A 140464-nucleotide genomic window follows, 5' to 3' on the forward strand; every position below is an offset into this window, starting at 1 on the left:
TGCTCAGTCTACAAAGCAGCCCAGGTTCAAACTCCGTCCATATAAGGCCAGGTGGGGAGACTCTGAGCCTTATCACACCCTGGTTCTGCTCTGCCTCGCACTCATAATGCTGTACATGTGGGAAGCATCGCTGGAGAGGGATCTGAGGACTGAGGCTTTTCCTTGACAACCAGCCACAGAATAATGATAACCTCAGAGCTGAAAGACGGCTCTTCCCCTCCAATATGGACCATCTGTAATTTCAGAGCCAGTTTTAGCTCAATCTAACCATCCCTTTCTAAATATAAAAAGAATACACAGATGTGCAGGCACACTTTTTTCTTTCTAGTGAGAATAAAAACACTCTGACAACAGTTTGTTTCCCTGAGTTAAATCGTTTGTACAACATTAGGATGCTACAATATGAGCATGCAGCACGTTGTTCAATACACAGTATGCTGTGTAAATGTGTTACTTCAAACAACAGGATTCTGCACAGTGAGAATATAAATACATGCCGGCTATTAGCAGAGGAGTAATGGTTGCAGAGCAGATGCATTTCAGTCCAATCAAAAACTGTCTATTTTTAGAATACTGTACATTACTTGAGTCAATCTAATAATGAATTCATAATTTAAGTGGTTCCACGTTGCCTCTCAAGTGTGAAGACACTGCTGCTTTCTGTTAGTGAAAATTGAATGTCTTTTTTGGGCTGGTTGGACAAAATAAGTTATTTGGACATGTCTATGTCTTATTTTCTGATATTTTATAGACCAAACAATCAATTCATCACAAAAGGTATCAACAGTCGAATCAATCATGAAAACAACCATTAGCTACAGGCCTAAATCTGTCTGTTTACATGCCTGCTTTCAACATGGGACATTTCTGTGCCAAATGATTCTACAGTACTCCCCATATAGGAGGAGTAATTGGCGATGGGCATGCTGCCCCAAATCCAGCCACTGTTATGCACTCTCCCTCGAGAGCAGGCTGCTTTTATGCCTCTGTCACAATGGTGCCTCTATAAAACCACGAAGGGGTCTATGGGAGCTAGAGTGAGGTTTGATGCCAAGTGGACCAAATTTGTCCTCTGTGTAGGGCCAGGAATCCGAAACATTTGTCTTTCAGAACACTGATCATATGATGGAGAAATTATATGTGTACATAAAATAAAAATACAGAAAAATGTCACAGCACAGATCTGTAAAAGGACTGCATGAACACTTCTGTGATTATCATATCAAGGAACATTTTTCAAACTATCATTTCATTGGTGAGTCATCTGTAAATGTGAAAGCGAATCTTTTGTATGACTAACAGAAAAACACTGTATTTCCCCCTCTCTATCCATCAACGGCCTGATGACAGCACAGATTTGCATTCATTACTGATGATAATGGAATTACTTTCCACAATTAGCATAATGGCACATAATGGACTCAATGGACTCTTCGTGCCACCTTGACAAAGGGAGCCTGTAAGGCGTGCTATGTTACTGTGCATGCAAGCACACTTTGAGCACTGCGTACATGGTTCAATCAGATCAGGGCAGTCCACCGACACTATCTGAAGAGAGAAAATGTTACAAAATGGTTTGATATTAGAATACCTTAAAGATACTGCCCAGTGAAAATCAAGTTTTTAACTGTCATATGCTCCAGGACATATCATGAGCAAAGTAAGCAGTCAGCAGTCACCCATTGCCACTACAATGGCACATGTTCTGTTTTCAGTGGCAGCATTGCAAAAAAAGAAATGGTGAGCCTTCATGAATCACCGAAGGATCTGGAAATGAGGGTCAAACTTTGCAGGGGCCATTTTTCCAGAGCGCTGTTCTGAAAAACAGATGGGTTTTGCCACAAAACTTGAACCGCAGCCTGATGTTGTTCCATCCATTTATCCCAGGGGAGCAGCGAGTGCGAGCCAACATGTTGGTAAGTTTATTTTTCTCATGGTTTATCTGTTGACTATGTCCAGATCTGCAGTGTGTCGGATAATGTTAGCCACCGTTAGCTTGCCAAATCGCATGATGATTCATGTCAAATGCTGGCGGGATGTTTTATATGGCTTGAGGGAGTTGATGAAGAAAGTTATGGCAAATGTTACTCATGATATGTTTCACATGACTTTGGGTTTGTTCATAAAGACAATATGCTATAATAAAGGTTGTCCTCATAAGCAGCTAGTATAGCATTTGCAAGATAATCTATGTGCATTTGGCTCTTTAACTACTTTTGCTTTGCTTTCCTTGTGCATCATGAAGAACAACACTACATACATTTTTCCAGTCATCTGATGCTGAACATTTGATAATCAAGTTGTTAACAAATGCTTGAACTGTGTGGCTCACTCTCACTGCTCTCACCGTCCACATTTCCAGCAACAGCAGCAGATGTGAAAGCTGTGATTAACAGCCTGTGCAGCACCTGCCAAGCACCAAAGAACACACCACACACCTTGGAACATTGAGCAGAGGTGTCAGATATTTGGAGGTGGTGGAGACCAAAACAGAGTTGAAGGAGAGTGAATATGGGCACATTTGCATACAGGAGGGCACAAACACAACTCCATATGAATGATACTGTTACTCCATAACTGCTGGGTGTGCATGTAGGCAACTGAACACGTTCACCACATCACCTTTATGAGATGGTTATATGCAAAATTTGTAGCTTATTTTGCTGCCTCAAGAGGTCAAACACAATTATTTCTGCTTTAAGAGATTGATTTTTATGCAACTAACCACAGGTGTGAATGCAAGCCCAAACACAGGCTGCAGGTGTATCTGGGCATGGGCCAAATACTGCACAGCAACCTCTTTTACATCACACATAGTCAAACATTGATTGGCGTAGCTTTAACATAATGGTATATATGGTAACTGACCACATTGCAGCCCCATCAGCAAAGACAGGACAAATAGAAAATGCAATGTTTGCAAAGATCTATCAAGTCCAATCAGAGGCTCTGGCTATATTGGGAAGCATATGGCCAGGTGGAAGGTGAACAGTACAGTAAATCCAGCCAGCAGAGAGAGACTAACTGTTTCCCTGGATATCATGGACGGATGATTTTACACATGAGCCCCTGAGACGTTCACATCAGAATACAAGTTGTATTCATGAGGTTTAAGCTGGGATCTGATTCCTTGTCCTGCAGCAGCTCTGACCGATGCAGAGATTTGCTGCCTCCATTCATCAAGAGCCTCTGATTCATTGATTATGAGGTAACCCTGCGAGATGGGAGAGGAAAACATCCCCTATGCAGCCAGCAGAAAACCGGGACTCACCTAATAAAAATGGATGTGACACAACACACAGTCACGCAGAGAAACAAAACATAATGTCCTCATTTGAAGCTGGGTCACATTAAAACACATAGCTTGGCTGCTATTTTTAACCCACCACTCTTTGTCTGTGCTTACAACAAATTCTAAATGTTACAGGTCAAGAAGTTTACTCTGGACTGAAGTCTTGGTCTGTGAGGTCATTGTGGACAAAAATGCCAAAAAAAAAAAAAAGTCTTCATTCCCCAGGCTTGCAGGTCTGTGGACTGACTCTTTCTGCCACCATGTACGTACAAACACTGGAGCAGTATTGCCTCAGACTCTTCTAGGAAAAGGGCACAATCCTCAAGGAAATGGCTTGGTTGCAAGGCAACACGATAACAACAAGCAACAGGAAGAATCTCTCAAAGATAAGAAAAAAATAGATTTAAAACAAAGTTTCAGGGGTTTTTCAGGCTTCTAATAGCAAAGGAGCATTTGAATTCATGTGTGCCAGCAGTAGTCGTGACAGAAATCACAGCTGTGATGTTGACACAAACCTGCTTCAGTTTTCTTCCTTTATCGTCTCCCTGTAGACATTCACCTTGTTAGAGTTATCGCCATGCAGAACAATAATGTAGTACAAGAGTGCAAAACAGGAACTCCATGATTACTGAACCTATGCAATTGTGGCTCTGTAGAAAGTGTTCTGCAGAAAGGGAAGTTTTGTCAGTGGAGGAGGAAAACACAGCGCCTACAAATGACAACTGGGTGTCTAAAGATGTACGACACATGAAAAATAAGCACCAACTGCACTTGTGATCGACCACAGCATCCACCTGCACGAGCAAGGAGCTACTTTATCAGTTCAACTACTCAAAGGAAAGGAAATGCTAGGGATGCACAATATTGGATTTTTGAGGATATCTGATATTTTCCAACTCATTTTGGCCGAATGCAATACCAATATCTGCACACCTAATTGCAGAGAACATCAAGTCTCTCCTGTAGTGGAATTAACATACTCTTATCATGACGACCCACTGGCAGATGCAAACATAAAATACAACGCCTTTCAAAATGTGCGCATTCACTGGACAAAATAAACCCACTTCTTGACTTCATGATGACGGCTCTTAAGATGGGCAATTCATTTGGGAGTGTTGAAGGACTGCGCTTTGGCTCCTCATGGCTGATGCTGAGCAATCATTGCAAATCGCCACTTTGCTATCTGTTTCAGATGCTTCAAAAAAACCTCCACACCGCAGACGTACTCGCTTCGCATGCACATAATTAACACGTCATTTTATTGACCTGCCATGTTGGCAGGCCAATACTGATATTACACTTTAAAGCCTTTATCAGCTGATACCGATGCCGTGGCGATATTATTATGCATCCCTAGAAAACACCGGGTGCTTTGGGCTAACCATGGACAGTTTAATATCAGAGACTGACAGTAACGGTTGTCTAAATATCCACTTTCAACTAATTTGAGTGTTCAGTTGTTTCTCTCTAGCCCTTAACCTCCCACATTAGTTTAGCATTAGGGTTTGTGTTCCAAAGCAATGCAAAGAAATGTGTCACAAGTCACAAGAATGACACATTAACAGGAACGACCCACTGCACTGAATCTGATGCAGAGCTCAGTAATAGAAGGGTGCAGAGAGTAGAAACAGCCAAATCAATCACAGAATCAGCATTTCTTCTGGGTTCACTGAGACAAAGAATGAACAGTCCCTTGTCTTGATTGGTTCAACGACATTTGCAGTTCTTGGAACAACTACGACAAAACATCTCCAGTTTACCTTGGCAAGAACAATTCAAAGAGTTTTGCCTTTATTTTGGTGCAAGAACATCTCTCTAAGCACTGAAAAGATGAATCAATAAAACACCTCCATCCAGATTGAATCATTCAGCCAGCAGTTCATCTGCTTTGTATCCCGGACTCTCATTCATCAAGAAAAAATAACCTGTGTGCTCGCTCATGGCTGTGTGACAGATGTACGTTTCAGATGCCAGCACACTTACAGAGTCCATTTTTAGAGGACACAGTTCTCATTAAAGTGACTCATTCATAAAGGAAAAACCACAGGAGAAACCACAAGGAAATATCCGCTTGTCTTCCTCATATCAAAGAGCTGTCAACAGCAGGCAATACAGCTGCCGCAGAGGGCTGGAAGTGGGAAATGACCATTAGCTTCCTGACAGTCACTCAGTACAGCAAATAAACCAAGTCAATACTGAGGTTACCAGACTGTGCTATCAAACTAAGCTTAAAGGTCCATTTTGCCATAAACAAATCAAACACATTACATAAGCCATAATGCATGTTGTGATAAATATAAAATATGGAGGACATGTTGATAAAGTACATCATGAGTGTATCATCAGACTTGTACTATGGCTAATTCTGTCACATCACGGATCATCGTCTGCCGTAAAAAGAATTTTTTATACAGTACAGTCTGGACATGCTGGAATACTGTGGAGATGATGGCTCCGTTCTCTCTTGCAGTTGATTGGTGAGGAGGTTCTTTTATAGTGTTAGGACATGAGCCTGAACAGAAACTACACTTGTAAAGTTTGGCCTAAAGTCGTGCCCTCTTTGAGGCGAAGAAAGGCCGGGTTAAAGCCCTACAGGTAGTTAGTTAGTTAGTTAGATAACCTTTTTGTTCTGTTTTGCGAGGCAGGCCCTGGGTCAGCCTCATGCTTACTAAACCATAGAGCTGAATGGTATGACACAGTCAGCTGAGCGAGCACAAAGCATGAATCCAATTGATTTTCAACACTTTTACTGCCTGAAACTCCAGCACAATGTTTAAAAAAGGAAAATGTTGCTGAGGGGCAGCTGGCCTGAATAACAGACGCACAACACATAAAGGTACTGCTTCTGTTAATCTGTGAATCATCCCTTTAATACAGTTGAAAATGATTTTGAATTTTTAATTCTGCCGCATGATTCACTTGCTGACACCTCATTCAGGATAATGGGTTCCCTCTCTTGCAGAGAGCACATCAAAGAACTGGTAGAGCCTTGTTAACCTCACACAATGAATCAACTTCAGTGTCAATAAGCCTGGTCCTGGAGGGGAAACTAGGCCCTGCACATGACCAGACTGAGGAGAGGCTATTTTTAAGATGCTGAATGCACGAGGCTCACAAAACTAAACAATACAGTACAGACATATGAGACAGCAAAGCTCAGAAACCACACAACCATGTAGCAAACACTTTAGATTTTAAAATGCTTTTGCTGGGCACTTATGGACATGATAATGGGCTGTCTTTGTTTAGCACAACCCCTCTGCCATTACTGAGTGGAAAAACAAACCTGCTACAGCTGTTAGGAATGTGTAGAGAAAAACAAACAAATAATTTGGGGAAAAAAAGGCCATTACAATCAACAACGATCCATGTGGTGTACAGACAGTCATAGAAATGAAGTTTCCTGACATTTATGGTATAGAGAGATATCTGAGCCATGTTTTTGTGATATGGACGCGCTCTCAGGATGTGGAAAGCTAAACTTACTGAAAGCTGGTGCGCAGTTTTGAACTATCACTCTTCTGACTGGGGATGGCATGCTCTCTGATGTAAACGCATTACAAACAGTCTAATGGTAATAGAGGATGCTGTCTTTCACGCGTCCACTCCAAGTAGTGGGCTATGTTGCTATAGAGGCCAGAATCAATGTACTTATTAGGGAGCTTATTAGGGAGAATGAGACATGAAAAGAGAACATAAGTGTGCATGTTGCCTCGTGCATTCTCTTCATATGTTAGCTACTGACGCTGCTCTGTAAAAACTATGTGTTTGTAGATGCAATGCAAAGAAGGCTCCACTTCTTGCACTCCGTTGCACACATTAGATTATGTAAGTCATCTTTGAATGTGCTCTAAAAGTACAGTGACTAACTAAAATGTGTGTGGGCGAGAGCTGTTTACTTCCTGCGTAAATTATCTGTTGCCTAATATTGTATCTCAGTGGTTTAGGTTAATTCTCAGATGACTTATTGGGAAAAGTACAACATTTTTCTCGCAGTCTAACAAACCACAGGGCCACATTATAACTTTAAGCACCATCATCCAATAATGTTAACAATGCAAATTGCCACAGGCTTAACAAGGCTGAGGCATGAAATAACATTACCATGTCTGACAGTAATCAAGACCCAGAGTGCAATGGCACATGAAAAGGGTACGATTTTGATACCATCTGAGTTTCTTAGGGACCATCAAAATCCACATAAAACAGATGATGGAAATCTGGAGTTCGGAGCGACGGCAGGGACAGAGAAGCGCCAACAGACACGCTCTTCCTTTTCCTCAACTCCTCAGTCACAGTGGCACATCTGCAAAATTCAAGGTTCAAGGTCTGTATTTGTCAAATGTGCGACAATTTCGGACGTGGCAGTCATTGCTGCCGATGAGATGACTGGGATTAAAGCTCCCAACAGTGCAAAAGATTTAAAAAGCGACACCTAAGGACGTAACTATAAAATGATTTCATAATTCATCACTTACCCCAAAAGGTGTGGAATTGTTAGTACCAGTAAATGCAATACTTTCATTTCAGTTCATTAATCTCTTGTACTAACTGCTAACCCCGAGCCAAACCTAAAATCCCCACAGTGATCAGCTATATGATATGGCTTAGTGTGCTTAAAAAAAAGTACAGCATGTCATCTGATTACGTTTAAAAGCAGAGCTGTTACAACTGTTCTACTTGTCATTAGACCTTCCTCCTGGCTGCATCACACTCCCACCCTGATCTCTCTCCAGAACTCTGTCTTTTGCAAGCTCATAACGTACTGAATTGTCCATATGGGTATAATAACTCACACTTCCAAGTAGTCTGAATGGTCCTCGGGCATTAATAGTTCTGTACTCGGGGTGCCCCTATAGCTCAGTTGGTAGGGTGTGCGCCCCATGTATTGATGCTATCAGTCTTCTGCATTGACCGCAGGTTGGACTCCCACCTGCGGCTCATTTGCTGCATGTCATCCCCTCTATCTCTGCCCCCTTTCCTGTCGTACCTTCAGCTGTCTCTATCATAAAGGCTAAAAAGCCCCCCCCCCCCCCCAAAAAAAAATAAATAAATAAAAATAATAACAATAATTCTGTATTCAGTCACTGTCAAAGTGACAGTGAGTGGATAAAAAGAAGCTTAAAACAAACCAAAAAAAAAATAACTGTGTTCGGACCAGAAACAACATACTGGGCTGTGTTGGTGGTGGTATGTTGCTTCAGGTACATGGTGATATACAATCCAAATTTTTTGCTGTCAGATAATCAAAATTGGTCCATCACCAGCTGCAGACTGTAGGCAAACCTCCCAAAATCCAGCATGAAATGCAGTCACATGACATGAAGTATCATAATCATCCTCATGACAGGACACTCGACCTCAGTCCCCTGGAAATAACCAGCAGCAATAACCTCTTCACCTCCTGCATTCAGGTTACGATGTTATGTGAAGTGCTCAAGGATTATGGACACAATATGTAGTGTGTGATGCACATGAACAGTATCTCATGAGGGATGCATCAGTCTCTGTGGTAAAGACTATAAATCTAAGGACCTGCGCAGTAAGCTGAAAAGAAAATTTCACCCTTTCTTATTTCATTAGGCATAATAAAAGCCAGGCTAACTGCTCCTAGCCACAGCAAAAAGAGCCTCTGGATGCATCAGCCACATCCTTACTGCTCAGTGCAAAGAAGGAAACAAAACACAACAGACTAAAAATGGCTAACATAAGCTAATGTTAGATTATCATTTACTCTCATAACATAAATCCATGGCAGCAATAACAGTAATAATCTCCACAAAACTGGTCTGGTCTGCAAGAAGCAGTATCGTTTTATTATAATACAAACTCTCAGAGGAATTGTCTCACTGGTCGAATAATTCCATATTAGAGATGAGTGTCATAATTAGGTTATTTATAATTCCCCCTGCAAATAATATCACCATGAGTCTGAATTCCTACATAGCAAACAAACAAATTAAAGTTAATGAATGTCAGATGAGCAGAATTAAGCAATAAAGCCCAACAGCCGAGTGTTGCTAAGCTCACCACAGTGGAGACAGCAATGTGGAAACTATCCTTCAGTTTTGCATTTCACTGTCAAAGAATCTGCTCATAATTACAGCAGCATGCAGACATCACAAGGAGAGGATGTTTTATCTTTATTAAACATGTAACAAGATGTTTGAGAAGAAAAAAAAAAATCTGAACTCAAGTTCCAGTTAGGTTTGTCCAAAGCTTTCAACCACGCCTCTCTGCTCTTTCTCAGCAGATAGGGTTCGCTGTGCACAGCTAATGGAAAACGTCATGGTTCGCTGAAACAGAAGACCTTAAATGAAGGTTATCAACCTCTCTGAATGTCAATTTGAAAAAGGAATAGCATGATTGACATCCCCAGTTTCCCAGTCCGCATGCCGAGCTAAGAGGTAATTTGCTTTTACATTGCCAGCAGGCATCTATAAATGCTGTTGCACACAGCAGTTGACATTTTTGACCCCTGCTGCTGACTGATCCATCCAAACATCATCTGTACAGTGACAAAAACAGCAGTGTGTGTCTGTTTACGCTGGTGAAATGTAAGGAAATAAATTCTGTTAATTAGTCTAGAACAGAATAATTAACATTAGCACTGGTTTGCCACAGTTACTAACTTGTGTACATGTATGACTGTGGACAGCTACAAAAGTGGAGTCAACGGTGTCCAGCAGAGAGATTTGTTCATCTTAAAGGTATGATTGCAGGGAAAGTAGTGCAGAAGCGTCCTCTGGGTCATGAAGTCACCTCAGCAACTACCTTTCCCATCTGGGTCGAGCTGCAATTTTCACCATAGTGCCTGCTTGTGACCTCAGCACACAGTGATTCAGAAAGCTTGGTTTCCCCCATCAATACTGGAGGCAGGTCCATTAATAAAGTCCACTGAAGAAAAAACAAGAATTTCCTTTCAACCACTGTAGAGGACCAACCTGACGCACCAGATGGTTTGTTACACAGAACCAAATGGGAAGTCGTCCTGGGAAACTGTTTGGAAAAGGGCAGATCTATCACCATCTATCACAGACTAACTTCAACCAATCAGATCAACAAACCATATGACTTTGTAGGAGAACAAAACTCTTGCCAACGCCAGTCGGGAGAAGAAGGAAAACATCTTTTCCATGGAGAAAAGCCCTCAGTGCCTTTTCTTTGTTCTTCTTTCAATGAAGAAATACTCTCCAGTTCTGGTACAACTGATGCTACAGCAGCATCGATGCTAACCTCTTTAGGAGCCACCATTGTTGTTTTTCAAACTGTTGTCACACCTAAACCACGTCTGCCATGTAGCTGGCAGTTCATCACAGGATGTCAACTGGTCCAATCCACTGTCGTTCAGCCACAAGCAGATAACTTGAAGTCTGACGAGATGGATTCTTGGCCTGAGTGATGTCATGTGATCTCGCAAATCCAGCTGCCTCACAAGCACAGGACAACGTTCAGCATTTATAAATGCCTACTGGTGAGCAGAGTAGCTTGTTTGGAAAATGGACTGAGTACAGGCTGCGTCACTACTGTTATTTTCACCCTAAACAGTAACAAAGAAAGAAGATTGCCTCTGTATCTCAATGATCAGGCCAACTACTTACAGATTTTATAAACTACTGTTTTGGCAGCATCTCTGGTTTTCTAAAAACATACAACACCACCGTATATGGTGTGAACAAAAGCCAGTGCTGATGGACAATGATAAGAGCATTCTATAGAAGTTATCGGTCTTGGTTTGACCCAGTACACAAAATGATGTGCAAGCAGTCTGTGGCTGGAGGTAAAACACACAGGTGCTCCCAGGGAAGCAATGAGAGGAGCTGGTGTTTGTAAAATAGAATCTGTTGCTAAGTTACAGGAGTACTGAGCACAGTTTTCTGAACTCACAGGGGAATGCGTCAGCAGTGGTTTCTCAAACGTACTCTGGTTTGCCCTGCATCCATGTTTGGTTCAGATGGGATCTCTAACACAGCAGCATCCTCTGTCACACTCCTCAACCTCTGGGTGCTCACTGCTCACATGTGAAAATATGATTAAACAAAGCAAACAGCAGTGAAACTATATATTAGAACCCTGTCACAGGGGATGGGGAAAGAGGTGAACCCAACGATGTGAAATCTGATGTTTAGATTCTCATTTAGAGAGTTTTCCCGTGGGGGCGCTTCTTTCTCATCGCTCAAGAACACAGGCCTTCCTGCAGGGGAGGAAAGTGGTTAAATGTCTGTCCACAGGGGCTGAGTCTCACGGGGAAATTAAAAGCATGTCTAGAAACAGGTCAGGACCAGGAGGGATGGGTTTATGAAGGCAGGTAAACGAGGGAGAGACATCTGTTTTGAGTTTCCACACATTATGGGCACCAGGCGATTCAATTGGACAAGCAGAAAACCCTGTTACCCCTGGAATCCTGCCAACTGCGACTGGTCCGCTTACATGCCCTCCTCCTTGAATTTGGAGGGGGGTGGGGGTGGGGGGGACGAAGCAGGGCCTTTTCAACCAAACAGTCCCAGGAAACAAACTCAGGAAGTAACCCAGGAGTTTAAAGTTCCCTCAACACACATGTTTGCATTTCCACCATATCTCAAGATTAGGCAAGTCAAACCAGTGACAGGTCAGACTGGAGATCATTGTTGTACAAAACAGAGTAATTGTGCTGTTCTCCAAAACTTTCTGCTGTGATAGAGGTTGGAAAGGAGGTGTGCAGAGGTGGCACCAGAGAGGGAAACAGTTGAGAGAGGATCTATAGAGGGTTTGTCTTGACCACACAAACCTGTTTTGCTTTTGGTTCTCTCACTTGGTGATTTTATTGCCCTTTTTACAATAATTGGAAGGGAGGAGGGGATTGAAATGGTCATTTAAAGGGGAACTCCGTAGATTTTACACCTCAAAGTCTGTCTATAGGTCTTGGGAGAACCTACTTCATATCTTCAATCAATCAATCAAAAAATCAAATGAACTGCCTGCCATCGACTTGCATTATGGGTAATGTAGGGGCTGGGTTTTCACAAGTACGAGGAATGCGTGGAATATGAAAGATATCCCTGCTTCAGCCACATCCATTTTTTTCCTGTATTTAACCATACAATGCTAATTTGGTGGAGTGCTCTGAAATGAAATGACAGAGAAAACGTCTGGATGCGCTGCAACATTAAAAGCAAATGCACGAGGCGGCGTAAACTTCGGCCCATTCAGTCATTATTTCTACATCTACAGGGAGGCATCCAGATAACAATTACAGGAGGTACAACGAGCGTCACATATTCTCATTTTATTTCCACTGGCCTCGATGCTGGAAATTTGTCAGCCATGAAAAATTGTCTCAAAATGGGGCTAACATCATGTCGTCCGATCCAGGCCTGACGGGGGAAAGTGTGACTGGACGGATGTTTGCTGGATCATTGATGGCGAGAGAAAGGAATAACATAGGAATGAAGGTTTGAACAAACAAGTTTGGGACACATCTTACTCTGAGGCTGACGTGATTGTGGTGTATTTTGTCGGGGGGGTTTGTATCACTTAGACATTGTCATCCCTGGGAATTTGGGCAAAGCCGAGGACACTGCAGCTGAGAGCCTCTCTCACACCTTAAAAAAAAAAGGCCTCCATGATGAACCGTAATGTTAAGTGATGTGAATTATACATCTGCCACTATAACGGTGACAGGACAGGCTTTTGGGCCACAATAAGAGGAAAGTGAGAATGAAAATGATGTTTCCTCTTTAAATTTTCTGCTGACTTTTGCTGCTGTAACCAATGAAGGGCTGTCCCTGTGACAGCTCTGAAATGTATCACCGAAAAAAAAGAAAAAACACCTGGATCAGTGTTGAAAACGAAAGTGAAACCTCACCCAAGCTCTGTATGGATGTGAGTTCCATCACAACTGTTCAGGCTTATGAAACATAACATTAGAAAAGGAAAAAAGGTTGACTGACATTGCATTTTAAAAGACTTAAGGGAAACGCAGCATATTCCAAGGAGGCAACGCAGAAGAAACAACATTATCTTGGGATCTCACATAAACAGCAGTGGTCTGACTGAGAGACGAGCTGGATCCTATGTAAACAGGGGAGAACAGATATGCTAAAAACAACAGCATGGTGAGGAAAGAACAACAAATACAGCAGCTCGTTCCCACACACTCGCATCAACACATCAAATGACAATGTGGCCTTCGCAGAAAATACAAATAGATGCAGGGTCACATGCCATTCACACAAAAAAACTAAACTATCAACCTGATTTGTGCTTACATAACCAAACACTGGATTCCCAAAAGAAACAAAATAATGAAAAAAGTGAAATCTGACATCCTTTCTGGTGTTCAACACATTCTATGCACTTTGATGATGACTAAATAAGTGCTTGTGACTATTCATGGGGTTTTTTAATGGTTTTTGACAATGTCCTCTTTTCAAAGTTGGATACACTACTGATGGCCTAGCTATAACATTGGACTTTGTCTTTGTCTAATTTGTGGAGCGCGCTGTCCTTAGTTAAAATGGCTCATGTACAAGCCGCTTTAAGGCTTCCAAAGTAGACTTGCGTACTCTTTATTTATACAATGGGGCCAAAACTTGACCTGAACGTTACATCCATATAGACATTATTCTGCTGCTGTCACAGCCTCAACCCTTCCGGGTGGGCTCTAACTAAATCTTGGAGCCTGGCTGCAGGGATTTACTCCCATTCAGTAACAACACCGGACATGGCTGCATTTCATTTCAGCTCCATCATGGCTGACGGAGGTTATCCATCGCCACTCCAGCTATGGAAGGAATGCCACGGTCCTCCTGCTAATGGACACAATTTAGGCAAAACAGAAACAAAATAAAAACAAGAAGGCACGCTGTGTTCTCAAAGTATCTGTTACGAAATGGATCCCAAATGAGCTAGAAGTATGTGTTTAATAATAATAATAATAATAATAATTCAATACAATAATACTGAAAATGTGGCTCCTGAAAGACAGGCTGCTTGAAGACACTTTGCTTCTGATAAGGCCTGGCTTGGAGTCTGCACTCCAACTCGCTTTGTGCACGGGGCCATGTTAAACAGGAAAGAGTCTTCCCCAAACTGTTGCTACATATTTGGAAGTGCACAGTTGTCTAAAATATCATTGTATACTGTAGCATTAAGGGGCCTGGCCCAAACCATGAAAAACAGTCCCACACCAAAAGCACAACCAAGCACATGGACGAGCGTCTCCACATATCTTTGGCTATAGAGTGTGTTTCAAAATTCAAGGACAGGCCCCTTCGGAGTGAAACCATCTCATTTCAAGGAGGTGTTTAGATGCAAATGACATTTACAACAGGCAACCATCTCCATAGTCAGTCTTTATAAAAGCACTCTACAAGAGCTCTGTTGTTGGAGAAAATGTTTATGGCCTGATAAAAACGGTTAACTAAGTGAATAGCCAAGACAATGAGGTGGGAGAGAGGAGCTGCAGAGCTACAAGTTAGAGCGTGCACACACACACACACACACACACACACGCGCGCACACACACACACACACGGCAGAGAGCACAGTTTGGGGTTAATAATACTGATTTGAAGAACTCAGCAGACGATGCAATTTAGTGAACCTCTAAATAATGGTGGGAAATTAAACCCATTCGTGGAGGCACCTTTATTACAGGCAAAATTCCACCAGCACTGGAGAAATGTTTTTAAAGTAATGTTGATGTTGTAAAAATGCTACCTGAGGTATTTGGGATTTCATGTGGAACACATAGGCTCAGCAGCACATTAAAACATTATCCCCTGAAACAATCGACTGTAAGCTTATTACGAGTCCAGATGAAGCAAAACAAACAAGCCGTGCAGTCTTTCCAAAGCTACGAGCAAACACCTTTTTCTTCTACATACGACACATATCCGTGGTTAGAAATGAGCTTTATGGCCAACATTAAGAGGCTGAGAGCAGGATTTATAATAGCTGCATATCTAAGCTGCTGCTTAAAGACGTTGCGAATACACCCATTCAAAAATAACCCATGAAACCCCAAATGTCAGATAAACATCCTCTGCTTTCTAATGTGTTCCCAAAAAGGCCATTACACGGAAGAATCTGTGACAGGAACACAATAATAAACAATAAAGAGTCACATAATCCACGGTGACAGGAAACCACTGTGTACTTTAACAATTAGTATGCAGCCCTAATGAACTGAGAGCTAGAACATGTGGCTACAGTGACACATTTGTTGCTGAGACGCGTGTCATGACGCATTATGAATCACAACGAGATGTAACAGCAGAATGAAACGTAACAGAACTGATAAAAGGCATGCCAATGAAGACTAACTACAGCATTCTGACGTTTGGTGGACATACTACAAACTGATGAACTGCTTCCAAATTACAGGCCGAATAAGAGCCTCTGCTTCACCTGTATCTCATCATCCGTCTAATGTTCTCTGTGTATGTCCTTCTTCTCACACTGTCTGTCATGTTCAACAAATAGGACTAAGATTTGGCAAGACAGAGGAAACTTCAACTCACTCCGTCTGTAGTTTGTATGGGTGCATTTATGTTAAACCTATAGCTGTCTGCAGCCTGAGGAGCAACAAGGCAGCTGATACAGTTTCCCTGGCAACCAGCCACTACATCCCATAGCAAACTCTTTGTATACCAATCACAAGCTCGATTTGTCAATTAAGTTATTTAATGGCTGTTGAAGAAGCAGCCTGCAGCCGTACGAGACCTTAAGGACAGAAAAAAAACAGCATCACTTAGTTGTTTTGTCTTTTTCTCTCCTTCTGCTTAAGTTCCCTTCAAAGCTGCTTTTCCAAAATCTTTACTCAAGACTTTCTAAGACCAGATGGGGCTCTTCCAAGCATCACTTCTCCCCTAATACCCTCCAAATGCCCCTCTATTCAGCCCAGGTGCCTCTTAAGTCAACCCAAATGCCTCTCTGCTCAGCCAAAGTGCAGTTGGCCTCTGGTTGAAACTTTGAGCCTCATGTGTTTCAGCTGATCTAGGGTCAGACCACAGAAGTGAGGCAGAAGTGTTTAAACTTGTTTTGAATGGCCACACTCCTCGTGGCTTCATCCCACTGCCTCCCCGCTCTCTCACCAAGAGCTCTGGATTTTGTGCACCTTTGTGACATTAAAAGGATGAATCACACACTTTGGGACTGTCTCACCTTAACAGCGTTCATGGTTTTGCACTCTTGTGTACACACAAAAAAGTGGCCGCAGTAGTTGTGTGAAGAACTGACCTACATGAGGTGCTGGTGCCCCTCAGAGAGTGTGTGCATGCCACAGCTGGGGGGAACTTTTCCAGCAACATCACTGCACTGCCATCCAGATCTGATAATATAGTGACGGCTAATTATTAACATACTGCTTGTTCTCCTGTTTGACAACGAGATAAAAAGAGATCAGCAGCAGAAATGCCCATGTTCTGCTGTGCGTTATTACGCACAATGTAGGCGTGGAATCCCGGCTCTCTGCTCACATTATTCTAAAACTTAAGAAACAAAACACATTCCTCTACATACCTGTTTCCACAGAAAGCTGTCCATGCCGTTTAACATCGAAGAAACAGCCACGTGGATGGCGGAAAGAATAACTCCAGTGATGACTGCGGCGCGCATCCTGACGGGCAGCAGAGTGTAGATGACATGGATGAAGAACACGGTCCACCAGATCCCCTCTGAGGCACTTCTGGGCTGCACGAGCAGCACTCCGATCACCTGGATAACCAGCACCACCAGGATGACCACATAGCACACAATCCACATATGGTCCTGGTGAAAGCCGTTCCTGTTGCAGATCACCATAAGTATGAGTGTGAGGAAGATTGCCACGGAAAATACCACCACGTAAGTTACGCTCGGCCTCGTCGCCCCACCGGAGCAGTGGAAGCCCAGCATGACCGTGAAGACCAGCACCAGCACTGCCATGAGCATAGTCAAACTGCTCTGGTTGAGACGGAAAAAGTAGCGCTGGTAGAGGCGCTCCAGCTTTTCCGATTGGAATTTCTTTGATTTGAAAATGTGCATGACGCTGGTGCAGCACGCCACGAAAGAAAAGTGAACTTCGGGCATGACCTCCTCCTCCTCGGTCTTCGACTTGGCTCTCCGCTCATCCAGACCCAGCTCCACGGACTTGGGTCTCACCTCGCCGTCTGGACGTTTCGGGGACGCGCGCTTGTTGTCTCGGCTCTCCTCGCCATGGTCCTGCCAAGCCGACCTGGACCTGAAGCTGACCCTGCTGACGGTCGTGGAGGCTCGCCCGGGCTGCCGGTGTTCCAGATCATCCTCTTCCCTCCACCGACTGTTGGTCCGGGTGAGCTTCTTGCGCGGGGATCTGGCCGAGTATGGGCACCCGTTGGCCACGGACTCAGACTCGCCCCAAGCTGATCTGTGCTCAGTCCCTCCCCTCAGCCCGGGCGCACCGACTCCGGGTGGGCTGACACTGTTTGATCTGGACATAGCGGAGGACGGGACGCAACAAGAGAAATGTGTCTGAACAAACAAACACTGCGGGGAAAGTTTTGTTCTGATGAAACTTAATGTCAGGAAACTAATTAGTCTCAAAGATGAGGCGCATTAAACGTCTGTCGTAAGTTGAATTTCTCATAGTTGGTCACTAATGAAACAGCCTGAGCGCTTTAAATCTAAAAAGTACAAACTGTCAACGGGTTAATCTCCCACTTTTAGAGGCAAACATTCATTTTAAACTCTTTACAAACGGAGATGGAGTTACCCAGAGCAATAACCAGGAGTGGTGAAAAGCTGTGGGAATAAAAACAATTGAACATGCGCAAAAGTCACAGGGGAGCCAGTTCCGCCACGAGAGGAGGGAACATTAGAACCAGGTGGATTTGGCACTACATCATTGGGCCCAATTAACTGCCATCCATGGAGAGGTTGCACGGCAGCGCGCGCTGTAGATGAAGTAAAACCATTACACAACTCAGATAGTCCCCAGAGATCATAGCGCAACACCATCAATTACGCTGTGAACCCGTTATATCTGCGGACATGTTTCCTGTCTTCGTGTAACCGGTTTGTTGACAGAAGAGACGGAGGTGGAGGGAAATAAAAAGGTGGATCCCATGTTGGTGGCTTTTATTTGGTCCCGTCAAGTCTTGATGCACCTGTATTGAGTACACATTACAGCCTGGACGGCGGTGAGAGCCTCACGTTTGGCCAAACAGCATCATCACGATCCTCGCACACTTGCGCTGATCGGAGCGGAGGAGAAAACTCAGCCGCTCCTCCTCCTCCTCCTCTGGCAGCCACACAAACCAGCTTCTTGGTCCATGGTATAGCCTGTGTTACCGCACGGTCAATTTATCCCTAACCTCTGCGAGGAATCGATGTCCAACAGCTGTCCATCACTGCTAAAATCCCCAGAGAGACGCTCCTGGTTTGATGTGCAGCCAGACTCCGCGCACAGCGAATCCGCGGCCGAACAGCGGCGGCATGTCAGGAAGTGTCTACCCGGTGCCAAAGTGCGCGCCCGCAGCCTCGGACAATCTGCTCGGTGTCTGTTTGGAGCGTGGCATCATAACATATTTACCGCTGATTGCTGCTTCAATGGCCATTCAACCAAGTGTGCTTCCTGCGGCCCGCCTCTCCGCCGCGCTTCCATTGGAAATGAAAGGGGGTGAGTCACGCTCTGCCGCGCTTTCATTGGAGGACAGGCCGGTCAATCTAAGGCAGAGGCTGTGCGACCCCCGGGCGCTTTCGATGAATGGGCGGATCTGTTCTCACAGCTGGATAGCCCTCACACCCACGCACACACACACACACACACACACACACACACACACACACACACGCACACACACACACACACACATCAGTGAACCCCATTCTCAAATTAGGGTCCAACAACACAATGGTTTTACATAAGTATTCTCCTCTTTCAAAAGAACTTGGTAAGATAATATTTTCTGTCTGTATAACAACTTGATACCCCAGATCTCTTAAAATGAAGGGATGATGTCTTTGCACCTTGACTTTTCTTCATTTTCTGCAAAGAACTTTTATAGACTCACTTGTATTTTGTTGCTTTTGTTGTGGGTTTGTTGTTTAGGTAAGTTTGGTTCTCATCTTTTGTTCCTATCTCTATCGTGCCAGTTTGAGTTTGTCCTTCATGAGTTTAATTGATTTATTTAAATAAATCAAATTATTCTTTGGGAATGTCAAACATGAACAGGTTTGTGGCTTCTTAAATGGAAACACTGGCTGGTGCTTTTCTCTGTTTTAGACCATTGTCAACTAAATACAGTTTGGTTTTGGACCGCTGTTTGGACAAAACAAGCAAACTGAAGATGTTATCTAATGCTCTGGCAACTTGTGATGGGGGTTTTTTCACACTTCTTTCAATATTTTATTCACTAAACAATTCATTCATTCATTAGTGAATCGAAAAAATAATTGAGTATGAAAATGAGTGTTACTTGAGGCCCTTGACGCCTTCACTTGCCTACATACGGTGTGATAGAGCCTGTATGTCTGATCCGGACATATCAGACCTTGTCATGAAAGAGGGGAGAAACAAACATGTGGTAGCTCCTGACCTGAAGTTGTGTGATTCAGTCGAGTGTTTCAGTTCTTCCACCTTGAACACTGTCCTGGGTGGCAGCCAGTGGTCATTCACCATACATACAGGGAAGAAGCACTTGTCTCATCTAAGGTGACATTGTGTGCTAATGAATGTAAATTGGAGGCATGTGACAAGGAGCCTCATGTGTTCTCTGGGACCGGCTCACCTCCAGCTGAATTCCCTTTGCCCCTTTTGGAATTTCATCAAGGGTGAAACTCTGTTAAGCGAGAGAACAGGAGCCTCCATTCAGCACTGTCCTCGTCAAAAAAGAACAGGCACTCAGATATAAATCATCTCGATTCAAGTTGTGCAACTGTATTTTCTTTCTTGTCTTATGACTGCTTGTTTGCTTGCTCCCTGTTGCTGTTTCTCGTTGGTGTCTCACACACACAACCCCAGCACAAATTACTGTTGCATAACACAAGGAAATAGAGATCTAACACTCACACAAGAAATGTATTAATGTGAAAAATCCGGTTCATTCAGGCAGTCTGACCACTCTCCTCTGTCTGCCACCTTCCCAAAACAATACCCAGTGGTTGAAAGTGCCAGTGTATACTTCAGCCTTACTACATTTCAGAGAAAATTACTGTACCTTTCGCAATTGTTTGACAGCTTACATGGAAGTAACTTTACACTTACACCATGTACCCAAAAGTATGTGGACACCAAACCCAAACCTCTACTGCTTCAACGTTTCCAGTTTCAGACTTTACACCAGACTTTGGAGCCTGGCTGCACAGATTCACTGCCATTCACACAAGAAGTCAGACACTGATGTTGGGTGATAAGGTCCGGTGTTCAAGCCTATCCCAAAGAAGTTGGATGGTGTTGAGGTCAGAGCTCTGTGCAGACCAGTCAAGTTCTTCCACACCAAACTGGGACAGCCATTTCTTTATGGACCTGGTTTTGTATAAGGGGACATTGTCATGTTGAAACAGGAGAGGTTCTTCACCAAACTGCCGTCTCTAAGTCGGAAGACCACCATTGTCTAAAATGTCCTTGTATGGAGCATAAATTTTTCCCTTAATTGGAACTGAGGGGCCGGGCCCAAACCTTCAAACAACCTCTAAGCCAAGAGTGCACAAACGCATGAAGTGGGCTGTCCGCATACTTTTGGCCATATAGTTCTTTGCACATTACAATTTTACATACAAAATGTACAATCAACTTATAAAAATGGTATATTGTCATACATGAAACAACCAGACCAAACAGAAAATAAAGCAGATCACATTAGCTTGACCAATCAACACTGTGATATACAGATGTATAGAGAATCACACTCAGAGATGAGGGAGACGAGATCGTGCTGAGCTGGATATGTGTGTATTTCCTGCATTTACCTGATGTTTCACAATAATTCAAATCCCACACGTGTGTTGTGGGTTTGTTTCAAGCTGAAACACTTTCACCTGTGAAACTGTGAAAACTTCTAAAACAAATGTAAACTGGGCAGCTGAAGACGATGTTCCCTGTTGATTTGACACAGAACGCTACTGCCATCATCTGAATGTTAGATGAACTTGTTTAGCAACAGTTTATCATCACACATGAGATGCACATATGCATAAAAACACACACACACACACACACACACACACACACGCATCTAATCTCATCTGACTCCTCTATATCAGTTTTCACTCAAAGCTGCTGAATGTGTGGATGATATGATCCTCTTTTGCTTTCATATTTCTGATTTTGAAAGTGCAAACTAAGAAACAAAGCCCAAAAGGCAGAGAAGAAAGTCAATATTTAATATAGCTGTGTGTTTTTTCCTCTGGCTCCAACAGTTGAATGTTTGAGCTTCACTGTGCAGAATGATGAATGTGCAGAGTTTGACACTGGAAGACTGTTTTCACATTCATCTGCTGAAAGTAGAAAGTTTCTCTGTGCTCACTGAAAACCCATTTCAAACTGATTTATGACATCACAAACAGTGTGCAAGCCAATCCTGGTCCAGTGTTTAACGTACTCGCGTGTGATGTGGAAACTTGAAGCTCCTGGACTTCTCAGTGAAGAAGGAGACGTCTCCTGTGAAGCAGTTCAGCTTTTGAAATGACACATATTGGCATAATCATAGATTCAGGGTCTTTGAATGAGGGAGAAGGAGCAGAAGTAAATTAAAGGATTTTAACAAGTTTTTTTTGTTTGTTTCGTTTTGTTTTTTTTAGGAACAACCATAACAGAAACACATTATTAGTCCAAAAATATATCTTAAAATGTGTCTGGAGAGGGGCATTAAGGGTACGCATGAAAATGATCATCTCATCATCAGAACCAGAAATCTACCCAGGATACACACAGTTGAGGATAGGTTTCAGACTGGTTCCAGACCTCAAAATCACAGCCGACATGTTGTTCGGTTTGCAGTCCACTGACAAATATCGCATCTCAGGCATTGTGACATCTTGCAGAAAAAGAAACCCTTTCAGTGTTCCATTGTTTTGTATATCATGACAAATATGTGCTGGCAGTGCCTTATGAACAGCATAACAACTGCATGAACCATTTAGTGACATCTGAAATAGCATCAGGCATCCCAGACATTCACAACATGTGTGATTTGTGTGATGAATTAAGTGAGGATGCAGAGCAAGAGAGAGACAAATCCTGTAACACTGTATCATTAGGCCTAGAACTGACAAAGGGAAATAATCCCCTCACTGAGGGCAGCCCGCAAGGCTGTGTGGTGAGACACAGGAGGAAGATTCCGTCTGCATCAGTGCAGTTTTATTCTCTCTGTCATAAAAAGGAGAAAATGACGAGCGCTGCAGTGTTGTGACTCATCCTGGTGGAAAACGACCTTTACAGTCACTCTGGGGATTGTGCAATCAGACACACGCACGCACGCACACAGTCACACATATTGTCACTGACATTGTGCGTGCTGTATGTGCAGTAGGTGAAACTCACAGCCAGCCAGCCATATATCTTAGATATTTTGTTTGAATTTGCTATTTCAGCCAGCATTCAGATTAAAATAGTCACAGCTTGACAGTCCCATTCTTTGAACAGCTGTGCAAGGAATATTGGACTGTCATTTGTCATGGGTAGGGAAACAGTGCGGCGAGCAGTGTTTTTTTTGTTACTGACTGAAATGTGTCCGTTCCTAAACTTGAAAGAGTATTTTACATGGTCAACCTGTGACGTCGTGCCACATCTACTGTGGCTCTGAAGGAGTAAATGAGTCTCAAATTCAGCAAATATTTTAAGCCGATGCCAATTTTGATGCCATCACAAACTGGGGTTGCAGAGATTGAAACGTGGACATTTATCATGGAGGGTCTGCTAAAAAAGACACAATCAAGTTGCATTATGGGAAAAACAGGATTCAGTTGATTTAAAATAAAAAATCTGTTTCTCACAAGTCCCCAGGCTTTATGGAGGTGCAATGCTAAATGGTGGGAACGTGTCTTTAATATAGATTCTCTGGATTATTATAATGCTATTTTTACTTTTTGTTGTTAAGTCTATTTCCTGTTTTATTTTGAATGTTACTCTCCTCGTGTGTCTTGTTTTACTTCCTGCCTTTTTGTGTTTTCCCACCTTTGTGCTTTTTGATTAGTTTCACCTGTCCCTCATTAGCCTTCCCTCTCTAGTGTTCTTAAGTCTGTTTTTCTCTCAGTCCTTGCCAGTTCGTCTGAGTAACGGTCAAACAGTCCAGCCTTGATTTCCCACCGATTCTGGACCTTTGTTTTGTTTTTCCTGGACATTGCCTGTTTTTGGACTTTTGGATTCTTGCCTGCTCCCTGTTGGGTTTGTTTCCCTGTTTGGACTCCCTCCGGTCTTTACCCTTGCTTGTCCCACCATATTGTCTTGGTGTTTTTGCTATTTCTGTAATGAATCATTTGAACTACACCGACTCCGCCTCCATCGTCTGCATTTGGCTCCCACCCCTTGTTTCTCTGTACCCTGCCCACACAAGTGTGAAGTGGCCAGTCATGAACTCTGCAAACGCTGGATCTGCTGAACTTTATGGCCCGATTGCTGACCTGCTATGGTTAAGCATTTTGGAGGAAAGCATCTTGTGAGGAACACAGAGAGATGACTCTGTCTTTGGCACAAGAGAAAATGTCCTCCAAACCTTGGTTAAGGACTTCCATACCTGGGTGGGTTTCTTAATACTCCTGCTTCCCAACCAGTTAGCCTCCAGCCAGCATCCTAGTTGGTTAGCAGTAGATCAAATTTTTCAGGCTTCACTCCAGCCTGCCAACAGTCAGCGTTCACTCTGGTGTGCCATGAAGCAGCATGCATTCCTTCTTGCTAGCATCCATGCTGCTAACCTCCAGTCAGTCAGAGTCCAGTCTGATAGCCTTCAGAAAGCTAGCTCCCCACGAGCACTACAGTCGATTAGGCTCTGTTTTGCGAGTCTGCAGCCTTCCTGTCCCGAGCTAACCGTCAGCCAGCCTCTCTCGAGCAGGCTCAGCTCCAGCTCCTGAGTCAGCAGGGCTCCTCATACTCACCGCTGTCCAGCAGCCTGAGGTCTCTGGTTCTGCCTCTGCACAGACCCCAGGCCGCCCACCTGAGGTCTCTGGCTCTGCCTCAAACGTTTATACCTCCGCCCCTGTCCAGCCCTCCTTTGTCCAGCATCAAAGCCACTTGTCCCTGAGTCCCTCCTCCTGACCCCCTCCCCCCACCAGGCACAACTTGGACTTTTTGGACTTTGTGGTTCCCTGTACCCTGCTTGCACAAGAAAACAGAAAAAAAATGTTCCAAGAACTAATGTATACATGTACAAAAAAGTCTAGGTGTTGAGATTGGCAGGAGAAAATTACTTAGAGTTACTTGAGACTTGCAAATGAGGACAGGACAAGACCAAAAAGAAACCATTACTGCTCTGTCACCAAAACAACCACCACATCCTGCACTGATGAGGTATGTTTCAGTTCCGTCCTTGTCAGGATGCAGCAGGACACATTACTGTTACATAACAAAAGAGACGTGATTATATGTGTCCAGGCCACCTCAGCGAGCGGTTCAATGATCAGATCACCACAGTTTCAGTGGTTGCTTACACTTGAAGCGGTGTCCACGTGAGATCAGATCACCCAAGTATTATGTTAATGCCAGGTGTGAACAGGGTCATATGGTCACCAATTGTACCATCCTTGTCAGGAGGCATGAGAGGAAACCTCTGGAGAATGTTTTACATAAGCTTGAAGTTTTTTTCTGCTTCTCTTCTGAACATCACTTGATCTTTTTTTGGTTTACCTGTTTACTAATTATTTTTTTCTGTCTTTAACTATATACTGTATTCTATTAATTTAGAATTATAAAACACATGTGCTTTGTAATAAACCCTTAGAATTAAACAAACTGAACAGTATTTGAATACCTTGTTTGGTGTGTGTGTGTGTGTACTATATCAGTACAGTACATACATGCAGTTGTGTGTGTGATACTCTTTACCACCATTCAATCAGGCTGCCAATGACAGAATTAGCCGTTATTGTTGTTGTTATCAACTAATTGGCCCTTCAGCTGCTCCTGAATGCACCTAAGCTGGCCAACTATTTGTACTCTGGGCCTATAGATGCTCCCATCAGCAGCCAGAGATACGACATTAACAGCGGCACACAGATGAAAGGCACGGCCATTCTGGGAAGTGTGTGTCCTTACCTGCTACATGCATCAAATCCATTTTCATTAGAGTCTGGGCGCGTAGCAGTGTGCCTATTAAGACACTTGGGAGTTTGTACTTAGCTGGTGGAACCTTCCAGCACTGCTAAATTGTACAACGATGTTCCCACCTACATGGTGCATGAGTCAGCGACACACATTTAATGCATACATAGAAATAAGTGCACTAACACTCATAGGAACCATCAGTCCTCCGATGACTGCCTACATGTATTATTGCAAATAAGTGTGTATATATAATAAAAGAAATAGTGAATATGCTTCCCATGTTATAGGTTTATTGTAAATATATACTCATTATTCATACCTGTACAAAGTCGGCTGGCCCCATGCAAAAACATTAGTATCAAAACTTTATTCAGTAGAACCAGGTCTGGAGTAACATATGCCATGCTTTTGTATTTTTTCTTTTTTAAGTTCGGTTGTAACATAGATCATCATTCCAGACATCCAGATCTCCTCTTTCATGCAGTTTTACAATGAGCTGCACTTCTGCCCCTGCAAGACATTTCCAACATGTATCCCAGAATCATGCTCAACCATTTATGGAGAGGAGGGGAGAAAGTGCACAAAGGCCAGATTTGACATTACAGCCACCAGCTGCTCACTTTGCTACAGAATAAGGTCGAGTAAGACAGGTTTATGATTGTGACAGCAGGCAGGACTTCAGCAACATAAACGTAACATAATTTGGACAGTAATGTTGACACTGCACACTGATGGATGGCAGCTGCTGAGAGCTCGTTTGAAAGAACACGACAGGGTTGGTCGGTTCACCCAGTTTACAAAAAAGCCTACTTACTTACCTCTCATACAAATTTGGACATGCAGAGGTTTTGAGACATCCATGCCTGCGATTTCTGCCTCCACCCGAATACAATGCATGAGAGGAATTTTGTTTGTGGGGCTCCACTGCACTGGGATTGAGGCAGAAATATCAGAGATGAGACTGGGAGATCTCAAAACGAGGTCAGATAAAACCAAAACTATCCACATGGCTTGACACCACCAGACGTGCCTGAACATACTGCGTGTTCTTTGTAATTTGGGTGACCAGACAGTTTGAAGAGTAACTTAAGCTGAATATCTTGTTTTTGCTGACCTCAAGTGGTTGAAGTTCTCACTTTGCTGCAGGGCTGCAAACACGTACTCAGCTAGAGGAGATCAATGAAAGGATGCTTTTCAGCCGAGTGTTAAGTTACTCTTTGACCGAGCGGCTGCGACTGAGCCCAACAAAATATCAAGCTGTCAGGATTACAACTCCAAATGTAACATTGTCCAAAAGTGAGCAAACATCATGGAATCTGCATCAAATATGAGCACTGCAAAGGAAAGCTTCTCTCATCAGGCAAAGAAAAGGTGGAACTAGTCTGACTCACAGTTCTCTCTCTGGATTGTATGTTATTAGTTACCTCATTGAAAAGGCATGACTACAAGCTCACTGAATACCGAGTCTATTCACTTCCTTCTAAAGTACTATTCCCACATTGTCACTCAGGAATAGTATTTCAGCTGACATGGCTCTATATAAATTAATGACACCAGTTTTATCTACCAAATGATAATGACATCACTTTGTACTGTAAAAGTCCATAAAGTTGAAAAAACAACATATATCTGGGCTACAATGCAGTTTTGTTTGTTATATATTGAAGCTTATTTAATCAGAAAACACTGTTGCTACTGTATGTTGTGCTATCTGCTTATTTTTTTTGCTTGTCCTATAACTTCAGTCATGTCTTAATTGTTCTTTTGTAATAAAAAGTTGTCAACATTGCATTTATAAGCCACACTGACCTCCTTAATTAATTACAGCTGGGATGAAGACTGGGAGCTTAATAAAGCATGAATGACAGTTCTAATTTATGTGGTTTACAAAGTGTCACTTAATTGGATCTAAAAATGCTAAAATGAGTTGCTTCCAATGGATGAAAGAAAGAATACGATCATGTGAAGAGAGGATGTGGATGGGTGTGGGATGGAAAACCATACTGGCTACTTACTAATGTACAAACCAGCTAAACATCAAAGAATGAGGAAATGGAAAGACACAACTCACAATCACTGGGAAAGCTGGGAAAGTAAAGCTCTTAAAGAGTCAACATAATCAATGTCAGACCACTAAGGATGCAAATGAGTCCAAACTACATCCAAGCAAACACCAAACACGCAGCGGCTAGCACGAAACAGATAGAAAACCATGCAAACGCAGGATGAAAAAGGTTTATTGAACTAAATCAGGAATGTAATCAAACTTCTGACTGAAATGAATGAAAGAAAAAAAAAAAAAATCTGACACAGTTTGCACCAACATACACACTGTAGATGCAAAACCTACAGACAACCTAGTTTCAGTTCTACTCTTCACAGGATACTTCCTACGTCGTGCTAAAGCAAAACTGCTTCTTAAAGAGAGCAGAAGACGAGTCATGGGGAGGTGAGAAACCTATCGAGGGTTTTCTATGGTGACAGTTAAAAAGAGGTTTTCGATTCTATCAGTGCGTCATTCAGTTCAGTGCTTTGCTGTGACCGAGCTCTGCTCGCTGCTCAGACGGCAGCTCGACTGTATCCGTGTCAAAGTACAGTTTCTCTACAGCTGCAGGCTCTCTGACTAAACACAAGTAAATGTAGTTTATTCATAAATAAAAATAACAAAAAAAAAAAAAAAAAAACACCAGTTCTTTCATAATTAGTGAGCACCGATACAACCCAACAACAGGTGGAGAAAATAAAGTTGCTTGATAGTTTGAGCTTCTGCCAGGTCGGCTCTGGCAGTCTGAAAACTGGCTGGGCTTGGCATTTCTTTAAGCGGACGTGATTTTGTTCCTCTTCCATTGGACGAATTGGTTTCTTTTTCCCGGATCAGATCTGTCTGAATGCTGTTGGGCTCACTCCACTTTGCTGTAGTCCTCTACGTGGCCCAGCACCTTCTTCCTCTGTCGGATCATGTGGAAGTAAAGCTGGGGGAAGACTGAGGGGAGGCAGAGGAGGGTCAGTGTGTCACCAACGGTCTGAACAACAACAGCATCAACATGGCCACCACAGCACACTTTCTTTTCATCGGCGGAATCACTCGCACTCTAAGGAGCCATTGAAGTTGCAGGTGCATGCTTTCTTTTGCTTTTCTGTGTCTTATGCTGTCTTTTTCATGATGTCACGGCTGGATTGCGACTGAAATGTTAAATAAAGAATTTATCAAGGGAAAAACAGTATTTCTTTTATGATTATCAGTTTTGTTTATGTATATGTCTATCAATGCCTGTTATACCCATATGTTATGTGACTGACAGAGGCTGCTTGTTGATGCACACCTGTAAACTTTGTGGAAAATAAAACCTTATGAGCTTTGTAAAGGTAGAACTGATGGCTGAGCTGTTGAATTGAATTACAATAGATAGCACAGGTGGACCTAAATGGTCATAAACATCTATAGAAACACCTTGTATTCACCAAAGGAAAAAAATGGATGTTTTCTTGCAATTACCACTTTCATATCTCATAATTATGAGAAAAACATTACCTACTAATTATATGATAGATACCTGACTTAATTCTCTAATGGTGACGACTGCATACAAAGTCAACACAGAGACAGAAGTGGACACCAAAGGACACATGTGTGCTCTGCGTGCCACGAAATAAGGCAAAAGCACATCTGTGACAGCTGAACTAGAGCTAAAAATTCACACTCATCCTGAGAGTTTGATTCCAGTTTATGAATGTACAAAGAGGAAGGGAAAGAGAGAGAGAGGTGGCATGAAAGTAACAGAGAGTCCTTGTCAATTTTGGGATGGGTCAGAATTTGAGCACACACAGTTGGCGCATAAGTAGCTACAGTAGCTACAGCTAATGTTTGCATAGTCAGAGCATTTAGGATGAATAAACAGACAACACTGCAGAAGTCAAATTCCTGTGAATCACACAAGGTAAAAATGTCCTTGGTGTTCAGACTCAGTAAAGCTTGAGGCTAATCATAACACGTAATACATGGCAGTTATAATTACAAGGAAATGTCTCCATTTTTTTTTTTCCTCTGGTAAGTGCAGTGAAATTCTGTACATTTGTGATTCTTACTGAAAGCACAATATTGTTGCTCCCTGTTTGTCAGTAGAAAATGTTGACTTACGGGGAATGTAGGAGATCATGATGAGGATGAGGAAGGAGTAGTAATCAAAGGAGAAGTTGTACTTGTTGGGGAGAGTGACAGAGTACAGGCCTGTCTTCTGCACGTACGGCAGCGCTGCATAGATAGTCAGAAGCTCCCCGGTCACTCCCATGGGATACAGCACAATGAAGAAGGTGTACCTGCAGCAGAGGGGGTGGTGAAGGACAAGGCAGAGGAGGGAGACAATGAATCCCGCATCTTCATCATTCATTGTTTCTGCAACATGAGGGGTGGGCGGTACAGCTTGTATAAAGAGAAAAACACAGAGGGAAATATGCATAATATGGATTTGGCTTTTTATTTGAACGTACGCGTCTGCTTTCCACTAAAGCAAACACGTTTCCCTGCGAAGAACACTGCTACAAACAATGAAAAAAAAGGCCCTTCATCCATAGTTTGGACACGGTTTGAAGAGTAGGAGGAATGGGAGGAATGTTCTGAAGCTCTGTCACAAGTAATTCAAGTAGGCAATGATTGTAATAAATAAATCATTATCCTTCAAAGAAAAGCCAGCCGTGGAAGTACATGTAAACACCAGAACTATGCATGTAGTAAAGACATGGAGCCCACTCCAACTGCTGGCTGAGACACTTTAAAAGGACACTTTGGTATTTTTCAACCTGGACCCTTTTTTCCTATGTTTTTGTGTCTAAGTGACTAATGGAGACAACATTTTTTGAAACTGGTCCAGCACTGAGCGAGACAGCTGCTGCCGGCAGCCACAAAATGGGCTGCAATGTGATCCTTCCAGGCAATTGCACACCGTCAACATACATGCACTGAAAGTGTTTGTTTTTGCCACAGACGGGCTCAGATTGTGTCTGACAACATTATGGAAAGGACCCTACACAGAAACAACACGTTTCTCTTTGTCTAAAGGCTGAATGCACAGTATTAAATCCCAAATTGTACTGCAGCTGTTCAGAGAGTGGAGCAGTCAGCTGACACAAATTATGCACCATCATATACAGTACTACATCCCAAACTCTGAAGATACTGGGATAGAAATCTTAGCCCATACCATGCTGCTGGAGGAGAAAACTTCACTGCCTCTGCATGCTTCTAAATGTTTAATCATCAAACTGTTGAGGGATCAGGTCTTTCGAGCAGAAAGAGGAGAAGGCGGACTCCTTTTCTTCTACAGAGAGAATCAGCATCAAGGGAGAGAAAATAAAACGTCCAAACCCGGCGACCGTCTTCTCTGATTCCTCACGGAATGTCTTCACGGATGCACGACCGATTCTTTCTGCCTCCCAGGGCGCAACTCAAACTGAAAGTCAAATACCAATAAGGCGACAGCATCATTTGCTACCTCGCAACAAAGACGGCGGGGAGGGAAAACTGTTTCCTTATTTGAAGATGCAGTGAAATTCCATTGGGCTGATGTAGATTTTTATGGTGGAAACAGCACAAGGTTTGATTCCTTGAATGTTTTGATTTGATCTGAACCAGAGAAACAGCAAATGCTCACATTTGAGAGTCTGGAACCAGTGAAGGTTTGTATTTTTGCAATATAAATGGTAATTTCTGACCTACAGAGCATAAACACACGCAAAAATCTTAAACTCTTTCAGAAAGTGAACCGACCGGCTCAAAGACATCACTGATTAACGTTGACTTCACATCTACGTGAGAAAAATATGTAATATGTAAAATATGAATCAGCATGGAGGTGAAAGGATGAGCTGGATTGACATAAAAAAAAATATCAGTAGCTACTTTGCTAACAGATTGAGAATTTTAATCATTTTGCAAGCAAATGTCAGACAATCGCTGGTTTCAACCTCTCAAATCTGAGAATTTGCTGCTTTTCTTTGTCAAGTTTAATTCTACACTGAGTGTCTCCAGACAAAACACGTGATTTGAAGATGTTACCTTGGGCTCAAGAACATTCCCATGGGCTTTTTTTCACTACTCTGCCATTTCACAGACTTTTAAACAGGCATTTTCACAATAACCAACTCATTTTTTCATTCAGTTTCCAGTACTGAGGCTTCACCCTGCTCTTATCGAATGACTTAACTTACAACTGTTCATCCCGTTTGTTCAGCAGGCAGACTTAGATAACAGCGTCTCCTGCTCTCACACCACCCTCAGGTTGATCTCCCTACCTTGCCCATTTGATGAGGTATGGCAGGTGATTGAGCAGGCTGAAGGTGTAGAAAGAGTAGCGGATAATCTCTGTGACGGTCCAGGCTGTGACGAACAGCAGCACGCTGTCCTCACTCTGCACCTGCAGAAACACACACCGGGGATGATGGCGAGGAGGATCATGCTGCGGTAGTTACTCTGCTGGAGGCTAAGCTAAGACTTCTCGTCGCAGAACCATGCTGTTTGTTGCAGATGTTCAGAGATCAGATCACACTGCAGGCAGATGGTCACTATCCTCAGATATTAGGTTAACACTGATGCAGAAATGGTGTTAAAAAGAAAAGCACACTTCTTATCACTCCTAAAGACAGAGCAGCTCGTGAAACATGTCAGTACAGGATCACACAAAAGACCCACAGAGGAAAAACGGCATTGAAAGCATAAAATACATACGCTATTCACAACACTAAAAGTCAACAGATTCATTCCTGCAAACCTACAGCAAGACCGTCTGACGTTACTTACACATGTACTCCTCTCCGATCTATTAACAGGGCAGACAGTACATCAACCGGTCACTCCATGTCTACATTTACATTTACCAAGTCCACTACACAGACTGTTTCACATGTGCACGTCAGAACACAGAGAGAAGCTCATCTTACCTCCCTGACGCTGTGTGTGACGGCCCAGGTGAGGAAGACCCGGGACATGACCTGGAATCCGGTCAGGACCACAGAGGACGGTACGATTCCTGGAATAGGAGACAAAAGACTTTTTTTATTGGGGTGGGTATGGCGGGGAGATGCGTGCCTACTAATGTTCCCATTTACTGGGGATGAATTGGTTGTCTGGGTCTGATTTTTTGAATGCTGTTTTGTTGTTTTGCTTCTGCTTGAAGAAAAGAGCTTGCATGGACCACTGCAGTTAAATGTTCCTTTTTACATAATTACATGTCACATCCAATGGAAAATTGGCCAGAAAGGCAATGCTTGTCATCTGGAATGGAGTGCTCGGCTGGGGAGAAAAAAAAACAGCATTTGTCCAAAATATTTTCTTATGTTAAACTAAGACTAAATAAACTGGACAAGCAGACAGCAAAAAGGATTGGAGGCTGTGGGAGACAGAAATGAACGTTGATGCAGTGTCTTCAACTTGCCAGTAGAGTAGAACCTAGAGCTGTGTGTGTGCGTGTGCGTGTGTGTGTGTGTGTGTGTGTGTTTGCTAAGAGTGGACGGCAGCTGCAGGGAGCCTAGGTAATCTTCCATTAATCCTAGATAATGAAGGATGGACTGTGAACCACGGTGAGGCGGCCAGGCCAGAGCTGCTCTCTCTTCACACATTATCACCATGCCAGCCAACAGCTTCTCTGCTCTCTCTCTGGCAAACACTTCAAATATGAAAAGCTTCTGTTTGCCTAAGCATGTTTGCATGAGATACAAATGCAATCCCAGCAGCCATAACTACAATGAGAGCGGCCAAAATGATCATTTACTGTATAAGCCACTGCCATCTGACTGGTCGCACTGAGTTGAGTCATTTACATAAGTCTTGTACGTATATCTCAAATGTCTTGAAAGGACTTTTGACCATCAATAATTCACATTTCAGATGCAGCTGGGTGACAAATCAAAGGAGAACCTCTCAGTAAGGTGTTGTGTCAGCATGAAGCTTCAGAGCAGCTTCAGTGCTCTCTGGTATAGAGTCCTCTGTGGAAGTGTGCTGGAGGGGTGAACATCATATTCCCTGCTTTGATAATTTAATGATGGTGGTGAGGAACAAAATCTAAGGCCTTAAAACTCCAAAACAGATGCAGAGCATTCTGTTTAGACTACAGTGGGTTCACACGTGGAGTCCAAACACTCATATGTTTTGGGCTGAGTGTGGACTATAGCACACAGAAACGTCCCACAGGTGTTTCAGCTCTGATGAGTGGAAAGGCCACAGCATGCACTCGATGAGTGTGTATGGAAGCATGTGCTCCAGCCTTTTTTCTTTACATCATCACCACCATCACATTAACTCCAGCTCACACATCTTCACTGAAAATTGCGACTAGTGGAGTTATTCCTTCATTTGAGTTGTGAATACTCCTATTTAAAATGAAGACATGTTTTTGAATGATTGGTTTCAAACAACCTAATGTCACAAGCACTGACAGAAAAGCATTAAAGCCAAAATGTAATTACAGATATTTAAAAATGAACATTTTGACAAGTCTAAGTGCAGTGAGAGAAACAGTACCAACAAATGGTTAAATGGTTTGAGACACTCTTTCCTAAGTGACCTGTGCAGTGAGAGCAGTGAGGGTGGAGGCTGAAGAGAGACTCACCTACAGCACAGTGCAGTATCTGTCAAAGGAGAAGATAATAAAACAGATTTATTTTACATTTTTCACATTAGTATTATCATCGATACGCAAAAACATACCCAAAAACAGTGTTAAGACAGAACCAAAGTGCCTGTCATGTTCAGTCTGTGCACAGATTATTTAACCATTTCATGAATGGTTAAACAAAACTACTGTATGTCTCTTATCACTAAGCTACAGTGCGCCTGGACAGGATCACTGAAACACCTCATGCTGCTTAGCCTTTGCACTATACACGTGTGTGTAGGGTTTATATGTGTGTGTTGAGCTCTTCACTCATCTGAGGGAACTAGACAATTTTCTTTGACCTCATTTAAAAAAAGTAGAGGACTTCTCTGTAATATTCAGCCACTGGATTTTTATTAGTTTGAAATCTTATAAAAACTTATTAGAAAATCAAAGTATCTCTGGGGTTCTGTGTCTTTAACAGCCAGGCGTGTTAGGTGACCATGCTGATATGATATAGAGGGCATACCAAAGAGTGTATAGATAAGAGGCCCGTGTGTGCAACTGCACATCCTGACCTGAAATCATCAACCGTGCTGTAACATTATTACATGAACTACTTTGATAAAAGTTTAATTGATGGATTAATCGAAATCATACATCCCTAGTATCTGCATATGTAAACTGGATGTTGTGCACTGATAAGAGCAGGAACAGTCATCTTTGAAATACTGTAGTGTTTCATTTTGAGCCCTTTGTGCTCATCTCACCTCCAGAATAGCTCCAGTCTGAAAGAACTTCAGGGGCTTTTCTATGGAGTAGTACAGACCGTGGTAGCTTCCTCTGGCCAGGTAAGCTCTGACCAGGCCCACAGCTATCACCAGCCACCTGGAGAGCAGAGGGAGGACAAGCATCACAGTACTGTTGCTGCAAAAACCAGACCCAGCAGATGATCGTATTATGGAAACAGTAACCTGTGTTAGGCTTGTGTGCAGTTTCTGTTTTGAATGAAGGATTCTGGAGTGGAGGGATTCAACAATATATCATAAACACAGGAAAACTTCACCTGAAATTCAATTAGTTTAGATACAGATGAAAAAAATTAACAATATACTGTATTAAACCTGTGCGACTGCAAATGAAGGTCAGGAATACATTAAAACATCTGATGCTGCGTTTACTGTCTGCAAGCTACTTCATTCAGCTGCATATCTGCAGACATACACAGTGCATAAATGTGGACATATGTTTAATAACCTAATACTGCACAATTCTATTGATCACAGATCACTGATATACAGTCTCTTTTAGGTAGGCTTAAGGATGGAGAACGGCCTGATAAGGGCTTCAGGACGTGCGATTAAAAAAAAAAAAGAAATCAGTCTATTAATGCAGTGTAATGCATTACACCATGCAGAATCAGCTTGTTCCCATCAACGCAGAGGTCAGAGGTCAGAGCTTGTGGAGGCAGCCACTAGCTGTCAGACTGCTGCTGGAGAAGGGCTGAGGTTTGAGTTGACACTTTGAGGTGTTTCACAGAGGGAAGAATGTGAGTTGTATCTAACAGGCCTCAATCTCAGTCAGCGGCAGTGATGGATATCAATATGAGGGCCAGCTGGGCAGAAATTGAGCAGGCCCGCTCAGCTGCTGCGGCAGTATCTGCATGCAGACGCTGCATCTGAACAGCGAAACTGTCGATGCACAAAACCCCAACGTGTGCTCAATACAAAGCAAGCTCTGTATGTCCCGTCGACACTGAGATACCCACAATGTGACCTAACTGGTTGGAACAACGAGCAAACAACACCCACCATTCTATTGTGCAACAGTCTGAAAACCACTGTCATAAAACACACACAGATTTTCCAGACTCTGGGCTGGGCAGTGAGGTCAGAAAATGGGTGCCTGGGGAATATCATGCCTGCTTTAACACAAATCCAACCAAAAAACGGATTTCTAGATGCCTCTTGGTCAATAATCTCTGTATGAAGTTCTATCTAAAAATCACCAGAGTTAACTGTCATTACTCATGCTGGGTGATTTATAGAGTTGTGAGTCCTGGACACTCCAGTTAAAAAGGGACAATTTGATCATTATGTTACTGAGAAAAGAAAGAACACTATCCTTACTTTTCATACTGCAACTTGTCTGTGCAAGTACGTTTTCAACAACTCTGTATAAAATTGTCCTTCAAAACTTTTCCATGAAAATAGCCACCCATTGAACAAAATACAATTCTGTCCTGTACAATTCAGTCATGACAATGCTTCATGAAAACCACCATTAAACAACACTGCCTTGCAGACAATGCACCATCTGTCCTCATATTTCTGCATCGTATGCAGCGGCGACCCCGTCACTCACAGTCCATGTGCACGCGAGGGGGGTAGTCTGTCGCTCGTCTGACGTTAATCTGTGTAAACCGTTGGACGTTGAGGGAGCAAACTCAAAGTTATTCCACTGCACAACATGCTAGCACAACATGCTAACATAATAATAACTATACATATAACCTGCGGATTAATGATGCAGAAATATTGCTGTAACATTACAAAGAGGAAAGCTTGCTTACAGCATTCTGTCTCACTGAACAGAGCACACACACACACACACACGCTCCATCACAGCAGCATTAGCACGAGGAAACACGCTACATACCCCGCTGTCATAACAACGTTGTAAATGACCAAGTAGGCCGTGGCGAGGGCACCGGGCCCCTTCTTTTTCTTGGCGGCCACATCGCTTTGGGCCGCCTTGCTGGTCCCAGGAGCAGCTGCCGACATGACTGCAACCGTCTACGGTCTTTGGACCTGGACGACACGGCGGCTGTCAGGTTCACCGAGTCAGGAAACGAACAAGGACCAGACCAGGAAGTGTCCTAACGCGAGAAAACTAAGTGCTCCGTACTTCCGCCTTCGCTTTGAAGAGATTTCAGTTCCAAATCGCCTTCAGAGTCGGTGCAACATTCTTTCGGTGTGCGACTGTATTTAATTATTTCGGGTATTTATTTTGACGATTCATTTTCCCCGAAATAAACCTATCTTATCTGTCCCTCCGGCATCCGCAGACGTGAGTGGTACTAATAGAGCTTGAATTATCTTGAACTGAGGTTGGAATCTTTGTCAATCCTTCAGATTGCATGACACTCTTTGATAAGAGCGCCCCCTACTGGGCGTCTCAGACTCCCTGACCACATACATGCTAAAAACAAGTGCTGAAAAATATGAAGTTTGACAAATATAAAGTTGTCTTGTATGTTTGCATGTCCTGCTACATTACCCTAACATTGGGTGACTGCAGAAGGGTTACAACTCCCATCCTGTTGAAAAAAATATGGATGTAAACGTCGTCTATCTAGAAGTCAGCACAAACACCTTGTCATATCTAATTTGAAGGAGGTGGAATCAGTGACTGGTGACTGTGCTGGGCATTATGAAATCTTTATGTGTGCTTCCTTTTTTATCCACTCGATGTCAGTGTTTCACTTGTCTGTAAAACAGCGGTGATAAAGGAGTGATGCCAAATACTGCATGAGACTTAAAAAAAAATAAAAACAAAACATATGTCAACGTGCTCTACTTTCACAAATTAAAAAGAAGATTAAACTAAACACACTAATCGATTAAAACACACGTTACTCACTGTACTCCAGCATTTAAAAATATTGTTCAGGCATTATTCAAGGCAGCCAAGTTTCCGGAAGAGCAACTGGTGCGAGTTTAATGGACAAGGAAGAGATATTTGTTTAGGTTTCGTGTGGACAAGACACATACTTTTCTTTCGTCAAAGAGTCTGGCTCTTTTTAAATCATTAGAATGCCTTTGTTTGCCCAAAATCCATTTGACCAAGATGTTGGTAAGCGAAGTGCTGTTTTTTTATTGGCGTTTTCAGTGTGTCAGAGGTAGCTAACGATAGGGCCAACAACATTTTAAGCTAACGTTAGCTTAGCTTGAGTTCTTAAGTTCGCAGTAAAGCGTTGTAAGTTCAGTCGTCACTACCAGTTTTGGTAATGACAACATCCACAAATCTTAGCCACATTCTTAGTGTGTAGCTGACAAGCTGACTGGTTGTGAACAGCTTCCATTAAATTAATCGATCAGCTCATTCGCTTGGATAAGCGACAGTTTGTTAACCAAGTTTGAGGCTGATTTGTACATGTTAGCTAAACTGTGACTGGCTAACGTCAGTTAAAGAATCACCTGATCCAAAATCAGGTCATGTTGTTCATATGGGTCGATAATTTCTAAATATGACATATTATAGTGTGATCAGGGCAACTATTGACGATTATTTGAAATCTCATTTTACACAACCCAATATGGTTTATTTTCGATTGATTGACTTGTCCTTAAATTGCTCGTAAGTAGTGAAAATCGACAGTTGCAGTTTCAGTGAACAGTAAAAAGCCCCTGATCGGTAGACATTGACTTTACAATGACAAACTTACATCAGAAAGTAAAACGAAACATATTTTTGTTTTTCACTTAAATTACTAACGGGAATATTAGATGGAGAGCCGACATTATTCGTTGATTAAGGGATTACTCATTTGATGGAAAATGAATTGGCAGCTATCTTGATAATCAATTACTCACTGAAGTAATTATTCAAATGAAAGTGCCAACCATCGATCACAGTATCAATTCTCAATTTTGAGGATTTGCTATTTTCTTCATCTTCAGAAAATAACTCATAGAAGTGAACATAATCATAAATGTACTGCCCAAATTCCAAAAAATCCAAAATCCTTGGCAATTCTTTTTCTGTCTATGAAGTGAAATTCTAAATGAATTAATCACTTCAACTCTGGTTAAGTCTCCTGTCTACTGTGAGTCAGTGTGACTCTAATGGTTTAGCTTGCTCATTTGGGTTGTAGATATTTCTTTTCTCATAGTTGTGTTATGTAAATTTTTGTGCCGTCGTCCTTGGTCACAGCCCTTATCTGTCCCTGCAACACCACAGCTCTTGTGTGAGCAGACAACAGTACACTGTTGCCCTTAACTGGCTCTCTGGGTATTTTATAGTTAGGGTGGTGTGTCATGACAGAGTTCACTATGAGTTGAAAATGTACGTTTCGGTGATGTCCTGCTAACATATCACAAAGCACCAGTGGGTCACATCATCTGACAAAAAGACTCCTTCCACTGCTGTCATAAAAATTCATAAAAGAGAGAAGATGTACTTCTTAACACAGCAGGTCTCATGACATCAATGAGTGCAGCTATTGTTTTAGGCTGTCCGATGCTTCCAGATTAGGGTGGTTTACCATCTCAAGGAGTTCACTGAGAAAACCCTGCAATTTCACACAATAAAATGGCATAAAATGTGAAATTTAGTCGGCCTGTTGACCTTTCCCCCCCATCTGACAGGCTTTGATGCAGCAGGAGCCAAATCTCAAATGTGGCACCTCATCACTTGCCATTCATTATTTTAACACTTGCCCACTGTGACCAGCACGTCTGCCCACTAATACATTATGTCTGACGACAAGCAGCCACAATGCCAGTGAAGTATTTTCTCATTGGACCATACGCACTGTATCCCTGTTTGACATATTTCCAGAGAAGGCAACCAATGAAAACAACACAACAGATGACTGGGGGCTCATCATGGACATCTGTGATAAGATTGGAACGACACCCAATGGGTAAGCTGGAAAAAGGCCTTTTGAATAATAAAACCTCAGGAGCATTTAGGCAGCACTGTGATTCAGATAGCTCTTCATTTAAGTACGGTACATTTGAAACAGTCTACGCTACATATCATCAGGACCTGACTGCACAGGAGCAGCTAGTTGAAGTTTAAGGACACTGAGTTTGTTGTTTAGTAATAGTCGCACTTGCAATGAATTCTCTTCTCTTTCAGACCAAAGGACAGCCTGAGATCCATTATGAAGAGAATCAACCACAAAGTGCCTCATGTTGCTATGCAGGCCCTCAATGTGAGTTCGTTACGATCTTTTCATGCCACCACACGTACGCACATTTTGGATGGACACTTCTGCCAATTTTCCAGTAAAAAGACTGTTTCAAATAAGACGGCCACATTTATGATGCTGCACTCATTAAAAAGTAACTAGAAGCAAACTAACCAAAATAACAAAAATCTCAACTCAACGAAAGTCTACACAAACAAATAGAAACATGGAGTTCAGCAGTAGTAACATGGGGAAGGACAAGCTCCTCTGTCCCTTTTTAGACATGAGAAATAAGAGTACACCGATACAATCTGGCTGCCGTTGAGCTTTCATTGAGCTAATATTCCTGTTTTTTTAAAGCCATACAGGAAAGTGGAAGAATTCATACTTTAACTCGGATGAGCAATATGAGAGCTGTTTCTCTATCTGAGTCATCATGAGCAAACACTGTCACATGGTCCGGTCTATATTTAAGGCTCTGTGTTCACTCACTCAGATAATTAAAGTCCTATTCTCATTCAAATCATGTATAATCACAAAAAGTTTCACCTGCTGTTAATGTGTATTCCAAATACTGTTATTTAGTAAGTGGTAGAAAAGTCTTTTTCAGTTGAAAAACACTGAAAAATCTTCCTTTTTGCAATGATACAATCATATACCAGGTGTTCAGTCTAACTTTTACTGTTTGGACTTCTCCTCTTGCAGTTGCTGGGTGCTTGTGTGTCAAACTGTGGTAAAATATTCCACCTGGAAATCTGCTCAAGGGAGTTTGCCAGTGAAGTCCGGAGCGTTCTCAGCCGGGTATTTACACTTTTTTCCTCACTATTCCTATTTTGTAACTGCATCTGTCTGTCATCTCTTTGTCCACTCTTGACCAGTGTCAGTCTTCCTCCCTCACACTCTGGAGAAGCTTAACTGAAAGGTCACAGATAAATCATAACTATGTTCTTACAGCCATCTAGTCCTTAACAGTGTTAGAGCCCTGTTGTCTTGCAGCCATTAGACTTCCTTTAGCATAAAGACGCAGTAGAGAGCAACACAGCTGTTTGTTTGCCTGTCCTCTGTAGGCCCACCCCAAGGTGTGTGAAAAGCTAAAGGCTCTGATGGTGGAGTGGGCAGAAGACTTCCAGAAGGATCCACAGCTCAGTCTGATCGGGGCCACCATCAAGTCTCTGAAAGAGGAGGGCATCAGCTTCCCCTCTGCATCTTCACAGGTTTGTTGACCTCATGCAAAATGTGAATGTGTGATGTTGAGAACGCACACAAAGCAAGGTGCGAACTCAATCTTGCTTCCATTAGGGATGTTTTTTTTTATATATATAAAATCATGTAGTCACGTAGCTTAACCAGACAAAAAAATACCAAACTTACAAGACAACATTACAAGCATTATTTCAGAATATCTTTTTTTACACAGTTAATGTGCAAAAATGTTGGAACTCAGATCTTCAGTAAAACAAACAGCATGTTCTTTCAAAGTTAATGTCCTTCAACCCCAATCTCTTCCATCTTTTTTAACGTTTATGGATAGCCTGAACTAATTTACCAGTAGATTAACACTTGATACCACATCAACACTGAAGTCATCTGATTTTTCCACTAAAGTTTCCAAAACTGTCTCCTGATCTGGTCCAAGGACACAAAACTGGAACAAAATATTTCTGACATATTAACATACCCAGTGCAACGCAGCGGGCCTCTGGTGAATACCAGTTTGGCTAAGCAAATGAGTTAGCCTCCATGATTCAGTCGCACTCCCCTCAGAAGGAATGAAACACACCCTGTCTGCCACTTTCACTGTGACACCAGCCAGCTTTTATTTTATGAAAAGGAACTCCAGTTGCTTGCCAGATTGGCTGCTGGCAAGGAAAAGCATTCATCTGCAGACACGTTTAGCAACATTTTGTAATATTCAGTTGAATCCTCATGTGTAAAAAAATTAATAAATAAATAAAAATGTTTTGACTTGAGTGCCAAACAACAGATGTAATGTGTTAGCAGTTCTCTTTCACGCTCCTTCGTTTCGCTCGTTTTCTTCCCCTAATTACAGCTTTAGTCCGTGCAGCACAATAACAGAATAAGCGTGTGAATCCTTTTTGTCCAGCCTGAGGCTTTCGTTTGGCCGTTTGACTGCTGACCAGCGTGTTGCCAGCGTGACGGTTCAGGTTGGGTGGCGCTCGTCTGTCTGTGTGTGTACGGTGCTCACGGTGGAATTTCCTCTTCACATATTTCACATAATTCTGTGGGTATGTGCGTGTACGTCCCTGCATCAGGACTGTTTTTAATGATCGTTGTGGACACAGCTGCCTTCTGTTCAGTTCTTTGTTTGACATCTGTGTGATTTGTCACTGTATTTAACAGCCTGACATATATGTGTCAGGGGCTGAAGTGGACTTTGCTCTCCGGTTGTTATAAAGCAGCTGACCTACAATTGTGTCGTCTGTGGTCACAGTCTCTCTGTGGCTCACGCTTTTGTTGTTGACTGCTCCACATTCAGAGGAGTATTTTAAGGTGGAAAAGAGGACTTAATGACTAAGTCAAACATCACCACAAATTGTGTCTCCTGAGATGTTATGCTTGCAGTCATTACCTCTTAAAAGGCACACTATGCATTTATCTGCTCGGACGACAGGGAGAGTAGATTGTGGTGCATGTGGAGAGGAACGAGGTTCAGGGTCAAAATCTTAACTGCAGGCATCGATTGGCATGTCAAGTAAATACTGGTTAAATCCAGTAAATTTAATGTGATCCAGTATAACAGCTCAGCCATAAATTCACCAGTAAATAGCACACACCTCTCTGACAGTGCCGATCAAAGCTTATATAAATGTTCAACACACTGCGCAGCTTATCATCCTCATGTGTTCGCTGGACAAACAGACAGCTCAGAACGTGGACTGTTAAACACCGTCGTGGCTTTCCCAGGAATGATCTAGTCATTTCATTTTCCGTCTCATCCTCACTCTGTGGCCGCTGGCTGTGGCGATGTGCTGTGTGTTATGTTATGGCAAGTGCATCTGCGTTAGTGGAGAGCAGGTGACACATGAGGCAGCAGGTATGACATTTAATCTCTATCAGCTGATGAGCAAACAGCAGTGGGTAGTGTGACTCAAGCTGTGGCAGTGCTTCCTAGTATTTACCCTCAGCTATCATTCATGATGAACTTTAATATCACTTTAAAGTAGCATGCAGCAGACACACACTATCGAGCCATGTAAAACAAAAGAGTTTTCCAGTCCCTGCTGTGTACCTGTCTGTTGCTGTACACTGCATTTAGTTCTCTCGCTGCACTTTTGAGTGTCAGTTTTAGATGGAATGAAAGCTCCACCCATCAGTATATTAGTATGCTGCAAAGTATGCATGAATTTAAGTTTTTCAGTAACTCAGTTTGCACCAACAGGTGTCAAGTTACAAACCTGACTCCCCACACCTGTTCGCCTCACCTGTCCTTGTCATCCAGGGTAATATAGAAGTGTGTGTAGCAAGAAAGATGTCTTCTTAGCTCTGTTCTGTCCAAGCTCTCCAATAATTTGCTTTAACTTGTGAGCTGTACCACTTTATTAAAGATGCATCTGTACTTTCCAATATTTAAATATTCACTACACACACTATTAATCGGAAGAATGCCACAATACCGAGGACATTTGAATTCTCAGTGTAGCTTGTATCCAGCACCCCTTAATCTGCTCCTGGATGTTAGACTTTCCTTCATATTGTATGTGGAAAACAGACATTGGACCAGCTTCTGTTATACTTTGCTTCACCAGCTGTATTGCTTCAGCAGTATGAAGCAATAGTTCACCCACTGTGAATTTGTGGGTGTGAAGAGTCCACTTGAGCTGTGCTGTCCACTTTGACCTCATTGCCGTATCAGACAGCTGCCGTATGCCACCGCAGACAAGACATGATGAGACAACTTTGTGCAGTGTTTCTGTCTGAAGGCCCCACATGTGGTACCCAACATGAACTGCAGGTGGCATCAGTCACTGAAAATCAGTTTTTTCACATCCCCCTGAATGTATACACACACACACACACACACACACACGCACACCACACACACACACACAGCCATGACCTTATCTTTCTGTTTTGACCACAGGGGTCCACCGTAAAGGTCAGCACACCTGCTGCGAGCAAAGCGTCGGATGATGACAACCTGGCCAAAGGTAAAGTGAGACGCCGTCATTCAGCTCTACACACACCTTTCCTTCATTACTGCTACTGTGTACTGTATTATTATTGTTATTGTTCCAGTATTCTCAGAAAAATACTCCGTTTCATGTGTATGTATGTAAACTCATCATTGATTGGATTTTATGTTCTCGTGCATCAAAAGGTTGTTTTGTTGCCTGAATTATTCCCCTCTTACATCCAAGCAGTCTTCTGTGAGCTGTTTGTATTCTGTTAGAAAAAAAAAAAAAACAGAACAGAAAAAGATGAATCCCGTGTCTGTGTTGGATATTTGATAAACATCCTCTTCTCTTCTCCGGCTCTGCTCTCTCCTCCTCTCATCCACATCTCCACCTCTCCCAGCCATCGAGCTGTCCTTGCAGGAGCAGAAGCAGCAGGCGGAGACGAGGCCCCTGACCACGACCTCTGACCCCCAGAGCTACACCAGCAATGGCGGGGGGCAGCAGGAGGTCCGGAAGGTGCGAGCGCTGTACGACTTCGAGGCGGCTGAGGATAATGAGCTGACCTTCAAAACAGGAGAACTTATTCTGGTTTTGGATGACAGGTAAGGGTTCATACCACAGCTTGTCGTAGTGTTACCGCCATCGCTCACTTGACAGACTTTCTTTATTCCCTGATTTACTTTGCAAATTTGCTCTAAATACTGTGGCTTTATGTCAGTCTCAGTCGTGGGGCTGTTCCACAAATACATAAGGAAAAAACTGTGAAAAGACAACACATTTAGCTTTATTTAAATTATTATTCCTGTTTCATGCTTTTGTTTTCTAGTGATCCAAACTGGTGGAAAGGGGAGAACCACAGAGGCGTGGGGCTTTTCCCGTCCAACTTTGTTACAACCAACCTGAATGCTGAGCCAGAGACAGGTTGGTCTGTCTGTTGAGTGTGAGCGTGAACCTGTAGCCCCGTAGCTGCTTTGGTTTTCCTGCCCTATGTTTTGTACCTTTTAGAGAGCATCCCAGCCTCTGCGCTCTGCAGCTATTTGATTTAAACTGGAGCAAACTATTTTCAGACCTGCTAATTGAACTCAACCTTAACCTCCACAGTGGCCTATGTTGAAAAGGCCGCCAGTCCTGAAGACGTGCCCCTGGAAACCAAAGTTGAGCCTGAGCCCGTCTTCATCGACGAGGTAGTTCATCTCCTGCAGTACATTTCCAAACCCAAATCACCTCTCAGTCAAACAGCCAACCCAACCCTGCTCTCTTCCTTCTGCAGGGGAAGATGGACAGAACGCTGGCACTGCTGCAGAATGCGGATCCTGCAGATTCGGCTCCTGACTCCCCAGAGCTGATCCAGCTGGAGGGTATAAACCTTAATGCTGGTGTAAATCTAGTCACTCTGCTAGAGGCAACTGCAGTCAGTCTGAGCTACACTGTCACTTTCTAACTCTGTTTCTGTTTCCCTCCTGAACTGGAAATATGTGGACAGGTGCTTGTGAACAGATGAACCCGATGATTGATGAGAAGCTACAGGAGATTGACAGGTAGCGTATTACAGATGTGAACTAAATGATCCAGCTTTCATTTCAGCTTCAGTTTAGGGTAAAGATAGCTATGATTGTGCTTTAGCTGTTGAGATGTCAGAGGACAAACCTGCTAATGAAAAATATCCTTGTACAATCAGTGTTTCTCTCCCCGTTGCAGGAAACACTCAGAGTTGTCAGAGTTGAACGTGAAAGTTCTGGAGGCCCTGGAGCTTTACAACAAGCTCATGAACGAGGCTCCGTTCTACTCGGCCTACTCCAAGATGCAGGCGCAGTACGCACCATCCAACTCGGCTGTAGCCATGCAGGTCAGAAAACTGCTTAAACTGCCCTCTGTGCTGCTCAAGATCTCCCCTTAACAAAGATGTATCTGGTGTTAAGCCTTGACACTTCATCAGTCAATCAATGAGTCAGTCACAAAACAGCAGAGCTCAGCCAAAGGAAAAGAACACAAAGTAACAGGGGTACCAAGCTCATCACGCAGCCTAATTCCACCTTTTCAGCCTGGATTGCCGGTGGTTGGCTCGTGTTTTAATACTGTCTACAATGGCAGTGTTCCCAACGCAGACAAGGATTGGTTTTATGACGTAAGGCAAGTATTTGTGTTTGGATTTGAAGATCTCCAGCGAGTGTGCTGCTTTAGATAAATGTGCTTCACTGGTAATGTGATTGGTTCTTGTAAGTGAACCACTGAAACTGTAGCTAATTGTAGAGTATGTCTCCAGCCTGAATGACAGGCCGTTTCTTCATATGATGGGAAATAAGGGTCATCTTAATTTCTCTTTCAAATGAATGCATTGAATTCATGTATATTTGGACAACTTCAGATCAGATCATTCAGGATTCTTGCTGGTATACGACAGCAATCTTTCCTCTGTCCTGTGATGCGTGCTGCGACCAGGCCATCCATAATTTAAAGCTGGATTCAGAGGTTGGTTCACAGGTTACAGCACTAAAGGCATTAGATTTCCTGTCTTAAAGGAGAGCTGTGTGTTAACTACCCGTGTGCCCACCCACTAGCACTAGACCCTCTCTCTTGTCTATTGATTGTATTGATCTCTTGATGTGCTGTTTTTTTTATTTATTTAATGGAGACAACAGAAGACTAATGTAGAGGAAAATCACTGAGAGCAGTCACATGGTCAGACCTTGCTGTTAGTGTCCTCTTTTGTTTCTCATACGGTGGATTAGGCCGGTGAAGCGGTTGATTTTGCTGCTTCTCGTATTCGTCCTGATAGCTTGACATTCAGTCAGCCTCTTTGCCTCCCTGGAGAGTTGGAGACTGCCTGTGTTTTCTTGGCAGTGGCTGTTTTCTCTGTCGTGATTGATGTCACTGTCTCTCCCTGGAGATTTAGAAAAATGTGCACTTCGCTGGCCCACACTGGAGCACTGCTTATTTTTCGCCCTTCATCTTTTTCTTTATTCTGCAGAGGACTGGAAAACTGCCTACCAGGTTCATGTTGCACCTGCAATGGCAACGCTTTTGTCGTATATCAGCACTTAAAATTAGAAAAGTAATATTCAGATTTTATGTAATCTTCTCCAACAGCTACAGTATACTTTTGTTACATAATTTGAATTAAGTGTGAAAATAGTGCAGCAACACCGCCTTACTGACTTACTGGAATATTCTCCATCTAATGCCCAGTAGCCAGTTATTTTATGGAGGCCAATCACTGGATAACATTATAGTTGCTTTATGTCTGGGTGTTAAACTGCAGCTAGCTGATGGAGAATGCATGCTTTCTGACCAATGGCAGGAGGACGGGGCTTTGACCTGTCTGAGGCCAGGCTCTGCAGTAATGTGGCATGCTGCTCTGTGTATCAGAAGGAGATCAGTGTATCCTCACTGGGAGCCACACACTTAGCCACAAAGCCACTATGTGACGCAGACAGCAGGGGCCAGATTCAAGAAACTCTGTAGATCCAAGACACATAGGCGTTCTCTTTGTCAGATTCATGAAGCTGTTCATGAGCCTGATTGTGTTTTATACATTTCAGGCATTATTGGAACAGACACACATGCACAAGCTTCATTTCCACTCCCACAGTTATCCATGAATGGATGCAAAACATCCGTTTGCATGGCGGTACTAGTGTCTGCTCCACCCTCCGTTAGATCTGTCAGTGAGAAGAATGGCAAGGAAGAAAAAATGCAGTTTAACCGATTGTGTTGCATCATCAAGGTTCTCCAACAGAGGAGCCCACCGTTACGCACGCCTGTGGCTATTTATACCCCCGTAACACTTATTCATCACAGGTACCTGTAAACAGTCATCACAGCAATAACTTTGTCGTTATTATGAGGCGTCAGAGTGATGGCACTGATAAATCTGTAGAGCTCATTTGATGCGATGATACGATCAGTAACAAGGATTAATGGTTTCAGTCCAAATGAAAAGAATGATCAGATTCATCACTCATAAATAATTTATAGTGGCTCTGAGTAACATTTTACAGAACACTGTGCAGACTGCAAAATAATAACACAATCAGTGAAATTGGCAAACAGCTGAAACAATGTTTAACTATCATCATTCATGTCCACCTCATCGCTTCACCGGCAGCTGTGCACGCTGCTCTGAGGTCTGCGTGAGGCGACGCGCTCTCACTGCACATCCTTCCTTTAGAAAAAACTGTTCTCGTGGGAAAAGATGCTCGAATGGTTTGTGTGCGTCCACATCGTTTATGCATCTGGCCCCTGGTCTTTATGGCACATTTCTGTCCTACGCCACCGTCTTAACCCACCGCTGCTGAAGCTACCACAACGTCCGCCGCTTCATTCTGAATTAAGTTGCATCGATGCAGTGCTCCAAGGAGTCATCACAAGCTAAGACTGTGTACATGTGCTATCTTACAATCAGTGTGGAGTAAATATAAGTTAAAGTGTGTCGCTGATGGTGAAACTTAAAGTGGCGAAAAAACAATCATGTCACTGTCCAAATACAAAAGCTGAACAGCGCCTCTCTCTCTGGTCTGCTCAGGGTTACCTCGGCCCGGCCGGCTCTCCCTACCTGCCTCCATCGATGCCCCAGGTTCCTGCTGCACAGCCCTACTCTCTGCCCAGCGACCCACCCACATCGCTGCACTCAATGCCACCCAACGTGTCAGCGCCACCCAACAGCCAAGCAGCTCAGCCTCCCTACATGAGGTAAGAAAACAGCTCTGCCACTGCACAGAGGAGCTGTAAGACTATCAGAGTAGCAGCAGTGCACTCAGTTTCCACATTTGTTGTTGGTACAAAGCATCACATGTGTGTTTTCTTCACAGCAGTGGTATGAACACGCAGTACATGAACCAAGCTGCTGGAGCTCATTACCCACCCCAGGCAGGCGTGGCCATGGACATGTCGACCTATCACAACTCCAGCATGCCTCCTGTGTCCTATCCTGTGGCTGCTCCTCCTCACCAGGCTCCTCAGCAGCAGCAGGCGGCATATTATCAGCAGCCTCTGCTGTAAAACTCCGACTGACAGCAGACCTGAGATGGATACATACTCCAGATATTTCTGTTTCCAGTGGTGTGTTCATTTGGCTTGCCTGGTGTGAGTGTGCGTACGCGTGTGTGTTTGCTGCGGGGATGTTCCTTTAGTCTTTTCGTGTGCCTGATCAGCTGAATTGAACACACCCCACAAAGGGTGAAATAACTGAGGTGTGTATGTAACGCAGGACTGCTGTTCATTCAGGAGAGTCAGGACTCTCTCCGTGTGCATGTCCTCAGCTACTCTATGTGAGACTAAACATGGCGTCAGGAGCTTTCTCCTGTCCATCACCCCTTTTTCCTGGCTGACAGTGAACGCAGCGCTGGTCTTCACAATCGTCACAGGTCACCACAGAAGAAGATCTGGGGTTGTCCATCTATAAGGGGCCATGTAATGAGCAATCATTGCCTGTTTCTGAAGAAATTAGCATTTTTCAATTCCTCCGACACAATGCGACTCCCACAGTGTGCTATTTCTGAATTGACCTCCTTCAAAGAATCCTCGCAGCATGTCCTCTTCTGAGGCGGCGGCAGAGGGTCAGGCCATGTCCGCACTAATGTAGATAAATGTGAACAACACTCTCTCCATTATGTCCTTCTGTTCACACTACGTTGTCTATACCAGCCATGTAGCAAAAGCAGCATGTCAGCAGCTGCAGTCCCCTGTCTCCACCTATACTGGATACATTCAGCCACAGTACTGTTGTATTATATGGGGTTTATAGGGGCTGTTAGACCACCTCTAGTACCAATCTGCAGGAATAAAATGGACTAAAATAGTAGCTATGCATGTAAAAGGCAAGTGAAACGAGAGTTTTTACTGCACAGCTGGTTTAGACAGCTGTATCGATAAAACCTGAAGCATGTCTGTCCTGCCACACGCTCGTGAGACGGATGACTGAAGAAGTGTCCAGACAGCCTGCAAGCTGACAAACACACAACTTGAGAGGAAATAATATCTTAAACAGCAGTGTCGCGCTGGGGTTTGCACAGGGGAAGCTCAGCTGGTCCATCAGCCTTCACAGACGTGCACTAGTGCTCCAGGCAGTGCAGGTTGAACCTGCCCTTTGACCCCCAGCTGGCATTTTCAAATGTATCTGCGTTAATGTGGACGTGGCCGAAATGTTTTGTTCTTCTTGTAGTTTTTAATGGCCGTCTTGTTTTTAAGTTTGAAGGCGAAAGCGGTTGAAACACCCTGGATTTGTGTGCGAGCTCAATGTTTCTGCAAAGCAAGCACTTATCAAAGAATGTGTGTGACAGGGTGTGGGTGCTCACGTCAGGACAGAGTGCGCAGTTACTCGAAAGGCAGGAGCTCCGGGGCTTTTTTTTTTTGTTTTTCTTCCTCACCAGCTTCCATCACTGTAGCTGATCTGTGTCTGGAACAGAATTTCTGAAGTACAAACTATTTTCAACTATCAAATATGTACGTTAACTGTTCTGTTTGTGCAAATGGTTCATCGATGTTCTCATAAACTCATTGCCTTGTCATGCATTCTGTGGTTGCATTTGAGATATTTAAGATGACATTTCTATGTGTTTGTGTGTGTATGTGTGCACATGTTTGCTTCTTCTTCTTCTTCTTCTTTTTTTTTTTAACATATGTATGTATGTATTGCGTACATATGTGTTTGAGGGCTTACCCATAATAGTTGTTCGTCATTGTAAATTGACACTGATTTTCATTGGGATTATCAGATTTTAGATTGAATTGAAGAATAGTTAGTTGGATTTCTTTGTGTGTTCGTTAATCATGAAATGCTGCGTCTGTTCATGATCAGTACATCACTACCTTCCTGCCTGTCATCTTCGTGTGCGGGGTCTCTTCCATTTAGCAGAACCTGTCTGAGTCCATGTTTTATGCAAATGCATGATGTTGAGATTTTTCACGTCTATACGCTTAAACTTCAAAATTGTCGATGACATTGCCTGTACTTTGATTTATATATATTGAGACATTATACATGTGTAAGTTACATGATTGGAGAATGTGTAATTATTCTTCTTATCTTGCCTCTGCTTTTCTCAGGCAAAATGTAAGTGGAACAGACTTTTCAGAAAGTTCAGTATGTTGCTGTTAATATGAAGAAAGACAAGTGAGACATTCTGTCTAGACACCTACTGTTCTTTTATTCTTCAGTTTTAATGTTAAGGAGCAGCTTTCATAGAATCTACAGTCCTGTCGCAGTAGCTGCATAGTTGTCATTTTAGCCACAGCTGTTCCTTTACCAGCCTCACATCAACGGCATTGTATATTAGATGTAAAATAACTGGTTTTGTCGGTGACTTTGACGTTGCACCTTAGCTTTGTAAACATGTATTTACCACTGGATGCCTTGTTTTTCTGTAGAAATCAAAGAATGACATGGACACAACCTTGGCGACTAACTTCAGCCTCAGTATCCGCTGGATATGTATAATTCTGTATATTTAAAATATTCCAGGAGAAGTCCCTTTATCCAGGATTTTAAAACTGCTTTTGTAACAGAGCAAACTTATGATATTCTTTGAAATAAAAAAAAAAATTGACCTGTGTTGAGGGTGGTTTCTATTTCCCCTTGGATGCCTTTCAGTAATTACATTTATACAATTAATAGGAAGGTGATTAAAAATAGTAACTGTCCGCCTCATTAGCCTCTCTATTCCCTGCACACATCAGCAGCTGCACGTGATGAACAAGCCAATAATGTGACATGGTTTATTCATTGAGCTTTTTATAGTTTGGGTTCTTTTTAAAAAGCTGCACCGAGGATCCGTTGAATGCCAGTGTTGTTCTGGTGGCACAGTGCAGGTAAAACTCTGCTTTTTGATGAAATGTTCAGGGCCAGACACCACAGGCTTCTCCGGGATGTATACTCAGTGTAAAGGCTCTGTGCAGACCTGCAGAGGGATCGTCTGAGAAGAGCGCAGCTGGTCGTGCTGTCTGCTGAGGATGACTGAGGAGATTTTATCAGCTGTTGTTTGTCCTAGTTCATCTCCTGAGATAAAACTGGCCTATTTTATTGTTAAGTGAGGAATGCAGCGCTAAATCAGTAGAAAGTGGTTGTGTTGGGCTACAACAAAGCATTAGAAATGAATTCTGTATGAACATACGCTCTATTTCCCACGTAGACTAGAGGTTACCAGTCATCATCATCATCATGGATAATCATTTGAATCATTCTGTTCAAATCCAGTTGCTTCTTGGTCCAGTGAGAGTTTACGCTGCCTTCAAAAGCTCCCACAAAGGCCATCTTCCAAGGTCAGAAATAATTATGCAAAGATTTAAATCATTTCAATCATATAAAACTAAGCATGGCTGCTATTAATGAGCTCCTTCTTGTAAAGACCTAAGAGTGTTTAATTTGACTTATGTTGAAGTCTTAGCTTATATAAACCTAACGAGCGCCCATGAATTAAACCAGTTAGTCTGACCTCAAAGTCTGTACAGATTTCATATATGACAATATATGAATTGTGGAACAAAACAAAGAACAATACACACAAGAAAATGCTGTAGAGATGGCCCACATGAGAAGTGGGTCAACTTTGAAATGTCAACAGCTTCCAGACGTTAGACTTCTTGCAGCTTTATCGTTATTACATCCCCTCATTGTGTGAGAAGATAGAGAAAATTCTAATTCAAAGATGCTGAACTGGTTTTCCCTTACACATTTCATTTTATGCACATTTAAACATTTAACCTACAGTTATTAAGAGATCCGTTTAGGGACCTCCAAGATAATGGGCATTCTGCAATACAGAAAAGTGCAGACTCAGAGAGCAAATAGACTTTGGACCGTCACAGTCCACATCACTGTGACTGGCACAGAATAAATATTGATCATCACTTCCAAAAAACTGAGCTCATGCTTTTCATTTAACATTACTGCTTTTATTTTGTGGTCGGCAGCTATATTAACATCGTTTATTAGAGCAGGGACAGCGGCTGTGAATAGGTTTTATGATGCCCTTATTGCATTTGGAGCCTCTGATGTCAAAGGACAAATACAAAGATACTTGAACACGGCATTTCATCGCATCAGCGGAACGGAAGATGAAGCAGTCAAATGAGATGAGACTTTGGAAGAAAATGAGAAAACAGGCATTTTAAAGGACAAACAAAGGTGAGGTGCGTGTAAAAATGCTAAATATGCGTCAGAGTTTAAACATATTCTCACGTATACAATCAGTTTAGAATAGCAAATTTCACTCCAACGAAGTGATGGACTGAGGGATACTTCGGAGGAAAAGCTTCTCCTATTTGCTGGTCGCTCATGCGCATCCCAAGTTGCGAAGCTCAAACCCTGAATTTCTCCGTTGTCCCTGAACGCAGCACTGTGATGGAGTAGAGGGGGAGGGTCGGCAGTTATCTGTACGCACACTGATACCCGGACTTCATCTGTGCAGACCTAACGCAGTGTGGGACACGTCCTCGTCTTCATCTTCTCCTCTGCTGAAGAAGAACCGGAGCAAAGCTGGAGCCGGCGGTCCACTGTCCGCCGCCCGAGCAGCAGCAGTTCCAGTGGAGCGGCGCGGAGCGGCAGCCTCCGCCCTGGACCGATGAGCTGGCTGAGATGTCCCGGCACATCTACACCCGACACGGGATAGGAGACGGGCTGCAGAAGCCCGTGTTCCAGGTAGGACAAAATAAAAATAAAAATAAAAATCAACCGAGATTCTGCTTCTCTTCTCTTCAAGTTATTTGGATTAATTCTAAGAACGGATACAAATATCTCCTTAAAGTATGAATAAGAATGCTGATCATTACATCACACAGTAACAACACTCACATAATAACAACAGTGAATATTGATTTTAAGAAATGAACAGTGATCCCCACAGACACTCTAAACTCATTATTCTGCTCTGTGTTAAACTGAAGCTCCATTTTTCATCACTCCTAATGAGCCTCCGAGGAGTCATCAGTCAAACAGAGACAGCGGTCCTGCGCTGTGCTGAGAATTTGATTTATTCAAAGAGAAATGAAATTGGGTTCTTAATTATTAAGCATTTTCTGATGGGACTCCACTGGTGATGCATGAGGCGGCCCAAGTCACTTTTCCACAGAAGAGACTGAAGCAGAATTTGCAGCACACAGTTGATGCTGAACAGACCAGTGATTTGTATCTCTACTGCATCAGTACATCTGCTGTCAGTGTCCTTAAATGCATCCAGACAAATCCCTATTCAAACTTTAGATAGATAGATAGATAGATAGATAGATAGATAGATAGATAGAGCATGCCATATAGACAATTTCATATAAGTCATATGCATGTCTGTAATGTTATATTGTGATATTGATATAGTTCAGTTTTTTGTTTTTTTCTTTCGTTTCTTTTCAGAAAATTCCCATGAAAACTGTTAAAGGGGCAAACAGCCACAGCAGGGTCTGCTTTTGGTTAATCCACTGTCATCCCATTGATGCAAAAATCATATAAAAATCCAGCATAGCCAAAAATCGGACCGGCTGTGATGCCCTAATGTTATAAGAAATATCAACGGGTTTTAAAGTTTATATCATCTCATAGGAAATACAGCATATCGTCATTTAAGGCTGCAACTAACGATCATTTTCCTTATTGATTAATCTGACAATTACTATCTTCAATAATCTCTATCGTCCAGTCTGTGAAATGGCATAGAATAGCAAAAAATGCCCGTCACTATTTCCGTGAACCCAAGCTGATGTCTTCAAATGTCTTGTTTTGTTTGGCCAAAAGGACTTTTGGTCCATTATTTACTGTCACATAACAAAAAACAGCAAGTCTTCAAATTTGTTAAGATGGAACAAGCAAATATCTGCTGTTTTTGCAAGGAAAAAAAATGCCTGAAATGATTGCTCAGTTATCAAAATAGCAGCCGTTCTTTTGATCAAGTTATTGATTACTGACCAGTCGTTTCAGCTCTATGTCTAATCCTAATAGGCGGTGTAGATAGAGTACTAATCCAACAGTGCAATTTCCCAAACAAACTTGAGTTGGGACTGTTCAGTCAAAATGAATATCTCCAAGATTTTGGAGTGTTGGTCAGACAAAACAAGCAATTTGAGGACGAAATCGTGATTGGCATTTTTCACAAGTTTCCTATTTCACAGAAAATAATCTGCAGATTAATCCAAACTGAAAAGAACTGTTAGGGTGAACATTTGGGAGTTGGAAGCATCCTCTTACCCCAGATGCTCTGCGACGTCACAGGGGGAGAGGATGCCACACAAACAGCGTTAGAGCAGCTGAGGAGTCATTTATCACATTTCCCCTCTCTTGCTCTCAGGTGAAGTGTTACCTCATGGGCTCCTCAAGCACGAAAACAACTCGGCTGCGTATGAAAATGGGTCACGCAAAGTGAATTAGTGCAGCTTAGCAATGTTCATGCAGAGGTAATGCATTATGAATTTTGGTGTGGTATTCTAATAAAGCAGTAAAGGACTGCCTTGATATATTCAGGTCACCACAGAGGACAAGAGGCAGCTGGAAAGAGCCACAGCCCTGCAACCCCAGGGGCTGACATACTGGTGTTAATGGGGCTGCTGGAGGGAAGGTGCCCTTCAGTTCGCGTGGAGTAAAGGGTAAACATACTGAAGATATGACAATAACAGAGTCACACACAGATATTCTGTCCTTGCCAGGCTAACAGAGGGACGTACTCCAGACGCAGCCGGCTGAAGAGGTCTGACGGCAGTACCACCTCCACCAGCTTCATCCTCAGACAGGTAGCACACGTCACATCAGCAGGGCTCATTAGCTTATCTGGAATTTAACTCATTTTTGAACATAGGGGGAAATCATGCTAACCATGCTAACTGTGTGGATGTTGTTTCCTGACAGTAATATGACCTTTCTTATGACGCACCCTTTCTAAACCCATTTTTGGCCCCCACTAGTGGTAGACATACTCCTCGTACTTATCTTTCCTCTGCATGAGTGGCAGCATAGCTTGAGCTGCTTCCTCTGGCAGCAGCACAACTTCTTCATGCCCATTTTTCTGTGAAGGCCTGTGGTGAGAATTACACACATTGTTTGCCCATCCCAGCATCCCAGTGAATGGTGAACACATTCGGGGATTTGCAGTTAGAAGAAACTCTTCCTCTTCTCTTCAGCTGGTGTCTGGCACCAATCCGTCAAACTGCTCGTTCCAGAACATCTAGTTTCACTCAGAAATGTTCAGTTCTAATGTCCATAAGCAAACAAAAGGTCTGTGGCATCAGCGGACATGTTGCCAAGACTTTGCTGTACTTCAGGGAATCGATGACCTTGATTTGTATCAGCCTGTGAACTCAGCCTGCTCAGCTGCTTATGAGGCGTCTCCCAGCCATGTATAATTCATAAGGACGCTGTTAGCCAGGACCATTTGAGTGTAGTTGCTGCCACCTCCTTTATATGTGCCACTGTAAAACAAATTCAAATTGGCTTCCTGTACTCTGTAATTCATAATGCAGAGGGGAGTTACCCTGTCTTGGACATCCTGCTAACAAGTTACCAAGGGAACTGAGGCTGCAGAGGCCATTCAGCGGTACAGGGATAGCTCGTCATTGGCTGCCTTTGTCCCGAACGCTCTCTCTTTCTTTTTCACTCTTTCACTGCATACCTGACCTCCATCTCCTCCATCGCGGCCTGGCCCGATGTCACGTGTCTCTCTGAGGAGATGCAGTAACGTCAAGTCAAAATGAGTCAGGTCGGAGACTTTTTCACCTGGGCATGCTGGCAAAAGCACATGACAGCCTGTCGTGTCTACTGGCCAGATGTGACTTATGATAGTGTCAATTATTCACATCTGTGGCTGCTGCATTTTCCATTACATGTACGTCAGCGGGTGCGTGCGGGATTTTCGTGCAGGTTTATTTTCTACATGCTATTTTAAGTCAATATCACGTCAAATTTTTAATTTAACACAATTTGAACTAAACCTGTTCAGTATAGACAGTATATAGTCAGAACCAGTGTGTTCAACCTGTTGATGTCATTTTGAAAGAAAGAAACAAAGACACAGAGAAATGTACATGCTCGCTCCCCTTCCTCATTACACGCTCACAGATTTCTTTAACACCCCCGCTGTGATTTGTGTCATCACCGGTGTGATCGTCATCAGGTGAGAAGGGGAGCAGTGGGCTCTCTTTGATTCCCTCGTGTATCCATAGTAACAGCCACCCTTCAACAACAGGGGTCAAGCGCAGAAGGTTGATTAGCAGGAAACTTCACCTCCTCCTCCTCCTCTTTTTCACTGTACAGTACAGTGAATGCTCACATGAAAGGAGAGAAGGCTGAGCCTTTAAAGCTGAATCAGATTTATTCACCTTTTCTTCTTCTCTTCCCTTCAGTTTAGCCTTAAACCATTTGCAGACAAGTCGTGCTAGCTTCTTGACAGGGTCTCAAATCTGCATCCTTGTCCTTGCCTGGACAGAAGGGTTTTCCATGTTCATTCATTTATCTAACTCCTGAATGGGGAATTGACGTTCAGAGCAAAATGAGATGGTGTGTTGCATTCCCAGGGAGTGTTAAAGCACCTGAAAACTTCGCTTTCTCTACAACATATTCCTGACTCAAATAAAGAAGATTGAAAGTCAGAAAGTCAAAGTTTGGAGAAAAACTGTTATTTTCTCAATTCTAACACTCAGAAACAAAGCTAATGTGCTTCATCAGGACTGTGTGGGTGGGCCTTGATCTGATTTGATTGACTGTGCTGGCAGCTTGAGCAACCAGCCCCACAACTGTCATCAGATTGTGATTCAAATATTGCTAATCTCACTTCACCCTTTGCAAACCAGTAAGAAGAGCCCAGGCAAATACACTAATACAGAAAATCTGCTTCATTCGGTGGAAAATAGTGTGTCCATGCAGGAGCCCATCACTCAGAGAAAGAGGCTGATTGTAAAAAATGATTTCAGGGGATTTAAGTGGAGTTTTCTGCAGGTTGAGTTCACTGCAGATTGACGCTAAGTATTAGGGCTGACGGAGGATGAGTGTGGCAAACTGTCAGGGCCAGATGACCTCAAACAGATCAGTGCATTTCAGAGAGAAGGAAGTGAAAAAGAGACAACTTGTACAGTTGATTTTGCAGGAAAAGGACAGAATGTATTCAAGGAGATATGATTGAGCCCCCGCATGATTTAATGATCGCTAGATCTGTTACAGAGGAAAGCTGATTCTCCCAGATGGCGTGCTGAACGTCTACATGCACCGCTCGCATGGACAGATGTTTCTCTGCGTGGTTGGTGAGCGGATGTCTGAACAGCTCTGGGGCCAAACTCTGAGCACCGTGATAAGAGGATGCAAAAGCTCAGCAGATGTTTGCTCTCAGGAGTATAATCCAGAGGGGAAGTGAAGTGGCACAGAGGACCTTTGCTCCTCCAGATTCTTTCAGAATTGTGTCTGTTGACTTGCAGAGCTACGGTACAAAACTTGCTTTTAACTACGTTTTTGCATGCACTTTGCAGCTACCTCACATGTCCTACGTCACGGCGTTTCTTTGTGCGTGTTCTTGGAAGTTAACTCTGTGTGTCTGTAAGAGGAGTTTAATCCCATCAGTGCTGGGAGGCAGTACATCAGCATGTCAAATAAGGTCAGCAGCAGAATCTCCTTGCGTGTCGCTGTGTGTCAGTCGTGCAAAATCACAAGTTCTCATGAAAGATGTTCCAGTGTTGGCCAGGCATGATTTGGCCCTGTCTGCCATCTAGCAGGCATACTTTGTTTTTGCATCATAGTCATTTTTTTATGCATATGTGTTGATGAAAAGTAAGGACCAGCAGTGGCGCTGATGAATAATGAATGGGCAATGAAGACAGCGTGTGCATCCAAACAATCTGATGAAATGTAATGAGGTGAAATCAGTGTGTGTCATGGCAGCAGAAGAAGAAGTTAGGCAGGAGCCTCTTGAAATCTCTGCTGACAACATGAAAAGTAAACACAAAAAAACATGATTTCAGTAAGCAACATAAACTATTGAGACAGTTCCTACCTCTCAGTGTTGACCTGTTCTTCCATGTTACTGTGGTCCAAATCTGTCTGATGTGCCCAAAGTTTGTTCTCTGCTTCAGAAGAACTTTTATTATTATGCTGTTGATTACTATCAACCGCAGTCATCAGGTTTTATGTGTGCACCAAATGTGTTGTGTCCCTCTTAATAACAAGGTAACATTCAGAACAGACAGTGACTGTATTCATTAAGCAGCAGACCTGACTCATACCTCGCAGAGACATCGTATGATTTAAGTTAGACAGACAGGCACAGGATTGAACTAGTTCAACAGAGTCACAACATGCAGCCCCCCCCATGTCGATATGAGAAAGTTTGGAGCGAATGAGGGTTTCACACATGGCAAACACATATTTTGAGACATATTGAGGCCCTTTGTTTCCTAAATAAGGGGAGTATACACAGTGTCAGCCACAACATTAAAAAGGTCAAGTGAGTAGCATTGGTCTTCTCGTTACTACAATGGGAGCTGGGAAATCTTGGGTCCTGGCATTCATGTGAATGGCACACTCCCTCCCCCTTTGCAACGGCATTCCCTAATGGCCGTGGCCTCCCTTAGCAGGACAGTATGCCCCCAAACACCGTTCAGGAATGACCAGAGGAACATGAGGCCGGTGGTTTAAAGTTGGTATAGAAAAAAGTGCAATTTTTAAAGGTAGGAAATGCATCCAGCATGTTTTGTTAGAATGACCAAATACTGTAGACACAGCATGTTCTTGTCAGAAACCATCTTTGTTTGCAGTGCATATTGCAAATTGGATGTTGTGCAGTAATGAATTCTGCAGGGGCTATTAACTGCTTTAATGGTCTTGTCAGCTGAGGCTGACCAGAAAATGATGTTTTAGTTGAGGCAGAAATGCAGCCGTGAACCAAAGACCTCATCACTGCCCCTTTTTAAAGTCTCACATGAGGCCTTTGCCCATATTCACATCCTGGGTCACCAAGCTTAATTCCCTTCTGTCTGAAATGCAAAGCATACATGTAAGGCGTGCAGATTTGACGTCTTATTTTGGGATGGCAAAGCTTGTGATGCCACAGCTTTCTCCCAGAAATTCAATTTCATTTGTGAATCACAATACATTAAACAGACTTCCCCTTAACCTCATTTTTCAGCTTGCAGCCTGTAAAGTGATAAGGAAGGGGCTTCTTCACACTGTTAATCCCTCTTATGTAGGGCACATGGCTCAACTCGGCAGCCTTTCATTTGTGAATTACTTGATGGGGCCCGGCCACTGCTCTCATAGCTCCACGCTGGCACCATCCCCTAGTCTCCCAATACCCCTTGAGTAAATCTGGAGACCACCTAACAAGATCACCCAAGAATAGTACACCTCTGAGTCCCCGTACTGCTCAGCTGTGTTGGATATCACTGCCTCCAGTGCTCACCTGCGTGCTCAATGAACCAGTTTTAAAAATAGGATTCAACAGCTAAAACTACTCAATACAATAATGACATAGGAAATAAATACCCACTCATGCTGCAACTAATGATTATTTTCACAACCAGTTAATGTTTTGTACGAGTGGATTTGTTCTGTAATTGAGAAAATATAAACGAAATAGTGAAAAATGTCATATGGCACTGAAAGTGCTCGTCCTGATCATGATTCCAACCCTCAAGCCAAGTCTTAAAAAACTCACCAATAAATCTCTGATGTACCCCTTCATGCACCTGCAGCCTTGTGTCAGGTGCAACATGAAACTGAGTGTTGCAGCATTAGTTGTGAAAGGCCTCAACTTCAGACCGTGGTGCACTTGAACAGGTCAGAGAGTTCTTAGAGGTCAGTGTCTGAGCGGCACCCGGCTCTTTGATCTGTCACCTCTGTTCTTCCTCTGGAATATCTGAGGGATAATGATGAGGCCATCAGGTGTTTTGAGAGGTGCTCGTTAAGAGGAAGAAAACAGAAAACTGGCAGGTTTGATGAAGACGCGTCATCCCATAGGAGCAGGTGCATCTGCTGTAACTCAGTTGGTCAGGAGAGGGCGATGTTGCTCCACTTCAGAGAAGCAGCTGAGCCTCGGATGGCAAAGCGCTTGTCTCGCAGTTTTATTTGGACTGGATGATAAAACAACATCCATTAATGGATGTTATTAATCTATCTCTTTATTGATTTATTGGTTTATTTAATGACGATGATGGACGATGCAAGCTGTAGAAATTGGACTCAAGCATGCAGGAAAATGAAAAATATTAGTATAATACTGATATTAGTTTTACATCTTCAGCTTTCGTTGATTACAATCTTTTTCTTCCATTCATTCGTTCATTAATTTTGTTTGTGTCTTCACATTTCAGTTGCTAAGTATCCTTTTTATAATGTTTTTAATCTGATTGTGATTTTACCTTGGCAACATATACAGTGATAACAATTCTAAACTCAAGGTTCACATAATTAGTGAGCGTTCATCTGTATCCTCTTGACCTCTGTCTGTATGAAAGAATAAAAAAACAATCATTTAACTAATATGATTTAGTGATGTCAGGGAGCGATCAGTTGGCCAGGATTCATAAGATGAACAAACCAGGAGATTTTTCTCATTAGGATAGTAAAATTATTCTGTGAATGCTTTCAACAGCTGCTTTGATGCCAAACCTCAGACTTAAACTCTGCCTCTCTTCTTCACTGATTTCCTATACGATCAGTTTCCCTTTACTGACATTTATGGATCAGTGTTATGGCCCCAGTGCGCTCACGAAGCTGTAAAGATGTGAACACTTGTTGTAAGAGAGCAGCGGCTCAGTAGCATCCTGTTTAAAGCCTCATCACTCAGCTGTTCACCGTTGCTTTGATCCTGCCTGTGTAAATTATGTCAGTCTTTGCAAATGGGTGTTCAGGTTCAGAGATTACCTCAAGCACACACGTCCATGCACAGAATACACACAGTCTGCAGGTTAACGCTGCTCTCAGGCTGCAGACACCACCCCACAACCACCTCCCTCTCTGCCTCTTCCTTGTTCAGTATTATTGACTGGAGCCTCCACCAGCCAATCGGCAGGCTGCATCCCACCTCTGTCATCAGCCAGTGCTGGAGGAAGGGATTGGCTTGTGTGATCTGAGCTTGGAAGGCAGATGAAATGCCAGGTCTGCTTTGCCTCTGGGGACGACTAGGCTGCCTTATAATGGGAACCAACACTCACTCGGCTCAGGGGCAATAACATCCAACTCAGCATCAGGAAAACACGGGGCTCCACCTTTTTTTTTTCTATCTGCTGCTTTGGCGTGGTCTGGTTGCTCTGTGGTCTACCTTCATGTGGAGAAAGACGCTGCTGGTGGGCTCTGTCACTCCCCTGTCCTCATCATCCATCCTCTCTGGAACAGGTTGATCCTTTACGCTTTCTGTCTATTTTGCGCCGACGAGCTGCTCTTTGGAATCTCACTCCTCCATGTACGATAACTTGTACCTACATGGATTTGAAGACTCGGAGGCGGTGAGTGGCGGGGTGCCTGACACCTGTAAACCATGCTTTTCTGTTGTGTCGTGGTTGGTCGATCCCTTCATGAATACTCACAGAATGTGTTGAGACTTGAGTGGGCTGAGCCGTGCACTCTTCTCGGGGGAGTTAGAAGAGGTTGGGGGAAGGGTGTGCACGAGAGTGTGTGTTATGGTGTGTGTTTTTGAAAGAGCGAGTGTGCTGGGGCTCCTCAGTCAACCAGCTGTACAGTTTTCTCACTGATGCTGCCAGCCAGATGATGGTTCTCCTCCTGTCTGGACTGAGCGTCTGCAGATCCAAACAGTGCATGTTATGAGCTTTGTAGCTTCTTTTGTATTTTCTCACTTGTCTGTCCTTCCTCACATCCCACCATACGTCATCAAGGTTTACAGAAAAGATCAGCAGCTATAAGCATGATGATCACACGCTATGGTCGTCTGGATCATACTGATGTGCTGTTGCATCCAACTGCGCCGTCTTTCATGTGACACAAATGCATACATAGCAGAGAAACGTCATATTCCCTTGCCACTACGTATAGATTCTCATCTTGACCGCACACAGCTGATGGTACGCACAGATAGACCCACACACTGCCTTTGATACAGATAGGGTAGTGGAAAAAATGCTTACAAAGGCAGTTAATGTCGGAGCTGGTGCTGGGTGGAGGGGAGGAGGGAACCCCTCTGAGCCAGAATCTGTCAAGACCTTTCTGTAACTGCACATCCTGACATCCCAGCTGCCTCTTAAAGATTAAAGGTGGAGAGATTTTCACACATTGTGCTATCTACAGTATTAGCAAGGGAGCGTAAGTTCTGTATGTCGGTGATGTGCATGTCTATAGAAGGGTTTGTCTTACCTAAGGAACTAAAATGAACACCACATTGGCAGAAATATGTGGCCAGATATACGCTGCACCTATCAGTCCAAAGCCATGGGCATTAATGTACTGCTTCAACAGACTCCACTCCTCTGGTTTCAGGCGTTTCAGCAGCTTTTGAGCCTTGCTGCAGGGATTTGCTCCCATTCAGACACAGGAGCTTTAGTGAGATCGGCCACTAATGTTGGATGATAAGGTATGGCTCACAGTGTGCTTTCCAGATCTCCCAGCTGTTGGATGGGTTTACTTCAGGGGTCTGTGCAGTTAAAGTTCTTCCACACCAGACTGGGAAAACCTTTTCTTTATTGACTCGGCTTTGTGCACAGGACAGCATTTTCATGTTGAAAGAGGAAAGTCCAAACCAGGAAAAATAACCCCAGAAGGAGCAGACATAGAGACGGGCATGTCCGCATACTTTTGGCCACATAGATTTTGTGATGTTGGAGTTGGTTTGCTGGTTCGATTTTTTGCCACTCCAAATTCATGTTTGAAACAGTTTTTAACTATAATATCCTCAATATTTTTCATCGAGTCAAAAGAGGATTCTTTTGAATAACTGAGCAGTGCTATTGGTTTATGGACTAGCCAATTTTTTCATCTTCGAATGTAAGATATCATGTGAAGCCACTGTTGTTATGATACTTTAGATGCTTCACCAACCAGAGGCACAAATAGAGGTGAAGCAAACTGTTACAACTTGGAACTAAATATTTTCACAGTAGCTGCTGAATTCATCCATACTTGACCCATAATCTGCGGCTCTTTAGCTGCAAAATGCTCCACTCACTAAGTGTGCCTGTCTGCTGAGCAGCTAGTGTGCAGTGGGTTTTTGTGTCGTGGCCCATATAGCTAAACAATTAGCTGAAACTATCAATAAAGCTCCATAAAGCCGTGGGCAGCTGCGCATTCAGGGGATAATTCTCTGTAGGCTCATCACTGCGACCAACCATCTTTCACACTGTCGCATTATTTTCACATTTGATTTTGTTGTTTTAAAATATCCAGTTATGGCTGCTGTAATCTTCAGCTTCAGCTCGACGAATCTTCCTCAGGAGTTCACTTATCTCCGTATGTTTTCATGTCCAGAAGCTTGTTTGTGACTTTTTACAGAAGAAACAGCTATTTTATGACAAAGTTGCTAATTTTTTCCACTGATTATGGAAGTGCTCTGCCAGTCACCAAGCAAATGAACTGGACTTTCACTGACAGAAACCTGGCTACCCAAAATAACTCTATGTCCCTGATAGCACGGCGTCATCCACCAACACCATCGCTTTCTTTGTTGTTGTTTCAGCTGTTCTAATCATGTGGTACTGGCCCATTATTATGGGCCTGAATAAGTGATGAGGCTGGAGACTATTTGCTTTCACCTCAGACTGTTCATGAAATGGATTCTCTCTAAAATCCTAATATCTCATGGAGACTCCATCCATCCATCCATCCATCCATCCATCCACCCATCCATCCATGCATCCATCCATCCAGCCTATTAAAGCCTATTTCAACGAACAAAATCTATAACGGACTCTACCTATGTTGTATATTTTTCTAAGTTGTGTACATAAATGATCTCAAACTGCTACTACGAATTCACCTCCTGGTTCCATTGAATCTTTTGAATGGACTCGGTCATGTTTCAGTCACCACAGCAGGTGGTCCACTGTCACTTCTCCCGAAGCAAACATGTGAAACTTGTTCATATGCAAACCGTGGTGCTGAGTTCCACTTTGTGCCATGTCTAGGGCAGTATTGGCAGCACTACAGCAGACATCACTGGGGCTCTTACTGTCCTTGTGGTTTGCTATCAGCACTTGTCATAAGCTTGTGCGTCTGGATTTTTCGGAAGTCAGACGTTATCCAGGGATGATGAAGGCAGCAGGATGGGACTCTAATACATTTGTGTATCCTTGACCCGTAGTGACCTACAGGCTTTCTTGTGTTCTTGTGTGTTTCCTCCTTACTTTCCTCTGAATGTATGATAAGCTACTCAGGGACATTGTTTGGCACTGTTGGACCAATTATGGAGTTCAGTACACAAACCTCTGATCAGAAATGTAACAGTTTGGAAGTGAAAGCAAAGTTAAACTTATGTGTTATTGAATACTGGTTTTTCCATTGTAATACTTATAATACCTAGCTTGATGATGTAACCCGCTTATTACAGCTGTGCATATATACAGTCAGTGTTGTTTAAGGTATAACTTACCTTTACAAAAGCTATTGTGTAAAATCGAAAGTGTAAGATTGGTTGTTTAGTCATTGGAAGGATGTGGAAGGAGAACTCTTTGAGTCTGAAGACGACATTGTGTACATCAAAGCTTTCAGCCCTTTAAACTTTATGAGTGAAGTGATGTTCATGAATTTGGAGCTCCAGTCCCTTATTTGGGCTCTGTTGTTTCAGAGGACCCAGGAGATATGTTTCCACTTCTCCAGCCTTGTTGGTGGTGGATACAATGAAGCAAGAATGCTTTTAGCCTTTTCGCCTGGGACTGATAGGCATGGAGGTCAGGAGAGGAAGAAGGCTGGAGATGGGAGAACAGAGCAGGCTTTGGCGTCTGAACAGATAAGGCTTGAGTGTGGCACGATGGACTCAAGACCGGCCACTTGACACTCCTAGATAATAACCTCACAAACAACTCATTGTCAGTGTGTGTGTGTGTGTGTGTGTGTGTGTGTGTGTGGGTAGGGACAGGAGATAGAATAGAAGAGGGGAAGAGGTTGATTGGCAGAGTTGTTGCTTGTGTCTGTGCTCATGATTGTAATTTTAGGAATGCTGTAAAGTGCCTGGTGCTCTGAATGCTCTCTGTCCTTTCCAGTAAAATGAGCTGAAAGACATCTTCTTGCCAGCCTCAACAGTTTCAGGAAGTGGCAAATGCAGGGAGCCGCAATTAAATGACCAAATGTGCACAGTGGTTTACCTTTTGTTTACTTATGGTTTTAAAGAAGTCCAGACAAACAACAATAGCAACATGTACAGAAACTATAGTGCATTTACATTTTTGCTTGAGTACCTGAGTGTAGATGTGTCTGCACCTGTCATGAACATCTGGTTTATCATGCACACTTTGTTTGAGAGTTATGGCAGTTAATGCCAGAGTATCTCTGTAAACAGATATCTGCATGTTAAAGCTGAAACTGAAGGCAAGGGACCAGATTTTGGTATCGGATTAGCGTTGTGGTTTCCATTTGTAGTCCATCTGTAGTCCGAGTAGTATTGATGAATAGTATTGATCACGTTTGGGCTTTGGTTGCATGCAGATTAACAATCCGTGTGAAGAGCAAAAGAGGTGGAACGCATTGGCAGAAAAGCAATCTCAGAACACATCTGCCGTCGTCTGGCGATGATTTAGCTTTTATTAGACTTTTAAAAATGGATCTACATTCATATGCAGATGTCTGTTTATAGAGATTAGCCAAAACGTCATCAGAAAGTCGCTCCAGTTGCTAACTGCACTCCAAACAATGACCGGCAGGTGGAAGAGGAAGATTGTGTGTTTTACTTTGCGCCAAAATGAGCTCTGTAAATGGTCACATGATGTCTTTCATCAAATTTCACTGGATCTGCAGTTTTTCAGTGCTGATAAGAGTTGGTCAATCAGAAGATGTCGTCCTGGGCTCAGGGCACTGTGGGCATTTTTTGCTATTTTTTTCACATTCTATAAACTAACCAATTAACTCACCAGACAAACAAGCAGCAGAAATATTAACCTCCCTGTCAGAGGAATGTATCTTCCGTTCCCAGAGGAGGATTCATTATTTCAAATGGAGAGATATAAAGCAGGTACTCGTCTACAGTGGCCAGTGGTGTGGGCCTTTTATTTTCCTTTCTCTCCAGTTCTCCGGTTATAGATTTCCTTCGTAATGAGGCAGTAAATAACAGTTATTTGTATCAAGGAAAGACTCCCATGGCTATGAATGGATCATTAGCAGAGGCGCCTGCAGCCCTGGACAAAGGCATTAATCCTTTCCGCCCAGCCTGGCAGGTTGATTTCAAAGACATACTGCAGTACAAATCCTCTGTTGCACATTTGACCATTTATTTTCATTAAGTTATTGATATGTAACTGTAATATTTTGCCACTGAAGCTATAGAGTGGGCTTTCAACAACACGCCTTCCTCTTTTCTTTTTTTTTTTTTGACATGGATGCTGCCATTTGGGTACGATCAGTTTATGTACATTCTTTCCCTTCATTTGATGGAAAAGGTTGAAGGGATAATTCCACAGTGATAAATTGATTGTATGCCACTTCCATGAGTCAAGCATGCCATTTACTCACTATTTGCAGCCCTGCAGGACACATCTATACGACGAGACTCCTATTTACCACGTCATAATGACAGTAGAGAGTTTATCAAGAACATACTGTACCTCCGCCATTCTCATTGTGGCATGTAAACAGCTGATGGCAACAGAGAAGGCAGTCATGCAAAACATCCATTCTGCTGTGAAAGTGGTTGAGGATGGTAATTGGATGAGATGCTTGTGGAAAAAGAAGATTCTATTGCAGGAGGAGAAATTGATGAACAGGGCAGAATTTAAAGCAATACATCATGCCTTAGTCCTGATGACAAGCGGCCCTTTGTAAGCATGTTTCCTGCTCCCATGAGCTTTACCCTATTGTGTGTGCATATGTGCTTGCACATGCACTGTGCACAGTTTTTATAGCTGCCTCCACATATTTTGAAATTGTGCTGTTATTTATCAGGTTTCAACAAAGGCAAGACAGCATATAGTGTTCTTTTGTTCATGTGGAGATGAATCCCATTCACATCATACATTTCCAATTCATTCCCAAACGTATTTCTCTGATCTAGAGCTCATTGAATTCTTTATTGTTTGCTCTGTCACTTTTTAATCATCAAAAAATAGCAAAAGATGACAATTATAATTTCAAGGAGCACAAAGTTTCGCTTTGTCTGACTAAGAGTCCAAAACTATTCAATTTACAATGAAGCAAAACAGAGAAAAGCAACAAATCCTCATATTTGAGAACCTGTAACTACCAAATTTTGGCCATTTTTGCTTGATAAATGACATGAAATGATAAATTGTTATACCAATCCTTCATGGCTGAATTACTGCCGTCATCATCATTCTCCTCCTGCAAAGATCTGTTTTTGATTTGTTTTCCTCGCTTCATTCATATTTATGTGAGATATGTTCATGATCACACTTCCTCAAAAAGATTCTATTGGCTATTTAAAGACCCACTTGCTGCTTGCCTACAAAATGTCCCATTTTCAGCTCCTCTGAAATGCTCATATGATATGAAAGATGCTGTGTTTCTAACGCAGCTTATCTGTCTGTACTGTAGCCCCCGTCCTCTGTGGATGGATGCTGTTACTGGGTTGTGTCGAACAGAGTATGTGGCAGCATCCATGGGGGCAACAGACGGTGCCATCATCTGTTAAGTAAACATTTGTGCTGGGGCCCAGTTTTTCACCCCTTTTGGCTGAGTCTGCAGGACTTCAAACGTCCACCAGCTGGCTGTCCACCAAAATGGGAATCAGATCCATCCAACCTGACGAGCTGGAGATGCCCAACACAAAGCATCTCCGTGTTTGAATGAGCAGTTCATAGATTTAGAGGATTTATTTGGGTTTGTGAATGGCTTTAGAGATGATTGTCCTCTTACAAAAATAACCATCAAAGTGATCTATATTAAGCAATATGTATAAATGTTGTATGATATATTGCGAATTAGACAAAAATTGATTCCAAGAATTGGTGGTGACATTTGTTATTTGACAGTTTCAGTCAGTATTTAAAAAAAAAAGGATTTGATCAGTCATAATTATTTTAATATTAGTGCCAAGATTTGCCTTTTTTAAAAGATTTCATCTGTACTCTTGACAAATTCTCAAAACAGCATAAAACAGTATTCATTTTAGAAGTTGTCATGAAGAAGTATCAACATTTAAGACTCGACTAGCATGTTGGCCCACAATATAATGAAGATGAAATATTACTGGGCTTACATTTAAGGACTTTTAGACAGTGTAAGCACTTCTATATTGAGAAAAAGTTCTCCCCTGGACACCAAAAGCTAAAACAGAAATGTGATCCACAACTAGGAAGCAGCGATCAACTCCCCTCTTACTGCTGCCTGTCTGATAGCCCCAGGCTTCACAAATGCAGCTTGATGGTCCAGATTTAAGCACCCGAGCGTAGTCAGAGTTGGAACGCCGCCACGATCTTCACGCTTCCACAGCCGAGTGGTGACACGCTGCATCTCACAGCGGCCACTTGGACAGAGAGAGACAGAGATGAACTTTCATCAGCCAAGATGGCCATTCTGTAAAATGCTGAATTTGGCCATCAAAGCAGTTAAAGTTTGATTTTATAAGTATTGTTTATCCAGCCTGTCACTAAATAGTTGTTATAGTTGTAGCCTTTGACTTTTGTGAGACATCGTTGGCCATTGTTTGTAGCGGGAGAGATTCGTGCCCGTCCAAGTGTTGGAAGTGTTGCACAGCCAGTCAAGTGGCCAGCTGCTACAGCAACTCTGGCTGTGTGGTCCAGTGTGCTTTTTGGTGGAATATGGGGGTTTTAGTGAACCTTTGCATTGATTGTATCTTTAAAGGATAACAGCAAGCATTAAAATCCCAACAGTGATCATTCTGCAAATTAAGGCCTTCTCTCAAATGATCCAAATCCTCTTTGTATTCTGTCATTTTACAGTATATTAGCAAGGTGTGTTGCAGTGCTGAAAGTTTGGTCACAATGCGTTTAAGCTGTCCGTTGCGTTGTCAGCTGTTTCGTTCCCTCCTGGGTGTATTTCATGGAGTCAAACAGAGCCTATGTGGAGAGAGTGGCTGACAGAAAAGAGTTGTTATATTAGATTGCTGTGTTCGACTATTATCTGAGTGTTTACTCAGAAATGTATTCGTGGAACACACCGTAACACGATATCCAGTGTGCTGCACTGTTTAGCAGGTGTGACACAGAGAAGATGCTGTATCACCTGCCCCACTGTCAACATGATGTTATTGTGTTGTGATGCGTGAGGTGAGATTGGGACCTTGTGTAAAGTACACTGTTAGTGGACTGCAAAATAGATTAGTAAAGGAAGTTTATGTCATGAAAGAAGAAGAAAATATTAGTGAATATTGATATGAATATGGAAGACATGACAAACCTCAAAAAAAAAAAACACCCAGCTCAGGTCCAAGGTGTTGTTGTGCCATTGATTACAAGAGTAACGTCTGCACAGTGACTTCATGCCACCAAAGTATTTAAAAAGAAAACATTTTGATCTCAGTCACATATTTGTCAGGTTAGTGTGTATTTAGTAGTAAGCACTAAGCAATAAGCAATAAGTCTGTATGATGACAGATGTGGTTGAACAATCACAGTGGTGTTTCCAATTGCAAATGAGTGTGGAGTCACTGGTCAGGCATTAGTCTTGTAATTGCTGTTTTTTATTTGCCTTGTAGCTACAGGTGATGTGCAATGATATGAAGTAATGATGTAATAAAAACAATTCAGTACATTTAGTTTTGTACAGTTAATCTGAGAATGTGATGCTGTTTACTACTGACAGCAAGAAAAAGGATCATTTACTTAATTTTTATATAAAAGCTGTGCAGTGATTATCTTCCCGTTGTTTTCAGTCTTTTGAATATTGAGTGCAGGAAGTCTGCTGTTGTCGAGTGTCGCCCAGTGACGGATGAACCGCTTTGATCCAATGACATGAAAGTAGAGAAGTCATTAAAATTCATGGACAAGTTCATGTATTATGTCATGGCACATGTCACAGCTATTGCACTACACCGTGCACAGCATTACATCATGCAACATGGTTCCTTCTTTTTCCTTTTTTTTTTTTTTTTTTTTGACATTTTAGCTTTTTTGAACTAGTGACAGCTGGAGAGAGACAGGGAAGGCAGGGCAGAGACGAGGGCTGACATGCAGCAAAGGGCCCAGCTGGAATGAAACCTGGGCCACTGTGCTAAGGACTCGGCCTTAATATGTGCTTTACCAGCTAACGGGGTGGCCCATGATACGTTTATACATGTTACATAGGCAGTACTTAGGGACTGATTATTGCATGCTGTACCTGCCTGTTCAAGCCAATGAATATATGTTAGATGTTAACCAGCTGACAACTGGAACAGCACTGTTAGCTGCATTTCTATAGAGCCGTTAAGTCTCTATAAATACAAAGTAAGAGAAACTGACAGACAAAGGCAGGTTTGAACTAAATGAGAGACAAACTGGCAAACAAGGAGGGTTATAAATGACTGTAGACAAGATGGTTGCAGACACCATGGGGCCAGTGAATCATAAAGGATATTGTCAGTGGTGGTAAGCGTAGTAGCAGCAGCCATACTCACTCATATCTCCTTCCTCTTATTTAATTCCTGGTGACAAGGGGAATAACTGGCTCTTGACCTGCCTGCAGGCGGCCGTACACAGTGCATTCCCCGTACCTGCGCTAGAAAGCAATGATGAGCAGTAATTAGCTTGTGGGCCCCAGAGAGTCTGTGCGCTGAGCTCGTTGTTCCTTGCCTATGGGGCAGGCGTTCAGTGTTTATGCTAATGTAGTGATTACTCAGCTGTAGTGTTGCGTGAAGTACTTGTTTTTCTGTTATGTAGTGGCAACATCTCACTCCATCATAGAGACAGAAAGGAGAATAACAGCAAACTGGACGAGAGAGAGTGAAAGAGTGCTGTGAAGTGAATTATATAATGCAATAATAATATAGGATTTTAGTCCTTGTTTTATTCTCTAAAACACATGATTAACATAACAGTCGGCACAGTTGACCTGAAAGAAATGATAAGGAAAAGCCTTCCCACTAGGTTGATTTAGCATTCAACCAAAGTGACCGCTGAGGTCGGCTTGTGTTCGATGCATCTTACAAATGTTTCTTTTCACACTGAAGCAGAAAAATTAGGCTCTTATGGTGCCCATGCTACTTTGTTCTGTGCAGGATTATTGGAAGGATTGGGGGAGTCTGTCCAGGAGCACACTCATCAGTTAATAGCAATTTACACATATGAAGCATTAGTATCTATCTCCAAATGTGATAATCTCTAATCATTTGTTCTGATCACCAGATGAAATTGCTTTTTCAAAGACTGCACAACAGCACTGGGCAAACACTAAATGAATCAGAGGGATCGCTTAATGACGATATCCATGCTGCTTTTCTGAGCTCGGAGGGAACAGTGCTGCACCAACACGACCATTTTTTTAAACTGTACATTGTTTTGATGAATTACAGAGAAATGAACATGTGCAGCCACTCCACACGCAGAGCCATTATTACATGGTGCAGTTGTAACAAATTAGACCTGAAGCCAATTTTCCCACATGGGAGCACAAGCAGCTCCAGTACCGGTCAGCCAAAGGTGACGTCCTCAGAGCCAAGATGTCCTGGTTACACACGCATCATCGCTGTGTAGACAATGTGAGCAAACTACATGTCAGCACTGTTTGATAGCGGTGGTGTTGAGGTACACACTGTAGATTTAGCCATCTTTGATGATTGATGGATTTATTGTACAGGTCCATTAGCCAGGGATCCGTTCACAGGGTCCTACTCAGGTGTGTAAACTGTGTGCTTAACATTTCATGCTCAGGAGCAGGTGACATTACACTGATGCTCTCACCGGGCAACTGTGTTTGCAGGATGTTGGCAAAATGTACAATATATATTTATATATTTACCAAATAATGATAATAATAATGATGACTGAAATTCCTCCAGGATGTTGCTTTCTTTGAGAAAGGAGTTCATTTTTCAGTATCTTACTGATGAATGGAAGGTTGGATGTCAGCTATATAGTTAATTTCAGCTGTGGGGATTCTGTTACAGGAGAGGAGATTGATTGTGTCTGAACATTGACAAATTTAAGATTACTGACACGCACCAGACTGTCTATGACTGCTACAATGTGTTGGAGCATGCCACTGGCAGTTTAAGATCACAGCTATGTTTAAGGAAGCAGCACAGGGTGTGTCTCATTTCTAAAACCCCAGTGAAATACCCCAACATCAACATCAATACAATGGAACAATTATCCATTTAAATCTCAATTGACAAATCTCAGTGAGTGATCTGGTCCTGATGAACCCGAGGATAACTGTTCAGTGGCGACAGAAAAGCTACCGTTTTCACATTTTGGCTCACTGTTGAAGTGAATTACGGGGAAAGCGTGGTCTCTCTTTGGTTATACTGTTAAATGTGTTTTCAGAGTTAATATTGTTGATACTGCTGCAAAACGTTTGAAGTGAAAATTGAAAAAGAAGATGAAACTGTACAATATTCATAATAATAATAATATAACAAGTTTTTATTTTAGTCACCAGTCTCTGGGGACTTTATGGGCTAAGGGGAGGCGAATCCCAGCTTCCCGCATGTGAGACGGAAGTACCGCCCACAATCCTACAGCAGTGAAGCGATAATAAAAGACAGGAAGACAGTTTTGAGGCTTCTCCTTTACCGTTTTGACAAACTGCTTTCTTTTTGTTTTAGGAAAGTAAAAAAAAGTAGTTTATCCATATTTTTTATCAATTGCCTTTATTCTATGTTTATATACTTAGTTACATTTTATATTTAGTTACATTTAACGTAACTTTGCCGTCGTCATCTCGCTCATGGCCTGCAGGGACTCGAAACCCGGCTTCCCGCTCGTGAGACGGAAGTACCGCCCACAATCCTAATAATTACCTTTTTTTTTTTTTTTTTTCTGCTTTTCGTTTTTTTTAGAAGGACCCAGAGAATACGATTTGTTTCTTGCTTGGGCTTGATTTTGTTCATATGCTTTTGTTCTCTACGATATAAATCGAGGGAGTCAGTTTTGATTGGGAACATGGTATTTTGTGTCACCATCTAATCATTTTCAGTGGTTTCAAAACAAAAGTCCTATCTGTAATCTAACCATGTCTATTCACTGTAGAATTGTACATTGCACACATGTAACACCTGCTCTCAAGAACAAAATGGATGCTAATGCATCTCCGCTCTGCTGAAAGTGTAACTCTGAGACTGGCAATTACATTCACTGTTTCTGGTCATGTGTGAAGTTACAAAGCTGTTGTTCTGGTTTTGTTGAGGAACTGTGACTTATTTTTGGTGCTTCAATAGAGTTAGACCATATGTGTCTTTTTGTTGGTCTTCCAGATGCTCATAATCTAAATATCAATTTATTGACTTTATTGACATCTCATGTGTGCTTCACTCCTCACTGGACACATTCTAGAGCATAAATTATATCTATGCTGTAATCTTCCGTATAACAAAGGCTGCCTAAACCATCTTAAGCTGTCTCTAACCAGTGTCCTATAACCTTGCTACTTGTTTACATGTTTATTGATGTTGTCTTTCTCTGTTGTAGGGGATGGGGTGGGTTGGGGATGGATATAATGCCCACTGTTTTTATTTCTTAATCTTACCTACTCATTCTATTTTTCATGTCTGAGCTGCATTAAAAAAAAGAAATTGCAGTGGTATGACTCCAGAAGGGACGTTTACACATCCATGTCTGCCCAGACTTAAAATACAGGACCAATACTTTAGGAATTTAATCAAAGGTATTAAGTGTATTTATTTATTTATTTGGTGGAATAGAGGATATGGCCGTATGATGCATCTGTGATGCTGGAGCCTGATGGCCACATTGGTGCTGTAATAACTCTCACTGCTGCGGGGGTGACACATACATGCAGTACACACATAAAATGCACACTGCACTGCATCTGCAATAAACCAAAGTCCATATGTCACAGCTGTTGTAAGTGGGGAAAAAACCCTGTTTGAAGGAGTTGAAGCTGTCTCGCTATTTAAAGGGACAAGATCCTTTTTGGTTTCTATACAGTAAATACAGACAAATGACACTGCACAAAAATCTGTAGTTAATACAGAAAAAATGTCAAATACAAAACTAAACAAAACAAAAAAAAGAGTCGAATGAGAAGCTTGCTGACACACTCATGTCTGTATGCTCCTATAAATGTTAAATGTTAGAAACAGTTGTCTACCAGCACTTCCAAAGTGCAAACAAACTATGTTTTATCAATACTCAGAGGGTTTCCTCTTGTGTCTGCCCTCGGTGTCCCTAATTGTATCTCTAAAAATAAAAACACATCTTTCTGAACCTTCCTTCTCATCGTTCGTCATCTTTAATCTGTCAGCCTTTGATCCTGTATGGAGAGGAATACAGCCAGTCATGTGACACAGCAACCCCCCCCCCCCCCCAACACACACACACACACACACCCACACACACCCACACACACACACACACACACACACACACTAGGTTGTCATCATAACCATTAGCACTAGTTGCCTAACCCTCACCCCAACCTTAACACGTCTTCACCCTAAAATCTAATGTTTTACATTATGGGGACCTGTAATTTGTCCCCACAAGTAAGGCAAGTCCCCATAATGCGTCAGTAATACATGGGCACACACACACACACACACACACTCACACACCTGTGTGTCTGTAACCTCCCACTCCCGTTCGTTTGCTCAGTGTCTGTGGTTTTAAGAAACAGGCTGTTGTTATGTCCTGCATCTATTTGCACTGCTTTGCATTCAAATTGGGTTTAGTTTTGAATAGGACATATCAAATTACACGTTACAGTGCTTGTTATTGGATTTTGCTCCTTGAATGTCAGTGTTAATCTGTCCCACGTTAAGAAAGCTATCACCAGTACTGGTGCTTTTCATCCCTCCTGGTAACACGTTATTTCCATTTTTTCTGTGTGCTGTTGTTCTCCAGGGCTCAGCTGATTCCTACACAAGCCGACCGTCTGACTCAGATGTGTCCCTGGAGGAGGAGAAGGAGGGCGGCCGGCAGGAGAGGGAGCAGCAGGCCACTGTCCAGCTCGAGAGGGCAAAGGTCAGTTTCACTGGGAACTATTTACAGGACAATGGAGTGACATATTGTACTGTATATTACATGAAACACATCCCACCTCACAAAGAAAAGACACATGATTCAGTGTTACTGACTGCACTGTACTTGGTCTGCAAATTGTAGTTTTACACTGTTGAAGGAACAGAGATTTGACACAGTCCCGTTCTCACCACATCCTCACTCCCCTTCTTCTCTTGTTTGAGGATTGGTCTCTTATTGCTAATCTGCTAATAATGGGCTGATGATAGATAGATAGATATTTTTTATTTCTGATGATAAACAATGTGATGTGTTAAAAATATTGTTTGTTGAAAAATGAAAAAATGCCATGGAGGTCAACAGCCGGGGATGGAAATAATTTCTCTAAAATATTAGTGCAAAACTCTTGGTTTTGGTGTTTTTCCCTCAGATTCAAGGATTCAGTACTTAATAGCCGTTTCAGCACAGTTGATAGCACTGTGGTTTGGTGAGCTCATACATAACAAAAACACACTGAAACATCACATCACATACCATAACCACCTTGGGACATGTGGTGGCACGGTGGCAACACTGTCGCCTCACAGCAAGAAGGTCCCGGGTTCGAATCTCGCTGGAATCTTGGTGACGCCGAAGATGGGTCCCCCTGGCCACTCCTGGTCTGCTGCGGAGGAGGGACGACCAGGATGGGTTAAAGGTGGAAGTCAAATTTTACCTCGTGTGCCGTGCTCGCATGTGTGTGTGACAAATAAAGGGGAATGTCTCCCCCCGATTCTTCTTCTTCTTCTTAAAACAAGTGATTAAAATGGTAATGTTAGTAATAATTAGAATGAGCAGCAGTGCTAATAAGCAACTATGATGCAATACCAGGAAAAGCCTCCATTCACCTGTGATCTTGATTTCTCACCCAGACCTATCAGTAAATCCTTTTATGACAAAGACAAAGATAAAATCATTAACTTGACCAATCAGGTCACTCTAATGCAGCGATGAAGTTTCTAGGAGAAAAAATATAAAGGATCAAAGGTAAAAGGTAAAAGAATAAAATAGATGTGTAGGAAGGAGCAGTCTCTATAGATTATCAAAGCTTTTTGGCCTTTGACTGAGATCTTGTGCTGTTGCGTGCGGTGGGTGTGGTGTGATCATCACTGCTAATGTCTTGATCAGGAGGTCTGAAACAGCACCCCCCCAGCTGCACCCACCCCTCACTGCGGGCTCGCTGCATGTGATGCTGGAGCCTGATGAGCACAGTGGTGCTGTAATAACTCTCTCTGCTGAGGGGAAACTCTCCCACCATGCTTCTGTGTGTCCACTGTGGCTTCTGTTGTTCTATAGAATTTCCACAAAAAATACTGTAAAAACATCATACTATAAAATGTCCTGTTTTATTTTAAGATTTGATCCGTACCACCCATCCTTATTAAACATTCATTTTGATACCTTATTGCTGTGATGACTCTCTTCTCACTGCTGTCTTACAGACTAAAGCGGTGGCATTTGCCGTGAGGACCAATGTCAGCTACTGCGGTGCTCTGGATGAGGACGTCCCTGTGGCCGGCACTGCCGTCTCCTTTGACGCCAAGGACTTCCTCCACATCAAAGAGGTACAATTCAAGCACTATCCATCCAGTTAGGTTAAACCTCTGACACTGTATGGAAGACCGAATTTAGAGCGGATGTGCTTTTGCACTGCACATACATTAGTTCCATATTCTACAAGTCTACTAATGTGTATCTAATGGACTTTGTCACAATCTATCATGTAAGCGAGCTGCTTCCACTACCATAGAAAATACTCTTTTCTGATTGGCTGGCAGTTCTCTATTAAAATAGAACATTTTAGTTCCGGTCAGCGGTTAAAATGCCATTCTAAGTCAGTGGTCAAGGTATATTACGCATCAACATCGTTTAGCTTCATGGAACATCCGCCATTGACTCACTGCTCATTCACATCTGACAATGAGAGAAACTGGCTTCAACCGATCTCAAAAACACAGCCTAAAAAAAATCCTCACCAGCAAGATCTATTCAGAGCTTTCCATCACAGCAAATTATTTTCATCAGCAGATGGAGTTTGACCAGTTAAATGTTCAAATCTCCTTTCCTGAGTACTTTGAGAGCTTCTCGTTCATGCTGGCTTAAAAGCGCAAGTTCAGAGTTCATTTTTGACCTTGGAAACAGCAGCTAAGAAAACACTCTCACCACAAGGTTCGTTTAGCAGCCGTTCAGGAGCTTTTGATTATTCCTGCTTTGTTCCTTTTTAGACAGCTGGTGCTGTATAATACAGAGTAAATAGCACTCCGCTCTCAGGTCATGGTGTTTTTGTCTCTACCTTGTCCATTGTTAAATACATATTAGGAAACCTTGTTGTTCAGTATCTCCGTTGCTGTCTGCAATAAATGTTAGCATGTTTCAACTGCAGCTTCCAATCATTAGCAAAAATTCTCGATATGCTGCCATGGGAAACTATTCTCTGAAGCTGCATGTGGTTCATTCTGACAAGTGAGGTGTATTTTTGAATGAAGGTTTTACATTCAAGTGCAAGTTCAGTGTCTCCAGTGAAAGCCCTTCAATTTTATTTTATCCCTCCAATCTACAGAAGTTCAACAATGACTGGTGGATCGGCCGCCTGGTGAAAGAAGGCTGTGACATCGGCTTCATCCCGAGCCCTCTGAAGCTGGAAAACATCCGACTCCAGCAGGAACAGAAGAGAGGACGTTTCCACGGGTCAGTTGAAGACGGGGACTGGAGTAGAGCTGGAATGTGCAGACGGGGTAGAGAAGAACTGTAGAGGAGACAGTTTGTGGATCAAAAGGCATGAAGAGAGTTGGAGGGTTTAGGGATGTGTTGAGGAGAGAGCCACTTCAGGGATGAGTAAAGCCTGGCAGTCGAGCTGGCAGATAGGCAGGAAATGAGGTGGATGAAAGCCAAGCTGTGTTGTGTGGTCCAACCTCTCAGAGGTGCGCCTGGATCATGGCCACCACAGAATTTTCCATCAGATGGGGTGACGCGTTTCAGCCACCGAGGCGATTAGAGATGTTGAGTGCTATCATCTGCCCTCAGTTACAATGGTAAGAGAAAAAAAGACTGGAGTCATTTCACTCTTCTGTTTCAGGTTTTCTAGCTATTTCGTAGCAGGATGCGCAGCCTGAGGACAGTCTGTAGTCACCAGTTTCCCAGGGGTCAGTGGTGTCTGATGATGACATCTTGCTGGATTTCACATTAACACTTCTCTCTTTCTATTTGCTGTTATCATTGTAGCAGTAAGTCTAGTGGGAATTCCTCCTCCAGTCTGGGTGAAATGGTGTCGGGCACATTCAAGCCAAACCCCAACTCTGCAGGTTGGTCCCACAGATATGAGTCTATTTAAGCCTGAGAGGAAACAGTCGTCCGATTGACTGAGGGAATTGTTTGTCTTGGTATCTGCCCTGCCTCTGTGATATTATTATTCCTTGTAATACTGATATTATTATTCTTTGTAATATCTGATATAATTCTACTTATAGTCCTAGTCCTGTATACACTTTCTCACCTGCTCTTTGCTTTCTTTTTCAGGAAAGCAGAAACAGAAAGTGGTGAGTACGGACATTTAAATATTCATTTTATTTGAATTTCATGTCTAATTACTTATTTTATAGGAAAAAATAAAAGTATGTAAAGCACAGCTAAATAGTCAAAGACCTTGACTGACTGGCAAAAAATTGATTACAAATATTGATTCATTACTTTTTAAAAAAAACATGGAGTCCTTACACATGTTAGAATGATCTGAATGAATGTTGCTGATAAGGTATAAATGCAAGTGGTCCCTGCAGTTACCTGAATTACCCAAACTATGAGCATGATGTGCGCTCCTTTGTTATTTGATCGCTCTGTTAGTGAGTCAACCTTGTTTGATGGACTACTCCTAATTGCAGTCCAGCAGTGAGAAAAGTGTTTTAAGTTAACATTTGGACCACAGATCGTGCCTTTAATTAGCATGTCATTCTTGTCGCTGTTACACTTAACCAAAATTCATTTCTCAACAAACTAAAATGGACTGCTCATTGGAAAACTGCTACCAGTAATTTTAACATCCATCTGTGTTCTCAAAACTGACTTCGAATGAAAGTATGCATATGCTTGAATTCAAAAAACTAAAGCTGAAAAACACAAACACACCTAATGCACTAGAATATTTGTTTAGTGCTATTAATGTAAACAGTGAATCTCAGCTTGCACAGATTCTTACTGGACATAGTTTCATTCATGTGAGTCCTCTGTGGACAGAGCTGAGCAGAGTGTTTAGAACTAACCTCTGTGATTTTAGCCCAGTCAAAGCCAGTGGGTCATATTAAATGAACTGGCTGCTGCATCTGAGTCAGATTCTACTCTGGAGACTATTCTCTAGCTTGAATCATTGCTGTTTAACATCAACTGAGAATCATAAAAACATTTCATTTATATAAAAATGGATCATTGCTTTAAAGCATCACTCCATATACAGTGAGACTGCTTGGAACATTTCTTGGTTTCTTTAAAGAGATACTTCTTGACTCTATGTGTGTGTGTGTGCCCACCCCTCCAGGCTGAGCACATCCCTCCGTATGACGTGGTTCCCTCCATGAGGCCGGTTGTCCTGGTGGGACCGTCCCTGAAAGGTTATGAGGTAGGACGCCCTGCTGCTCCTCCAGCAGTCTGACTCAGCCTCTATCTCACAGCCACACCTGGAATCTCTGTTTCCTATAACTAATAATAGGACGATATTCTAGGAAGTGCACTTGCAGTAGTGCCGAAATGTACTTCATAAATACATTTTCTTCATTACTGAGGCCAAGAAGTGCATTGTTATAGTGAAATCTCAATGCAAAGATTGGTGGCTGGTTGAAGACTGAGTGACAATTGACAGGAAAAAACTGACATTACAGTTCACTGATGCAATGTAAACACATTACACAAGAAAGTCCTTAATAATTCAGCACTGGTGTAGGTGTAATAACTACCACGTTCCTTCTTTGACATCATTTTCTTGGAGTGACAAAGCATTCATTATGGGCCAAGCTGACTAATAACTTGTGTTGCATCATGTTGTAGGTTCTTGTATTTCCACCAGCAGCAGATTGAATTCTTTCTAAAGCTGAAATTCCCAGAGATACAGCAATAAAACTGAAAATGCTCATTGATTATCAGTTACCATCAGAACCACAGGGCAAACAATAAAAGAGGCCAAGGAGGTGGTGAGAGGTGGGAGTCAGTTGTCATGGAATCACAGTTTTCGCCTCCCATTCTGGTGTTGCCGTGGCAACAACCTTCTGGATAAACTGCATCGGTCTGAAAAAGTAGAGCAAGGTTTGAAATTAGAAAGAGAGAATAATGAAGTGGACTAAAGTTTTGGAATACAGTGAGTGACTCAATGGCATTTAATATTTGCCTTAGAAATGGAGATCAGACACCTTTATGGTTTATTTCTGATGAATTAATATTAGAAAGCTGTACAAATAATAAAGCCCATTAACATTTTTGTTAGCAGTGCTAGCAGTTCTTTTTACCAATGGCACAAAGTGAGGATGGAGATACTTTTATTGGTAACACTTTATATTAAGGCACACATTTTCACCATTAACTAGTTTCTTATTAGCATGCATTAGTGGTGTATTGGGTCTTTATTAGTCATTATTAAGCACTTATTAATGCCTTATTCTCAGTATTAGCAGGTTTAGGTTATTAAGGACTAGGGTTAGGGCATTAAGATCATAATTCAAAACAGCTCCCTCACTTGTTACCAATAAGCAGTAATGCGGAGATTTTTGAGGGAAAACTAGAAAACTTATAGAATATGGTCAAGTGCTTTATAATGACTAATAAAAGACCAACGTGCTACATATATGCATGCTAATAAGCAGTTAATAGTGAATATGTGGACCTTAATATAAAGTGTAAGCACAGAGTGCTTCATAAGAGAGTGCACTGTGTCCAGCTCATGTGAAGGTTACAGCTGCAATGGAAAACTGACCTTAGATACATTACTTTGAGTAAATCTACAACTTTCCATCACCTCTTATCTTTTGATCCACAAAGCCATTGCACATGTTAATAGCACTAAATTTCATCTGACAACTGCTCCGTGTTTCAGCTCAAAGGACATGCAGCCCCTGTCAGCTCTCTGTCACTGTCAATCTCATTTGAACCAATCAGAGTGACGACTGAACTGACACGGCCAAACACAAAGCTTTGCCCGTTTTGATGAATACATCTACAGTGTGTCCCGCCTTGAGTCAAACACCTCAGACCAATAAGATGACTGTCTGCCTTTAAGGACGACTTTCTCAACAGAAGCAGCTATTTCATCTTGAATTTCTGTTTCAGTCCAAGGTGTTGGACTGGCAGTCATATTCATCAGTGAAAGCTGTATTGGAGGCTGCACTTTGTGATTGGCTTAATTCATCACCTGTGCATTGGTCTTTGCAACACTTCTCATTGTAATTGGCTAATCACTTTATGTAATAATGGCCCACTGTCCCTCAGCAGAGAGCCTTGAGGAAAGAGACTGCTCGCTCTACACAAATCGCTTGGTCAAGTGTGTAATTCACAGACCTGGCAGCAGCCTGACGGCATCAGAATGAATATTAACAGTCCACTTCCACTTGTTCGCTGCTCTGTAGCATATTCAGTAAATAGCATGTTCAGTAAGTGTAGGGATGTTGATGTTGTAGGCCTCTTCTGCTTGCTCGTCACACACCTGTCACCATGTTGTCTATTAGGCTTCTTCGCCCAATCTGTTTTAAATGACCTCTTCTTCCTCTTCTCTTTTCATCTCATGTCCTCCGTTCGATGTAGGTGACAGATATGATGCAGAAGGCGCTGTTTGACTTCCTGAAGCACAGATTTGACGGGAGGTGAGCCGAGAAAGCGAAGCAGCATCTTTGGCATAGTGCATCATCCTGCTGCCGGTTTGCCTTGTATGACTTGTGTATTCTGTTGGGTTTCAGGATATCCATCACAAGGGTAACAGCTGACATATCGTTGGCCAAGAGGTCAGTACTAAACAACCCCAGTAAGAGGGCCATCATTGAGAGATCCAACACCCGCTCCAGCCTTGGTAAAGCTACAGGACCTGTTTCACTCAATGATGTGCATGTCTTGTACGTGTTGAGACTGAAGGTTTTGTCCTTACCTTCATATTCCTTCTTGTTCATAGTTGTTCTGCTACATGTTGTTGTTGTCTTCTTGTAGCGGAGGTCCAGAGTGAAATAGAAAGGATCTTTGAGCTGGCCAGATCTCTCCAGCTGGTAGTATTGGATGCAGACACCATTAATCATCCAGCACAGCTCATCAAGACCTCATTAGCACCCATTATCGTCCACGTTAAAGTGTCCTCACCCAAGGTAAGATTGAAGGCATAGATAGTCGAGAGCTGTCCAATTAAAGCTGTGTTGATTTTCACAGTTGCAGCTCTCCCCTAGCGGGATACTGTATATAAAAGGTCTTAAACCTCCAGTTGGTATCTTTTGAGGATTAATATTATTTAGAAGGGACTAAAAAAAATGACTTGCTGCACTTGGTGACCAGTAATAAGCAGAATGACATGTCAAAGTTTCATTACCCTGCTATTTACATTTAAATTTTCTACACAGTTGATGTTTACTCCATAATAGGACGTATTTCCTTCTATTATTCTGCTGTTTATGTGCCTCCCACAGGTCCTCCAGCGGCTGATCAAATCAAGAGGGAAATCTCAAAGCAAACACCTGAATGTGCAGCTTGTTGCAGCAGAAAAACTAGCACAGTGTCCTTCTGTGAGTCAACTTCAAACACCCTTTTAAATCTAGACAAGCAACAGCTACTTAGTTAGATTTTTTTGTGGTGAAACTTGAAAAGAAATGCATACGTAGCAGCAGCAGCAAGTACACTTTTCCCTCTTGCTTTCTCACCTCAGGAGATGTTTGATATTATTCTGGATGAGAACCAGCTGGAAGATGCGTGTGAACACCTGGCAGAGTACCTGGAGGCATACTGGCGTGCTACACACACTTCACTTAGCACGCCACTCAACCCCCTGCTGGGACGCAATCTGGGCTCTACCGCTCTCTCCCCGTATCCTGCTGCCATTCAGGTGAACTTGTCAGATAGAGAAAAAAAAAGTTGTCTTGTATTCTCTTTTTTTTTCTGGGGTTCATTTAAAGTCTGAACTTCCTGATTATCAGTGTGTTTTATGTTTATCTTATCTGTCAAATTCGGTCATATAACCGGTTGAGCAGCACAAATTATTGCCACAGTCAGATTTTATGGCGTCAGAGTGAAAATGATACTCAGATCGTTGGAGAAACACTCCCACAAGGCAATTATCAAATGTTTGCAGTTGCCTTATTAATGGAGTTCAGCAGTTGTGGAAGTCTTGAATTCAGTCAGTAACAATGGTATCTGATGGTTTGCCACTTTCACTGCTGGGGAAAAAACTATATTAATGTAAAATGTTCATGGAAAATTCTCTGAATGCTCCTGCTGTATAATCAACTTGTCTGCTACTGCATCCATCCAGATGGTCAGTATGTCCCAGACACGCAAGGATGTTGTGAAATCATGTGTCACATTACTGCTCTCAAAACTCTAGAGCACCACCCAGAGTAGCGTACTGGGATGTATACATGAACTATGCGGAGTGGATTAGTGGATTAAAACAGTTTTCTTGGAAGCATCTTTGGGAGATTGATACTTCACCAATGAATCTATTCTAACTGACTGACTTCAAGCAGACAGAAGCTGCTGAACTTTGACCTTCATTTGTATTTTCCTCATTGACATCAATGAGGAAACCACAAGCATTTCACATCCCTTTACATCTGCCTTGGAAGCCTACATGGCCTATTTTGGGTCTGAGTTCTACTAAAGTTAGTTTTAACTTTCAAGCACTTGACAAAGAACATCTCATTAAATATGATGCTTGTCAACAGGTATTTACAGGTATTTCCTTTTTCCAATTTGTATCATGTCTAAAATCATTATTCTGGTAAACTGTTCTGCTAAATGTTTAACAAAATAAAACACTGTACAGAATCAGTATTTATTTCCTCAAACAGGCCCAAAGAAACCGCAACAGCAACCACACAACAACAGACCATTCACCGGTTGAACGTCGCAGCCTGATGCCTGCTGACGAGAACTACCATAACGAACGGGCGCGGAAGAATCGCAACCGCCTGTCTTCAGGCTCACAGCACAGTCGGGACCACTCACCTCTGGTGGAGGAGGACTACCAGGACCCCTACCAGGATTCTTACAAGCCTCATCGTAACCGTGGATCCCCAGGAGGCTACAGCCAGGACTCCCGGCACCGGCTTTGAGCTGTGACCTGATGTAAACAAAATGTAGGCCATGAACTTTAGAGATGAGGCAGCTTTGCTGTAACGTGATGAAACTACTACACTCATTTGGACTGTAACAACCTCGTATCGATGTGTAGTACCTCATTTTCCCTTTGGCCTTGGCTCCTGCTAAATGAGCATTTGAACCTAAACAAATTAGAATCCTGCTCTTGCTTTGACGTGAACAAGGGAATGCTGCATATAAGAGTAGTACAAGAGCAGAAAAGTTATGTTTTAAAGAGACGGCTAAAGCTGGACGTGATATGAATATGTGTGCACGAGCAGGTGATAGTGTGCGACGTAGGCTCTTCTGGACCCTCCCCGCCATCTCAGCTGTTACTGTAGCATACAGGTAGGACTGTAGCGACAGGTCACTATCTGCCACAAGCCAGTGCCAGACAGCAGAGCATCCGGCGGTGATGATCAGGAAGAGAACCTGCTTGCACGCATCCAGGAGCAGGTAGAAGCAGGGTGTAATGCATCTTGAATGCTCCTCCAGGTTGTTTGCCATTATCCTTGATGTGAGTGTAATAAACCCTGTGGAGGCCTGTTCCCAAAGTTTTCCACATTTGTTTTGAAGTGACATGGATGGTGTTGTGGTGTCTCTTCAGGGTCCATACGGTAGCTCCCTGTGCCCCCTCTTTGTCATTTCTCAATGCCATTTTTGTCATTAACCATCCTCAAGAGAGAAATAGAAAAATCACACAAACATTTCAAAGCTCCAAACCTCAGGAATGAGAGGTCACTTAGACCTAGAAGTGTGCTGACAGATGTAGCGTTCATGTTCTCACCCATCTGATGGGGATTTGATTCTGAGCATTATGTTAAATCGTTAAGAGATTTTATGATGTAGTTTAGAAAAAAGCTATTAATATAAGGAAGGAGCACTTCCAGGACAGGAGTCAATAGGATGCTCATGCCAGCATGTTTTTTGTATGTCATACGGTTATCAACTGCTGTTGTCTGTCAAGTGTCTGACAGGACATCATGTGGAATGAATAGAATTGGATTTTAGTGAGTGACTTCCATATGAGGGCTTCCATATGTAAATACAATCATAATAACTGAAGGAAAGAAACCTTCATTTGTTTATAGTTTCATTTTCAGTATCATTAGATTACATTCCAGTCATTTCTTCCTTTGAATCCTTTCATACACCTCCCAGCATAATAAAAAAACATGTTTCCTCCTTAATTTATGATTACAGCTTTTCTGAGATAAAATAACATTGATACATTTTCATTGAGTAGCAGTTTAACAGGTCCCCTTTGCTATTTTCAGTGATAGCTTTGTTATTGTATTCAATTTGCATTTCATCAAAGACTCCTAATGAGTAAGGAACTATCTGAAAGCACTTGGGCGGGACTGCGTTGCCACAATGTCTTTTACATGCTACTTTGATGGAAACTTCCCTGCATCTTTTTAATCAGATGAATTCACTTGAATGCTGCAAGTTAATACAGGATTCATATATCACCTTTTAATGACATGACATATCTTGTAATTTAAACCTCAAGTTCAGTTTTTCCAGTTCATAGGCCAGACATCTCATTGTGCTTCAATGCTTCTGGAAAAGGAAGATCAACAAAGAGACTTATGTTCTTATCTGCCATATACAGTAGCTTTTTTTGGTGTTGTTTCAACTCTGGAGCAACAGTTGAAAAGATCTGAATACTGCCTGTGAGAGAATGATGCAATGATTAAAACTTTGTGTATCATTTTACAACTGTCATGAAATAAACTGCCCTTATGCTGTTGTATGGATAGCACTAGTTTTTGTTCAAAACACGCACGCACACACACACACACACACACACACACACACACACACACACACACACACACACCACACACACACACACACAAAATATAATATGATATGATGTGACATATTTTCTCGATAAATCTATCAATCATTTGGTTTCTAAAATGTCAGAATATTTTCTCAGAGTCTGAAGTGATGTCTTCAAATTGCTTTTTCTGATCAACAGTGCAAAGCTTAAATGTCCTTTTACTATCATCCATTTACTATCTTAGAAAAAAACAACAAATATTCCCATTTGAGAGGCTGGAACCAGAGAAGTTTTTGACATTTTTGGTGAAAAATTCTCTTCAGTAGGTCAACAATTGATTAATTGGCTCATCATTTCAGTAAAATACACAATAGGCAATATAACATGATATGATGAAAGATTGCCCTAATATTTTATACAAAAATAAATAATATTCTGTATCTGCGGTTGTCAACAACAAATTAACTGGGAAACGATGACAGTATGATTATTCTATGTGAATTTGTTTAATTCCTATTTTGCTGTAGTATCTATATCTCTATAGGTATATAAATCGTTCAAAAAATGTCGTCTGATTAGTAAACATAGTCTTTGTCTGTATAAACCATACATTTAGTGATAGGTTTGTATTTGTGCATTATTTTTTACTTTTGCTATGTTACCTGTATTATTATCGCTTTCACTCAATGTTGTGTATGAGACGTTCTAACAGCACCACGAAAGTACGCATGCGCAACACTGACAGCTAACGAGCGCAGCGCCCAACACAGCCAGCTGATACCGACCAGTTTACCAGTGGCCAACCTTTGTTTTTTGTTTTCGGAAGCACATTAACCGTCACGACTTCAGTGTTCACCCTGTGGGAGAGAAATAATTGAGAATATTCATACAAGTATGGCGGTTGTATTTAAGAGCTTTGACAGCTCTTCGTCTGTGTAGTTAGCTAGCTAGCTAGCTAGGTAAAGTTGATAGCCCTGGATAGCATCAACGCTAGCTAGCAAAGTTACAGCGGATTCTTACAAGCTGGCATCAGAAAACCCAATCGTCAACCATGGGGATACTATTTACAAAGCTATGGAGGCTTTTTAATCACCAAGGTAAGAACGATGCCATGACATGTATGATAAGACTGTCGAAGACAAGGGAGCTAAGTGGGCTCGATGGTCAGAAAAGGCCCACTTTGAAAGACAGGTCTGCTACAATCATATGAACGTTAGGCTGGGAGACAGCGCTCTACAGCCTTGTTTTGCCATCATACTGTTGCCTATTGTATTATGTGTATATACGTTTATCACAAACGTCTCCCTTACTCCGCGTAGGTAACGTATTGTTTCATCCTTTTTCTGGTGGGGAATGTCGTTGTCTACCAACTCTGCTCACCGTGTCCACATTAACTCAGTGTTAGATTATTTATGCTATCTGGGGTTGGAACGAGGGTTCGGTGAAACCAAGTGGATCCATGGCTGTTGGTCTTCAATGAGTAAACAGGTCATTGCTAAAGCTGTGTAACATGAGTCCTAACGTAGGGTATTCAGCCTGCCTCACCGGTATCTGGACTGGAGATGGCTACACAAGCAGAGCACGCTGAAGTTGGCCACATCAGCAAAATGTTCGGGCCAATAAGGATCAATAAAGGACTTGAATCACATTGACTTACTTCGTGCTACCATTGTAATCCGTCAACTTATCAGGCAGGTCTAACTAAGATTCCATTGGTATGACTCAATCTACTTTGAGTCATACCAATACATGGCATTGCACGGCACACACACACACTTCAGGCTGTCAGCTCTGAACTAGATTTCTGTAAACTTAGTCCATTAAATGTCCTTCACATCTCCCAGTGCTTCTGTTGCGGTGACTTCCTGCGCACTAAATTGTACAGTGTTGGTGAGAGTACCAGACAGAAGGGTTTGTTAGCTGTTAACATGCCCAACATCACAGCTGAAACAAATAATCCATCAATCAGTTGACAGAAAATGAACCTTGACTTGTTGCTTTTCTGTTTTATTATTTTATTAAAGTGACTCTCTTTAGGTTTTGGGCTGTTTAAAGAAGTTTAAAGGGGCAATTTAAAGATGCCCCATTAGGCTCTGGACATCTTTCACAATTTGCTGACAAATTGCAGCCTAAACAAGAAATTGATAAATACAAAAAGTAACATTTTTGACAATCTTTTTTTTTTTTTAGTAATTGTTAGTTCCACACCAACTCAACATTTCATTTCCTTTAATATGTCTGACCAACATCCTTTGACTGCTCTGACATAAACTTAGTCAAAAATCGTAATTATTTTCAGTTGCCGTCTTTGTCTGGCGAGTCATCAAATAGCACCTTCCTCTGTTAGATCACCTCTGAGCTTGGCTCCGTTTTGCTTCCATTCATCATGTCACTGTAAGGCTTTTATTGCAACCCCTGGATCTAGGCTCAGGGAGTCGTGCCATGGCAGTCCCCAGCTGATTGATTCAACCCAGTGAAGCAACAGAAGTTCCTTCACAAGGAGGAGGACATGCGATTACTAACTCGGTTATCCATATTCCCAAAAGTCTAATGTTAAAAATTCAATCCACTCATGATGTGTAGGGTGATAGGGGAGACTGTCCCACACATTGGGTGACAGGTGGGGTATACCCTGTAGACACAGACAACACATTCACACTTTCAGTATGGCCAAATTAGAGTTTCTAGTTTATCTAAACGTAATGTCTTTTGATTACAGTTTAAATAATTAGGCTATTTATCAATTAGTTGATTGACAGACAATAAATCAGAAACGACCTAATAATTGATGATAATTTTGAATAATTTTTAACACCAAAAAATGCCCCCCATTTGCTAGTTCCACCTTCTCAAATGTGAGGATTTGCTGTGTCTTTCTTTGTCCTGTTGGATTTTAAATGACTGTCTTTGGCCAAAAAATAAGCCATTTGGAGACATTACCTTGAACATTTTGAACTTGTGATGGACATCAGACACTATTTTCTCACATTTCTTATACCAAACAACTAATGCAGAAATTAATTTGCAAAATAGTCATAAAGCATACACCTGCTTTGGACTGTGAGAGCTGCTGCCCTCATTTTAACATGTTTAACAGTTTTTGTTTAGTTCAATTGTATGCAGGAAGCTTAGCTTGCACCTGCATGACCTTTATATTTTAGATAAGATTTTTTTTTTTTGCCTCAGTCTCTTCACTGCACTGAAGACAGTGCAGACAGCTGTGTCTTTTACCCATGCATGCAATCTGTTATGTTTGTTAAAGCAGTTTTTTTTTTTTATTCCTCCGCAACCAGCAACAGCCGATGTCTGGAGGTATTATGTTTTATGTTTTCAGGTTGTGAACATACAGCACGTTACATTCTTGTGAAAGCAATATCTCAGGAATGCCTTGAGAAGGCTTCACACTTCACAGTAACATCGTAATGTTCTACAAAAACACTTTTCAGGTCATTATTCAATATCTTAACTCAGGAACAGAAGAGGAGATTGTGACCATATTTCACATTAGATCAGGTACTGAATTGGTGACTCTAATCTTGGGTGTCCATCTTCAAACTGTGCTGATTGTCAAGATCTTCTGTGCTGCTGGGTTGAAGATAATAATAATAAATAAGATAATAATGAAGGTAATTATTCACTGGAATCATACACGTCAATATAGTGATAACTTCCATTTCTCTAAAAAATACACTTAATACCTTCCCTCAAAATATTCCCTACATATTATATATTAGTCTGGACTGTGAACAGACGTGAATGTCACTTGACTGGCTGACAGAGGCATACAGCTGTGAGATTGCGTTTCTACTGCCGAAATAGAATTAGCCCTTGTCTTTGCTGCTGTTTTTGTTTCGTTTAGGTTCAACTTGATAGAGTTACATACTGCTTTCACTTCCTCGGCTTTAGTGAGGTTTTAGTTCTTCTTGTAAGAGCTAAAATGTAACTATATGGTATGTTGTTATGTCATGGTGGCGGACTCTCTGTAATGTCACTGAATTTTATGGTGTATTCCACACTGGAGTGGTGTGAGACATCGTAAAACTTCATAGGAAATGTGGTAGTTATGTTGATATACTAGATTTAGTAAAGAAGAAGCTTCCAGTACACTTTGGTCCTTCTGTGTAGCTAGATGAGTTGGTTGGCAGAAGCAGTTGCAGAGAATTATGCTAGGCTTTGCAAACAGTGAAATGATTAACAGACTGACAACACCTTTAGTTAAAAATAAAATGGTTTGCATAGTTGTACTTGGCCCAAAAAACAAAGTTACCCACTTGAAAACTTAAGACATTTTCAAAAACCAGTTTGAAAACCCAAAAATGAAAATTACCACCCTGGTTTTCAAAAGGAGAACTGTGCAGTTGCATTTTGATTTGGGGGTTTTAGACGATACCCGAAAGTCACTTTTAGAGCCATTTCCCTTTAAGCCCTTATCAGCAGCAGACCAAACGCATCTCTAGTATGCATGCCTTCATGTGTTTGTTGTGAGATGCTGGGCTTTTCTGTAGTCCTGAAGATAATTCAGATAAACCGTACCTTAAAACACATAAAGGAACAGATCTGTGAAGGTAGAATGTGGGCTTGATGTCTTTCTCTCATGCTCTAGTTTCTCATGATTGCCCTTTGGCCAAAACTAATAACACCATCTTCTGTGTTGTCACAGGATTGGAAAAATGGCAACATAATTAAGTTCTAGATTCGAAAGGAGCCTTTAGTGGTGGTGATGCTTGAAACTGGGTAATATGTTGCAAAAGATTTATAGAAAAGCAATCAGCACTTTGATCCTTCAAGCCTTTACCTTTATCCTGTCCTTGTAGGACACCTTAGTATTGTCATGTCACTTTGGTGTATCAACAGCAAGATAGCAGTTCATCTAGTTGTCACATGGTAGTCTTTTTCATGCGTAAAGCCTCTTTGTGTGACAGAGAGCGAGGGAGTGACTGTGTATGCCATCTCCACAGCTGCCGCTGGGTTCAGCCTGATTGTACAAGCTTGCTTAAGACCACCCACTACCTCATCTGTAGCTGTGAACGTACACTGTTCACAGCACCACAATGTATCAGTTATGCTAAATGGGTGAAACTACACAATTTGGTTCTGAAGGATAATGCTGAACACAAAAAGGGCTGTTGTTTGAATCACTCAGTGCTCGTCCACATCAAAAGACATCTTTTAAACAGATTACTTGGCCGAGTTTACACAAGAGTCATACATCAGTCAGTCCCCAGCACTTAACCCACATATTGATGTCACTGTTAGCTCTGTGAATTCTTTGTAAGTGTCTTTATTGCCTTTCAGAGCACAAAGTTATCATTGTGGGCCTGGACAATGCTGGCAAGACCACAATTCTTTACCAGTTGTAAGTATCCAAACAGCGCTTTCAGAAAACATCTTTCTATGATGCTAGGGTTTTATCCATTCATAGTAAATGAGTATGGTTATGAATGTCGTAAAAGTTGCTTGTGTCACTCACAATCTGAAGTTTCTTTTTGTGTTTTAATAGCTCAATGAACGAGGTGGTACACACTTCTCCTACGATTGGGAGCAACGTGGAGGAGATTGTGGTTAACAACACCCATTTCCTGATGTGGGACATTGGGGGCCAGGAGTCCCTTAGGTCATCATGGAATACTTACTACACAAACACAGAGGTAATGAAAGGTTATGTTGACTGACCGTTAATCAAAAAGTACCGCTGCACTTTCTTTAGCATCCAACTAATGCTGATAAAACTGTTTGAACTAGAGTTTGATTGATACAGTGGCCGGGCCAATATATTGGCTAATATTAGCTTATTGCAGATGCATCTGATTTTATGTTGGCCAATAAGTAACGAGAGTTTGCCAGAGTTGTCCCGTGTAGTATGGATGTTGGTCACACAAGGAAAGGATCTGCATCAAGATTATTTTGTTTCTGTTATGTGTTTGTTATCTGACTTTTGAAACTCTTTTTATGCCTTCATGCCATCCAAAGCTGTGGCTGGAGGAATGTTTCTGGGTTATATGTCCATCCACTTCCTGTGAATGTGATATGTCAGGAACATCTTGTGGGAAGTTCCTCAAATTTGGTAGAAACATCCACTTGGACTCAGGGAGGAACTGATTATCTTTTGGTGGTCAGTGGTCATACTGTCTACTGTCATAGCTACAACGTTGTAGTCAGCTTTATTGACCAAGCATGCAAACACATTGAAGGAATTTTACTCTCATGTTTCATGTTTCTCTAAATGAACTTACACACTGATTGACATACAGCAGGTAGTTCACCACAAACTCATTGGTTCTGCTGATATTGAGCTTCAGGTGATTGTCGTTGCACCATGTGACGAAGCTCTCTATCAGTCCTCTGTGAAAATAATCTATTAGGGAAGACAGCATGTTTCTCACTGGAAATCATTCACTGGAATCGTGCATGTCAATAGAGTGATAACTTTCAGGGTGACTGTGGTGCCGTTGCATGGGGCTGCACCTACAGTCTGGCTGAGATGCAGTTTTCTTTTGTTAATGGTCCATTATTTCTCTCCATCTCTTCTGAGCAGTTTGTCATTGTGGTGGTCGACAGCACAGACAGAGAAAGAATCTCAGTGACCAAAGAGGAACTCTACAGAATGCTAGCACATGAAGTAAGTATCATGAAAAATGGTAATGATTGGTGTTAGACAGTTCATACAAATGCCTATGGTTTATTTCACCAAAGTGTTTTTCACATTGGAAAATAAACCTCAAAATGCTAATTTCTGGCTTCCTGGTTCAGATGACTCTGCAGTAGTTACGGGTATTTATCTATGAAAACTTGACACCTGGGTGGACATGCTAATCTTGGCCTCCTTTCTGGCACGATTATGACACGTGTTAAAATTTCAGATACTGGCATGTAAGTGTTGCCTGATGTCAGACAGAACTGTCAACCCGTTCATCATCATTGCATAAAAGATATTTGAAAATGTAAACACCAAAATACTGAAATACTGTCATTGGCCTCCATGTTGTTCCCTGTTTTCCGGTGCATTTGTTGTATTGAACTTGACACACACCGGGGAAAAAAAACGAAAACAAAACAGGCAAACTCGTCTACTGGCATCGGGAAAGGAGTCTATTTTTAGTGGGCTTACCTGTGTTGAATAGACGCTATCAATTTCAGTGTAAAAGTGGTATCATTGGTATCGAACAGGTGGGTAGACAAATGTAATGGCAGTACCTAATGAGAAATGAAGCAGGTCTATCGTCTGCATTATGATTACTTCAGACTAACACATTAGTGCACTTTTCATCTATAACTAAAATTCTTTGTTGAACAATGTATGTGAATATACCTTCAACTTTGTGGTCAAAGCAATCAGTCATGGAATGTTTGTACCCCACGTTTACATAATGTGTGCCTTTGGAGGAATTTCCATTTCTTCACAGTCTTCTCTTTCGATGTGTCTTGTCTGCCCTCCAGGATTTGAGGAAAGCAGGGCTGTTGGTCTTTGCCAACAAGCAGGATGTGAAAGGTTGCATGTCTGTGGCCGAGATCTCCCAGAGCCTTCAGCTTACCTCTGTCAAAGACCATCAGTGGCACATTCAGGCCTGCTGCGCCCTCACTGGGGAGGGGTGAGAACTGCATTTACTGCTCATTCTTGCTCTATTAGACTATAAAAATGCAATTTGCAGTATGTGTGCACTCAAACCATTGGGATTTTATGGAGTAGAAGTGTTCCTCCTAATTTTGTCCTAATCTGTATAGAGCTTTTTTTCTTAATACCTGTCTATCTCCATGTCTGTCCCTCTCTCTTCCACACCCCCAATGTCTTGTTTACCTCCAGGTTGTGCCAGGGTCTTGAGTGGATGATGTCACGGCTGCGTGTGAGATGATGACCTTTGACTTTTATCAAGAGTGCACCCTTGCTCTTTGTTTTTTTTCTGCCTCCAAACACGAGCTTGAAACGAGGGTGAGGTCGGTTGATGGATGGCCCTGTCCTCTTTCCTGTGATGCCGACGGGGGCACACGGCTGCCAGGATGTTACATCTTCTGTGATAATTTATTTTACAAAAGACGTCTGAACTCAAAAACAAGGGGACCTTTTCAGAAGGACATTGGACAACAAAAGAGACTCAGATTATTTAAACTGAAATTTCTGCACGGTTTTCCTTTCAGCAAAACACTGAGGTCAGCTACATGTCTGACTTGGACAGGTACATGGACTTATTCTTCAGCTGTGTGTGTGAGTCCAGCCCACGGTGGCCTTGCAGTATTGCCGGACTGGCTGTGGCAGTTTTTATTGCCCCTCTGTGTGTACAGTCCAGTATTTTCTTTTAACGTGGTGCCTGCAGCAGGATGTTCAAGCGATGACAGTTGATGGTGACTGAAACATGCAGAACGGAGGGTCAAATCACAGTATGCCCTCTTCCTTTCAGTCTCTATGAATAATCAGTGAAATAAAGTGTTTTTATCTGTTTCAGGTGATTTGCAGAGTGTCATGAATGAGTGTTTCTTGCAGGGGACTCACTAGATTGTTCGTTTCTGTATGATTTCCCTTTCTCTCAGGATAAGACTTAACTACGTTGGGTTTTGTGTTTGTCACTTCAGGTATTCTTTTTTTAGTCCTTTAGGGACAGAATGTGTCACATGAGCTCATGGTCCCTGATTCTTTTCAGGGAGCATGACGAGCAGCCACAGGAGTAGAGAGGAGAGAGAGAGCAAGGGATTCAGGGAGAGAAGAAGAGGCCAGGTCCAAACTGTGAGCAGTGAGGGGTTAAGAGAAGAAGACAGCAGGAGAATAGTAAGGTCTGCAGAGTAGGTCTCTCACTTTAACATGAAGTCTCACCCAGTTGATAGGCTTGACTCCAAATTTGACTCCTCAGATCTGTTGTCGTGGTAATGTAGTTATAAGGAAGTTGCTTTTTACAAAATCAGCAAATAGCTCTACCATTATTTTTGAATTGGTCCTTTATGGTGTATAAAGCACAGTAATACTATGACACATGTTCTCATGCTATGGTATTGTGATTAGCTTCCCGTCATGATTCACTACTTTCGTCCATTTTGATATCACAACCGGCCCACGAACATCTTCCAACCAAGTCCTACGTGTGGTTCATTTTAGTAATTTCAAACTCTGTGATGATTACCAGTCTGAATATCGGCCTTTTGTTTTTGAATAGCATGATTCTTTCAATGCCTTTTAACTTAGAGCAGCCACTTTTCAGTTGGATCAAATGAGTAATGTGAAAAGGGTCATCTGACGTAATGATCCTTTGAAATTATCAACTCATTTACTTTGTTTCTTCTTAAATTGGTCATGTCTTAAGTTACTGATTTTGCTTAAAGGGCAAAAGGAACTGAACAATGGAACTTATTGACAAAGGTAGAAACGGCACATACTCCATCTGCCAATGAGAAAGAGACCACAAGATGTGTCTGAAAGCACCAGAAATTTCCCATAAGTGGACCTTGCGTTGGAAGTATTTTATCTAATTTTGATTTTGGTACCTCATTCATTAATGTACGTTTGAACAGATATGTCCATTATGTCATTGTCCCTAAAGCTCACACAGTAGTGAAGTTAGTCTGATAATGGTTTATATGGAACTGAAACGTCATCAGACTGGAGTTGTTGGCCTTTCCATCGTGATCTGTGATTAACTATCAGTCAATCTTGGTTTCAGTATTACCGAAAGTTTCAGGTATTGTAGCAGGTAAGTCAAACTCAAGGTAAGTCTGTGTTTACAGTGATTCAGTGAAATACTGAGCATGTATTCATTTGCCACCGAGTACAGGACAGGAAAGTGTCAGACACTATTATCACCAGAGATATGATTGAGAGTTGAGTGCTTAAATTGACATCCTGTTATATGTTGAGTGTCAGTCAGTCCATCTCTTGCCAAGACATCACTTGCTTCTTATAAAGCCAGAAAGGTCAGGGCAGATGTTTGTGTTCCTCTGGAAATCTGCCTGATTAAACAAACTGTCCTGTCCTGCAAGTCATTCTAAGACTGACCAGTCAGTTTCAGTTTAGGCCTCTTACCTCGCGAGAATTCCTTATATTTTTTTCCAAAGTGTTGGTGGCCAGGATTGACCGTTGGCAGTGTTTATGTTGTCGTTGTCTATCCTGCAGCTGTTGTGTTCTGGTCTCAGTGGTCATCAGTCATTTTTTCCAGTGACTAAGCATCATGTAGCCCGCTCCTCGGGTGCCCTTGGCATTGGGATGTAATCCTTTTGACTGCTATGATCATTAACAGCCTGTCTGAACCTCAAATTTAGTGCACCCAAACTATTGCTTGAAGAGTCGGTTCACTTAGTGATATCTCAGTATGTAATCTTCAAGGTATCCATCGTGTTCAGCAGTCAATCGTACCATGCTCTTTTGAGATATTCTACTCTTTTGAGGTAAAAACAATTTCATTTGTGGCATTGTAAATTGCAGTTTTTAAATTGACATCAACATCTCTTAAGAAACAGCCTCTCTTTTACTGAGTCTAAGCCACCTAACAAGCCAGGAAAGGGAATCAGAGTAGAAAGTAATTCAAATGACGACAGCTGACTGTGAGGCCAGGATAATCCAGAGTAATCAGGGCATTGTTTCTGGAAGAACGTGTTGCTGTGCAAGTTTATTTTATCTTTTTTTTTTTTTTTTTCCCAATGCTGATGCCACTGACAAAATATCATTCCTATATATTACATTTCTGTGGAGGCAGATTTTCAAGACAGATAACCCAGAAATGACACCTTAATGTCGAACATTGCACGCCTGTGTTGATAAATGTTGATGCACTGTGTAAACCCCTGTCCACTCTCAAATCATATTTTGTCTATTTATTTAACTCATCCTTTAAAACATGACAGCTCCTTCAGTTATGTACATTAGGTGAGATCTAAACTGCAGTGATGTTGCTAATGAGGACCAAGCAGCCGTCGTCCAGTGCATCACAGAATGCAGGGTCTTTACCGCTCTCCAGAGGGAGAGAGACAGCTGCTGCTGTCCATCTTTGTCCCCCGGGTAGCACCCGGGGGACAAAGATGGCACAAAGAGTGACAGCAAAGATGTTGCATGCCAGAGAGAATAGAGACACATCATTTGAAGAGAGGAAATGTACATATGGTACATTTTTATTCTTTGTCTTAAGTCCCATGTCACTGTATCTACATGTGCAGAGTTTGTCATTTGTCTCTTGATTTCAATCAGAAATTTCCGTTGATTTAAATCACAGCTGCCAGTGGACCTCAACACCGTGCCGTGTGTTGTCAAACACAGTTCTCATTATATTTTCATTTTTATATAAAATACTTTTAATGCATTCAGATCATGTAGTACTGGAGAAGCAGTCTGCTCTACCACTTTGAAAATGTGTAAAATGGGCTTTTTTTTTACCGTGGTGTCAGCCACTTGTGATGTGAGAGGTTGAATGGAATTTCTCTAGTCTATTTAATCACATGTACTGAATATATATAGGACTGCATCTATAGCTGACCTGTTGCTCATATTCTTTTATGGCTTTGGTAAGATACAAGGGAACACAGTTGAATTGTCATTAGCACTGTGAAGCTAAAAGCTTTACAAAATATAGTACAGCAGTAAAATGTGTCATGTCAGATGTCCTCAATCTTCATTCCAAAGCGAATGTCGAGACTTGTTGTTATTTGTTTACAGCCGTTTTCCTTCATCCAGGGGGCATTGGTGATTTATGTACCTTTTTTCAGATACAGTCACAGTTGTTAAATTAGTAACTCTTAATTTATGGCCCATATAAATGAGGACATGTACTTTTTTCTTATTTTCTGTCCCACAGGTCTTGAATTTGATGCTGACCTGATTCTTGACAGGACCTAGCAAGCTCAGGGTCAGCTAACAAATGACCTCAACAGATCTGGCACTCGCAGCCCTCCCAGGCCTTCAGCTAGCCTTCTCCTCACAGGCTCGCACTCATATCCTTCCCCATGGTCAGACCCATTTCCAAACCCTTCACAAAAAATGGCGGCATTGGTCATCATCGCAACCAACGCACATCCGTTCACACAGATTGATACTGTTGTAGTTGGGGTTTACTCTTGTTTCCTTGAGACCCCCACCACCCGTGCCCCACTGCCTTCCTCATAACTGTACCGCTGATGCATTAGCCTCAACAGGTGCTCTTTTCTGAAAGGATCACTTAGGTATATTTAGATTTTGAAACCTGAGAGCACTGGCCTGTGATTGGCTCTGTTGGCCACATGATAACCTGGGTAGAAACCGCAGCTGTGTGCTGTTGCCCAGCGTTTCTCTGGAGGGAAGCTGGGGAGGCTTTGGCGGCTTGGGAGACCATTAAACTTTAATATAACTGGTAAGCAAAGACAGGGAGAAAAAAGCACAATTATTTAGATTTTCTACACCCTGCATAGATTTCCATCTGCTCGGACCTCCATCATTTCCATCCTGCTGCCATGTGGATCCAGGAGGACAGCTGATTGGGAAATAAGGAGTGTGAAGGCTCTGCTGGACATTGAAGGAGTAACCAAACAATCCACAACTGCAGGACTCAAGCAAGATCAGGCCAGGCCTACCTTTGGATCTATCTGAAATTTCAGCAGCAGTCTGGCCATTTTGTCCTCTTTCCAAAATCTCAGCACCTGTCTGCCTATTCTGTCCCTCTGCCTCAGCTGTTCCACCTACTTCTCTTGTAGTTTTACAGAGAAAATTATGTTTTCATTTAAAGAGAGCGCAATCGTGCTAAAAAAAGGTATTTAGTATGCCATCCTATATTTAACCTGCAGCCTCAGAAGGCATTGCATCTCCATTTGCTAAACAGAGTCAGCCAATCAGGCTGTGGCATTGGCTTACATGTCAAATAGCTGAAACACTGTTGGGCAGCTGTCGCCAGCCTTCAGCCAGGAGGCACAGTTCTGTGAGCTGTGTTGTGGCGAGTGAGGGAGGAGGGGTGGCTGTCATACATTCAAAGGCAGAGGCCTGTTATAATCCACTCAGCGTCTTCTCGCCTTCCTAATCTGCAGTTTTCCCTGTCTAATTCTTGGTTTCCACTTGTTGCACAGTTTTTGAGGCGTGTCACACATTTTTATTACTTTGTTTAGGATCGGGGCAAATCACAAAGTTGGACTATCAGTTTGAGGCCCTAGTGGATGGCAAGTGAGGCTTCCTTACTGTCAGGAAATACTGCGGGAATCTTTTGCTGGTATGGCATGCACATTGGTTGAACATCATGTTTTTCTAGAATGTGTTTGCTCTTTATTATTCCTGATTCTTAATCGAGTAACTGGGCTCATCACAGGATAGCTGGCAGCATCATAAAATGTCACTGGTCCAGTTGTCCTTTGGTCTCTTATCTAAGCCCCAGGATGCTCTTTTGAAGTTGTGATTTTGTGCTACTGATAGAACACCGAAGTTAACTCTGCCACACTTTCATGTTCTGTGCTGCCCCATTAGATATGCTTTTCATCTTATCAGGCCAAGCCTCGTTTGTTTAAATAAGGAATGCCTGAAAATGTCGTCTGTGTTTTGTGTAGAACCTCTAAAACCGTCCCACAATGACGGAAATTGTGGAGGAATATGAGGAGTATGAGGAGGAGGAGGAGGAGATTGTGGAGGAGGTAGGTGGACGTCGTCTCACTGGATCATGTACTAAAATGCAAACTTTTTCCCTCCATTTTATTACTATGCACAATTATTTTTTTTATTGATTCCAGCCTAAATATGCTTCAAACCTGACATATGATTTCATTTGGTTCAGTAGATTGAGATTATGCATGGGATCTGCAGATCCAGTGGCAGGCCCTATGAATAGTTAAGGTAGTGACCCCCCTCCAGTCAGCAGTTCAGGGAAGCAGTCATCCATGTGTGCTGGAGGATCCTGTTTCAGACGAACACCTTCTGATGGGTTTTCAGTCCTGGATTACCCTTTACAGCCAACTATATATCAAGACATTTCAAACTGTACAATATTTTCCCGGTACAGACCCCTTTTCCAAAGGTCTTACCTTATGGGAGACAGCCGCACAACATTATATATGAAGTCTACAAGATAATTTATTTTCCCAGATTCCTGCAGATGACTTTACAACATTCATTTAATTGTATTTTTACAGCAGGCCATCAGCTATCTCCAACATATCTAACCTATTGATAAACACTTTTTGCAATGCTGTAATGGTACCCAAAATACAGTGGTATCCTTCCTATGTAGCATAGATAGTGCAAGACTGGATTACATACAATTTGGGGCTGTGCCAGTTTCTGGAAGTTACCATTTTGCCTTTTGTTTCAAATGACCTATTGAATTTCTCCATCACATTTCACACCAGTCATAAATCTTGAGTCACATTTGTCTCCAGATCAGATTCAACCTCATATTCCCAAGATTTCAGGATGTTTCCATGCTACATTTAGACTGCATGTGTACAAATTAATGTGTTGCTGAAGGTCTCCACATCAGTGTCCAATGGAAGAGTGAAAACAGAAGGCTAACAGGTTAATCCCATATTTCCTGGTGAAATAGGGTTAAAGTTAGTCTTGTATTTGTTCATATTTAATATTGCTGATATCTTATAGGGGAGTCTGAATGATTGTGTTTGACTGTTACCTAACCATGCTAAGCAAGCAAGTTATCATTTAACTCCCATATAACGTATCAACTGTTTTAAATAGATTTACCATCTTTACTGCAAAGATGTAAATCTTTTGGGAGGTGGGAGAGACGGATGGACAAAATCAATACACTCTGATTTCACACGCACTTTCATCTACACTGTGGAGAAAAGTTGCATTGTTTCGAGTAAAAAGTAAGACGGCTTCTTATTTAATCTACAGAATGGGGAGAAACATAGTGCTGTTGAGGTCATATATGCATATTGTTAAAAACACAATACAGTTATTTAGAGGTTTTTGGGAGTTTTATTTGGCAATAGTCCACATCATCAGCCATGATCATGAGTATTTTCTTCACTTTAACTTCAAAAATGATTTTATCCTCAGGTCATTAAGGGGTGGAGAGTGCAGAGTTCTCTGTCTGGCATTCAGACAAATTTAGAAGTGGACATCTACGGCACATTGGCAGAGAGATGGAGTGGAGGGAGAAGAAGGGAGAGAGAGAGAAAGAGAGAGGGGGCAAATGAAACGAGCCACTGTGCTGTAAATCACACTCCGTCAGCCTGGAGCGTGTTAACGTCACTGTGCTAGAAATTTGCTTAGGAGAGGTGAACGCATGGAAAAACTGTCCGACGGGTGGTAGAGCAGTTGTTCTTGCAGTACTTTGTAGCGATGTGTTATAAGGTGGTTGAGTGTTTCATCTACACCTATGGTGCTCTCCTGTCTGATAGATCCAGATATTGAAGCCTCTTACGAATGTTGATCAAAATGATTGAGATGTTCTTTCCCTCAGCTCTGGTTATTTATAGATTTCTGGTAGATTTTCCAAAGCCACCAGTCTCAATATGTTCAAACATTATGTCACTGTCAGTGTTTCACCGTGATGCTTCCTAAGTATAGGGAAGTGTAATTCAGGCAGGCTGTAAGTTAGACGGCCTATTCATGGAACAGCATGCAGTGTGTGGGAATGCTGTCAGTTACTGTAGTCTGAGGTACTTGATTGGAGAAGAGGATGTTTTCCCCTTACATGGATGGTTTGTCCCAAATTACAACAAAACGTGTTTTCTCTTTCTCTTCAAGTGTTATCTAACCATGCAGAAACTTTTGGTTATCAGGCCAGATGGATATGCTCATAGTGAGTCATTAACATGAATAAATGAATAAATAAATCACTATGTTGGAGTGAAGGCAGAAAACTTAGAGACAGACTGTCAAACTGTCTGCATGGCTAGATATCACTGGAAGTACTGCAAGTGAGAAAATGTTATAATTTGGGTGAGTTGGTCCTCTAAACCCATGAGAGCCATGTGTGAACAGACATGGAGATTATAAAGCTGTCTAAACAGCTTGTGTACTGGTCTGTGCTGTAGCAACCGATAACAGTCACAGCGGTCTATGAATTAAAAAAAAACAAGGACAGGATTATTGTCATGTGAGTGCTTGGTGTTTATAGACTTGGTCAAAGAGCAGTCAGGTTCACATAACAGAGAGAATAGATGTCAGTGCTTCTGCATTCACAGTTACTGTACATTAACCTCTGAGGATTTCACTGACAGCAGGAATCAGTTTATTGCAGGTTAGGACAAAGATCCCCTGTGACCATGCGCTCTGTTTTTAAGCAGTTGATGGACTGTTTGAGGGCATTTGACAATGCAGCTACTAATGTGATGCAGTGTCGAGTGATTTCCCACTGCCAGTGTCAGTGTCAGTAATTGATGAGCACCAGAGCTGTGGAAAAATCATCCTCAATCCAATAAAATTACTGTGCTGTTTCTCCCATAACTTGTTCTGGCAGTTTTAAAACCCCAGAGTGTGTCCTATATTTGTAATATGTTGAGCAGATTTCAACGATGACTGTCTCTGAGCAAAAGACTCAGTTCTTTCAGGTAAAGCACCTCCTCCCAAGGGTCTGTCAAACAGTACAGGACACCCCTCCGTTGCCTTGACAATGGTGCATTCCCCTCCTTGTCTGCATGCTGTATGGATATTCTGCTGCCTGGTTAATTCATTGAATTATAACGTCTTGCAGGTGCATGAACATTAACTCTTTTTCAGCAGTTCCCTATTAATTATTATTTATTTATCTTTTTTTTAATTTTATATTTTTTTTACCAATCCTGCATTTTAATCTGTCCTCCAAGAAGATATGGCTGCTTTGTGGGCAGTTGATTGTTTCTTTTAATGTAGTTCCCTGTGGCTTTACTCCCCAGCAGACAAGATAAAGTAACCTTCATTTACACATTTAGCTGAGCCTGGCATTGCACGCAGCGTGAGACACTCATAGATGCTGTAGCTGTTACTGTATATTCAGAGCTTCTTTGCTGGTGTTACTTTTGCTTGTCCTTCAGTCACCCTTCATCCAGTGACATCTCAGTCTGTAATCATGCCATTGTCTTAACTACCTTGTAGATCCATGTAGAATCTTTTACTGAATAATTTATATCCCTTTGTGTTGACTTGAGTCACTTCCTTTACTGAAGGTAAGTGGTATTAGACAAACTCATACAGTTTAATATGAGTTTGGTAAGTCGTTTTCTCTTCATCTTGACAAGATCAGACTATTTAATCATCAGCTTTGTGTTAGAATATTTTACCTTAGAAACATATAACTTCTTTTGTTGAAATACCCTTCTCCTTGTCTTTGATGACAGCCCTGTTGTAAGAGGATGTAGTTTTACAGTTTTACATCCTGGCCAATTTATTTCCTGTAGTCAAGGAGCCTAGGCCCTTTTGTTCATTGGATAGTTAACTGTACTTCCCTCTGTCCTCCTCCAGTCTGGCTTGCCCACCAGGAAGGTGAGGAAGAAGGTTAAGGTGGATACTTCCAAGTTCATGACTCCATACCTGGCCCACAGCCAGAAGATGCTGGAGCAGTTCAGCCACGTAAGCAACACGCTTGGGTTTGGGTTAACTTCAGGCCCCATTTAGTCTGCTTTACCAGCGTGTGGTATTTGAAAAATCAGTTAAGCCCCTTTCATTTTAATAATTTGTCAGTTACTGCATTTAAGTTTTACTTTAATTCCATACATGACATTTTCAGTGATTTTCACTGCAGTGTTTATGATGATTGTTGTACTTCTTGACAGAACAAGTACCGGCAAGCTTACGACATGTCCAGAGGGAAATCTCCTGCTATCATCACTGACACCCCTGAAATGATTCGCATCAGGAAGGCCCAGGAGCAGCTCAGTGAGGTACTGCTGAGGACGACAAATCATGTTGTCTGAAGTTAAAAGATGAGGGTTGGAAGGTTCTTGGTGTGGGCGATTGCTGGTTTGAATCCTGTTTGTAAAATGAGTAAATGGAACTACTCTGTGGCCACCGATAGAATAAATGTGACAGTATGAATGTGGAGCAGAGCTGCTGAACAAATTCATGGGTTTTTTGTCTTTGGGTAAATTATCGTGGAAAAAAGTTGACTTGATATGATCTTGCTAGTCATAGTAATAAATAATAATATGAAATTACACGTATCACCATCAGGTTAAATACCGCATGGAGGGAAATAAGGCTCGGACCACAAGCATGTATGATGGTGAGGCCAGAGAGGTCGCCCACGTCAAGCATGTATCTCAACTGATCAGCAAGGTGAGCTACCTGAACTTCTAACAATATACCAATATTTGGGGGAAAAAATCAGGAGTGTTTAACATGAATAGTGTTGCTTATCTCTTATAGGTCTTGTACAGGCAGAAATGGGATGAGACTAAGGACAGGTATCTGCTGCCTCCTGATGCTCCTGAGCTGGTCCTGGCTGTGAAGAATGCTGCTAACTACAGCAAAGTAAACACAATGTGGCACTGAAACACTGTATTTTAGGTCATTAGTAAAGCATCAGATTGCATGTTTTCATAGGCAAAAAAGTTTAATTCATGACTTCACCTTGTTCAGAAACTCTACACTGAGGCCTGGGATGAAGACAAGACGATGTTCTACCCTTACAGCGACAGCCCTGAGCTTCGCAGGGTGGTGAAGGCTCAGGAGGCCCTCAGTGATGTAAGTTGAGTTTGCTGTCAATACGCAGTTTTTAGCAAGTGAAAGTACATTCTGTGTGTCATTCTGATTTTGGACCTGTGTGTAGTTTAAGAACTTGCAAGATGAAAAACACAGTATTGTGACATCATATTTCTCTGGACAAATGCTTTTATTTCTGTGTATAGAATATATGTGTGTGTATGTGTGCATGTGTATATATTCAGAATCCATCAACACAGGCAAGCACATTTTCTCAGTTTCTAGTTTTCATTTCAGGGTCCATTTGTTTGTGCTGAGTCTGATATATCGTGTGTAGCAATTTCCACTCACACTGCAGGCAATTAAAGTGGTCATTTGTGTCCCTCCCCCTTAAACACAATTGCGTGTAACCTTTTCTGCTGATGCAGGAAAGTCAATGTAGATACTATCTGTCTGAAGCAAATGGTCCACTAAGGTCAACTATTGACATTGAAGAATTCTCCACCTCTGTAAATTTCAACTCCTGCTGTGTGTGCCCCCTGCAGGTTCACTACAAGAAGGGTCATGATGAGCGCAAGGCCAAGTACACCTCCTTGGCTGATCCTCCCGAAGTGGAGCTGGCCAAGAGAGTGGCACATCAGCGCAGTGATGTAAGCGGGACCGTTTTAAACTGCCTTTCATGCACACTGTACAAGTGTACTCATTATTGTCAGACACATCAACTCCTCTCAACTTGAGTTAGCCAGTTTTTGGAGACAAAAGCCCAGATTATCTTCTCTTAAGGGTCAGCTAATATTCTACCATATTGGCAGAGGAGAATGATAAATGCTTATTGCTCCTCAGGAATATTTTAGAGGCTCAATTTGCACTTACCTACACAGAAACAGGGCCCTCAGAGACCCACGAACACTAAGCCATTGCTAGGAATAAGTGGCCACCTGCTCTCTGATATAACTGTCCATACTAAGAGACAAGAGAGAAGCCAATAATAGGCTGAATTCACGGGGATTACAGTCATTCCCAATGTCTTTTATCAAAAGGAGTATGATGATATCTAATAAATTCCTTTAGAGCAAGAACTTTCAAATGAAAAATACCTCCTCTAATGTTGATTGTTCTTTGTTTTCCACAGCTTAAGTACAAGGAAGATTACAATAAAAATGTGAAGGGTCAGTGGTGTGAGACGCCATACTTCGACGTGGCCACTGCCAGGGTGGCAATGGACAACTTGAGCAATGTCAGAGCTCACTTCTTAATAAGGAGCACCATTTTCAGATTGGCATCAGTTTGTCATTTCTCTGTATCTAACTGTCGATCCCTTCTCTTTTCAGAGAAAATACACGCAAGATTACGAGAACATAAAAGACCAAATTTATTTCATGCAAACGGACACGCCCGTGTATGACACAAACAAGAAGGCTCGTATTGCTGTCAGTGAGGTAAGCGCACAAAAACACACTCACACAAAGGTTTCGGAGTATTTTTATAGGTCCTATCTCATGTGGAAGACACGACAAAGAGTTGACCTGTGTCTCAGAGCAGAGTGTGAGTCAACACACTGAGTCCACTCTGACGCAGCGATCACACTGTTTTGTGCCCACACATCCACTACATGACTGAGAGATCTACATTTGGTTCAATCTCACTGCACAAACTGTTTCACTATTCCCCGTAACAACAGATCAGACTACGTGAAAAGGCTATTCAGCTACTGTATACCTCATAGCCACCCACACATTCACACACAATGCAAACATGCGTCATCGTAGGAAACGATAAGGACACGCGTGTTCTTCCACAGTGACTGAATGTACCAATGTTATGTTGTATGAGTCAGTGTATCAACCGTGTCAATAAACCTCATCAACACACTTTTTTTCTTGTTGCTAACATTGTTCTCCATGTTTCTGGTTTTCAGGTCCAATACAAGAAGGAATACGAGAAAAACAAAGCGCAGTCTGACTACAACACGCTCCCCGCCACAGAGAATCCTCTCCTCAGACAGCTCAGATACGCTGGCACCATCCTCAGTGATGTAGGTGTCTGAACACTACATAGAGAGACATTTTCTATCATCGATGGTTTTATGAAAAATGATAGATGGTATTTTTGGGGAAGCAAATGAGGAAAATCTATAAGAAGTGGCACAGTAGTACCATACCAATCTAGCATTACAGGTCTTAGTGCCTGTTTTGTGTGTAGACAGAGATGTTGCTCACATGAATTTGACAAAGACTCTTGTTAGACTGCTAACTAAAAAAATTAGGTGCCTTTTGAAATGATTGAGGTGTTGTTTAGAGTGTCTGACACGAAGCTCCTCCAAGGGGATTGTCATATTAGTAGTGCTAAATAAAAACCATCTGGAAGTCTTTTGCAGTGTCCTCTTGCATACAGTGAGTTGATTGATGCCCAAAAAAGTTTCATGGAATTAAGTTACAAGTCTTACAGTTAGCCAGTGAGTTTGGCATCCACTTCATGCACCATGTGGACGGATGATTTGTTTAGCTGTTCATGCATTATTGAGTGTTTCATTAAGATATTACTTGTCATAATTTGTTTGTTCCTTCTGCCCATTGTTTGTTTTGTTTCTTCTTTGCAGAAAGTGTATAAGGCCAACTATGAAAAATCCAGGGGTTTCAGCATCAACTACTGTGACACGCCCAAGTTTCAGATGGACTCCGTACTCAAACAGTTCAACGACGTGAGAATAATCTATGATTTTCTTTTATCATAAACTGATGATACCATTGTTTTGCTTCCTTATAAATACACACATTTCTGCTTCCTGTTTTAGGCACATTACAAAGATAAGTATGAGAGCGAGGTGAAGGGCCACTACATCGGCAGCTATGAAGATCTCTATATGCTTCACTGCCAGAAAGTTGAGGAGATGAAGAACGAGGTAAATGAATATGCGCTTTCCTTTTCTTTTCTCAAAGTCACTGTTGTAATAAGTTATTGTATACTTCATTATATCTTTCCTCACAATTGCATGTTTTATCATGCAGCAAATGTACAAAGCTGAGTATGAAGACATAAAAACAAGATGCTTCTTCCCTCAAACAATCACGCCTGAATACGAAGCTGTGAAGAAGCTTCAGCAGTGCAGCGATGTGAGTAGTATTGGCTAATATAATACGTCTTTACAGTAAAACAGATTCTCATTTCTCTTGTTTTGGTATGCTTTATTATGTCACTAAATAATTCTCTCTCATGGTTTGCAGAAAGCTTACCGGCAACATCCAGACAAAGTGAAGTTTACGCAAGTGGTCGATTCACCAGTTCTGGTTCAAGCCGCCATCAACGCCAAACAGCTAAGTGACGTATGTATGACTGCACGGATCACCTCGTAGTACTGATACAAAATACATTAGAATCTCATGAACTCTCTTTGGAAGCTGCTGTAATATTACACATCGGTATTGCCATCATTTTAATTCTTTCTTACGATATATATGCTCTCATAAATCAAGTGATTCATACATGGTTGTTGTGATAAAAATCAGTTTCTATGTCGTCCATTTATTGACTGAAATTACTAGAATCAGCAGCTAATGCTCTGTATCAAATTCTCCCAGATATGGAGATCACCTTAAAATGTGCCCAATCATCCACGTATCCCAGCTGTCTTTCTGTGGGCACCATGGAAACTGGAGAGCCATCTCTCTGTAGTATAAATAGCAACAAGCATTCAGTTGGCCCAGAATAAACCCTGTGATCAGAGAGGGGCTGGGGAGGCAGGGACAGGGACAGTCAGTGTGTTTCAGATGGACTCCAGCAAATACGCTGCTGCCCTCAAGTGGCAGAAAATCAAACAACATGTTATCTGACCCTCATTCTCATCTTGACATTACGAGTACAATGAGCAGTGCCCTATGAACAGAGAAGGAAATTCAGGGTTTTTTAAATAAAACATTATTTAATCACATTGCTCTCTTTGCAGCTGAACTACAAGGCGAAGTATGAGGAAACAAAGGTCAAGTCTAATCTCCCCCCAGACTATCCCTTCTTCATCCAGTCCAGAGTGAACGCTTTTAACCTCAGTGAGGTAAGGAAATGCTGTACGCTTCATTTCTAGCCATCACTGAAATTTGATTGCTGTCCATTTTAATTTGGTATACATTTTTCACTTCCTGAATGCCACAATGCTCTCTTTGCAGAGCTGTTATAAGTACGACTGGGAGAAATCTAAAGCTAAAAAGTACGAGATCAAGGGTGATGCTATCTCGATCCTTGCTGCCCGTGCTCACACCAACATTGCCAGTGATGTAAGTATGCTACAATATCAGCCTTCATGACTTCAGTATTTTTTCAGTATTTTTCCATTATTCAACTCTTGGTCTTCTCTGCAGGTTAAATATAAGAAGGAGTATGAGAAGAACAAGGGACAAATGGTTGGAGCCCTCAGCATTAATGACGATCCCAAGATCTTGCACTCTGTTCACGTGGCCAAAATCCAGAGTGATGTAAGTCATTAGTTTGTCGGAGGACAAAATTAGCAACATTTCCTTTAACATTAATTCAGCAGAGCTGAGATGAGAGAGCACTCTTGAACAATCTCTTCCTCTCCACAGCGTGAGTATAAAAAGGACTATGAAAAGATAAAGACCAAGTACCACACACCACTGGATATGATGTCAGTGACCTTGGCCAAGAAGTCCCAGGCAATTTCCAGCATGGCTGGGTACAGGAGCATCAGCACCAACTTCTTCCTTCCCCCCGACAGTGTGCTGTTGGACTTGGCCAAGAAAGCCAACATCATCCAGAGTGATGTAAGTAGAGACATAAGAGCAACCTGTTATTGAGGACAGTTTGGTTTTTGCTTTTAATCACAATATGAAACATGTACTGGCATGGTCATTATCAGATTAATTATGTGTTCAGTGACAGCATATGAATTTGTTTTGTTTTTCTGCATCACAGAATGAGTACAAGTCAGACTACAACACCTATACCAAGGGTGCGCCATGGATCACCTTTGGCTCCTTGGATGTGGAAAAGAATAAGAACGCTGCAGCCATCCTTAGTGAGGTATGAGTGCAACAGCATCGCTTCGGTCTTTCTGACACACTTCTCCCCCCTCTTTACAAACATATTTGATAGTTGGCAGGATGTGTCACATAACATGTTAATGTACTTGTTTCCTACAGAAAAAATACAGACAACACCCAGATACAATCCCCTTCACCTCTATTGACGACCATCCCATCATGATGCAGGCCAAAGTCAACCAGCTTCAGAGGAGTGATGTGAGTCTACTGTCACTCTCACAGTTAATTCTGCAGTAAAAGCTTTGCTATTTTTTCACTTTTGAAAAGATTGTTTTTATCTGTAAATTGATAGAAGTGTGACACATATGACTTCTGCCCTTATTGCTGTCTTGCCTTACAGCTGTTCTACAAGAGAGGTCTGGAGGAGATCCATCAGAAGTACTCTCTGCCTCCTGATGTCCCTGAATTCCTCCAAGCCAAGTGCAATGCCTACAACATGAGCCAGGTAAGCCATGAATTATCATTACCAAGTGGGTTTTATTCTCCATCTTTTACATTTATTTTTTCTCTGTTTTTTGTCCATTCCCTCCTCTTTATGTAACATACTCACTTGGTGCAGGTGATTTCTTTCTTGTAAAGCAGGTTGAGCTGCAATTCCTGTATGAAAAGTGCTATACAGAGTTTATTATTATTGTAAAAATACTGAGAGATCACTTTTTTTGAATTATGTTAACCAAATATTTTCTCAGAGCACACTGTCGATATAGCTCTTGTATTCCGTTGTGGGGACATAAATCTGTTTACACAGTCACATTGTTGGGACTCGCCTTCCTTATGGGGACAAAACACAAGTCTCCATAATGTAAATGATTAAATTTTACAATGAATACTGGGGTTAAGGTTAAGGTTAGGGTAAGGGTAAGGGTCAGGCCAGTAGTGGTTGTGGTTATGGTTCGGGTAAGTCTCCAGGAAATGAATATAAGTCTGTGTAATGTCCCCAAAAATGCATTCATATCTTTTATTGTTGTTTTTGTCTGTAATCTGCCATTTCAGAAGTACTACAAACTTGCCTGGCAGGAGTTGATTGCTAAAGGTTATGACCTGAAGCCTGATGCTATCCCTGTTGTTGCCGCCAAAGCTGCCAGACATGCTGTCAGTAATGTAAGTTTCCTGCAAGACTGAACCAACATCTCAGAGACGTGCTCAAGCTCCATTTTAACATGCCTTGCACCAGATTACTGATACCATACTTCTTGTTGCATCATATAGTTCTTACAATTCTTTAAATGATAAATAATTAGTGATGCTATATGTCCTTTAACCTCTAGGTCCAGTATAAAAAGGCTTATGAGAAGGCCAGAGGCCACCATGTTGGCTTCCGCAGCCTTCAGGACGATCCTCTGCTGGTTCACTACATGGAAGTGGCCAAAATGCAGAGTGACAAGAACTACAAGAAGGACTACCACAAGGTCAAGCTGAAGTATCACAGCCCAGTAGACATGATAAGTCTGGTCCATGCCAAGCAGGCCTCTGCTGTTCAGACTATGGCTGGGTACAAGCAGCACCACCATAATTACTGTCTTCTGCCTGAGGCAATGAGTCTGGACCTTGCTCGCACCATGAACTACAATTCCAGTGACGTAAGTTTCATTTTCCTTTCACAGTCTTTTGTATCATAATGTAGTTTAATACTTTATGTCCTGACCAAAAGATGATGTTTCCGCAGGCCTGATACTTTGCATTTCTTTCTTCCCTCTTTTACTTTCCAGTATAACTATAAACTGGATTATGAGACCTCGGTCAAGGGAATGGGCTGGGTTCCCATTGGTTCCCTGGAGGTGGAAAAAGCCAAGGCAGCAGCAGCAGCTCTGGATGAGAAGAAGTACCGCCAACACCCTGACACCATCAAATTCACCAGTGTCACTGACTCCATGAATATGGAGCTGGCCAAGGCCAATGCCAAGATCATGAATATGGTGAAAAGGACTAAACAGAATAACTTCTTCATTTGCTCTAATATAAATGTCCTGATTTTAGTCCTTGGACTCCTTTTCAGAGTAGACATAAACCAGTGTCTTCCTTGTAATTGTGCAGAAAGAGTATAAGGCCAGTGGAGAGAAGTTCATGCACACTTACCATCTCCCTCCTGATGCTCCTGAACTGATGCAAGCCAGATACAATGCTGTCAACATCAGCCAGGTCAGTTGTGGATTCTCGTCTGGTCATTTCCAGCCTTTGTGCATTTGTAAAACGTACATAGAAACTGAATTGTCACTAAATTTGTAACATAACACTGATGATCATTTTATTTAGAATTATTACACCTATGCTCATCGTCAAGATCTACTCAAAGGACATCATGTGAAGGAAGATGCCATTCCCATTGTTGCAGCAAAATCTTCCAGAGATATTGCCAGTAATGTAAGTTGTGAATATGCTAATAATAATACTATTCCAATGCTACTGAATTCAATGTTTTTATTAATACTCAATGTTTTTCTTTTATACAGTACAAGTATAAGCTGGCTTATGAGAAGGCCAGAGGCCACCATGTTGGCTTCCGAAGCCTTCAAGATGATCCTCTGCTGGTTCATTACATGGAAGTGGCTAAAATGCAGAGCGAGAAGAACTACAAGAAGGACTACCAAAAGGCCAAGCTGAAGTATCACAGCCCAGTAGACATGATGAGTCTGGTCCATGCCAAGCAGGCCTCTGCTGTTCAGACTTATGCTGGTTACAGAAAGATCCCTCACAACTACTTCCTTCTGCCTGACAACATGCACCTGCATCTGTGTCGCACCATGATGGAGATTCAGAGTGACGTATGTTTTCACTTGTCATCTACAGTATATGTTACTATGGTGTAGGGAAGGAATGTGCACAGTGACAATTGTAAGCTCTTCCACAAATTTTGAGATAAAAAGTGTTTTTCTCTATATACCCACAGAATGTCTACAAGTCGGATTACAACAACTACTCTAAAGGCTTAGGGTGGGTCCCTATTGGTTCAATAGATGTTGAGAAGGCCAGAGCTGCTAATGCTGCGATGGATGAAAGAGGCTACCGCCAGCATCCCAGTACTCTCAAATTCACAAGCAAGACTGATGCCATGAACATGGCTCTGGCTCTGACCAACACAAAGCAGATGGACAATGTAAGAATGTCTTCACTTTAGAGAAATTGCAGTGCTTTTGTATCTCTTAAAATGTTGCATCCATGTTGGACCAAAACTTCTCCTATTAGAACCTTCACAGGTTTTACTCTTCTTTTTCTTTTTTTACTCTTCTTTTTCCTTCCCTCTAGGCTTCATACAAAGCTTCTGGGGAGAAGTTCAAGCATACCTATCATCTACCAGCTGACAGCCCAGAGTTCCTTCAGGCTAAATTCAATGCCCAGTCACTTAGCGAGGTCAGAGCACAATATAACTGCTAATATGCAAGTCAAAGGAATATGACTCGTTTGAAGTGCCAAGTGTATATCAGCATCATCTGCTCACAAAACATTGTCCTAACACTTTGCTGTTTATCCACAGAGTCACTACAAACACAAGTGGCTGCAAGATATTGCCAAGGGATATGACATGAAGCCTGATGCTATTTCTATCCTGCATGCCAAGCAAGGCAGACATATTGCCAGCAATGTAAGTAAATCAAAAATATATCCAACACAGAATGTATGCAACACTATTTCCATGTAGCAGAAACAGTCTCCTTTTTCTTTTTCTTTCAGGTCCAATACAAGAAAGAGTATGAGAAAGCAAGAGGCCACCATGTTGGCTTCCGAAGCCTTCAAGATGATCCTCTGCTGGTTCACTACATGGAAGTGGCTAAAATGCAGAGTGATAAGAACTACAAGAAGGATTATCAAAAGGCCAAGCTGAAGTACCACAGCCCAGTGGACATGATGAGTGTGGTCCATGCCAAGCAGGCCTCTGCTGTTCAGACTTATGCGGGTTACAGAAAGATCCCTCACAACTACTTCCTTCTGCCTGACAACATGCACCTGCAGCTGTGTCGCACCATGAATGTCCAGTCAAGTGATGTGAGCAGCAGTGACAGTTTTATCAGCGGTTTTATCTTTTATGTTTGAAATGCAGCCACACTGAATCAGCATTATGTGCTTTATTTACACACAAGTGCAAAGAATTTAAGGAAATCTCTTTCACTGATCTTAACTTGATAACTAATATGCAGCATATTCTCATCTCTTTCTTTTTTCAGTGTGAGTACAAGTCTGACTGGAACAACTACGTCAGAGGTATTGGATGGGTCCCTATTGGTTCACTTGGAGTTGAGACTGCTAAAGTTGGTGGTCAGATTCAGAGTGAGAACAAGTACCGCACTCATCCATCCAACTTCAAGTTCAGCAAGCTGATGGACTCCATGGACTTGGCTCTGGCTACTGAGAACAACAAGATCATGAACAAGGTGCAGCATGTTCAAGTGTATGGTGTGGTGTCACAGAAAATAAACAGCCATCTTGTTCACAAACATTAATTTGTTTATTTGGTATCTTACAGCAAGCATACACATCAGCTTGGGAGAAGGACAAGCTGACAGTCCATATCATGCCAGATGCTCCTGAGATTCTCCTGGCCAAGGCTAATGCCCTCAACATGAGCAATGTACGGCATTAGATTATATTACAAAATGTATTTCTTTACTAATTATTTTAATTTCATTTGATTTTATTCATATGAATGAATGAATATTTTCACAGAAACTTTACAAAGCCGGTGTTGTGGAGATGGCCAATAAGGGCTACAACCTCAAAGCAGATGCCATCCCAATTCTTGCTGCCAAGTCCGGTACCACTATTGCCAGTAATGTAAGTTAAAAATAAATGATTGTACCAATTCAAGATGTTTATCTACTATGACCCACCATACATGGTAAAACAAGCATTTGTTTGCTTTTACAGTACAAGTACAAGTTGGCATACGAGAAGGCCAGAGGCCACCACGTTGGTTTCCGCAGCCTTCAGGACGATCCTCTGCTGGTTCACTACATGGAAGTGGCCAAAATGCAGAGTGACAAGAACTACAAGAAGGACTACCACAAGGCCAAGCTGAAGTATCACAGCCCAGTGGACATGCTGAGTGTGGTCCATGCCAAGCAGGCCTCTACTGTTCAGACTATGGCTGGATACAGACAGATTCAGCACAGTTATGCTCTCCTCCCTGATGCCATGAACCTAGTGCTGGCTCGCACCATGAATGTCCAGTCTAGTGATGTAAGTTTGAAATGTTAAAGTACCTGCTGTGCTATGCCCACGGTAATTATATCTGTTTATAAAGGCAGATGAAATGAATAATTGTGTATGATCCCTTGATTCATGAGGCCTTACATTTCTTTTCAGTGTGATTACAAGTCTGAATGGAACAACTATATCAGAGGTATTGGATGGGTCCCTATTGGTTCACTTGGCGTTGAGACTGCTAAAGTTGGTGGTCAGATTCTGAGTGACCACAAGTACCGCACTCATCCATCCAACTTCAAGTTCAGCAAGCTGATGGACTCCATGGACTTGACTCTGGCTACTGAGAACAACAAGATCATGAACAAGGTGCAGCGTTTATTGTACTCTTAAAGTGTAAGGCCACAAATATGTTGTTGATAATCTTGTTCATAACCACAATCATTCATTTGTTTTCCTGGTGTCTTTATTTACAGCAAGCATACACTTCAGCTTGGGAGAAGGACAAGCTGACAGTCCATATCATGCCAGATGCTCCTGAGATTCTCCTGGCCAAGGCTAATTCCCTCAACATGAGCAATGTAAGGGGAATCCATGAAACTTATAAATCAATTGCTTGTGATAGTTAATAGTGCATATGGTTAATGGTGATCATTTTTGTGTTTTATACAGAAACTTTACAAAGCTGGTGTTGTGGAGATGGCCAAGAAAGGCTACAACCTCAAAGCAGACGCCATCCCAATTCTTGCTGCCAAGTCCGGTACCACTATTGCCAGTAATGTAAGTTGTTACAAACTCAATGAAATTAGTATTCACAGTACATCTGCTATAATTCATGTTATAAAAAGGACAGTCTCTATTAAATGACACTGTATGTTTTTGCTGTCACAGTACAAGTACAAGTTGGCATACGAGAAGGCCAGAGGCCATCATGTTGGCTTCCGCAGCCTTCAGGACGATCCTCTGCTGGTTCACTACATGGAAGTGGCCAGACTGCAGAGTGACAAGAACTACAAGAAGGACTACCACAAGTCCAAGCTGAAGTATCACAGCCCAGTGGACATGTTGAGTGTGGTCCATGCCAAGCAGGCATCTACTGTTCAGACTATGGCTGGATACAAACAGAGAATCTCCCACTACACCGTCCTGCCTGATGCCATGAACCTGGAACTAGCTCGTAACATGCAGTTCATTGCCAGTGATGTATGTAGAAAGTCTGATTTAATCATCTTAAAATTATAATTAATAGATATTTCAAACCTAAAATCCAAATTTTTGCATTGGTGTTACCATTACCTAACATCATGTGTAGCTGATGTGTGAAGGAATACTGTTTCTTGTGATATTCTGCCTCAGAACCAGTACAAGAGTGAATATCAAAGCTACATTAGAGGAATAGGATGGGTTCCTATTGGATCGTTGGATGTTGAGAAAGCAAAAACAGCTGGCCAGATCTTCAGTGAGGCCCGATACCGTCAACATCCGAGCAACTTCAAATTCACTAAGGACATGCAGTCCATGGATCTGACACTGGCCACCGCCAACAATCAAATTATGGATAAGGTACTGGATAGGACTTCCTGTGAAAATAATAGTAATATTTCTTCTTTAACATTTAAGATAAGATATCTTATATGTTATAAGATATATATTAAGTCTAAGATATCAAACCAGCAACTACATTTTGTTTTTAGCAATCATACACCAAAACCTGGGAGAAAGACAAGACTTCGATCCACATAATGCCTGATGCAATGGACATTGTTCTTGCCAGAGCAAATAAGAAGAACTACAGTGAGGTACAGTGTGATAACCTTAATTTTGGGTGCATTACTTCAAATTGGTGCATGAGTGTATTCATTTGAAACGAGACATGCTTTCCTCTATGAAAATGTACATCCACTCTCCCTTCAGAAACTGTACAAATTGGACAATGAGCAATCCAAGAAGAAGGGGCATAATTTCCGTGCTGATGCCATTGCGGTACAGGCTGCCAAAGCCTCCACAGCTATTGCTAGTGATGTAAGTATCTGTATTGTATTGCATTTCTATACTGTACTTATCTACTGTATACATCAATTCCTATGCTTCCCCCTCACCAGGTTATGAAAACTCTCATACTTGCTTTTTCAGTACAAGTACAAGACAGGATACCGTAAGCAGGTCGGCCACCACATCGGCGCTCGCAGCATCCAGGATGACCCTCTGCTCATGCTGGCTCTGAACTCAGCCAAGATTGCCAGTGATGCCCTGTACAAGAAGGACTTCAACAAGTCCAAGACCAAGTTCCACCTTCCAGTGGACATGATGGCCTTTGAACTGGCCAAGAAGAACCAGATTCAGGTCAACCACGCCAACTACATCACCAGGTTGCACAACTGGACTTGCCTGCCAGACTCCAATGATGTGGTCCAGGCCAGACATGCATATGACATACAGAGTGATGTGAGTACGAATCCTTGAATTAATACTCTGGAAAGTTGTCATTTATCATCAATGTACATTTGTAAAGTTTTGGGACATGTTTCACCATAATGAACTGTTGTTGTTTTGTCCAGGCTGTCTACAAGGAAGATCTGAAGATGTTGCAGGGTGTTGGGTGGGTGCCTATAGGTTCACTGGATGTTGAGAAGACGAAGAAAGCTGGTGAGATCCTGAGTGAAAAACTGTATCGTCAGCACCCAAGTAACTACAAATTCAAAATCACTACTGAAGACATGCCCATGGTGCTGGCCAAGGCCAACGCTCAGGTTATGAACCAGGTATTTCATTTGCAGTTATTTCCCCAACATTTTATTGTGTTTTATATGTCTACTGTTTTTTAACCCTTAACAAATTGAATACATTTATAAATGATATTTTTGTTCAGTTATTTAAAACATAAAGAAGGAAGGTAACATGACAATACTTGAAACAGTCAAAATTACCAATTTTTATAACTTCAGTTTTTCCTAGTAATGATGATGACAAACTTGATCAAATCAATCAAATCAAATCAATCAATCAAATGAGATTTAGCCTTGTTTACTAGATGACTGTAATTTACTTGAAACAAGCTTCTTGATGGCATGAGTAATATTAATTCCAGAATATTTAAAATTTTCCTGTATCCAGTGAATTTTCCTTGTAACAGCTGACAAGCTTTTGATATATTCAAACATATTCTAACCCCCCAATTTTTCCTAAATTGTTCTATTATGTCAAATAAAGTTGCCACAGTTTCTCTGGCTTTGTGTGAAAAATAAAATCACATCATCTCCATAAAAAGATTCTACATGTTAACTATGATAACATTTTTTTGCTTTGTGTGTAGTGGAAGTGGACTACAGTTTGCATTTCATTGTCCAGCTCTGTGTTGTAGAATGACAAACAAATGAACCTTGAACTGGTGGTGAAACCATAAAGCTTTGTGTTATCTCTTGCACATAAAGTGAAAGGTTCAACGATCATTGCAAACAAACAACAGTGATAAAAGACTACCTAGTTGGGCCTCTGCTTAAAAAAAGAAAGCTTAGGATGACCCTTTCTTGATGACTGCCTCCTAGGGGCTTTATTATAAATCATAGTTCTAATCTGTTCAATATAATTTAGGTCCAGATTGAATATGTAGAAGACTGAGGAAAAAGTGACAGCCCACTGTCGAAAACCTTCTCTGCTTGACTATATTCAACATAATAAGTCAGATTCAGTAGTTGTATAATGTTATCAGCAGAGCATTTGTCTGAGATCAGTATCGATTTAATTAAAAATGCATACCAATGAACACGTCTTCTAAATGTTTTATTCTTTTATATGTAAACTAAATAAACAATTAATTTACAGAATGCGTACACTCAAGCCTGGGAAAAGGACAAGTCTACCATTCATATCATGCCTGATGCCATGGATATTCTTCTGGCCAAAGCAAACAAAGTCAACTACAGTGTGGTGAGTCCTCCTCAAACATTCTCAATGAAATTAAGTTGTCATAGTTTTGAAACAACAAACTTCATAATACGCCACCATTTTTCAGAGGATGCTTGAAGTTTTGTATGTTTTCCCTTTACCCAGAAAATGTACAAGCAGGCAAATGAAGAGGCCAAGAAGAAGGGTTATGACCTGCGGAATGATGCCATTTCCATTATTGCCGCGAAGGCTTCCAGGGATATTGCCAGTGATGTAAGATAATTTAATTTCCACTCATTACAATTAGGACAAATAATATTTAATCTAAAATTCATCTGAAAAAAATGTCATGAAGTTTTTATATCATTTTATTATTTTGGAAGTGTATCTAAGTCAAATGATTGTTTAATAATTTATTTGTTCATATTGTGGTAAACTATTTCATCGTCACATTTCTCGTGAGTAAAAATTCAATAATTAAGAACATGATTACATGATTAATATATGCTGAAATTGATATGCAGGAAAGTATGAAAACAGTATTACAACTGATACTACTTTATAGTAACCGTGATGTTATGATCAGTTCTTTTGTTCTTCATTTGCAGTACAAGTACAAGACAGGATACCGCAAGCAGGTCGGCCACCACATCGGCGCTCGCAGCATCCAGGACGACCCTCTGCTCATGCTGGCTCTGAACTCAGCCAAGATTGCCAGTGATGCCCTGTACAAGAAGGACTTCAACAAGTCCAAGACCAAGTTCCACCTTCCAGTGGACATGATGGCCTTTGAACTGGCCAAGAAGAACCAGATTCAGGTCAACCACGCCAACTACATCACCAGGTTGCACAACTGGACTTGCCTGCCAGACTCCAATGATGTGGTCCAGGCCAGACATGCATATGACATACAGAGTGATGTGAGTACGAATCCTTGAATTAATACTCTGGAAAGTTGTCATTTATCATCAATGTACATTTGTACAATTTTGGGACATGCTTCATCATAATGAACTGTTGTTGTTTTGTCCAGGCTGTCTACAAGGAAGATCTGAAGATGTTGCAGGGTGTTGGGTGGGTGCCTATAGGTTCACTGGATGTTGAGAAGACGAAGAAAGCTGGGGAGATCCTGAGTGAAAAACTGTATCGTCAGCACCCAAGTAACTACAAATTCAAAATCACTACTGAAGACATGCCCATGGTGCTGGCCAAGGCCAACGCTCAGGTTATGAACCAGGTAAAATCATCAATCCATGAAGTGCCATGAGTGTAATTAATGCAAAATTGCTCAGTTGAACTACTCATTCTGATATGATAAGAAAAGTCTCCTCTCATAATACTTGCAGAGTTCATACTTGAATAAGATCTGATATTGATGTCTTCTATGACTGCAGAGTGCCTATGTTGAAGCCTGGCAGAATGAGAAGACCAAGATCCACATCATGCCTGACGCTATGGATGTTCTTCTAGCCAAAGCAAACAATGTCAACTACAGTGTGGTAAGTCCAGAATTAAACATATAAGAGTAAAGCAGCATTGATATATTCATTACTTTAAATTAATTTAAATTAATTAATTAACCTCAAAGATATGCTGTATTAATAAGGATATGTTTCTGTTAGCAATACATATTAAAACTGTACCCGACTCAGGATTTTGTTATTTGAAGCGGATTTGGCTGTTCAATACAAAAATTCATCTATCATTGCTCTGATTTTTCCCCATATAGGCTATCTGCCAATCAATATCAGCCAACATGAGTAGCATGTTTTACCTGTACTCATGTTTAATGCCTTTCTTTGTCTTGGGAAACCATCAGATTTCCACACAGTTTGCAAACATAAAAGCATGCATCATGCTCATTGTTCAGTTATAAAATCCCAGTGCATCACAGAGCGTCTTTCGTGCTCACCTGGTCACAGTGTTGTCAGCCAAAGAGTCAATCACAGTGGACAGCAGAAGAAAAGGTTGTACCACCGTCTGGTTCAAAGTTTGTTTTGCCAACTTCACTGATAGTCGTCACCAGAGCCGCCAACAGACTGCAGTCACAGTGCCCTGTCTCACGCTGCCCTCAGTTTCTGTGACCCTTACTGCCTCCATCACAGTTAGCTTGGTGGTTTGTGGTAATTTTGAGACTCGGTTTTTAAATTTTGCTGCCTGTCACGCTGTTGCTCCTGCATTGCTCTTTGTATAATGACACAACTAAAACACAAAAGTGAAGTGAATTGACTGACAACATGCGAGCAGGCTCCGGGTCTTCTCGACTGATGACTCGAATGATCGACTTTATGGAGCAGTCCAAGTAGATGTATATATATTTATTACTCAGTCCTATTTATAATGGAAAATACATGTATAGTACTTATGTCTGTGGAATGATTGTGTTTGTTTACAGAAAAAGTACAAACAGGCAAATGAAGATGCCAAGAAGAAAGGCTATGATCTGCGCAATGATGCCATTTCCATCATTGCAGCCAGGGCGTCCAGGGATATCGCCAGTGATGTAAGCAGTTATATTTTACCAATGATAAACAGTTACCGTACATTTATGACTATACATGTAGCCATGGAACTCTTCCATTTTTCTTTCAGTACAAGTACAAGACAGGATACCGTAAGCAGGTCGGCCACCACATTGGCGCTCGCAGCATCCAGGACGACCCTCTGCTCATGCTGGCTCTGAACTCAGCCAAGATTGCCAGTGATGCCCTGTACAAGAAGGACTTCAACAAGTCCAAGACCAAGTTCCACCTTCCAGTGGACATGCTGGCCTTTGAACTGGCCAAGAAGAACCAGATTCAGGTCAACCATGCCAACTACATCACCCGGTTGCACAACTGGACTTGCCTGCCAGACTCCAATGACGTTCGCCAGGCCAGACATGCATATGACCTGCAGAGTGATGTGAGTACAAATCCTTGAATTAATACTCTGGAAAGTTGTCATGTATCATGAATGTACATTTGTAAAGTTTTGGGACATGCTTCATCATAATGAACTGTTTTTGTTTTGTCCAGGCTGTCTACAAGGAAGATCTGAAGATGTTGCAGGGTATTGGGTGGGTGCCTATAGGTTCACTGGATGTTGAGAAGACGAAGAAAGCTGGGGAGATCCTGAGCGAAAAAAAGTATCGTCAGCACCCAAGTAACTACAAATTCAAAATCACTACTGAAGACATGCCCATGGTGCTGGCCAAGGCCAACGCTCAGGTTATGAACCAGGTAAAATCATCAATCCTCGAAGTGCAGTGAGTGTAATTAATGCAAAATTGCTCAGTTGAACTACTCAGTCTGATATGATAAGGAAGATCTCCTCTCATAATACTTGCAGAGTCCATATTTTGAGTAAGATCTGATATTGATGTCTTCTATGACTGCAGAGTGCCTATGTTGAAGCCTGGCAGAATGAGAAGACCAAGATCCACATCATGCCTGACGCTATGGATGTTCTTCTAGCCAAAGCAAACAATGTCAACTACAGTGTGGTAAGTCCAGAATTAAGTAGTTAAGGTTGTACAGCTACTCACATGGATTGCTCTCAGTCGTAAAGTTATATGATTAACATCTCTGGGATAATTGTGTTTCTTTACAGAAAAAGTACAAACAGGCAAATGAAGATGCCAAGAAGAAGGGCTATGATCTGCGCAATGATGCCATTTCCATCATTGCAGCCAGGGCGTCCAGGGATATTGCCAGTGATGTAAGTGTTTCATTTTGGTTATTTAATTGGTAAATGAAATAAGTCTACAATTATATATGTAAAATCTTCTTGCACCCATTGTGCAAAATTTGAGTGTAACTGTCAACAAAGATATTATTTTATTTTTCTTTCAGTACAAGTACAAGACAGGATACCGTAAGCAGGTTGGCCACCACATTGGCGCTCGCAGCATCCAGGATGACCCTCTGCTCATGCTGGCTCTGAACTCAGCCAAGATTGCCAGTGATGCCCTGTACAAGAAGGACTTCAACAAGTCCAAGACCAAGTTCAACCTTCCAGTGGACATGCTGGCCTTTGAACTGGCCAAGAAGAACCAGATTCAGGTCAACCATGCCAACTACATCACCCGGTTGCACAACTGGACTTGCCTGCCGGACTCCAATGATGTGGTCCAGGCCAGACATGCATATGACCTGCAGAGTGATGTGAGTGCAGTCTCTTTCTCTTAGTCTTTTATATCATGTTCATACCAAGTATGTCAGGAATTGAATTTTGTGTTACTGTGCTTTATAGGCTGTCTACAAAGCTGACTTGAAGTGGCTCCAGGGTCTGGGCTGGGTCCCCATTGGCTCACTTGAGGTGGAGAAAGTCAAGAAGTGTGCAGAAATCTTGAGCGATAGGAAGTACCGCCAGCCCCCCAGCACTGTTCCTTTCACCAGCCCCATAGATGCCATGAACATTGTACTGGCAAAGAATAACGCTCTGACCATGAACAAGGTAGAAATTATATAGAAATTAATTTTCGTGAAAGAGCTTATAGTACATAAAGAATATCTCAATTTTCAATGACATGTCTCTCTGGAGATCTCTTAATTCAGCACCATCAGTTAACACTGGTATTTTTTGTGGTTTGTTTCAGCGCCTCTACGTAGAGGCATGGGAGAAGGATAAGACCAACCTGCACATCAAACCTGACACTCCTGAAATCATTCTGTCTCAGCAGAATGCTATCAACATGAGCAAGGTTATTACAATTCTTATTGCACATGATAAGAAAGAAGATGACACCTTCCTTATCTAGTATGTGATCTTGCCTATCTCTGTGTCAAGCAGACTGGTTCTTGCCAGTCTTTTAATGTTTAAAATCATTTCACAGAATTTGGAAACCAGCTTTTTGGCAGTTGTTTTTACTTATCAACCACCTTAAACCTCATTCAGAATACTCTGGCTTGAATTAGGAGTTGTATTAGATTCTTACAGTGGTTTCTATGAATACGATCCCTTTTTGCAAACCTTTCCAGCTGGAAGCTTTCCAAATCTAAGTGCCACAATTAGACCACCATTTGTTAAAACAATTAACAGAAGTATGCATGTATGTCTTACTTTTCAGAAACTATATAAACAAGGTTTTGAGGCCACTATCAAGAAAGGCTATTTCCTCCCTGTGGATGCAATCTCTGTCAAAGCTGCTAAGGCCTCCAGGGACATCATCAGTGATGTGAGTGACTCGTACTATATATGATTGCTGCTGGTATTAAACATAATGTGAGATATGTTCCCCTTGTAACGTAAACCAATGTCTGCTGATATCATCAGTACAAGTACAAGACAGGATACCGTGGGCAGGTCGGTCATCACATTGGTGCTCGCAGCGTCCAGGACGACCCTCTGATCATGCTGGCACTGAACTCAGCCAAGATTGCCAGTGATGCCCTGTACAAGAAGGACTTCAATAAGTCCAAGACCAAGTTCAACTTGCCAGTGGACATGCTGAGTCTTGAGCTGGCAAAGAAGTGCCAGATTCAGGTCAACCATGCCAACTACATCACCCGCCTGCACCAGTGGACTTGTCTGCCAGACTCCAATGATGTGGTCCAGGCCAGGAAAGCCTATGATCTTCAGAGTGATGTGAGGCCTTCTGTGACATATTAAACACATCTCAACATATTAAGCCATTTTGACTGTGCTTATGTGTTATAATGTTACATGTGTACACTTTTCCCAACAGGCTGTATACAAAGCAGACATGGATGAGATCGTAGGCGTAGGATGGGTTCCCATTGGCTCGCTCGATGTGTTAAAGGCCAAGAATGCTTCAAGAATTCTCAGCGACCGTCTCTACAGGCAGAAACCAGAGAAACTGAAATATACAACTGACATGACTTCCATGCCCATGGTCTTGGCCAAAGCGAATGCTGATATCATCAACAAGGTGAAAAATATCATATGTCTCTTTTATAATTTTTGCACATTTGTTCAGTCTTTTCCTGGTGATTACAATTTGTGTGTGTTTTTCTTTCTTTTTCTGGTTCTCACCACAGAGAAACTACATTGCTGCTTGGGAGGCTGACAAGGTTAAGACTCATGTAACACCTGACCTACCTGAGCTTCTGCTTTCGAAAGCTAATGCTTACAACATCAGCAGGGTATGTTTGGTCTATTTTGACTTAAACTAGGATTCTACATATGTCAGTAAATATCAATATTACTGACATCACAATTTTCATTTTAAAATTCAACTATATTCACTTCTTTTTCAGAAATTATACAGGGAAGGTGTCGAGGAGATCTTCAGAAAGGGCTACGACCTCAGGGGTGATGCTGTGTCTGTTGTCGCTGCCAAACATGGAAGAGAAATCATCAGTGATGTATGTAACATATAAATGGGTTCTTTTCTGTTTGATATTGACGTGTGCTTATTTGTACAGTATTCTGTTTATTATCACGTCACTCATTCTCTCTTAACAGTACAAGTACAAGACAGGATACCGTAAGCAGGTCGGTCACCATATCGGAGCCCTCAGCGTCCATGATGATCCTCTGATCGTGTTGGCTCTGAACTCAGCCAAGATTGCCAGTGATGCCCTGTACAAGAAGGATTTCAACAAGTCCAAGACCAAGTTCAACCTTCCAGTGGATATGCTGAATCTTGAACTGGCCAAGAAATGCCAGATCCAAGTCAACGATTTCAACTACAGAACTCATCTGCACAACTGGACCTGTCTCCCCGACTCCAATGATGTGGTCCAGGCCAGAAAGGCTTATGACTTGCAGAGTGATGTGAGTAATCCTCCTAATGTGCTTCATGGGCACTGCAAAAATGTTTCATTTTTCAAAATGAAAACTCAATGTGACTTTGTGGTCCTTTCTTTCCCCCTGTGACTTGTAGGCTGTGTACAAAGCTGACATGGAATGGGTCAAGGGAATGGGTTGGGTGCCAATTGGTTCACTTGATGTGGAGAAAGCCAAGAAAGCAGGAGAGATCCTGAGCGACATAAAGTACCGCCAGCATCCCAGCAACTTCAAATTCACAGCCAAGACAAGTGACATGCCGTATGCCCTAGCTCAGGCCAATGCCCAGATCATGGACAAGGTAGAGCTGGCACATCTCATATAATATTATTTCACTGTGTTTTAATGTATTATACCAAATATTTGGCAAAATGTTTCATGTTGATGTTGTTCATACCAAGGAGGATAACTTGTTTTAGACAAAGCTCTATAATAATGCTCTGTGACTCAGTTAAAGTCACATCTCACTAACTGTGCCAATCTGCTGTTTACAGAAAGCGTATGTTTCTGCCTGGGAGGCAGATAAGACCAACCTTCACGTCATGCCTGACACCCCAGAGATCATCCTGGCCAAGCAGAACAAACTCAACACCAGTCTGGTAATGCAGTGCTTCTTCATGTAGTTGTATAACCAATTAGTACATCACAGATTATTATCATATCATTAATTGTTAGTGTGATTTACAGATAATTGTGCCGAAGTTTAAAGCCACGTGGTTGTTGAGCTTTCAGTCACATCCAATGTAAAAGAAATTGTCTGCTCCTTAAGTGCTGTATTATTTTTTATGGTCTATAGCGTACAGTGTATATGCCAGAGACCCTAACAGCATTATTATTGTTTCCCCAGAAATATTACCGTGAAGGCTTTATGGACACCATAAACAAGGGCTACGTCCTCCCCAAAGATGCTATCTCTGTTTTGGCAGCAAGGGCCTCGCGAGACATCATCAGCGATGTAAGTCTGCACCACTCTTTGAAACATTTTTCACGTTCTCTTCACTTTGTAAATTCTGCCGCAGTTTTTGATTTCCCTGCAGTTTGTGTTATGAAACTGATCAAAGTATTTCTATCCCAAATTTTCAGTACAAATACAAGGCCGGTTTCCGCAAGCAGTGTGGCCATCACATCGGTGCCCTCAGTGTTAAGGACGACCCACTGATTATGTTGGCAGCTCATGTAGCCAAGATCTCCAGTGACAACATCTACAAGAAGGACTTCAACAAGACCAAGACCAAATACAACCTGCCAGTAGACATGTTGACGATTGAACTCGCCAAGAAATGCCAGCAGCAAGTGAATGACTTCAACTACAGAACTCACTTACACCAGTGGACATGCCTGCCAGACTCCAATGATGTGGTTCAAGCGAGGAAGGTCTACGACTTACAGAGTGATGTAAGTACATGGAAAGTGTATGTGTAATGTGTTTGTATGTCAGTTGGCATCATTGCCAGAAAGGAAATTGCCTTAAGTTAAAATGTTTTTCTGACCATTTAGGATTGTTTGAGTTTGTATGTTTGTTAGTTTCATAGATATTCACATTCATTCAGTTCACTCAAGATTTTGAACCTTGTGCTGCATCTAATTCATTTACTGGAAATCTCTTCATCCTTATTTTGAGACATCCAGCAGTCAGACAAATACAAAACCTATAAGAACAAAAACATAAATGCATTTGGTGGGGTTAAAACTGTTTTTGTTTCTTAGGCCGTATACAAAGCTGACCTGGAGTGGCTGAGAGGATGCGGCTGGTCACCTCAGGACTCTGTGGACGTCATCAAAGCTAGAAATGCCCAGACTGTTCTCAGTGAGAGGCTCTACCGCCAGCCCCCAAGCACTGTGAAGTTCACCAGCGTTGTCGACCTCCCAGCTATCGTCTTGTCCAAGCAAAACGCTGACAACATCAGTGACGTGAGTAATAGCATCTATCTGCATGCTAAATGCTTTCTTTAGTGAATTAAAAAATAACATGAAGTATTTTGTACAAATATCCGTATAATGAGGATGTGAAAATAAAGAAGCTAATGTTTTGTTCTCTCACTGACAGAGGAAATACAGAGAAGTCTGGGATAAAGACAAGCTCTCCATTCACCTGCCAGCTAATGCCCCCCCCTTTGAACTGTCCAAGGCCAATGCTATCAACATCAGCAACGTACGTTTGTATGAGTGCCCATTTGGCCTATGTTGAAATGCTGAAAATTCGACATAAATATCTCATTTGTTTGAATGTATTATTCAATCAGTGCATGATTGAATGCACTGATTGAATAATGATCACTGTGATGTTGATGTGCTAACATGATATCTTTTCGTTCTCTGCAGAAACTGTACACAAAAGCATGGGATGACCAGAAGGCCAAAGGCTACCATGTCAAGGAGGATGCTATCTCTGTGCTGAAGGCTAAAGCTTCCAGAGATATCATTAGTGACGTAAGAAAAAATGGATAATGTTTAAATAGAACTGATTCATAAATGAGACACTTTATGACTTTTCCTTAACATTTTGTCTCTTCTCTTTTAGTACAAGTACAAGACAGGATACCGCAGGCAGGTTGGCCACCACATTGGTGCTCGCAGCGTCCAGGACGACCCTCTGATCATGCTGGCACTGAACTCAGGAAAGATTGCCAGTGATGCCCTGTACAAGAAGGACTTCAACAAGTCTAAGACCAAGTTCAACTTGCCAGTGGACATGCTGACACTTGAGCTGGCAAAGAAATGCCAGATTCAAGTCAATGATTTTAACTATAGAACTTATTTGCACCAGTGGACTTGTCTGCCAGACTCCAATGATGTGGTCCAGGCCAGGAAGGCCTACGATCTGCAGAGCGATGTAAGTTTATGGTAGTGCTCATGGATAGTATTCATTTACATATTTGCTGGATGTTTTGATGATATGTACACTGTACACTTGAATTTAATCCAAGAAACTCTTACATTGTGATAATTGTAACTGTAAGAAACCACACAAACATATCTGCCTGTTTTGTTTTCTCAGGCTGTGTACAAGGCTGATTTGGAGTGGTTACGTGGATGTGGATGGATTCCACATGAGTCTGTGGATGTCATGAAGGTGAAGCATGCGCAGAAGGTCCTGGCTGATGTAAGTCTGACTACAATTCGACTTTGAAGTTACTTGTAAAATCACAGACATTTATATATATTTGTAAAATGTGTTAAGATTCATTAGAATTTGTTCAATCCATAAAAATTGCACATGTATCTCATTTGCAAAATTATTGTTTTTCTTTCATTTCTTTCTTGCTATCTCAGAGAGGCTATCGTGTCAAGTTGGATGATCAGAAATTCACAGTTCCAACAGACAGAGTCGACTTGCTCTGTGCCAAGAATGCTGCTGATGTCCTCAACGAGGTGAGGATGATTCTGTTCTACAGATGCTGTTTGAATATGTTTTGAGTCCTCTCTTCAATTAAGCCATGTGAGTAGTGGCAGATTTGAGGGTTTTTATTAACTGAATTTTGATTTCACAATCTTCTCAGGCCAAATATCGTGAGGCCTGGCACCAGGACAAGACCAATTACACTCTGGTGGAGACTCCAACTCTTGCCACAGCCAGAGAGGTGGCTAAGAACGTTCACCCGGTAAGATGACTCCTCACGGAGGTATTTGTTACATGTTTCAATCCAACAGTACTTTGTCCTCTATCTGTTTTATCCTGTATTATTATCAGCTCAAAAACAATACATAATCATAAATCTATAGTAACAGATTCCATCTCTTGCAGAAACTGTACACCAAAGACTGGGATAAGGTCAAAGCCACAGGCTACTTCATGCCCGGAGATGCTGTACCAATCAAGCAGTGCATCCAGACTACTAAAGTGCAGAGTAAAGTGAGTAGTGTGCCAGAGTTCCATCTTCCTTTCATAATAAGAGCATTTAATAAAGTTGTTCAGAATTTTATCAAAGACATGACAATGTGGAGATAATGATTTCCATCTGTCCTGTAGCATAATTACCTTGAGGGATACCGTAAGCAGGTCGGCCACCACATTGGTGCTCGCAGCGTCCAGGACGACCCTCTGCTCATGCTGGCTCTGAACTCAGCCAAGATTGCCAGTGATGCTCTGTACAAGAAGGACTTCAACAAGTCCAAGACCAAGTTCAACCTGCCAGTGGACATGCTGCAGTTTGAACTGGCCAAGAAATGCCAGATCCAAGTCAATGATGACAACTACAGAACCCGCCTGCACCAGTGGACTTGTCTGCCAGACCAGAATGATGTCATCCAGGCCCGTAAAGCCTATGATCTCCAAAGCGATGTGAGTGCTAATCCCACCAGTCTAGGATTTATTTATCACATTCATATGGTAAATTGACAGAAACTTCTATCTGTTCTAACCTCCTAACTTGTGCCTTGGTTTCTGTCTTCAGTTTGTGTATAAGGCTGATATGGAATGGATTCGTGGCTGCGGCTGGGTGGCAGCTGACTCTGTTGATCATGTCAAGGTCAAGAAGGCCCAGGAGATTCTCAATGATGTATGTATACTGTATTACATTCAGTCTTTTAATTAGGTATTTTTCCCATTTTTTGTCAGTTCATTGTGTCTCACCTTGATGCTGAAATTTTATTTGCAGAGGCTCTACAAAAAGAATGCCAAAGAAGAGTTTGGAAAATTCACGCTGATTGTGGACCGCCCTGAACTTATCTTAGCAAGGATAAACGCTGCCAACCTCAGTGATGTATGTAAAAATCCAACATTCAAACTGCAAAATTTCAAGAGATATATAAATAAAAAATAATCAAATCTAAAATCAAAATTCTCTTTTTTTCTTCCTACTAAAGCTGAAGTACAAAGAGACATTCAATGCAGAAAAAGGTCATTACATTGGTTCAGATGACACTCCTCAACTGGCCCACAGCAGGGAGGTGTCTAAGAACATCAGCGAGGTAATGTAGAATATTTAGCTATTTCATTCATTCTGTTCATTCTCTCAATTCATTTTTTTATTCATGATATTTATTGATGTCACATATTGTGTCAGCCTTTTTTAAACCATATGCCTACTTCTTGTGATTTCAGAAACTCTACAAACTGGGATGGGACGAGTCTAAGGCTACAGGCTACCAGCTGAACCATGAATTCATCCCACTTCTGTCTGGCAGGAAATCCAGGGATATTGCTAGTGATGTGAGTGTCTTACGTTTCTTTATAGTCGTCAGTGCTGATGAGGCAAAATCACATGGAATCATATTTTGATTATTTTTTAAACAAAACTGAGACTTTTATTATTCCATATTCTACTAGGTCAAGTACAAGGATGCCCATGAGAAGGCCAAGGGTCACTACATGGCTGGAACCCTGGTGGACTTCCCTGAGGTGATGCGCTGTGGACAGCAGGAGAAGAACAAGGGACTGGTAAGATATTAAGAAAAGTTTACCAATTTGTTCCATACATGTCAAGACATCTTTATACTTTTGCAACATACAATAAAAGCAAAGATCAAATTAAGAAATGTTAACATGTATCACCTGCACCACAAGATGCATACTGTCCAATTCTGATAAATAATAGCAAAAAAGATATTCCTTTATGGAATGACGATCTACAGTCAAAAGATCACCTTAGTCTTTAGATAAATGGTCTGCGATGTGTTTTAAATGTTATATTACTCAAGTCTTCTTCATTTGGCATGTTTAAGTATTTAAATTGCTTTTATGACTGAAGATCATGATTTATGTTTGTTATAATATAACTTTATTGTAGGCTAATTTGTATCACATTCCTAACTTCCATGGGCTGCATGTCTTCACAGAGACTCTACCAGAAGGACTACCATCAGAGCAAAACCAAGACCCACCTCCCCCCTGACATCATCGCCAACCAGGTAGCCAAGCGGTGCCAGGACATGCTGAGTGACGTCATCTACCGTACCTACCTGCACCAGTGGACTTGCCATCCTGACCAGGAAGACGCCATTCGTGCCCGCAAGACCAACGAGATTCTCAGTGATGTAGGTCCTTCTTCCACATACAATAATAGATTTAGCTGTTTGCAAGCAAGAGAATATACAAAATATACACACAGTATAACTCTGTGCTTCATGCTGTTGTCATTTGATAGGTGTTCTACAAGGATGACCTGAACTGGATGAAGGGTATTGGTTGCTTTGTCTGGGACACGCCAGAAATCCTTCGTGCCAAGAAGTCCTACGAGCTGCAGAGTGATGTGAGTAACAACATGCAAGATCACAGGAAACCTTTAGAAATGTTATCAATAATGTGTTCTTTATTGAAGATGTTATTTTTAGAGCCATCCTTAGAAAATAGAAAACAATTGAATTCTTTCGTTTGTGAAACTGTGATGATTAACCCATGCCGTATCTTTCTGTGTAGCTCAAATACAGAGACGAGGCCAAGAAGGAATTCAACAATTACTCCATTGTGACAGACACCCCAGTTTATGTGACTGCTGTCCTGGGTCACACCTGGGCCAGTGAGGTGAATGGGTTGGACTTTTAAAAACATATATATAGTATTTGAGTTTCAAATGCCTGATTGAGTGTGTTAATTTAACAATTGTCGTTGATAGCTCAACTACAGGGAGGCTTATCATAAGGAGAAGCACCTGTATACTACCGTCCTGGATACTTATGACTACGCCAGATGCCACAACTTCAAGCACTTCTTCAGCAATGTAAGTGAAGATAAACATCTCTCTCTTTCACCCTGTGATATGATATCAGCTGTATAAACAGCATGTTCGCCCATCATAACATGTTCACGATGTTCTGACTTTTCTGTACGACAGAAAAACTACACTGCTGCCTGGGACAAAGTCAAAGCCAAGGGCTACCAGATTCCACATGACTCAAACGCCCTGCAGCACGCCAAAACCCAGAAGATCATTCTCAGCAACGTGAGTCAAGATCTATGAATTTTATCCCATGTTTCTGCAAGGATTTTCTTCACATTGACCCTAAAAAGACAATATGACTCCTTTTGACCCTTTAGGTGAAGTACAAGGAGGATTACGAGAAGTTCAAATCCCTCTACAGTCTGCCCAAGTCTCTTGAGGACGATCCCGCCACTGCTCGCTGTGTCAAAGCTGGGAAACTGGTCCTGGATGTAAGTACAACTCATTGAGCCATTTTATCATCCATTTGTCTGCATTTCTTTCAACGCGCCATACGGGAGTTGCGCTGTAAGACTAACTAGTAGTTAAAATGCATTTAACTGTGTAGCTTTTTGTGCACCTGTAACCTGAACTGAAAGCAAAAAAATAAAGAAAATCTGTTGTCCATTACAGCGTCTGTACAAAGAGAACTATGAGAAGACCAAGGCTAAGAACCATATCCCACCAGACATGTTGGAGATCCTGTCTGCCCGCAACACGCAGTCCACTGTCAGCGGGATCCACTACCGCAAGTACCTGCATCAGTGGATCTGCCTCCCTGATATGCAGGTGTACGTCCAAGCACGCAAAGTCAACGAGCAGCTCAGTGATGTGAGTAACTGCCCTCAGCTTAATATCCTGTCCTTATTATTGTGTAGCCTCAGTAGTGCCCATATGTCTTGTAGCCATGTACTCTATGAAAAAGGGTCAGGTTTCTACAAGTTGCAACACAAACACATCTGCCAAAGTCACTTAACTTGTGTGTGTTGTTGTGTGCTTTCTGCAGATCTTCTACAAGGATGACCTGAACTGGCTGAAGGGTATTGGCTGCTTTGCCTGGGACACACCAGAGATCCTCCGTGTCAAGCATGCTGGTAACCTTCAGAGTGAGGTTAGCCCACCTGCTATATTTATTCTAATTCTTCTCTCTATTGAACATCCTCCTCAGATATTTGGTAAACAACTGTCACTCGGCTTGCCACTATTCATTTTTCTTCATATGCTTCTATTCTATGGCACTCAAACAACTGTCATTATCTCCCTTCCAGTAAATCCTCCACAAACTAGTCATAATACCTTGTGTTTAATCAGAGGTGATGCTGATGGCCATGTTGTGTTTTTATTCTAGAATAAGTACAGAGCCAAAGGTATTGAGGCTTTCAAGGAGTATTCGGTGGTGACGGATACTCCAGTGTACGAGACTGCCAAGCAGAACGCCCAGAACCTGAGCGATGTACGTGAATATATAAATGTTCTTCATAATTTTGCCTCATGACTATCTGTATTTCATTACAAGCAAAAAATATGACCATACATTTCATCTTCTTTTCTTTTCTTTTTTTCCAGCTGCATTACCACTATGATTACAACGCCAATGTCAAGGGCACCAACACTGCTCCTGCTGTTACCATTGACACAGAAAGGGCACGCCTGGCTAACTACATCCAGAGTGATGTAAGATAATATTCCTTAATTTTCAGTCTACTTTTTTCAAAATTACTACCCTGTATGTACAGTCTGTATACTGTAAGAATATTCTTGACAAATCCCGGAGAGAAGAAGCACCTTCACAATACACACTATATTGTTTATGCTACAGTGAGGAGACGCTTGAGATGCCATCATTTTGCACATGTGTAGTGTATCATGACTTTACAGATGTTGCCAGATTATGTTTTTCATTTTGTAGTGGAAATTTCACACTGATAAATGTCAGAAAATAAATATAGTGCACTGCTGTCAGTAGCAAATACAGAGTGATTTTACACATTTCATCTCAAACAAAAGATTTAGTTAAGGATTAAAGAACTGCAACACTGCAAGTCCATAGTGAATATGGGTATTCCAAATTGAAATTGCTCAAGTGAATAGAATAAAAAACAAATTTATACATAATTCAGTTTCATTTTAACAGTTAAGCTTCAGTAGTTTTGACGTCATTTTGTTGGGTCAGTATGTGAGTTTCTGTTCCAGCTGAAATGAATTCTGTCTCACTATGTTGTCTTGACCTCTCTCAGAACTGGTACAAAGAGGCCAACAAGAACTTCATGCCCACTGGTTTCACCCTGCCCCACGACACCCCGCTAATCCAGCAGGCTAAGAAGAACAGCGTCGTCGCCAGCGATGTAAGTACCTTCACTGTCTTGAATCCTCCAATTATCCCGTTCATTCGACAGCAATGGAATCTTTTTGCTAATGTACTTTTGATTTATTTGTGCAGGTGAAGTACAAGGAGGCGTATGAGATGACGAAGGCTAAAGCCTACACTATTCATCCAGAGGGTGTCAACTTCGTCAACTCAAGGAAAGCACATAAGATCTCCAACGATGTAAGATAACACACTGTTGAAATCAGACACATAAGTGTTGATGGAGATTACTGAATGAAACAATCTCATCTACCATCTTCTCTTCCCCAGCGTCTGTATCGGGAGGACTACCACAAGCAAAAGGACAAGATCCACACAACCTACGACACCCCTGATATCAAACAAGTCAAGATGAACCAGGAACACCTCAGCGACGTATGGAACCACACAATTTATGTCATTCAGGTTCCCATTTTTATTCATGTAGCTTGTTGAGTAGTATGTGCTATTCATGGCACCTTTGTTTTGCCTTCTCATCCTAGTTGTGCTACAAAGAGAAATACTACAACAACAGAGGCCAGTTGATCTCAATGCCCATTACGCCCCAGCTGATGCACTGCTACCACGTCAATGAGATCACCAGCGAGGTACAGTGAAAAGGAGCATACGTTTGAGATTTTCACACACATTTCCACATCAATTTAAACTGTAAAGCTTTTGTCAGAAATGTTTTCTGAAATCATTTTGTGTTTTTAGCTAAAATACAAAGAGGATCTGATGTGGCTGAGAGGCCTTGGCTGCTTCTTGTATGACACGCCAGAGATGGTCCACGTTCGCAACATCACCAAACAAAGGGTATGTGTTTCTATTTTTCTACTTTGTATGAGTATCGTTCATTTTCATTTCATGATGTATTTCCTGCTGCGGCATTACCATCATTTGTGTGGCCTGTTTTTCACTTCAGGTGAACTATCCAGTGGATGCAAAGAAGAACCTTGCCAACTTCTCTGTGGTCCTGGACACACCAGAGTATAAGCGTGTGACAGAACTTAAGACCCACATGAGCCACGTGAGTCTTTTTCCCAAACACACACACTATATGAGTAGTCTCATATTGTAGCTTTTAAATAGCTTGAAGTATCTCCCTAGTTTTGCATATGTTTTCACATGTTTTCTGTTATTTGGTCAGAAAATAAACATTGTGACCGATTTGACTGAGCTTTTGTTATTCTGCTCCTCTATGTTCAGCTCATCTACAAAGCCCAGAGCAAGGACGAGATGGCTAAGGTCACCACCACCGTGGACTCTGTGGACATCCAGAGAGCCAAATGGGCCCAGCAGCTGACTAACAAAGCAAGTTCAGATACGCCATCACTCACTGTTGTTTATTTTCTTTTCCTGATAATCTAATCATTATTTCCTCTCTTTTTTCCACAGTACCAGTACACAGATTTGGCTGCTAAGGAGAGAGCTCATTTCACTCCAGAATCCGAAACTCCAAACATGGGCCATGCTAGAAAAATGAAAGTGGTCTACAGTGATGTAAGTCTTCCCCTTCCTCATTTCTTCTTTGCTTTAGCTTGGACATGCAGGTGGTTTATCAACAGGCTATCACACCTTCCTAACCCCTCGCCTCTGTAGAATTTAAATAAGAATATCATAATAGTGTTTGTGTTTCCAATCAATGATATTTTTTTATTCCTGATGTGTTGCATGTATTATGTCTTCCCTTCCCTAGAATAAATACAAAGAACAGTATGAGAAGATGAAGCACAGATACACAGCCATTGCTGATACTCCTCTCCTGATCCGTGCCAAGAAGTCCTACCTCCAGTCCAGTGATGTGAGTTTGCTCATCGGCTTACCCTCATAACAAACACTAATATTTATATCAGTGCCAGACATATCAGACGTTTTTTTCATTTCGAATTAGTTGTAGTTTTCCCTTTAGTTCCTCAGCTCAAACTCCCATTACGCAGCAAACCTGTATTTGAATTTGGAGACACACCTTACCTTAACCTAAGCCCTCACCCTAAAATTTAATGATTTACATCATGGGTATCTGCATTTTGTCCCCACAAATACGGCAAGTCCCCACAATGTGTACAAAGCCATGCAAAAATGTGACTAATAGAGGTGAGATACTAGAAACATAACTACATATGTGTGTGTATGACGAACATCTGACACATTTTGTTATTCTTGTCTTCAGCTGCGTTATAAAGAGACCTTTGAGCTCTCCAAAGGCCACTACCACACAGTCAAGGATGCTCTGGACATCACCTACCACCGCAGAGTCACTGATGACATCAGCGAGGTCAGTCATTAAAATCAGTTGTTTGAAGATTTGTCATGAGTATGTAATGTGTGTGCGTGTGTGTGTGTGTATATATATATATATATATATATATACACACACACTATACATTTAGACAGCATTAAACAAAAATGTTGAGATAATTTTTCCCTAACTGTTCTTTTCTCCAATTTTGACTTCAGGTTAAATACAGGGAGAAGTACATTAACTCTCTGGGTACATGGAAGTCCATCCCCGACCGTCCTGAGTTCTTCTTCAGCAGAATTGTCAATGATAACGTCAGCAACGTGAGTACTGTTGACTCACATTCCAAAATTATGCACCCTGTCTTAAAATATTTATCCACAGTCGGTTGGAGGACATATAGTATAATTGACATAATATGTAGTGTTTAAATCAAATCTCTTTTTATGTCCCTCTTTAGATCAAGTACAAGGAGGACCTGGATTGGCTGAAGGGTATTGGCTGCTTTGTGTGGGATACACCTGAGTTGGTGCAGGCTGAAAGGAACAAGGCACTGTACAGTGAGGTGAGGATCTATTTAACTCATAATATACCATTTGTAATGTCAATAATTTCATAAAATGTTTCTTCTTATGATGTCTTAAATTCATCTGCTTTTAATTGTTGTACACAAAGGGCTCTTAGCACATGGTGCCTGGTATATTTTTTGGCATTTTCCTAATACCACTTTCATTTCTTGGTGACAGAGACTGTACAAAGCCTCCTTTGAGAAGAACAGAGGCAACTTCAAGTATACCTCCGACACGCCATTCTTCCAGGCTGCCAAGAACGCCTCCATTCTCATCAACGATGTGAGTCCCTTCATTCTTCAATTCAACACAGAAATTGAAAAATGGATTTTTGTAGCAAAACCATGAATATAATTAGTTCGTTGTTGTGAAATAGAGACTTTAATGACATTTCTCTGTCTCTGTGCATCTCTATGGGACTCTCAGTTTGGAGGTAAAACACTGTGAATTCATTGTATTAGTTATTTGATTATTGTCTGTATAACTGTATAACCATGATATCAGGTGTTTGAAATGTGTCCATTGTTCTTTGTATCATCTTGTTTTAACCCTCCTTCCTCTCCTGGAAAAGTCTCATCACATCACAGTGCGCATTGTTATCTGGACCTTTGTCTTTAACTACTCTCTGACATTCTGAGCAGAGGGTCTACAAAGCTACTTATGAGAAGACAAAGGATAAGTTCACCATAACTACCGATGATCCTAGATACCAACTGGCCAGGGAGAACAGGAAGATGAGCCAGGTAAACGCTCTGGTCGGGTTGTACGACCGGCCTGCCTCCTCCTCTGCTACCTCCAGTCCGGTCCTCCAGACCTCTGTCACTGGTGCATGAGGTCATCAGCAGACCTGCCCGTGGTGGTCGTCGCATGGCTATGATAGTCCTTCCAACACGATAAATTTCTCTCTCTGTCTGTATCAATCCCTGCTCCTTCTGTCTCTTTCTTTTTGTCCAGACAGGTTATTGTAAACTGTGCCACTCAAATAGCAGCTGAAACGTTATCTTGAGTGAGCAGGACTCTCCTTTATCTGTGCCAACCAGAGAGACGGTTCAATCACTCTTTTACAGATGATTAAATTACGCTTGTTAAAGCATGAATGTGTCCAAACAAGCCATTATCAAACTGAAGATGATGGTCTCTGTCACTCTGAAGGCACGGATGAGGACGAACAGCTCCTTTGTCACACTTGGATCTCTGGAGTACTTCTCCAGTCCTCTCAGTGTTACTGCTGTTTATCATGTGTCCTCAACTATGGCATGCTATATGTGTGTGTGTGTGTATGTGAACAGGCAAGGTATAAATCCAAAGCAAAGGATCTGCTAAAGAGTGGCTGCAATGAGCTACTCCGCCCTGACATCCTCACAGCCCTTTACCAGTCCACTATGGGCAGTAAGGTAAACAGCCACAGAGTGGTGAACCATGGTAACTGTGATCCCTGTCCACAAACATGCAGAAAAGAAGTCCTGTGTAATTTTAAGACTTACAGGCATAGAGGAAAGTCACCAGGTTACTTTCTTCATCCCTGCTGTTTCTGGACAAGGTCCCATCATATCACCTACTCATCCTGTACAGATCCCCTCCCTCCATTCAACCCACTCTAACACCTACAGGGGTTTTAACTTCCCCATACTCTGCCCTTGTCTTTCATACTCTAATCCCTCCATCACCTATTCCCTTCTCTTCATGTCCCATTGATTATTCCCGAACCTTTAACTAATCTTCAAATGCAGTGCAGTAGACAGACATATTTAGTGTCACAAATGCAGCAGATTGCAGCATTTCAGACTGAAGCTTCTGCAGAGACAGAAGATATCATGTATCTACGCATTAGTCACCTGTTATGTGTAGATTTCAGAAAGTGGGAGCCACAGTGTCTTTTTTGATACCACTAAAATGCTAAAGTCAGAAATTTTGGGGTTTCTTGACTTTCGCTGTCTTCTCTTGAGTAAACT

At 41.9% G+C, this 140464-nt stretch overlaps 6 protein-coding genes across 9 annotated transcripts in view; 4 read left to right on the forward strand and 2 right to left on the reverse strand.

Moving 5' to 3' along the window:
- Positions 1-18864, reverse strand: part of adcy5 (adenylate cyclase 5) — an 80326-nt gene extending 61462 nt beyond the window's left edge. Inside the window, exon 1 of the mRNA XM_076746515.1 lies at positions 16799-18864. Coding sequence (XP_076602630.1) covers positions 16799-17734 — 936 coding nt within the window. The 5' untranslated portion in view covers positions 17735-18864. The remainder of the gene's footprint in view (positions 1-16798) is intronic.
- Positions 18865-27714: 8850 nt separating this feature from the next.
- Positions 27715-36947, reverse strand: hacd2 (3-hydroxyacyl-CoA dehydratase 2). Its single transcript, XM_076747337.1, has 7 exons — positions 36737-36947; positions 34849-34966; positions 34094-34112; positions 32427-32515; positions 31782-31903; positions 29632-29810; positions 27715-28476 (listed from the first exon to the last, which is right to left on the reverse strand). Exons 1-7 carry the CDS (start codon positions 36859-36861, stop codon positions 28394-28396), a joined length of 735 nt encoding a protein of 244 aa, XP_076603452.1. The 5' UTR covers positions 36862-36947; the 3' UTR covers positions 27715-28393.
- An 830-nt stretch (positions 36948-37777) lies between these two features.
- Positions 37778-51680, forward strand: stam2 (signal transducing adaptor molecule (SH3 domain and ITAM motif) 2). Of its 2 annotated transcripts, none has more exons than XM_076747235.1 (14): positions 37778-37933; positions 39641-39725; positions 39944-40019; positions 40701-40796; positions 41063-41209; positions 44098-44164; positions 44532-44733; positions 44958-45052; positions 45233-45315; positions 45402-45489; positions 45615-45669; positions 45830-45977; positions 48654-48820; positions 48940-51680. In XM_076747235.1, exons 1-14 carry the CDS (start codon positions 37894-37896, stop codon positions 49127-49129), a joined length of 1539 nt encoding a protein of 512 aa, XP_076603350.1. In that variant the 5' UTR covers positions 37778-37893; the 3' UTR covers positions 49130-51680. The 2 variants fall into 2 exon arrangements, with proteins under 2 accessions (XP_076603350.1, XP_076603351.1); XM_076747236.1 differs by having other exon boundaries at positions 37781-37933; positions 48943-51680.
- Positions 51681-53502: 1822 nt separating this feature from the next.
- cacnb4a (calcium channel, voltage-dependent, beta 4a subunit) lies at positions 53503-87371 on the forward strand. Of its 3 annotated transcripts, none has more exons than XM_076746260.1 (14): positions 53503-53765; positions 55757-55840; positions 76157-76276; positions 77755-77877; positions 78873-79000; positions 79535-79614; positions 79829-79848; positions 80841-80921; positions 83090-83148; positions 83242-83351; positions 83486-83637; positions 83953-84048; positions 84189-84365; positions 85330-87371. In XM_076746260.1, exons 1-14 carry the CDS (start codon positions 53703-53705, stop codon positions 85591-85593), a joined length of 1557 nt encoding a protein of 518 aa, XP_076602375.1. In that variant the 5' UTR covers positions 53503-53702; the 3' UTR covers positions 85594-87371. The 3 variants fall into 3 exon arrangements, with proteins under 3 accessions (XP_076602375.1, XP_076602376.1, XP_076602377.1); XM_076746261.1 differs by having other exon boundaries at positions 53590-53765; positions 79538-79614; XM_076746262.1 differs by lacking the exons at positions 53503-53765; positions 55757-55840 and adding an exon at positions 62143-62530.
- A 776-nt stretch (positions 87372-88147) lies between these two features.
- On the forward strand, positions 88148-95849 carry arl5a (ADP-ribosylation factor-like 5A). The gene is made up of 6 exons (XM_076746264.1): positions 88148-88504; positions 92703-92763; positions 92908-93055; positions 93943-94026; positions 94845-94996; positions 95209-95849. Exons 1-6 carry the CDS (start codon positions 88459-88461, stop codon positions 95255-95257), a joined length of 540 nt encoding a protein of 179 aa, XP_076602379.1. The 5' UTR covers positions 88148-88458; the 3' UTR covers positions 95258-95849.
- Positions 95850-100480: 4631 nt separating this feature from the next.
- neb (nebulin) overlaps positions 100481-140464 on the forward strand; it is a 59823-nt gene continuing 19839 nt past the window's right edge. The window contains exons 1-107 of the mRNA XM_076747597.1: positions 100481-100549; positions 100881-100964; positions 103800-103844; positions 104734-104841; positions 105045-105152; positions 105442-105546; positions 105637-105741; positions 105850-105954; positions 106458-106562; positions 107045-107149; positions 107244-107351; positions 107831-107947; positions 108512-108613; positions 108707-108814; positions 108921-109025; positions 109137-109235; positions 109856-109960; positions 110073-110180; positions 110265-110378; positions 110487-110684; positions 110836-110943; positions 111063-111161; positions 111304-111408; positions 111957-112064; positions 112232-112543; positions 112673-112879; positions 112998-113102; positions 113217-113324; positions 113414-113725; positions 113851-114057; positions 114207-114311; positions 114436-114543; positions 114633-114944; positions 115124-115330; positions 115423-115527; positions 115623-115730; positions 115824-116135; positions 116262-116468; positions 116576-116680; positions 116772-116879; positions 116991-117302; positions 117456-117662; positions 117794-117898; positions 118014-118121; positions 118233-118544; positions 118658-118861; positions 119922-120026; positions 120150-120257; positions 120593-120904; positions 121018-121221; positions 121379-121483; positions 122380-122487; positions 122577-122888; positions 123002-123205; positions 123364-123468; positions 123576-123683; positions 123818-124129; positions 124218-124421; positions 124564-124668; positions 125035-125142; positions 125241-125552; positions 125653-125856; positions 125966-126070; positions 126185-126292; positions 126393-126704; positions 126814-127017; positions 127211-127315; positions 127564-127671; positions 127800-128111; positions 128424-128627; positions 128764-128868; positions 129039-129146; positions 129238-129549; positions 129715-129819; positions 129990-130088; positions 130217-130318; positions 130462-130569; positions 130687-130998; positions 131111-131215; positions 131315-131419; positions 131523-131627; positions 131761-131868; positions 131986-132096; positions 132495-132692; positions 132803-132907; positions 133075-133179; positions 133271-133375; positions 133490-133597; positions 133693-133806; positions 133988-134185; positions 134361-134465; positions 134703-134807; positions 134921-135028; positions 135592-135699; positions 135795-135902; positions 135993-136097; positions 136205-136309; positions 136419-136517; positions 136627-136731; positions 136911-137015; positions 137100-137204; positions 137401-137505; positions 137875-137979; positions 138162-138266; positions 138404-138508; positions 138690-138794; positions 139154-139255. Coding sequence (XP_076603712.1) covers positions 100902-100964; positions 103800-103844; positions 104734-104841; positions 105045-105152; positions 105442-105546; positions 105637-105741; positions 105850-105954; positions 106458-106562; positions 107045-107149; positions 107244-107351; positions 107831-107947; positions 108512-108613; positions 108707-108814; positions 108921-109025; positions 109137-109235; positions 109856-109960; positions 110073-110180; positions 110265-110378; positions 110487-110684; positions 110836-110943; positions 111063-111161; positions 111304-111408; positions 111957-112064; positions 112232-112543; positions 112673-112879; positions 112998-113102; positions 113217-113324; positions 113414-113725; positions 113851-114057; positions 114207-114311; positions 114436-114543; positions 114633-114944; positions 115124-115330; positions 115423-115527; positions 115623-115730; positions 115824-116135; positions 116262-116468; positions 116576-116680; positions 116772-116879; positions 116991-117302; positions 117456-117662; positions 117794-117898; positions 118014-118121; positions 118233-118544; positions 118658-118861; positions 119922-120026; positions 120150-120257; positions 120593-120904; positions 121018-121221; positions 121379-121483; positions 122380-122487; positions 122577-122888; positions 123002-123205; positions 123364-123468; positions 123576-123683; positions 123818-124129; positions 124218-124421; positions 124564-124668; positions 125035-125142; positions 125241-125552; positions 125653-125856; positions 125966-126070; positions 126185-126292; positions 126393-126704; positions 126814-127017; positions 127211-127315; positions 127564-127671; positions 127800-128111; positions 128424-128627; positions 128764-128868; positions 129039-129146; positions 129238-129549; positions 129715-129819; positions 129990-130088; positions 130217-130318; positions 130462-130569; positions 130687-130998; positions 131111-131215; positions 131315-131419; positions 131523-131627; positions 131761-131868; positions 131986-132096; positions 132495-132692; positions 132803-132907; positions 133075-133179; positions 133271-133375; positions 133490-133597; positions 133693-133806; positions 133988-134185; positions 134361-134465; positions 134703-134807; positions 134921-135028; positions 135592-135699; positions 135795-135902; positions 135993-136097; positions 136205-136309; positions 136419-136517; positions 136627-136731; positions 136911-137015; positions 137100-137204; positions 137401-137505; positions 137875-137979; positions 138162-138266; positions 138404-138508; positions 138690-138794; positions 139154-139255 — 15486 coding nt within the window. The 5' untranslated portion in view covers positions 100481-100549; positions 100881-100901. The remainder of the gene's footprint in view (positions 100550-100880; positions 100965-103799; positions 103845-104733; positions 104842-105044; positions 105153-105441; positions 105547-105636; positions 105742-105849; positions 105955-106457; positions 106563-107044; positions 107150-107243; positions 107352-107830; positions 107948-108511; positions 108614-108706; positions 108815-108920; positions 109026-109136; positions 109236-109855; positions 109961-110072; positions 110181-110264; positions 110379-110486; positions 110685-110835; positions 110944-111062; positions 111162-111303; positions 111409-111956; positions 112065-112231; positions 112544-112672; positions 112880-112997; positions 113103-113216; positions 113325-113413; positions 113726-113850; positions 114058-114206; positions 114312-114435; positions 114544-114632; positions 114945-115123; positions 115331-115422; positions 115528-115622; positions 115731-115823; positions 116136-116261; positions 116469-116575; positions 116681-116771; positions 116880-116990; positions 117303-117455; positions 117663-117793; positions 117899-118013; positions 118122-118232; positions 118545-118657; positions 118862-119921; positions 120027-120149; positions 120258-120592; positions 120905-121017; positions 121222-121378; positions 121484-122379; positions 122488-122576; positions 122889-123001; positions 123206-123363; positions 123469-123575; positions 123684-123817; positions 124130-124217; positions 124422-124563; positions 124669-125034; positions 125143-125240; positions 125553-125652; positions 125857-125965; positions 126071-126184; positions 126293-126392; positions 126705-126813; positions 127018-127210; positions 127316-127563; positions 127672-127799; positions 128112-128423; positions 128628-128763; positions 128869-129038; positions 129147-129237; positions 129550-129714; positions 129820-129989; positions 130089-130216; positions 130319-130461; positions 130570-130686; positions 130999-131110; positions 131216-131314; positions 131420-131522; positions 131628-131760; positions 131869-131985; positions 132097-132494; positions 132693-132802; positions 132908-133074; positions 133180-133270; positions 133376-133489; positions 133598-133692; positions 133807-133987; positions 134186-134360; positions 134466-134702; positions 134808-134920; positions 135029-135591; positions 135700-135794; positions 135903-135992; positions 136098-136204; positions 136310-136418; positions 136518-136626; positions 136732-136910; positions 137016-137099; positions 137205-137400; positions 137506-137874; positions 137980-138161; positions 138267-138403; positions 138509-138689; positions 138795-139153; positions 139256-140464) is intronic.

Source organism: Chaetodon auriga, chromosome 13, assembly GCF_051107435.1.
Source record: "Chaetodon auriga isolate fChaAug3 chromosome 13, fChaAug3.hap1, whole genome shotgun sequence".
In the NCBI taxonomy this organism is placed as follows: Eukaryota; Metazoa; Chordata; class Actinopteri; order Chaetodontiformes; family Chaetodontidae; genus Chaetodon; species Chaetodon auriga.

Excerpts from the sequence above, each read along its gene's own strand:
- stam2 (XM_076747235.1), top strand. The coding sequence starts at position 37,894 with ATGCCTTTGTTTGCCCAAAATCCATTTGACCAAGATGTTG. Across the intron at positions 39,726-39,943 it reads ATTGGAACGACACCCAATGG|ACCAAAGGACAGCCTGAGAT; the intron begins GTAAGCTGGAAA and ends CTTCTCTTTCAG. Across the intron at positions 45,978-48,653 it reads ACTCGGCTGTAGCCATGCAG|GGTTACCTCGGCCCGGCCGG; the intron begins GTCAGAAAACTG and ends TGGTCTGCTCAG.
- hacd2 (XM_076747337.1), bottom strand. The coding sequence starts at position 36,861 with ATGTCGGCAGCTGCTCCTGGGACCAGCAAGGCGGCCCAAAGCGATGTG. Across the intron at positions 34,967-36,736 it reads AACGTTGTTATGACAGCGGG|GTGGCTGGTGATAGCTGTGG; the intron begins GTATGTAGCGTG and ends TCTGCTCTCCAG. Across the intron at positions 31,904-32,426 it reads TCACACACAGCGTCAGGGAG|GTGCAGAGTGAGGACAGCGT; the intron begins GTAAGATGAGCT and ends GTGTTTCTGCAG.
- cacnb4a (XM_076746260.1), top strand. The coding sequence starts at position 53,703 with ATGTCCCGGCACATCTACACCCGACACGGGATAGGAGACGGGCTGCAG. Across the intron at positions 76,277-77,754 it reads TCCAGCTCGAGAGGGCAAAG|ACTAAAGCGGTGGCATTTGC; the intron begins GTCAGTTTCACT and ends GCTGTCTTACAG. Across the intron at positions 79,615-79,828 it reads GCCAAACCCCAACTCTGCAG|GAAAGCAGAAACAGAAAGTG; the intron begins GTTGGTCCCACA and ends TTTCTTTTTCAG.
- arl5a (XM_076746264.1), top strand. The coding sequence starts at position 88,459 with ATGGGGATACTATTTACAAAGCTATGGAGGCTTTTTAATCACCAAG. Across the intron at positions 94,027-94,844 it reads ACAGAATGCTAGCACATGAA|GATTTGAGGAAAGCAGGGCT; the intron begins GTAAGTATCATG and ends TCTGCCCTCCAG. Across the intron at positions 94,997-95,208 it reads TGCGCCCTCACTGGGGAGGG|GTTGTGCCAGGGTCTTGAGT; the intron begins GTGAGAACTGCA and ends GTTTACCTCCAG.